This window comes from Antedon bifida, chromosome 3, assembly GCF_963402885.1.
Source record: "Antedon bifida chromosome 3, ecAntBifi1.1, whole genome shotgun sequence".
In the NCBI taxonomy this organism is placed as follows: Eukaryota; Metazoa; Echinodermata; class Crinoidea; order Comatulida; family Antedonidae; genus Antedon; species Antedon bifida.
This window is the reverse complement of record NC_136228.1, coordinates 22284602-22404421: the sequence shown is the minus strand read 5'-3', so window position 1 is coordinate 22404421 and position 119820 is coordinate 22284602. Positions and strand designations below refer to the sequence as shown.

Here is a 119820-nt window from a genome sequence, read left to right as displayed (position 1 = left end):
GCTTGTGAACAATTGGTTTACAATGGTTGAAGTCAATAGGTGTTATGTTTCGGATATAATAATACAATGGTTAACATTGGGTAAGGAAGTAAAGGATTGTTGTAAGATTTGAATTAGTCATGTACTTGGCGGTATTTTTAAAAAGGGTACAATAAAGATGCACCTGGTTAATTAAAACTAGTTAATTGAGGTATTTGCTTGATGTATGCCGACATAATCCAAAGACATAAGTTATTTGATCCGGATATTATAACAATGACTAAAACAAAAAGATAAGAATGAATGAAGTTATTTAATAAGTATGTCTTGATTGAACTATACCGACAGGTAATTAACCATCTTCCGGATTTGTTAACAAAGGGGAGAAATATTAGCAAATAAAAACGCACGCGCATGTAGGTAAGACCGTGCTCAAAGGAAAACACCAATAATAATAAATGTAAAAAGCAGATATCAAATCAAATAATAAAACAATTACAGAAGCAAAAAACAAAAGCAGATAATAAAACAATTACAATGAAATAAAATGAAACAAGGATATGACAATGACAATTGGCTGAAAAAAATTTAGTAAATGCCGAATGTAATCCTTTGACTGTATATAACTCTCGAATATTTTGTCATCTTTACCTCATTACACAACGCTACAGCCTGACAGACTTAGCATATTCAACCAAAAACCAACAACTAGTTACTATGGGTTCCGTGATTGAACTTACTATGGACTGTGTGGGGAAGCTACTTAATGAAACAAAAGATACACGGCGCTTCGACACAATGTTCCGACAGGAAATACAACAATGACATTTGGCTGAAACAAATTCAGTAAATGCCGAATGTAATCCTTTGAATGTATATAACTCTCGAATATTTTGTCATCTTTACCTCATTCTACAGTGCTACAGCCTGACAGACTTAGCATATTCAACCAAAAACCAACAACTAGTTACTATGGGTTCCGTGATTGAAATAATTGATCTTACTATGGACTCTGATGTCGAAGAAGATGTTATATAATATAAGCAGTGATTCAGAATTTGAAGACGAAGACATACTAGCTATGACTGGTGCCTATTTTACAGCAAAGGAGGAGGAAGAGATGAGGGAAGAGATGGGGGATATGACGTGTTTAATGGCGATTCAACCCCCACCTCCAATGAACGTTGATTTCAATAATGTATCTAATACTGAAGAAGACGAACATTATAGATCGAGAATAATTTCTGAAGAGGAGAGGATTGTATACGACGACACGTCATCGGTAGTTGACTACCACCTATTTCTGGCAAGAAAAGCCGATGTAGAAGATGAGGTAGAAGATGGGGTGTTTGCGGAAGAGTACCTGAACCCTGTGCTGGAGGCGGAGATTAAGAAAAAAACTACCGAACTTGAGTACAAAGAGATAATGAGAACAATTGAGAAGGTTTTCATAGAAGAATTTATATTCATTCTGAAGGACATGGTTGAACGTTATAACTTTCACGGCTCAAGATATGAACAACTCCTAACATTTTTTCGACCAATTCTGGCATTGAAACTTGTGGACAATAGCACTACCCATTTTGAATGGGCGCTAAACTACTTTCATTTACGTTGTATAAATGTTGATGCGTTTGCTAAAGCCATAAAGTTGATTACAAATGATTCAGAACTTTTTAATAAGATTCTTTACCAATTGTAATTTGTACAAATTTAAAATAATATCTTAACACTTTTTTTAATTAATGTTACATTATATTTTTATATTTCTTATTTCTTTTCGGTAAATTTATTATTATTATGGTTGTAAATTATATTGAAATAGAATATGTGTTAAAATAAAGGTTTTGTTTTTTCTTTTAAAAGCAACAACAACGAAAATGAATTTGATCTTTGCGTGTTATTTAAGTATTTTATTTATTTTTTTAATTTTCATTTGGGTGAATGAGGGTAATGAGTATGGATGAGTACTTAAGAAAAGTATATTATTACGATCCTAAGTATCCTGATAGTTTTGGTGGTGTGGACCGACTTTATCAAAATGTAAAATACGATTTAAATTTTACCAAGAGACAAGTTCATGACTGACTGAGCAAGCAAGATACATATACATTACACAAATCCATTCAACGTAAATTCAAACGAAACTGGGTACTTGTAAGTGTTATTGATGAACAATGGGGAATGGATTTGGAAAAATAACGTGTATAAAATTTGATTCAGACAAACTGTTTGACTTTAAATTTCCAAAAATCAAAGGAAGTCAATTTTGAAATAGTTGGTAGCATGGTACAAGGAATCGGACTGGAAAAAATAACAACAACTAATCCTAACAAAATAACCCGTAAACCAAAATCTCACTCTCTACCATTCAAAAACAACATTTTTGATGTAGCGATTTTTTCAAGCGGTATTGTCATGAACGTATTGAAAAGAAAATAGTTTTATTGTCAATGATTTGTCAAGTGTTTTATTTTAATTTCAATTACTGTTGTATTGTATTTAGTTTTACCCGTTCATGTTGGCATGATCAATATTTGCTCAAACTCCATTTTATCGTTATGTTTGTAGTTTTTTAGAGCTTCCCGATCATCGTAATAATGATATAACTAGAATTCGTAAACGTGTGTTAGATTCCACGCGTATTATATACATATTGTCTTACTTTAATTCCTTCTCTCGTTATTCACCCGATGTAGTTTGATCAAACAATTGTACCTGAGCCTGAAAGGTTAGTTGTTATGGTACAAGGAATCGGCCCGGAAAATAATTTGTTTTCTTTTCTGTTAAATTATTATTATGTTTGTGAATTGTGTATTGCAATAGATTTGTTTAATGAAATTAAATTAATTAGGCCTATGTTTTGACTTAATTTACTGTCAGTGTAAATTTGTAAAAGTAGTTTTCCTACTTTAATTCACGGTAAATTTATTTATCGACTTAATTTAATTTGTTTTCTTTTCTGTTGTTGTTAAATGTAATTGCAAACACACATAATAAATGATTGTGATTATAAATATTCTGTTTACTTCTTTTAATTTTAAACAGTACAATAGATCTGTAATGTAAAGTTATATTTTATATATAATAAGTAATATTACAAAAATAAACATACACAATGTATAAAGCATAGATTAATTAAATTTAAATACAATTTCTTTATTTCAAAATGAATTTCATTTTCTACGTGTTTTCAATTTTAAATCTTTTAAGAAAGACACAATAGGTACTGCTAAAAAAATAAAACGCACACAAAAGAAAACAAATTTGAGACGCACGATATGTAACGACGGTTTCAATAAAAAGGCATATTATAAATGTATTTTTACCAAATTTATAAAGTAAAGTGTTATTATTGAGAAATATACATTTTAGATAAATGATAACACATCTAAAATTAATTAGAGAGATCAATACAATATGGTGTTCATAATAATTTGTTTTGATGACTAGAGGAAACATCTGAAGACATTCAACAAAAAACAAGCGTTAACACCATACCAGTCACTAAGAATGCTACTACTCTGAAAAAAACATCTCCCTTCAAGCACAGAAACAAATTCTGAACGAAAATAAAAAATAAAAATAATTAGTAAACGAAACACGCGCATTATAAATAAAATGAATAATTTAAGAATATTTGTTAAAATACCCACGAACAAAACAAAAAAAAGAAACATACTAACCGATTTATCGTCATTACGAAGTTCAAATAACGAAAACTTTTCCTTGAAAAATCCACAAGAGACACGTTTTACATTTTCTAACTGCATTTCAGTGTCACATTGTTTCGCAACACATGTACATAAAACGAGTCCTGTCACAAATCTGCCGACATTTATTTTTTTATCGCTCATCATTTGTTCTAATACATAATACAGCGCTTCCGAAGAAATATCTTTACACAATTCTAACACATTAAAATTGTTTTCCAACTCTTTACAAGCACGAATAGTACTCTGGAGGATGGGTGAATCCAAAACAATTAACCCCGTCAATTTATATTCAATGTATACTAAAACTACTTCCTCTAAATCAACCATAACGCTCGACAAAACAAATGATAATGGATGTAATTACCAAGAAAGTTACAACTTAAAACATTTATTTTTGTTTTTAAAAAGAAGTTGTAACATAGAAACTAATTGACATTTATTTTTTTATCGCTCATCATTTGTTCTAATACATAATACAGCGCTTCCGAAGAAATATCTTTACACAATTCTAACACATTAAAATTGTTTTCCAACTCTTTACAAGCACGAATAGTACTCTGGAGGATGGGTGAATCCAAAACAATTAACCCCGTCAATTTATATTCAATATATACTAAAACTACTTCCTCTAAATCGACAAAACAAATGATAATGGATGTAATTACCAAGAAAGTTACAACTTAAAACATTTATTTTTGTTTTTAAAAAGAAGTTGTAACATAGAAACTAATTTTGTCAGGAAATGTGTTTTTATTATTTATGTGATTTATTTGTGTTTAGAAAGTTACAACATTAACATTTAATTTTGTCAAAAAAAAATGTGAATATACGGAGCCGAATGTAATTTTTAATCCTTAGTATAGTGAGAGATTTTATATAAGAAAAAAAAAAGAAAAAAAGAGCGAACGGAAACTAATGATTGCAGATTAGCCATATAGAAATGGATTGAAATTGGAAATCCACATGATCAAAGAAAAGAAACCATCGTTCCGACAGAAGCTAATGACAATTACAAAGGATGACACAGTTTGAATATAGTAATTACCGTAAAACATAATTAAATGTTGTCAAGATAGTTGTCAAAAATAAATAAAATATATTATACTGAATTTACTTTGTACATTTATTTAATTTAGGCCGTAATTAGGGTTGTTGTTCATTTATGATTGTGAAAAATATACATACGAATAAAACAGCTATATATATATATATAAAAAAAATAATGATTCAGTGTTATAATTTTATTTACCTGTCATTATGTTAAATAAAACATATTCTAAATTAAATTTATATCATGTTAGATATATTTTCAAGAACATTTGTTACATAAAAATAAATTTGTAAAGAAATTTGTTACATAAGATAAATTTGTTAAGAAGTTTGTTTCATAAAAATATTTGTGTAGATAAATTTGTTACATGAAAATAAATTTTTCAAAATATTTGTTACATAAAAATAAATTTGTAAAAAAATTCGTTACATAAATTTATTTTTTACAAGAAGTTTGTAACAGAAAATTATTTTGCTAAGAATTAGTTGCATCAATTGATTTTATCAACCGTATGTAACATAAAGAATTATTTTGTTGAAAAAAATATTTTGTCATTCAGTCCATTTGTTCAATAGGCCTAGTTCGTTTAAGTTTTTAAGAATTATTTGTGTAATATTCTTGTATATAAGAGAATTTATTTTTAACCTTTGTAATTATTTTGTAAATATCATTTATGCAATATTTTTGTGTGTAAATATTTGAATTTATTTATACTTTTTGTATGGAAATAATTATACTAATATTCAATATCATTATTTGTTTATAAATTTATTTGTGATTATAGATTTATTCTTTATAAGTATGTCGATTAATTTCAGAATCAAAAACTTGTTACATAAGAAAAAAAAAAAAATGGTCATGAAATTCGTTAAATAAAAAATAATTTATCAAGAATCTTTTTACATAAATTTTATTTTATCATTAAATTTGTTACATAAAAATAATTTGTCAAGAATCTTTTTGCATAAAATTTATTTTGTCATTAAGTTTGTTACATAAAAAAAAAAAATTGTTTCATGAATCTTGTTACATTTTTTAAATTTTTGTTTTCAACTACTTATATGAAAATTCAAGTTAAGAACGCAGTATAATGACAATGACTGGGCGTTTAGTAACACCTTTCACCGCGGTGATTAGCGGACAGACTTCCTCCGGTAACTCGGTATTTGTTAACAATCTTTTAGAAAATATTTACTTTAAAAAAATAAAACAAGTCGTTTGATGATATGACAAAGTGTTATGGCGAATATCAAACTTAGTTTGAGAAGTAAATACTGTTTGTGTTTACATGCGTGTCATAGTAGAGTCCGCAGAGACCTACAGATTTAAATTTAGAAATTCAAACAGAGTTAAAGATATGTCCATCAGGGAATGGCTGAATGAGCTCTCCCATTATTTAAAATGCTGGATGAAATGGGCTAATGTAAAAGAAGATGATGCTGCAGGCATTTTATCAAGTTATAAATAATGAATTTTAACATTTGTTTTTTGCTCATCACTGCATATTCAAATTAGTGTGTATGCAACCATAGTAAATTTAATAAGTTAAAATTCATTATTTATAACTTGATAAAATGCCTGCAGCATCATCTTCTTTTACATTAGCCCATTTCATCCAACATTTTAAATAATGGGAGAGCTCATTCAGCCATTCCCTGATGGACATATCTTTAACTCTGTTTGAATTTCTAAATTTAAATCTGTAGGTCTCTGCGGACTCTACTATGACACGCATGTAAACACAAACAGTATTTACTTCTCAAACTAAGTTTGATATTCGCCATAACACTTTGTCATATCATCAAACGACTTGTTTTATTTTTTTAAAGTAATTATTTTCTAAAAGATTGTTAACAAATACCGAGTTACCGGAGGAAGTCTGTCCGCTAATCACCGCGGTGAAAGGTGTTACTAAACGCCCAGTCATTGTCATTATACTGCGTTCTTAACTTGAATTTTCATATAAGTAGTTGAAAACAAAAATTTAAAAAATGTAACAAGATTCATGAAACAATTTTTTTTTATGTAACAAACTTAATGACAAAATAAATTTTATGCAAAAAGATTCTTGACAAATTATTTTTATGTAACAAATTTAATGATAAAATAAAATTTATGTAAAAAGATTCTTGATAAATTATTTTTATTTAACGAATTTCATGACCATTTTTTTTTTTCTTATGCAACAAGTTTTTGATTCTGAAATTAATCGACATACTTATAAAGAATAAATCTATAATCACAAATAAATTTATAAACAAATAATGATATTTAATATTAGTATAATTATTTCCATACAAAAAGTATAAATAAATTCAAATATTTACACAAAAAAATATTGCATAAATGATATTTACAAAATAATTACAAAGGTTAAAAATAAATTCTATTATATACAAGAATATTACACAAATAATTCTTAAAAACTTAAACGAACTAGGCCTATTGAACAAATGGACTGAATGACAAAATATTTTTTTCAATAAAATAATTCTTTATGTTACATACGGTTGATAAAATCAATTGATGCAACTAATTCTTAGCAAAATAATTTTCTGTTACAAACTTCTTGTAAAAAATAAATTTATGTAACGAATTTCTTTACAAATTTATTTTTATGTAACAAATATTTTGAAAAATTTATTTTCATGTAACAAATTTATCTACACACATATTTTTATGAAACAAACTTCTTAACAAATTTATCTTATGTAACAAATTTCTTTACAAATTTATTTTTATGTAACAAATGTTCTTGAAAATATATCTAACATGATATAAATTTAATTTAGAATATGTTTTATTTAACATAATGACAGGTAAATAAAATTATAACACTGAATCATTATTTTTTTTTTATATATATATATAGCTGTTTTATTCGTATGTATATTTTTCACAATCATAAATGAACAACAACCCTAATTACGGCCTAAATTAAATAAATGTACAAAGTAAATTCAGTATAATATATTTTATTTATTTTTGACAACTATCTTGACAACATTTAATTATGTTTTACGGTAATTACTATATTCAAACTGTGTCATCCTTTGTAATTGTCATTAGCTTCTGTCGGAACGATGGTTTCTTTTCTTTGATCATGTGGATTTCCAATTTCAATCCATTTCTATATGGCTAATCTGCAATCATTAGTTTCCGTTCGCTCTTTTTTTCTTTTTTTTTTCTTATATAAAATCTCTCACTATACTAAGGATTAAAAATTACATTCGGCTCCGTATATTCACATTTTTTTTTGACAAAATTAAATGTTAATGTTGTAACTTTCTAAACACAAATAAATCACATAAATAATAAAAACACATTTCCTGACAAAATTAGTTTCTATGTTACAACTTCTTTTTAAAAACAAAAATAAATGTTTTAAGTTGTAACTTTCTTGGTAATTACATCCATTATCATTTGTTTTGTCGATTTAGAGGAAGTAGTTTTAGTATATATTGAATATAAATTGACGGGGTTAATTGTTTTGGATTCACCCATCCTCCAGAGTACTATTCGTGCTTGTAAAGAGTTGGAAAACAATTTTAATGTGTTAGAATTGTGTAAAGATATTTCTTCGGAAGCGCTGTATTATGTATTAGAACAAATGATGAGCGATAAAAAAATAAATGTCAATTAGTTTCTATGTTACAACTTCTTTTTAAAAACAAAAATAAATGTTTTAAGTTGTAACTTTCTTGGTAATTACATCCATTATCATTTGTTTTGTCGAGCGTTATGGTTGATTTAGAGGAAGTAGTTTTAGTATACATTGAATATAAATTGACGGGGTTAATTGTTTTGGATTCACCCATCCTCCAGAGTACTATTCGTGCTTGTAAAGAGTTGGAAAACAATTTTAATGTGTTAGAATTGTGTAAAGATATTTCTTCGGAAGCGCTGTATTATGTATTAGAACAAATGATGAGCGATAAAAAAATAAATGTCGGCAGATTTGTGACAGGACTCGTTTTATGTACATGTGTTGCGAAACAATGTGACACTGAAATGCAGTTAGAAAATGTAAAACGTGTCTCTTGTGGATTTTTCAAGGAAAAGTTTTCGTTATTTGAACTTCGTAATGACGATAAATCGGTTAGTATGTTTCTTTTTTTTGTTTTGTTCGTGGGTATTTTAACAAATATTCTTAAATTATTCATTTTATTTATAATGCGCGTGTTTCGTTTACTAATTATTTTTATTTTTTATTTTCGTTCAGAATTTGTTTCTGTGCTTGAAGGGAGATGTTTTTTTCAGAGTAGTAGCATTCTTAGTGACTGGTATGGTGTTAACGCTTGTTTTTTGTTGAATGTCTTCAGATGTTTCCTCTAGTCATCAAAACAAATTATTATGAACACCATATTGTATTGATCTCTCTAATTAATTTTAGATGTGTTATCATTTATCTAAAATGTATATTTCTCAATAATAACACTTTACTTTATAAATTTGGTAAAAATACATTTATAATATGCCTTTTTATTGAAACCGTCGTTACATATCGTGCGTCTCAAATTTGTTTTCTTTTGTGTGCGTTTTATTTTTTTAGCAGTACCTATTGTGTCTTTCTTAAAAGATTTAAAATTGAAAACACGTAGAAAATGAAATTCATTTTGAAATAAAGAAATTGTATTTAAATTTAATTAATCTATGCTTTATACATTTTGTATGTTTATTTTTGTAATATTACTTATTATATATAAAATATAACTTTACATTACAGATCTATTGTACTGTTTAAAATTAAAAGAAGTAAACAGAATATTTATAATCACAATCATTTATTATGTGTGTTTGCAATTACATTTAACAACAACAGAAAAGAAAACAAATTAAATTAAGTCGATAAATAAATTTACCGTGAATTAAAGTAGGAAAACTACTTTTACAAATTTACACTGACAGTAAATTAAGTCAAAACATAGGCCTAATTAATTTAATTTCATTAAACAAATCTATTGCAATACACAATTCACAAACATAATAATAATTTAACAGAAAAGAAAACAAATTATTTTCCGGGCCGATTCCTTGTACCATAACAACTAACCTTTCAGGCTCAGGTACAATTGTTTGATCAAACTACATCGGGTGAATAACGAGAGAAGGAATTAAAGTAAGACAATATGTATATAATACGCGTGGAATCTAACACACGTTTACGAATTCTAGTTATATCATTATTACGATGATCGGGAAGCTCTAAAAAACTACAAACATAACGATAAAATGGAGTTTGAGCAAATATTGATCATGCCAACATGAACGGGTAAAACTAAATACAATACAACAGTAATTGAAATTAAAATAAAACACTTGACAAATCATTGACAATAAAACTATTTTCTTTTCAATACGTTCATGACAATACCGCTTGAAAAAATCGCTACATCAAAAATGTTGTTTTTGAATGGTAGAGAGTGAGATTTTGGTTTACGGGTTATTTTGTTAGGATTAGTTGTTGTTATTTTTTCCAGTCCGATTCCTTGTACCATGCTACCAACTATTTCAAAATTGACTTCCTTTGATTTTTGGAAATTTAAAGTCAAACAGTTTGTCTGAATCAAATTTTATACACGTTATTTTTCCAAATCCATTCCCCATTGTTCATCAATAACACTTACAAGTACCCAGTTTCGTTTGAATTTACGTTGAATGGATTTGTGTAATGTATATGTATCTTGCTTGCTCAGTCAGTCATGAACTTGTCTCTTGGTAAAATTTAAATCGTATTTTACATTTTGATAAAGTCGGTCCACACCACCAAAACTATCAGGATACTTAGGATCGTAATAATATACTTTTCTTAAGTACTCATCCATACTCATTATCCTCATTCACCCAAATGAAAATTAAAAAAATAAATAAAATACTTAAATAACACGCAAAGATCAAATTCATTTTCGTTGTTGTTGCTTTTAAAAGAAAAAACAAAACCTTTATTTTAACACATATTCTATTTCAATATAATTTACAACCATAATAATAATAAATTTACCGAAAAGAAATAAGAAATATAAAAATATAATGTAACATTAATTAAAAAAAGTGTTAAGATATTATTTTAAATTTGTACAAATTACAATTGGTAAAGAATCTTATTAAAAAGTTCTGAATCATTTGTAATCAACTTTATGGCTTTAGCAAACGCATCAACATTTATACAACGTAAATGAAAGTAGTTTAGCGCCCATTCAAAATGGGTAGTGCTATTGTCCACAAGTTTCAATGCCAGAATTGGTCGAAAAAATGTTAGGAGTTGTTCATATCTTGAGCCGTGAAAGTTATAACGTTCAACCATGTCCTTCAGAATGAATATAAATTCTTCTATGAAAACCTTCTCAATTGTTCTCATTATCTCTTTGTACTCAAGTTCGGTAGTTTTTTTCTTAATCTCCGCCTCCAGCACAGGGTTCAGGTACTCTTCCGCAAACACCCCATCTTCTACCTCATCTTCTACATCGGCTTTTCTTGCCAGAAATAGGTGGTAGTCAACTACCGATGACGTGTCGTCGTATACAATCCTCTCCTCTTCAGAAATTATTCTCGATCTATAATGTTCGTCTTCTTCAGTATTAGATACATTATTGAAATCAACGTTCATTGGAGGTGGGGGTTGAATCGCCATTAAACACGTCATATCCCCCATCTCTTCCCTCATCTCTTCCTCCTCCTTTGCTGTAAAATAGGCACCAGTCATAGCTAGTATGTCTTCGTCTTCAAATTCTGAATCACTGCTTATATTATATAACATCTTCTTCGACATCAGAGTCCATAGTAAGATCAATTATTTCAATCACGGAACCCATAGTAACTAGTTGTTGGTTTTTGGTTGAATATGCTAAGTCTGTCAGGCTGTAGCACTGTAGAATGAGGTAAAGATGACAAAATATTCGAGAGTTATATACATTCAAAGGATTACATTCGGCATTTACTGAATTTGTTTCAGCCAAATGTCATTGTTGTATTTCCTGTCGGAACATTGTGTCGAAGCGCCGTGTATCTTTTGTTTCATTAAGTAGCTTCCCCACACAGTCCATAGTAAGTTCAATCACGGAACCCATAGTAACTAGTTGTTGGTTTTTGGTTGAATATGCTAAGTCTGTCAGGCTGTAGCGTTGTGTAATGAGGTAAAGATGACAAAATATTCGAGAGTTATATACAGTCAAAGGATTACATTCGGCATTTACTAAATTTTTTTCAGCCAATTGTCACAGCTGTTTCAACTAGTGTTAAGATATTAGAAAAAGTCAAGCGCCCTCAGTGTTAGCAGACGAGGCTCCCCGAGTCGCGCGAACATATAATTTTTGTTTACAAACCATTATTTCGCGAACGCCAAATTAAATTTCGCTATCGTGAGTTTTTATGTAGTAAAAACATTTTTTACAAAACAAAACGATTAAAAAAAGTGTATATTCAATTAAAAAATAAATATTTTATTGTTTCTTTACTATAAATTAATAAATAAACGACGATATTGTCCATTTTACTGAAATATTCTCCCGCACATAAACCAGGAAGTCGAGATAAACTGTGTAATGAAATAGTAAACAATCGTAAGTAGAAAATATCATTGTATTCTTTACTTATTTTTTGGATATAATTCATTTTTTTAGAAAAAGAACGAACTAGAATATAGTCCATCATTATTATATAAACAAAATAATACAAGTTTTGTTAATATAGCCTGGTTCAGTTTTTAGTAAAACTCGCATATTTTGCAACCCCTTTATACATTGTTATTGTTATCGGCGAGAAAACGGCTTGGCGATAGGCTTAGAACGTGCGTTGACGCCCGCGATGACCGTGACAGTAATGTGGGCCTAGAATGAAGCTAGGCCCAAACATAGAAAATTCGTAATAGTTAAACCTTTTATTACCCTAATCCTAAATTTAATCATTATAACTGTTACCAAATAATTAATGGCATGTGTTTATAATAATAATTATTGCTTTCCTGGTGCATTTTTAGGCTAGCTGGTGTGACTGAGTGACAGTCCTACAGCCTAGGCTAGGCCTTAATATTAATACATTTGTATAATAATGGTTTAATATTTTGGCTATTAGCTCTCTTGTTTGGATTTGTTTGGACACAAAACTGAAGTACTTTAGATTTAAAAATTGATTTATTTTTAAAGGGAAGTACAGTTGCATCTATTGTTTTTTAGACCATGGCAGTGAAAAAAAAAGAAGCAAAACAATATCGCACAGCGTTGTTAGGCCATACCTGGTAGACATTGAATAAAACAGGGTAGGTAAATAATCATAACCACCTCTTTAGAAAGTTTAATACACACTCCAAACAATGAAATGTGTGTTTGTACTTCCATATTAAAGAACAATGTTAGTATAAAATAACTGTCAAAACAAACAATTGTTACAGTAATTTATAAATATACCTCTTTTTCTTTATTAAATATTTCCTCAATCAACTATTTTTCCAGGTGTCAATATGTTATAATATTCAACACGCGACAGGATGCCGACATCTTGACTGGTAAATTCAAATGTTGTTTCAACTTTACATTGACATTACATATTAACTCAATTGGTCAAGTTGCTCTTTAAATACACATTGTCCCTTTGAGCATAGAATTTCAAAATTGTTTATCCTATTTATATGCATAATAAAGCAAACCTTTGGCTGGAACTTATTTTCCTATGAATTATCCATATATTATCATTATCTGCTACAAGAAATAGTGAACATTTTTTAAATATAATAATTTTGATGCTCATTTTTGATGCAGATTGAAATTTATTTGGTTGACCAATATTGTTAAATCTCAGGTGATCATCTAGCAGACTTTGAGAAAATCAGAAGATGCAGCACATCGACATGCTACAATGATTAAAATCCAGTCTTTAGAAGAGAATCTTGAGCATTTAAGAAATTAACTCTCAGTGTCACTTGTGACAAAACAGCATAGTAAGATTGCAGAAACTGGCCACAGAATAAATCTAAAAGAACAAGAGGTCAAAGACTTGGTCAGTCCTACATTATACACCTTTAAAATTATGTCTAAAACATGCAATACTATAAAAATTAATGCCATATTTCTTTTATATATTTTATATAGCGAACTACTATGAACCAAGAGATTTGAAACTCTATGTACAAAAATGGACGAGGTATTTAGACAAAATAAATTCCTCGACAGCAGTACCACGGAAGAGAATTTTGCGGGAAATCATGAAGTCACATTTGACGTTTATTTCACCTGAGATCCAGCATGAAGTAACTAGGCCGGTAACTAAGTGCAGAAAAGTTTGAGGAAATAGGAATAGTTTGCTATTTCTCAGTTAATTGTTACAGTATTGCATATATGTACAGTATACTGTATGCATAGTAGTATTTTTTGTTGTTATTGCTAGAACAATGATTTTGTAAATAAATGGTATATGACTTGTAATTGAATTGAATTTTTTGGAAGTTATTTTATTTTAATTTGGTTTATATATTATTGATTGATAACGGAAATTGATGTTATTTACTGATTTATATTGTGATTGCATATCAAAATAATAAATAATATACAATACAAATATGAAAGAAATATGCATTTATAATTAAATATCTAATGTCACAGTACTCTATAGCTTCTTTCTATTAATATATCACAGATCTTTGACTAAGACATGCTAGGTAGGCTGCTAGGCATTTAACCTGCTGATGATGTAGCCTATACCTATATATAGTATAGGCCTAGCTAGGCCTGTAGCCTGGACTACTCTGTACTCCCCTCCCAATATGAATGATTATTAAAATAGCTTAGGCCTAGGCTAGGCCTAATTTTTAATTAGGACCAGGAACAAGTAATTAATCAGCTTTATAACAGGTCTACTGTCACTCAGGCCCCCGTATAGACATGTTTACGTGTTAAAAATAAACAGCCATTAGTCTTACACAGCTGGTTTTAACCACGCAAAGGGGCCTGGGCATAGCCTATTATAAGCTAGCATAGGAAAAAATCCAGCCAGGCTATATGAATACGAACCTTCTTAAAACATTCAAGGATAACTAAAGTATCCAACTAAATCAAAGAATTCAACAGAAAAAATTATTTTTAAACTGATATGGAAAACAACATTTATACCTACTTTTTAAATGTATCACTTGAGAAAAAAACTGGCGTTGGGTGTACAATTTTGGTTAACTTTCAATTACATTACCTCTTAAAATCCACGTGATAAAACGCCGACAACATGTTTTTCACCTTCACCCAGGGTTGTTCTAATGAATATTCATTATTTTTCTGACTTTCGCGGTCTTTATTTGTTTTTATTGGCTATTAAAATACAGTCCTTTTATGCTTGATTGCTTCCGGGTTCCTCGTGTGGTTTGTATACAATATGTTTTCTGAATCACTACTCCATAAAACGCTATGAAACGTTGGGGGCGCTACACTTAATTCATATTTCTGGAACAGCTGTGTTGTCATTGTCATATCCTTGTTTCATTTTATTTCATTGTAATTGTTTTATTATCTGCTTTTGTTTTTTGCTTCTGTAATTGTTTTATTATTTGATTTGATATCTGCTTTTTACATTTATTATTATTGGTGTTTTCCTTTGAGCACGGTCTTACCTACATGCGCGTGCGTTTTTATTTGCTAATATTTCTCCCCTTTGTTAACAAATCCGGAAGATGGTTAATTACCTGTCGGTATAGTTCAATCAAGACATACTTATTAAATAACTTCATTCATTCTTATCTTTTTGTTTTAGTCATTGTTATAATATCCGGATCAAATAACTTATGTCTTTGGATTATGTCGGCATACATCAAGCAAATACCTCAATTAACTAGTTTTAATTAACCAGGTGCATCCTTATTGTACCCTTTTTAAAAATACCGCCAAGTACATGACTAATTCAAATCTTACAACAATCCTTTACTTCCTTACCCAATGTTAACCATTGTATTATTATATCCGAAACATAACACCTATTGACTTCAACCATTGTAAACCAATTGTTCACAAGCAACTAATTCATCAAATGATATACTCTATTGTCTTATACTATCCCCATTGTTAACCATTGTTATAATCACGACTGACTAGACCGTATACCTCTCTACTAAAACTTAGCCGGTACTGTAATAATATTGTACATCTTAATTGTCACAGTCTCTTGTATATGTCCAACAAGAGAATTTCGAGTCTGTTGCAAATGTAGGCCTAAATCCTAGTTGGGTTATTTCCTTAAACAAAGTCATTTCATCTTTTGGGGCACTTATGGTAAGGGCGTGTGGCGCTGTGTGTTGGACGTTCGACTACTGATCGTTAGACCGAGGTTCGAATCCAACTCTCGCCGAATTGCTTGTATCCTTAGGCAAGATACTTTACTTACGTTTGCCTCTCTCCACCCAGGTGTATAAATGGGTACCCGGTTAGATCAAGACACAACTTTGCGCTGATTACTAGCTGCATATATGGGAGTATGTTTCCATAGGTGTTTGATCAGGAAATGACTGGGGTAATAATGTTCAGCGCATTGAGAGCTTGCTTATATGCGCTATATAAGAATGAACTATTATTATTATTATTATTATTTTTGGAATAAAATCGGTTCTCGTAAATTGCGTTGGTAGAGATGGTAATTTATTGAATATGTTTGCGACACTGGTAGATATAGCCCACGAGGTTGAATATATTTGGCGTACCAAATCCAAGTATTTTCCTGTCTCTTTATTTTCAACTAATTGGATAAGGTCTTCTAGTTGGTAGAAATCTGCTTCCATAGATAAAATATCAAACTCCTTAAATCCTTTAAAAAGAACAAGTTTTGATCTTCGCAGGAAATTCAAAATGTGTCTGAATGTGGGCCCATCCCCGTCAGTAATGTAGCGATTACACTGATAAACTTTAGAAGGAGGACGACCACTGAACATTCCACCCAGCATAGAATCTGGATAACGAGTTAAGGTTGATCGACTTGTGGTGTAAAAACATCCACCAACATTTAGCTCCAACACCTCGTCTACATGCGAATCCATGTTTCAAATTATCCGCCACAACAACAAAGCTAGAAGTAACTGAAAAATTATGTCCCGGTTAGATTTGATGGCTCAAACCAGTATACCGCGTACATGTAGTGTTTATTTATGGCTAGGAATTATGGTTATGGTCAAACAAGCTAACTCATCGAGGGCAGCTCCATATCAGGATCCAGGTGCGCAGCAAAGAAACGGGCTTTGCTAGTTTTAGATAGATGTACGTTCCTTTTACCAGAAGGCCTTCATATTTTTGTAGTCAGACCTAGGAATGGAGGAGGTGATTTTGCCAGTCATGGTTTATCTCCAAAAATCTGATCTCAAATTGATCAGAAGTCAAAAACAGAAGAAAAGACTATACTAAGTTTTAAAACTTAGCCAGGTACGGTACCGTAATACTGTACATCTCAATTGTCGCATTCTCTAGTAAATGTCCAACAATGGAAAGTTGAACCTGAAGTGCATGCAAATGTAAATCCTAGTTGAGTTATTTCCTTAAACAAAATTTCCGGATCTATTGTGATTTGTGTTGCAAAACTAAACTGTGTAAGCCTACGCAGCCTAGGTTTGTCTTGCAAAACTAAACTGTGTAAGCCTACGCAGCCTAGGTTTGTCTTGTTTTTTCATTTCCTGTTGTATATATGGTAATTTATTGAATATATTTTCCACACTGGTAGATATAACCCAGTCCCCATTTGAATATTTGTGTACCTCTATAAAATCCAAGCATTTTCCTTCCTTTTTATTTTTAACTAATTGGATAAGGTCTTCTATTTGGTAGAAATCTGCTTCAGCTGATAAAATATCCCACTCTTTAAATCCGTTAGGAAGAATTAGCTTTGATCTTCGCAGGAAATTCAAAATGTGTCGGAATGTAGGCCCATCTCCGTCAATAATGTAGCGGTTACACTGATCAATTTTAGTAGGAAGACGACCACTGAACATTACACCCAGCATAGAATCTGGATAACGAGTTAAGGTTGATCGACTTGTGGTGTGGAAACAACCACCAACGTTTAGCTCCAAAACTTCATCAACCTTTGAATCCATGTTTGCAAACTACAACTTAAAAATCAGAATATAAACTAAAAGAACAATGGTTATATTATTATGGTTAGATTCGACAATTTCCTTCAATCACTATAAAGCCGATTTTCCACTAGGCGAATCGGATGCGTTAGCCTATACGCATGTGTAGAGATGGATTTTGAAGATGAAAACATGAATCAGACTTTGAACTATGATTAAGAAAAAGAACGGACATAATGTTGATACAGTCCCTTGTGAACAGACACTTAAAAGGACTGATTTTAAAAATATTATTTATCTAATGATCAAACACTTTTGTAAGAGATAGAAAGGGTAGGCCTTTCGATTTCTGCTCCGATAGGTTTTCTGTATCAACAACATATAAAGATTGGACAAAGAATAACGTTTTAAAATCGATCTTTTTTTCAAATGTGCTGTATGCTTATTTTTGCAAATAAATGTTTACATAAATGTTTAAAGCCCACGGGCTTAATTGAGAATTGTCAATGAATGTTTATGATGCATGTATACATTAGCTCAACCCTAATGTTAAAGTTAGGTATATCATGAATTGAACATTGACTTTCCGTTTATGTTCTTGTTATAATAATAGTTAACAGTTAATCAGTGATTTACTATAGAAGACATTCTCTTGCAAATGTCCACCTAACACAACGGCTGTTAGAGGATGTTGTTATAAGTTTAAACCCTAGTTGAGTTATTTCCTTAAAAAGTTGGAAACGATTTAATGAAAAGTGTTCGGGAAGTGTCAATCCATACTCAGCGTGCTTGCGATAACCATTATAAACTATCTCCGGCTACACGAACCCTTAAATTCTACCTCTATGAATTCAAATTTGCCCGTCCTTGTTTTTTCAATTAATTGAATCAGCCCTGGAATTTGGTAAAAATCCGCCTCTGCCTGTAGAATATTCCACTCCTTAAATCCGTCAGGAAGAATTAGTTTTGATCTTCGCAGAAAATTCAAAATGTGTCTGAATGTAGGCCCATCTCCGTCAATAATGTAGCGGTTATACTGATCGACTCTAGAAGGAAGACGACCACTGAACATTGCACCCAGCATAGAATCTGGATAACGAGTTAAGGTTGATCGACTTGTGGTGTAAAAACAACCACCAACATTCAGCTCCAACACGTCGTCTACATGTGAATCCATGTTTCAAATTATTATTATTCAAAAACTGCAAAATTATGTTAGATTTTATGGCTCAAACCATTATATAACACGTACGTGTTGTGTTTATTATGGCTAGGAATTATGGTTTGAAAAACAAACAAACGATATCATCGAGAGCAGCTCCATATCAGGATCCAGGGGCGCAGCAAAGAAAAGGGCTTGTTTTAGATAGATTTATTTGTTAAGTTCCTTTTACCAGAAGGCCTTCATATCTTTTTAGCCAGACCTAGGAATGGAGGAGGTGACATGCCGTTCATAGTTTATCTTGCAGAATATCATATCTTTAACGTTTGCGTTTATTATTTCAGAAATATCGACTTCCTCAATTTGAAAACTATTACAATAATATACAAAAGCTAAGTCGATTATCAAATATAATTCACCCTTCTAGTCCCGCCATAAAGAACACCAGCGAAGAATTTATTCTTTCTTCGAAACAACAGATAGATCCTGTATACAATATTTCTCCTCTTATTCCGGAGAACAATCCAACTTATACTCTATAAAATAATGTTTTCGTTCTTCACCTTCGTATAAAATCTCCTTATAATTCTGGGTTATTACGGTATCCCCACCCGTTCCAATGTTGCCAGCCTTTTCTACCTCATAATAACTTTAATTTGACTATAATCTTTTGTCCCGGTCGTCGTTTCTGGTTTCCATCTCAAATGTTCAGTTAATTCCTAGCATTCATGATATTGTGATATTGTGCGGTCCATATTTCTAGCTTATAAATCATTATGTAATATAAATATAAATAATAGCATGAGAAGGTAGAGTTAGGTACTTTTCGTGTCTGTATTGTGCTTGTTTGTTTTAAAATATAATTGTATACTTATTATTTAGCTTTTTAGATATTGTTAAGTATACTTTCATTCACATATTTTAACATGATCGAAAAATTGTTGTTACAGCCTCAAAAGACAATAACAGCGTACCATTCTATCTTATTTATTTAACACAATGATTAACTTAAACACAAATGGCTAAACATTATTGCATGCTTGAATGTGATTTTCAGCAAAGCGATGTCTCGGGGGTTAAAGTTAGAAACCTGAAATACCCTACACAGGATTCACTAAACCACCATAAGCGGAGCCTCAATCTGCGATTCTTCGTACCTTTATATTTTCTGTGTGTCTATACTACAAAATACATTGAGACTATTGGCTTTAACAGTCAATCTTGATTGAATTACTGTTTGACAACTACCATTGCATTTTCAAATGAAAAAAGCAGCAAAATACATACACAATTAATTTAGTAATATTGTAATAATAATAATAATAATTGTTTTTTTAAAGCCTGGTAATGGCATTTGCAACATATCAGGTTAGGAATTGGAACAACAATATTTTAACTTTCTCGAATTTGCTCCTACAATATTATGCGAATATCCACCTGTTAACAGCCCATTGTTGCGGACTAGCTTATCTCTTTAAAAAGAATACATACGATTTAACAAACAAGAAACTTTAGGGAAAATGGCATTCAATATTCGGCACAAGAAATGGAGCCACAAAAGCAAAACGATACATTAATCAACTTTTGAAAAAAACCGACATAAAATAATCAAAACAACATGATGCAAACGTTACAAACTAAACAAATCTTGACAACTGCGTTACTAAAGACTTTTAACAATTCGTAACACGTTACACATTATATAGTGGCCGCAGAGGTCTCTCTTGTAAATGTCCTTCTATGCCTATTCTTCGAGTCTAAGCAAGCAGTTTCCAATGTAAATCCTAGTTGAATTATTTCCTTTAATAGTATAAGATGATCAGATTCGAATAGATAAGGAACTGTCACTTCCAACTCGCCATGTTTCTGAAGTTCGGAAGTTTCCATTAGTGATGGTAGTTTACAGAAAATGTTTGGCAGACTGCTAGATACACGCAATTGGGATGTTGACTTGTGTACCTCTATAAAGTCTAAACATTTAACTGTCTTTACTTTTTTTTTACGAATGTGTTCTTTCTCATTTCCAATAAATGTAATCAGTCCTGGAAATTTGAAGATATCCGCTTCATTGATTAAAATATCCCATTCTTTAAATCCTTCAGGAAGAATAAGTTTTGATATCCTTAGGAAATTCAAAACGTGTCTAAAGGTAGGCCCATCTCCGTCAATAAAGTAGCGGTTACACTGATCAACTTTAGTAGGAAGACGACCACTGAACATTGCACTCAGCATAGAATCTGAATAACGAGTTAAGGTTGATCGACTTGTGGTGTAATAACACCCGCCAACATTTAGCTCTACAATGTCGTCTTTGTGTGAAGCCATATTTGTCAAATTCGCTCCAATATAATTTAATCTAAAAAACGGGAGAATATTCAGGTTAGATTTGAACCACTCTCCAGCCATTTGCTAGACATGTATTATTTAATGTAAAAACAACAAAGATATTTGGCTTATAATTAACAACTCTCTGAAAACAAAGATCTATTCTTTTAGAAAGAGAGCCTTTACTTTATTTATTCCAATAGCATTCGCCACAGCGTTGGCAGTATGGTTATTTGTTAGATATTATATATATATATATAGTCGGATCGGTAATGATTGATAATTGTTACATTTGAATGAGATGATGATGATAAATTTGTTTCGGATAAATGTGGCTAATCTCGTATTCATAGAAATTGTTTCAATGTGCTTTCATATAACATTTCGAAGAAACGAAAATACCAAGGTAAACTAAATAATGAGTGGACGAATGGAGTACGATGGTGTATCGAAATATTGCGTGTGTGTAGGCGATGGCGTCTCCGGAGCCGTGTGCAAACAATCGATTCATAAAACAACAGTAAACTGCACGACGTGTGCAGCGCATAACGGCCGATGTGTATACTCTGACGCCGCAGACGGTGACTATTGCGTGTGTCCCAACGATCGTTTTGGATTTTCGTGTGAGTATCGGTACGTCGGTGGTGTATCGGCAGCGATGTTAGCGTACGTTCAGGCTTGTCTCTAAAAAAAAAAAAAAAAAAACACCGCACACACGCACTACACTATGGGCATTAAACTGGCCTTGTTCGAATGCGCTTATCGATGGTTGCCCATTCAACCGTATTTCTACATATCTATCATACTTTTCATAACGTTCAGCCTCATCAGTTATGTCATCGTAGCGTCCAGAGCCATCGGCAACGTATGTAAAGTATTGTCCGCTGTAACGAAACAAGTGGAGCGAATCATCATCAGTCAAGCCAAGAAGAAAAGTTTACGCGTGTACATGCATCAATTCCAGGCTCTGTGGCACACCATCGACGGATGCGAAGCTTTTCAAACTTGGTATCAAGTCGTACGTTACGGATTTCACAGAACGATGGGATCCGTTTTCTGTGACAAAATGCGATGGTTTTACTCGATAACGTTCACTCGTTATCTTGTCTATTATCCAATGAATCTACTCGTATGGCAACCGACGCACGGTGACTGCTCCGTCAGTTATCAGGACGATATCTGCTTTGCCTTTCATCTAAATCTAATCTTGGACGTGATTCGACGATATCTTATCATATCCGTCGTTGTTTTGTACAATACTTGGCCTCTCGTCTCTCATTATATGGCCACATTAAAACGCATCTTTAGAACTTTGCATCGAGAAATGTGCTATCAGTTACACAGACTTGATCCCGGCGGTCATTCTCTGACGCGCGGACGCTTTGCAAAACGAATCAAACATTTTTTTCACTTTGATTGATGAAATGAATGATCTTCGGCCAGAGCACTTTCAGCCACTTTGCGGTTATGCACGTGCATTCTGGCTCCAGCGCATATTGCGTAGACAGACGCGATCGCTACTAAAAACGCTGTACAACAGGTAATCAATTCTAGTGTACAATCACAGTCGTCTTCGTGTACAGTACTGGAGCAGCCTAACGACATCCATCTGTCCCAGTCCAATAGTTTGGTGGCGTTTCTGATGAGTTCCAGTCGAACACACTCTACACGCTCGACGAGCGTAGATCTAGACACTGTCATCGAGCCATACAGTCGATTCAACACGACAGTGCCACCGACGATCGAGTTTAAACTCACGTTGTGTACCCGCAACGTTTCTTCAGACAACAGCGGTGATACGTGAACGAGTATGGGCGGTGGCGCTGAATCGATATTCATTACATCATCATCATCATCACCACCACCACCACCGTGTACACCGAGACGCTCCAATGTAACGTTGTACACGCGTCCGACTCCTGTGAGACGCAGCGCAGATGACGAACGCGACCAGTTGTTGCATTTAAACGAGAAGTCTTGTACGTGAACGTGATCACCGATCAGAAACGACGTGCAATCATTCGCTGTCACTATGATGCCTTTACCGCACAACGGTCGCACAGTCACGTTCGATACAAACGCTTCATCATAACTAATACTCTCGAGACTAGAAGAAATGCACGATGAAACGTTTAATGCGTCGTCTGGAATAACAACGTACGTATCGTGTGCATCGTTTCTATAATTCATGTCTTTCAGGTAACCAACCTGCGACGTGCATAATGACTTGTTTGCAATAAACAGAAATAGAATCAGAATTATTTGTTTTTTATTCATTTGAACAATTCACACGATGCCGTTGATTCTACAATGGAAATTGCTAGAGATAACTCAATACATTTTTTAGGTATGACTATCTCAAAAAACGATATATCTCTTGAAACCAAAGTAAATAAGAAATCCACTAATAAAGGCTTATTATTACATTTTGATAGCCATGTGGATATCAAACATAAACGTAATCTAATTCACACAATGCTTAATAGGGCCTACAAATTGTCATCTACGCATGACATTTTCCTATCAGAGGTTGATAATGTAATAAAGATTTTTCAAAAGTTGAATTATCCTTTAGATCTTATTAGTAATATTGTTAAGGCTTTCAACCAATCCATTAATACTTGTGTGACTCCTAGTAATACTAATGAAGATATGCTAACTGATGAATCTCCCCAGCCTATTAGGATTGTACTACCGTACAAGGATCAAACTTGTTGTAACACGGTTACTAAACAACTTAGTGCGAAGATTGAAAATGATATTTTACCAGTATTTACTAGTCGTAAGATAGGTGACACCTTAAAACCTAAAGAAATGAAACCCAGAATCATTAATTCACAATGCGTTGTGTACAAATTTCAATGTGGTTTGTGTGATACAAACTATGTCGTTTACACTTGCCTTTACAAACGCATTAATGAACATAACAAAAGTATTATAGGCGATCACCTAAAACAACATGGCATAACTGGTGATATCTCAGAATACTTTAGAGTCTTATCTAAATGTAACAATAAGTTTGATTGCCTAATTAAGGAGATGTTGTGGATCAAAGAGATAAAACCTACACTCAATAAACAATCGGATTCCATCAATTGTTTATCTAACTCAGTAGGAGGAGCTAATTACTTAATTAGCCCTCAATTAGCATTTCCTGTCACCAACTTTGGTGCTTAGTGCACATAATTATTATTGTTTTGTATTCACTTGATCTTGAAAATGGTTCTATGATGGTACCGAAACGTCGATCTCTCTTTTTTGTCATTAAATTTTATATTGAAATTATATAGTAAACGTCTTTTAATTTTTATTCATTTCGTTTCTATAACAAATTTAAAGTCGTCAACTGCAGCCAGTTCGTCTACGCTAAAATTACAATTTATCAACACTAACGTCACATGCTCCTTGTCAAACACACTTGACAATCTTATCGGAGACACGTCCATACATTCGATACACACCGTCATCGGATTAGCGCTCGGCAGCATGTCATTATCAAACGTCAGTCTGTTGCACCTTACAAGTCGAACGTCTTTCAAACCCCCTTCTCCTCCTCCTCCTCCTACTTTTGTCATCAACGTAGATAAAAAACTGTCGACGATCGGCACATCTATCAAAGTTAAACGTTGCAGAGATTGTATGCAGAGTACACGTTCAGCAAACGTTCTTCCCAACGTCGCATGCTGTCGTTCGCGCATTGCCGCGATCAAAATCTCGTCTGGATCGTGCTCGACTGCTTCACTCACAAAACGTACAATAGACCGCAAATCCATTTTATGAGCCTCTACGTTGTTGTGCATACGTTGCAAAATCTGAGCAATACATTCGTGTCTTTGACTCGCGCAAGTGCATTCGTTACAATATTTCCTGTCAATACGTACTACAGTCACGACGCATTTCTGAAACGAAGACACCTTGCAATTTGCGCACCTATACACTATTTTACATGTATCGCATGCTTTTACGCCGCAGTGTACACAATTCTGAAGCAAGAATCGAGTGCACTTTCGACAACGATCTGTTTTCTCATCACCGTATATCAAGTCGTTCCAAACTTTTGAAATATTCGACGTACACAGTCGGCGTGTCGGATCATCTTTTAGACAATCGCGTATACTCAGGCATACCTCTAACGGTACCTTGATCATTGTCATGTCGCGGACGCGTTGAAAACACGTTTATAACATCAACACAACGATATCATCATCATAACTTTTACGCACAAATTAAAAAAAAAAAAAAAACAAATTAACGTTTCGATTCTTTATTATCATCATCTCAGAAACAAAAAATTATTGCTAGTACTACTGCACACATCATGTATAAACGAAATAAATTCATAAGATTTTTTTTTTTTTCAAATCTCAACATCCCATAGAATGTTCAACAGTGCTTCACTGCAGTCTTTGAAATAATAACTCAAATGATCATGTTCTGCACTGGCCATTTTCATATCTAAGCACACGTCATAACAATCTCGGATGTCTTCGTAACTGTTTGCTGCCAACAATTTGTGTTTAAGCATACAAATGTCCGTTCTGATAGGGCTGTAGGCGCCGTCGTAAGCTTCTCTCTCTACTGATACTGACTGAGCATTGTAACTGACGAGGGCATTCTGAATAAAGTTCATCAAGTCTCCCACGTACATTGACTGTCGAAGACTTATCACTTCTCCGAACGTTGATGCCTTGTTGTACTCTGGATACTGATACACGCCTAAGCAACGTGTCCAATTCGTAGCCTACCAAACCAAACATTTTTGTATCGTTCGGGAACATCGCTCGTGCTTCCTGCAACAGTCGCACACATCTCGACAACTTTGACAACGTGTTGCAATTGTTCAGCTTAGCGTGAAGATTGTTCACGTACACGTACAAATCTGACATTATCGGTAACGATTGAGTATACGGGTAGTTGTAGTCGATATTGCAGTACTTGAACGCAGTTGATAGCCAATTTCGTATATCTTCTTTACTCATTTTCTTTCGTTCATCAATTTTTCTATGAAACATATCTTCGAAATTATCTATAGGATATTGGACGGAATAACTATCGATTATAACGTTCCTGTTCTTCATGATCGGGTCATAGTCGTCGAGTATACGCATGCTATCTTCACATCGCATTTCTAGTCTACGCGACATCGGATTTATGTTCCACTGAAGCATTATACGCTCTTTTGCATCGCCGTACGTAAGTGCATGGTCTTCGATGTACCACGTTGAATCGTTGTTAAATCTGTAAGCAAATCTATGGTCATCATTCGACATCATCGTGAATGAAAATGAAAATATGGAATCGTAATCAGTTCCTTTTAACCATTAACAAGACACAAACACACACAGAGAGACACGTACAGCGCAATGATGACAAAGGCTCTCAACTTAAACACCGATTGGTTTATTGTAGGCAACGAGAATGCGACGGGTGGTGTTGGTGAAACACTACGAGATGAATTCAATAATACCGATTGGACGAGTTGGAAGGTGATGAAGAGGGACGATGAAGCAGCAGCAGCACCACGTCTACCCGTTCTACAACATTCAAAATCAAATAAACGAATACAGCTTAACAAAATGACGGTACAAGGCAGACGATTACTCCAACCGCACGTACATCCCAATCAATGGATATTAATAGATGTTGACACTTTGATATGTTACCACGATGAAGACAGAACGACGTTTCTCACTACACATCGTTTACCAGCAAGCGCGTACACGCAGCTGTCGTGTAACAATCCTGATCGGATACGCTTCGGTCATGCATCGATCGCGGCCCGGAAATGCTGGAAACAAAACACAAAGATTCCGTACGCGGCTATCCCGATTCGATACATGGATCGCGACACCACGTTCGATATACGCGATGCGAGTACACTCTTCTACAAGGTTCTCTTGACCGACAGTCCACAATACAAATCTCCAGAATCGTATTACAGAGCGTTGGTGCAACGCGATAAACAGCCACCGTGGACTGTCGAAGTCAGGCAATACATACTGAACATACCGCTTCCCCCTCCCGCACCAGATATCGAATACTTCGAAGCCATCATGCGCTCAGTTGATTTCAGAACGAGCGTTAGAAACAAACGATTACCGTTACAATCCGGTGAATCGGCCTCTTTTTTGCGCGCCGAACCCGTTGTAATAGATAAACACGGTGACAAGTTTGCTCTTCGACCGGCCGACGTCATGACGCCCACCGCATATCGTGAATTCTACTCACAAGTTGGATGGACTAACGCGCACGACTTTGAAAAATGTATACAGTCCGTCTACAGATTCATGCATTGTCCCGTTGTCAGAAGAAATCTGTCCAACGGAGAAGTTGAATTCACGATTCTCATTCCTCTGCCGCCGCCTTCTCCTCGTCCTCCCTCTGTGTCATGATGAGTACATGAACGTATTTCGCGCACGAAACGACACAGCACAGAGACGATGAAAGAGTACACTGTTTGTTCGTTGATCACAACATGTTTCGCTACGTCTATTGTAATCGACGTACTGTTACAGACAAACGTTCATCCGATAATCGATTGGCACGCCATCTTTCTACCCGTTTGCCTCTACGCCATATTCGTACACGCTGCATCGACAACAAAACTCATATCGGCGTTTCGATTGAGCATGTGCGCGGCTGCAAACATATCGTTTCTGTCCAATATGAAATTCCTGATCGGACCGTGCGGTGTATCCTATCGAGATCCGATGCAAGAGTGCGGTGCTCACGGAACTGATGCACGTTGTCAACGCGCCTTGACGGACGCTCTTCGATGGCAAGCCGATCAACGACGTTGTCCCATGGTAGAGTTGGGAACAGCTGCCGGTTCCATTTACTACACTGTACAAATGTTGCTTGTCTATCTGCCCACCGGTATTCTGCCGGTAATGCTACACATAACCGATCGTTCAAAAGGAAATCAAGTTCTAGACTGCTGGACGTGGTACATGTTCGTTGGACTGCCTATAGTCGTTGCCACGTTACTGGTGGACGTTCTAGCCGGAGCCGTTGTATATCCACTTTGTTCTGAGCCCGTAGTGTACGCGTTTCTGTCTGCCGCCATGATGTCCAGATACTCATCTTTGGAACGCATATGGGAGGCGGTTTCATTGACGTCGGTGGCTATGACAATCCTGGATCTGATACGCAACGTTTTTATCTATAAACTCGGTCCATGTATGTTTGACGGTCGTGAACTGTTCAAATGTGATGAGCTCGATAGCTGCTATCAGAATCTACTCGATTTGAGCGCACACAAACTAGACTCATCAGACTGTCCGATCAACAAAGTCGGTCGACACTGGGCATTCGCTCTCATGATTTCGCATCTGATCAGATTCTTCACCATAGTCTTTATTCAATGCTTTATGTTGATGCATAAACGTCATTTTCTAAGAAAAGGCGATGCGGATGGAGAGGAGGACGATGAAGATGTTCTGTTCACTAAAGAACGAAAAGGATGATACGACAAAGGCAATAAAAAAAAAATGTCTTTACATTGCGTGTTTTTTGTTTCTATTTGGGTCGCATCACCACGAAAGGAGCCTTGTGTCGCAAAAGCTATATTGCTATAATTAGCTGACGCTTTAAATGCTGGCCTTCTTGCTAATGCTGACGATGCGGTCCTGTTCAGCGACTAGCTAGGCCTACATACATTCAGGATTGTTTTTTACTCGGTGAGGGGCAGAAGAAAAATGGGGTAAGTGAAGATGAAGATGAGGATACTAAAGACTGGCTGGGGATAGACGAAAATTCTGACGGCGAGGATAGTTATTGAAAACGAAGAAGAAATTAATGTGTAAGAATTTGTATACTAGGCCTAATCATGATCTAGAGTAGAAGTGAGTTATGTTAACAGATTGTGTGCTCAAAATAATCCATTAATCAACATAATTATGCATTTTTAATCGTTGATTTTATATATGAAGATGATAATAAAATTAAAAGAAATTAAAGTGTAATCTTTATTCGTATTCATTGTTTAAGTGTGTAAAATTTCATGTAGATCCATTAATAATAACTAATGGTATTCAATGAGAATGTGTTGTGGATATTGAATAGAACCAATGAACCACTGAACTTCAAAGGCTGGTTTCTAATTGTTGATAATCTATCGAAAGTAATCTATTGAATTCGGCTTATATCTTAATTGCCTGGAAGGAAATTATAAAGCAAGTTACATATTTTTGGAAAGCTTAGAGAATGGAGAATAATATTTTAATAATAATAATAAAAAAAAATTTAATTTCAACACAAGGCTCCTTCTGTGGTGAATCTTTGAATCAAATTAATTACATGTATTATTATTATTATTATATATAAAAAAAAAGTATGAAGATTAAAAGTTATCGTTAATGTACAGCGTCGAGTGCACATGCGTGCATGATGTTGAAGCTAAGAGGATTGATTTTCGACGTATTTATTGTTTTATTCGTTGTAAGTGTTCCATGGAATTGGTTATTGTTGTACAGAGAGAGAGTGGCGGTTAATCGGGCCGAGATGACACAGAGACGAATCACAGAGAATGATGATACGATGAATGTTTTTGTGTCGTGGTTGCGAACAAATATCTTTATAGAAGAAAGAGACGAATGTACAGAATATCACAGAAACTATGTAGTACATCCGATCCTGTCCGTTTCGCCGGTTGAAGCGTTTGCCAAGACCGTTTCTAGCTTGATAGAGATTCCTGCTCGGACACTTGGAAAGGCAATGTCTGACTTTAACTTGAATTTCATAGGCAGAATTCCAATTTCAATCTGGATTCCTGCCCTATTAACATGGTCTTCTATGCTCATAGCTACAGTTACGTTCGTCTATTTACTCTGTCTAAAGTACAGTCGTCCAAACACCGTATTCGTTACTGCACTGTCCACGAAGAAATGTTGGTCGTCGCGAAACGGTAAACATCGGTTAAAAGTACACTCGTAAAGCTTTGTCACTCTGAAACGTTGAATACTTTTTTTTTCACACCACACCCACCACTATCAAGAAGTGTTTTGTGTATACACACACACACGATATTAAAGTCTATTTTTTTTTTATAAACTATTATTTTACCATGTACAAATGATATAGTATTCTCTGGATAATAAGTTCTCGAGCCGTGAAGAAACGGTACAAATATGTAATGCTCGCTTTCTACACTATACCGTTTCGATTTTATCAAGAAACGAACAATATTATTTGTATACACACGCACACACACGCCAGATAGTAAACTTGTTTACTCTTCTGACTTTTTGTGTGATTGCGCCCTCTGTATATTTTTTATTATTTACTCATACACAAAATGATTCTCACGGCTCCCATGATAATGAACAAGTCAAGCACCCTCAGTGTTAGCAGATAACGTTTACTGAACCGCGCGGAAGATTTGTTCGAGCGGGCGGTATCAAACAATCATTTATTTAATGTGTTTTCAATAGTTAAAAGATAACACTTATTTTATGTAAAACATTATTACGCCCTAATGTATTACTTTTAAGCTATATCTATTTTAACATGTAATATTGATTATAACGTGGAATACATTTGCACTTTGGTGCAATTGTATTCGACAATTAAAGTTTGTATGTAAGCGGTTTTCTATGCATGTCTTCGAATAGAGTTTTTATCCGAATTCAGTAGTCGTCCTATGATTCTGCACACAGGATGACAGAGCCATGAACACACACACGCGCACTCACACACACACACACACACAAGAAATGAATAAATAAAAACAAACAAACGTGATCTAACTTTTTAAATTTTTTTATTTGTTAAAACGATTTCCGAGTTAACGAAATTTAAATTTGATTGCAAATGAATCAAGTAATGCGCAACTCTCGATCAGTTGATGACAATTTCCGATGAAGATTTGAATCTACCGCCGACTCTCAAACTGTCTTTGCAACAGATTGATCCGAGAGTTATAATGGACGAAGGCGATAGTCGTTGTGTAAGCTTCCAACATATGAAAGCGTGGATATTGGAACCTCACAAGTCTATTTTTTTTTTATAAACTATTATTTTACCATGTACACATGATATAGTATTCTCTGGATAATAAGTTCTCGAGCCGTAAAGAAACGATACAAATATGTAATGCTCGCTTTCTACACTATACCGTTTCGATTTTATCAAGAAACGAACAATATTATTTGTATACACACGCGCACACACACGCCAGATAGTAAACTTGTTTACTCTTCTGACTTTTTGTGTGATTGCGCCCTCTGTATATTTTTTATTATTTACTCATACACAAATGATTCTCACGGCTCCCATGATAATGAACAAGTCAAGCACCCTCAGTGTTAGCAGATAACGTTTACTGAACCGCGCGGAAGATTTGTTCGAGCGGGCGGTATCAAACAATCATTTATTTAATGTGTTTTCAATAGTTAAAAGATAACACTTATTTTATGTAAAACATTATTACGCCCTAATGTATTACTTTTAAGCTATATCTATTTTAACATGTAATATTGATTATAACGTGGAATACATTTGCACTTTGGTGCAATTGTATTCGACAATTAAAGTTTGTATGTAAGCGGTTTTCTGTGCATGTCTTGGGCGTTTGGGCGGTATCAAACAATCATTTATTTAATGTGTTTTCAATAGTTAAAAGATAACACTTATTTTATGTAAAACATTATTACGCCCTAATGTATTACTTTTAAGCTATATCTATTTTAACATGTAATATTGAAATACATTTGCACTTTGGTGCAATTGTATTCGACAATTAAAGTTTGTATGTAAGCGGTTTTCTGTGCATGTCTTCGAATAGAGTTTTTATCCGCATTCAGTAGTCGTCCTAAATTCTGCACACAGGATGACAGAGCCATGAACACACACACGCGCACTCATAACTTTTTAAATTTTTTTATTTGTTAAAACGATTTCCGAGTTAACGAAATTTAAATTCATAAACAATAAATACAGTACAATAATAATTGAAATTCTATCATTAAATAAAACATTAAACAAACTGAAATTTCAGTCAACCGTGATGCTCTATGTACATAACAATATGCACCACTAGCAGCAGACATTAAAAAAGTATGGATTCACGTACGTACAACGAAGGTTAACATTCACAAACAAATATATTATTAATTATTAATTACTACCCTATTAAAAACTAATGGAAAGTATACTACCGACACTAATGAAATTTTAAGAGAACAGGTCAACTTTTACAAAAACTTATATTCCAAAAAAAATATTTCTGTTAATAATATAAATAGCTATCTTGATAAATCAAAATCCAAAACACTTTCATTAAATGACAGTATGCAATGTGAAGGTTTACTAACTATAGATGAATTAACAAGTGCTCTTCATAAAATGCACTTGAATAAAAGTCCGGGGTGTGATGGACTAAGTGTAGAATTTTACAAGTTTTTTTGGAATCATATAAAAGAAATGTTATGTGCATCCTTAAATTATAGCTACAATAAAAGTAAACTACCTAAAACACAAAAAAAGGGAATAATAAAATTATTATTTAAAAATGGAAAAAGAGAATTACTAACAAACTGGAGACCAATTACATTGTTAAATGTTGATTATAAAATTATGGCCCATGCCCTATCGAGTAGAATACAAAAAATAATTGCCCCAATTATTGATTCCGACCAAAAAGGTTATATCAACGGACGATTTGGAGGAGAAAACATACGCTTAGTAGAAGACGTTCTTTTCCAGACCAATACATGTAACTTACCCGGAGCAATAGTTTTTCTAGACTTTGCAAAGGCCTTCGATTCATTAGATAGAAACTTTATTTTTAAATGCCTCCAAAAGTTTGGCTTTGGAATGTCATTTACAAAATGGATTACATTGTTATATACAGAAACAGAATGTATTATAGAAAATAATGGTTGGCTATCTGAAAGTTTTCAGATGGAAAGTGGAGTAAGACAAGGATGTCCACTGTCTGCTCTTTTATTCACACTTGCTGTTGAAATAATGGCTAATAACATAAGGGATAATCCTCTATGTAAAGGCATTATGTTACCATGTAATATAGATAATGTAAATGAAAGTACTGTTAAAATTTGTCAATTAGCAGATGACACCGTCTTATTTACACAAGACGAGACTAGTTTAAAACACTTTTTGAAAGAAATAGAGGTTTTTTGTAATATATCTGGATTAAAATTAAATAAAGAAAAAACTAAAGGAATGTGGATTGGTTCCAGCAAAAATAATGAAACAGCACCTTTTAATCTAACATGGACGAAGAATCCAGTTAAATTCTTAGGGATATATGTCGGCTACAATAAAAGAGTGTGCGAAGAAAAGAACTGGAATGAAAAAATCACTAAACTTGATCAGATATTGCAATTATGGCAAAAAAGAAACCTCTCTTTTTTTGGAAAAATAATTATTATAAAAACATTTGCAATTTCCAAACTTGTATATAATGCTAGTGTCATAAATGTGCCTAAATATGTATTCCCAAAAGTAGAAAAGGTATTATATAGATTTTTGTTGGGTAAAAAAAGAGAAAAAATAAAAAGAAAAACCCTTATAAATTCAATACTAGAAGGTGGTCTAAATATGGTACATCTTAGCACAAGGTAAATGGAAATATTTACCAAAACATTATATGTATCCATTTAATTATACTGTCAATATTAGTGAGCCCAATTTTGAAAGTCATGTAGAACTGAAATGTATGCCTGAATTTTATAAAGAAATGTTAAAAGTGTTAGTGTATTTTAACAATATAAGTAATACATACCCGCAAAATGTAAACGAAGTTGAAAAACAACATTTGTGGGAAAACACTTTTATAAAATGCAGTGGAAAAACATTATATTTTAAAAGTTGGATACAAGCAGGGTATAAAACAATAAAAGATATAATAGTTAATCACGGATTAATGACTCCGACAGAATTGATACCTACCCTTTCAGAGCAACAAAATGGAATAATTGAATATTTTAAGATTGTAAATGCAATTCCCTCAAATTGGAAGAAAATATTTATAAACAATGAAAAAGAGAGAGACAAACAAGAAATACAAACAATATATTGTAAACAGTATAAAAATTCTTTTTATTATAAACACATTATAAACAATATATCTATTACTCCATTTTGTCAATCGAAATGGGAAACGGAATTTAGAAATGTGAACTTTAAGTGGAATAAAATATGGTTAAAAAAAGTCTATAGCATGAAACATGTAACAAAAGTAGCACAATTTAATTTTAAACTGCTACATCGGATTCTGGCATGTAAACAACGAATGAAGATATGGAAAATATCTCCTGAAGAAATGTGCGAACACTGCCAAAACGAAATTGAGACAGACAAGCACATGCTTCTGAAATGTAAAAGTATCCAAAAAGTATGGACAACATTTAACAACATGATTATAAAATGCTATACACTTGAAGAAACCGTACATGATTGGCTAGACATTGTTATTGGAACAAAAAGTGAAAATGTCAATGAATTATTATCATTGTTTACTTTTTGTATTTATAAAACAAATTTTATTAAATCATTAGAAAACCATTCAAAAATGAGATCAAAAGTCGTCTGGAACTTGTTCCGATTTGAGCTAAAAAATCTTATAGAGAATCAATATGCTTGTAACATAAACAAGGCAAAAAAGAAATGGGGTAACGTAAAAAGAAAATTATTAACTTGTATTTCTTAAAATTACATGTATTAATTTTTAATTGTTTCATTATTATTTTAATTTTTTATTTATATATATATATATTTAAAACTTTATTTTAATGACATTTTATACAATTTCTATATATAACTACAATGTGTAATATGAAGAATGAAATAAAAGTGGGTTGCCCCCACGAAAGAGAAAAAAAAAACAAATATATTATACATATGTATATTTTTCCTGCTTTAGATAACTAACCATTTCTGCTTTGTACCCCAAAGCGTTTATAACTATGCCTTTTCATTAGTTAAAAATTCATACTTGTACAACTAATGATGAAAGGTATTATTCAATTAAACCAACAAAAGACAAATTATTGACAATGAAACTATGTTCTTTTCAATACGCGAATGACAGTGCCACTAGAAAATACCGCTATATCAAAAATGTTATTTTTGAATGGTAGAGTTGTCTCCACCATTCCTAAATTTTCGCTGCAGATATTAAATACGTCATTGACGTAATCGTCGAAAAATAGATTTTGGAACACAATAACGCGTTTGCATCTTTCAACATACCTCATTATTGTTTGTTTGTCTTTTGTTGGCTTCATTCGAATATACGTGAAGCCATTCCATTTTAATATATCTGCTACCTTAGCTGTGTCACTGTTATGTACAGCAGAGCACGAAGACGCTACAAGGTAGTCTACGTTTTTGTTGTCGACGTCTTCGGAATCAAAAGCGTAAGTTTCCTTAAAAGGTAGAAGTGCGCTTTGCCTGTGAAAGAAAACATGACGTAAATAAAGAATAATAATTTTCGGGTTTTGGGAGCATTTTCCTGCATGAACAAGAATAATAGTTTGTGAACCTACCATGAAAACATGCCTCTAGTTCGTTGACGGCGTTTAGAACGACCCGTTGAATGTAACGATTGTTGCTGCGTTGATTCTATATGAAATCAAATATATATAATATATATTATAACAATCATATTATGAGCAGCGTTAAATAGTATCGTTCGCCAACAACAATGCATCTATATATAAATTACCTTTGTCCACGGTTTCCTCTCCTTTCGGGTTGAACGGGTGCTCTTCCGAAGGAACTCTTACCAATGTACTATATGAATAAATTATATATATATCTATATGAATCGAATAAATAAACAAAAATGTAATGTCAAGAGAATAAAAAAAAACACTTACTGCAGTATTGGTATTCTTGTTACTGAAATTATAAAAAAAAAAAAAACTGGTTTTATTATACAACTAATAATACGTGGTGCTGGTGCTAGTTTGCAACCAATTAAAACATATACAATGCTTCTCGGAGAAGGATTTAATACTGGATGTGTTCAGGGTACACATCTAACTCGTGTTCTCTTTAAAAATTTATTTATCCCAATGAGCATCAAGTTTTTCAATATGAATCATATCTATCTATATATCTATATTATAAGTGAGAGACAAACAAACAGACAGACGTACACACTCTCTCACTTATAATATAGATATATAACGTTAGTATTGTATTTACCTTTAACATTATCTTTCCATTGTGGAACATTCTGAACTGATGTTCGTTGTACTAAAAACAAATTAAAAAAAAAAGTTTACAAACCACAATCATTGTCATTATGCGTTGCATAACCCGGTAAAAGATATATTACAAAATATATATCGAATCATGCCCTTGGAAAACTATGGTAACATTATTTCTTCTTGATAAAACAAAAACAACAAAACTAGTGAAAAAATAAAATTACGTTGCTAAAACAAAAAATATACATTTATGAATTACCTTCAACATCGTCCATCCACCACGGAGTCATCCACAATGTATGTTCTTGCACTTCACACTTAGCTGTTTGCTGAGACATATTAGTTAGTATACTGCTTGACTGAAGTGTGTGTAGGCTATACTGCTTGACTGAAGTGTATGTTGGCTACTGATTGACTAAAGTGTGTGTAGGCTATATACTCTCTTCAAGAATGTTGATATAAAGTTTGCGGTACACCACGTGTATTAGTTCTGAAAAGAACTGTTGAGTTTCTCGACGTTTCGATCAATATGCTTTGATCGTCCTCAGGAGTGAGAATGCAGAAAGTCCAGGAAACTTGGAATATAAGTGGGAAGGGTGGGACTGGTGGTGTGAAAGCCAGAAACAATGGCAAGTTCACACAGTGGGAGGGATTGAAACTAGCTATAGCAGAGCATTGTTTCTCAAGAACAATAGTGAATGGAAACTTGCTATAGAAGAGCATTGTTTCAGATAGGTGTGAAAAGCAGGGTGAGACAAGCTAAAAACAATTGCATTGTCTCAAAGGTGTCTAATTTGACTAATAACAAATCCAATATCTTGATGAACAGTGTTGTGTTTGTAGATTTCAATAGCTTCCCTGGTTCGTCTGGAATGCCAAGAAGGAACGGTAGCAATTAGTTCAGCATCTTCCCAATTAACTCGGTGTTGTTACGAATACGAATGAATGAATAGAACTTTATTGCAATCAAACGAAAGATTGAAGTTTAACAAAAGCGTTTCACTCAGAAAAATAAATTGCAATATACAAATATAAAAGACATTCAGAAATGTAGAACATACAATCAAAAAATTAAAACAAAATTACAATTAAAAATCACTTATTATAAAAACAATAAATATAAAATACAAATTGTTAAAGACATAGGCCTGCAGGATAAAAATTTAAAAGTATTAAAAATGTTTACAAATTAAAAAAATGTTTAAAACTTCAAAAATGTTCAATAATATTTACACACAAAGGTACGGAAAGTCGCGGAAACATAACACAAAATGTTTACCATTTTTGGAATAATCCGTGATTAATAATAAACGTTTTTGAACGGTTAGTTTTAACTCTAGGGATACAGAACTCACGGAGTCTTCTAAGATTATAAGCAGCAGAAGGAGCCTCCGGTAACAAATGATTCAATCTGTGACTGGGGTCTTTGATTTTAACAAAAAAATCCTTGCACAGTCGAACACGGCGGTCTTCTAAGGTAGAAAAACCAAGGAAGCTGCGGGCATCGGAATAAGTAGCATGCGGAAAAATACATTTAAAGGCCCTTCTCTGAATTTGTTCAAGTTGTTGATTCTGTTGCTTCGTAATATTTGATCCCCAAACTGGGGCCGCATATTCTAATATTGGTCTAATGATACTAGTATAAAATTGGACAAGTGCGGGGGCATCCAGGCCTGCCCTCCGCACCTGTTTGAGAAAGTACATTCTAGAATTACATTTACTAATCATTTGATCAATATGAGGTTGCCATGACAAATTATGAGAAATAATTACACCAAGAAGTTTAAATTCGTCAACACGTTCCAGATTACAATCTCCAACATGGAGTGGCTCAAAAGCAGTCTTTGACCTTTTACAACTAATTCTCATCTCTTTCGTTTTCTTAATATTAAGGTACATATTGTTATCCTTAGCCCACTGGACAGTTTCGTCAAGAGTGGTTTGAAGTACAGTTGCCCCATCGTTGCCGACGCGTTCATGGATGGAGGTGTCGTCCATGTATTTCATGCACGGCACCCCATCCAGAAGATCGTCGACAAAGATGATAAACAACATGGGCCCCAACCAGGATCCTTGGGGGATACCACCCTTAACGACTGTCCAAGGGGACAATTCATCGCCTAGTTTAACACGTTGTTTTCTATCACATAGAAAAGCATAGATCCAAGAGATTAGATGGTCTTCGACCCCTAAATTATACAACTTATCAATTAATATATTATGGTCAATTAAATCATAAGCCTTTTTGAAATCAAGCAATAATAATCTCATTTCATCTCCTTGGTCAGTAGCATTAAAGCATTCGGTTAACAAATGTATAAGAGCGTCAGTGGTAGACACACCCTTAGAGCAACCAAATTGATTCAACTTGATTTTATCTTTAATTTGGACCCAAATCATTTCCCCTACGATCCCTTCAATAACTTTCATGGTGGTGGAAGTCAGCGAAATAGGACGCAAGTCATTCTCAAGAACCTTAGGTGGGTTAACCTTTGGAATGGGGATTATATCGGCTGACTTCCAAAGCATGGGGAGAACCCCTTCCCTTAAACTGGAGTTAACTATTGCACTTATTGGCTTGGAAAGGACATTGGCAAAATCACGTAGTACCCACGGAGGGATTCCGTCCGGGCCTGGGGCTTTATTACATTTCACAAGTTTAAGCTTAGACTCAATTGTCTCTGGCGTGATAATTAAATGGGGTGGTACTACAGTGTTACAATCATTGGTTTTTGGTTCAAGAGGTTTGAACTCAGAAGTCAGGGACTGGAAAAAACCACTAATTTTCGTGGTAAGATCGTATACGTTCCCGTTACATAATTCATTAGCCATAGTTTTAAAGTACTTAGTACCCTTTCCGAGATTAAGAAATTGTTTAATACCCCTCCACCAAGATTTAGAATCGGACGAGAATAACTGGGCAATACTATTACGATAAAAATCACCTCTCAAAGATTTAGCCATTCGGTTAGATAAGTTTCTAAGTTTCTTATATTCGGCAGACATGGGGTCAATTGCAAAAGCTGCTTGCCGTCTAGAAACGATACCTTTAAACGCATTATTTACCCATGGCTTATCTTTAAGAAGTCTTTTAATCGTTACTTGGGGGAAGTGTAAATTTAAGAGTTCAGAAATGTTCTTATGATACAGTTCAAACTGGTTACAGCATCCATCCATTCGATATAGATCTTGCCATCTAATGTTATTAATGTCGCGTTCGAAGTTTTCCTTGGCACCCGGTTTACAGCTACGTTTTGTATGGTAAGCGAAGACGTTAGGCGATTTAAATGTTCCTACGATTGGGGTGCATACGATGACGTTGTGATCAGACAGTCCTAAAGGTGATTCTTTAGTAGGTGCATTAAAAACATCGCTCATATTAGTATATATTAAATCAAGTGATGCGCGATCTCTAGTTGATACTTTAACGATCTGTTTTAAGGGATACTTAACAATAAGGTTGTCTCTCATTCGGTTGAAGTCTCCTGTGACGATTATTCCTGATTCCGGATGTTTACTACAAATATAATCTAAACTCTGTGTAATGTGAGACGCCATTTCCCAATCATTATTTACAGAACTCTCCGGGTGATAGATAAGGCCGTAGGAGATGTTCGAATATTGTCGCGGCAAACGTTTTGGCCGGGTTGTTATCCACACACTTTCCAGTGATTCGTTATTAAGTTCAGACCAAACTCGATAAGATAGGTCTTCACGAACATACATGATGATACCTCCACCGCTGCGATTTTGCCTATCACGTCGCACCATCGAGTATCCCTCTAACTCTATCAACTTGTCAGGAAACGCGGGATTTAAGTGAGTCTCAGTAATTGCAATCACGACAGGTTTAGATTTCCTAACGCGTGTAGCCAGTTCATCCATTTTATTATTTAGAGATCGAGCATTTGTCATAAATAAAGAGGGAAGAGTCCATTTCCCATTAGAGAGTTCAACTAGATTATCTTGCTTAATCGTTCTACATTGACTTTTCGACGATCGGTGTTCCCCGTTTCTAGTTCTACGTGGTGTAATTCTAACCTTTATTTCTCTCTGTTTTCTTTTTCCGGCACGACATCCGCGGGGCTTGGTTGATGCTATTCCAAGCTCATTGATTCTCATAAAAACCTCTTTGGTGGGAACTGCTAAGTTCAGTTGTCCAATTCTATAAAACTCGCTTCTAGTGAGACACATGTTGATAAACGCTATGTCGACTCAAAATTCCGTACCACAAATAATATCAATCAACGGAAAAAGACTGCAGTATAATCCAAAGAAACACACCAAGATTAATACAGTACTAATAATACAGACGATTCACCAAACACAGTCACGAAAACAATCACCAAAAAACACCGTACCGGGAACACTGACTACAATAGACTGGATACAGACAGTTCAGCACCGCATAATATAAACAGCAGATCCGCTCCGACATGCAAATTAGATGTTGCTGAATTACAATCGCTCTGGAATGTTGGTTACGTAATACCTCAGGCGAGTCGATAAGTGAACAGCTTAGGCCGAGTATGTGAATTTAGCTGGAACAATACGGTACCGAGAACTGTTCTATTGTCCCCTGCTTTGCTGTTGAGCGGAGCGAGTCAGGGCTAGGTACCGGCTCGGGATAATTACTCCAAAACGCCAATAATAATTCAAAATTAACAACAATGGTACGCCACTATAAGAAAACAGGTAACACAGAAAAATCAACGCATATAAATTCAGAGTGGAAACACAATTCTAGAGGAAAACAAAACTTTCCTCAGCTGCCCGAGTTGCCACACACTCAGCGCGTCAATACTATATTTGTTGCTTGTGAGAATGCATACTATTGATGATTTGTCTTGCTCTCCTTTTCTGGCATGGCCTTGATGTTCTTTGAGGATGGTTTGAAGGTCGCGTCCAGTTTCCCCAATGTATACCTTTCCACATTCACATGGGATGCAGTATACACCAGGTTGACTGTGTTTAGCTGGTTTGTCCTTGTTGACTGGAAAGGATGTTGTTATCAATGTAAACCCTATAGACCCAATGCAACCCTATATGTAGCAAACATAATGGGTATACCTAGACAAAATTAGAACATAATTTATTTTTGTGGTAAATATCTCTGAAGACCTATCACAACAACATATCAAAAATGGAGGAAAAATGTAGTTGAAGAAATTAGTTTAATATCCATAAAACCAAAATGGCCGCTATTTACAGTATTTTTCTATATATCAGGTATAGTCTAGCCTATCTAGAATTTAAAGTTAAACAAATTGCGAACAAAGCTTTTATTTTTTAAATTGAACAAACATCACACTTTGGGAACATATGCAAATTAGCTGAAATATGCAAATTAAGTATAAAAATACAGGGTACCCATAAACCGCCAACAGCTAGTTGTAGAGAGTTCATTTTTTGTTTCTAAATAGTTTAGAATATATATGTTTGTATTCCTTCTTATAGAACGTTTTGTCCAAAAATGACCGGAAATGCTGTATCTGACCTCTGACCTTATTTTCAAAGGATTGTTGTAGCGTTCCATTTAAAATAAAGAAATATTTAGGTTGTGAAGCTCGTTAAATTCGTTGGCGTCAGCATCCCTTCTTTTACCAATTTTAACGATTAAGCTAACATCAAAACAACAATGATAAAATGCCCTGCAACTCTGTAACTACTTTATGACTTATCAAGTTCCGGGTCCGGATGGATATTGTATACGATGAAATGGGACTCTTTACTTTAGTGGCAGAAACAACATTTACTATGAAATTAAGGGTGTTGCCCGGGCCACTAGGGCAACACCCCTGGGTCCGCCCCTGAGTAATATATGAATATTTTTGTGACATCTTCGTCAATAATGTTTATGATGCATGTATACAACATTAGCTCAACCCTAATGTTAAAGTTAGGGATATCATGAATTGAACATTGACTTTCCGTTTATGTTCTTGTTATAAAAATAGTTAACAGTTACTCAGTGATTTACTATAGAAGACATTCTCTTGCAAATGTCCACCTAGCATGGCGACTTGCAAAGGATGTTGTTATAAGTTTAAACCCTAGTTGAGTTATCTCCTTAAAAAGTTGCAAACGATTTAATGAAAAGTGTTCGGGAAGTGTCAATCCATACTCGGCGTGCTTGCGATAACCGTTATAAACCATCTCCGGCTCATAACTTTCTAGCTTCTTAGACATCAATCCAGATTTTACACATGGCATCTTGTCGATTAGGTTAGGTGAGGCAAACAACCACCAACAGCCGGCTGCTCCAGGTGGTACAAATATTTGTTGATTATCCTGAGTTTTAGGACGACCACTTATACACAAGCCCACAAATTCTACCTCTATGAAGTCAAAGCATTTTCCCGTCTTTGTTTTTTCAATGAGTTGAATCAGCTCTGGAATTTGGTAAAAATCTGCTTCAGATGATAAAATATCCCAATCTTTAAAGATGTATTGTCCCCCTGAAAAAATAATTCTTTAAACATTTTTTTGTTGAATATTCCATTTTAATGTAACATAATAGTTATCCACTTTTAACAAAAATTGGAACGAAAAAAATGTATTTACCTGAAAAAATGTAATTTAAAGCAAAAAATTGTCAAATTGGCTGCCAGCCAATGGATTTTTGGTTGAATTTAACAATTTATTTTGTCATTTTACAAGTGAAAACATTATTTTTTTCGTTTTTTTTCTATGGAAGTGATTAACTTTATTAAAACTACAAAATAACATATTCAAAGTCTTATTTAATTAATCTTCATTTTTCATGTTTTTGGGGGACAAACCATCTTTAAATCCTTCAAGAAGAACAAGTTTTGATCTTCGTAGGAAATTCAAAACGTGTCGGAATGTAGGGAGGCCCATCTCCATTAATAATGTAGCGATTACACTGATCGACTGTAGAAGGAAGACGACCACTGAACATAGCACCAAGCATAGAATTTGGATAACGAGTTAGTGTTGATCGACTTGTAGTGTAAAAACATCCACCAACATTCAGCTCCAACACGTCGTCTATATGCGAATCCGGTTCCATGTTTCAAATTATCCGCCAAAAAAGCTAGAAGTAACTACAAAATGATGTCCCGGTTAGATTTTACGGCTCAAACCATTTATTTATGGATAGGAATTATGGTATGAAAAACAAACAAACGATATTGTTGAGAGCAGCTCCATATCAGGATCCAGGGGCGCAGCAAAGAAACGGGATTTGGTATTTTTAGATAGATTTGTTTGTTAAGGTCCTTTTACCAGAAGGCCTTCATATCTTTTTAGCCACCCTAGGAATGGAGGAGGTCATGGTTTATCTTGCAGAATATCATATCTTTAACGTTTGCGTTTATTTTAGCAATATCGACTTCCTCAATTTGAATAAAAATTATTACAATAATATACAAAAGCTATGAAAGTTGATTATCAAATATAATTCACCCTTCTAGTCCCGCCATAAAGAACACCAGCGAAGAATTTATTCTTTCTTCGAAACAACAGATAGATACTGTATACAATATTTCTCCTTTTATTACGGAGAACAATCCAACTATACTCTATAATATAATGGTTTCGTTCTTCACCATCAGTTCACATGGCACGTATACAATCTCCTTACAATTCTGGGTTATTACGGTATCCCCACCCGTTACAATTTTGCCAGCCTTTTCCACCTCATAATAACTTCATTTTGACTATCATTTTCTGTCCCGGTCATTTCTCGTTCCCATCTCTAATGTTCAGTTAATTCCTGGCATTCACGATATTGTGCGGTCCATATTTCTAGCTTATAATTCATTATGTAATATTTATACACCAACAGATGTGGTAAATAATAATCTGAGAAGGTAGAGTTAGGTACTTTTCCTCTCTGTATTGCTTGTTTGATAAATATAATTGTATACTTATTATTTAGCTTTTTAGATAGTGTTCAGTATACTTTTAATTCACATATTATTTCAACATTATCGAAAAATGTATAAATTTGTGCTAAACACGTCATGTGTTGTTGCCCCATGTCAACAGACAATAACAGCGTACCATTCTCTTATTTATTTAACACAATGATTAACTTACACAAGTGGCTAAATATTATTGCAAGCCTGAATGTGATTTTCAGCAAAACGATGTCTCGGTGGTTGAAGTTAGAAATAGCCTACACAGATTTCCACTAAACCACCATAAGCGGAGTCTGCGATTCTCCGTATCTTTATACTTTCTATGTGTCTAATTTGTATACTACAAAATACATTGAGACTATAGGCTTTAACAGTTAATTTATTGAATTACTGTTTAAAAAAAACTACCATTGAATTTTCAAATAAAAAAAGCAGCAATAGGCTATACACAGTTAATTTAGTAAGATTGTAATAATGATAATAATTGTTCTTTTAGATTAGGACTCGACTTTGAACAATTTTTTAACTTTGCTCCTACACAATTATGCGAATATCCACCTGTTAACAGCCCATTTTTGCGGACTGACTTATTGATTGTCTCTTTAAAAGAAATTGCAAACGATTTAACACACAAAAAGCCTTAGGGAAAATGGCAATCAATATTAGGCATAAGAAATGGAGCCACAACATTAAAACGATACATTGATCAACTTTAAGGATGCAATAAAATGATTAAAACAAAATGATGCAAACGTTACAAACTAAACAAATCTTGACAACTGCGTTACTAAAGAAATTTGAACAATTAGTTAGGCCTACACGTTATTTACACATTATATAGTGGGCGCAGTGGTCTCTTTGGTAAATGTCTATCTATCCTTCGAACCTAAGCAAGCAGTTTCCAATGTAAATCCTTCTTTTAACAGTGTCAGATGATCAGGTGCGTACGGATGGTAAACTGTCACTAGATTTTTCTCGGGCCGTTGATAATCCTCGAGTTTTGAAATTCCCAGTTTTAGTGATGGTAGTTTACAGAATATGTTTGGCAGATTGCTAGATGTGGATGTTGTCTTGTCTACCTGTATAAAGTCTAAACATTTACTTATGTTTTCCTTATGAATGTGTTCTTTCGCATTTCTTATAAGTGGAAGCAGTCCTGGAATTTGAAAGAAATCCGCTTCACTGAATAAAATATCCCACTACTTAAATCCTTCAGGAAGAGTAAGTTTTGATCGTCGCAGGAAATTCAAGATGTGTCGAAATGTAGGCCCATCTCCGTCAATAATGTAGCGGTTATACTGATCAACTCTAGAAGGAAGACGACCACTGAACATTGCACCCAGCATATTTGGGGAAAATTACCTAAAATACTGTACCTACTAATTATTAGTTCCATGCCCTTCCAAACCTCGCTCCTCGTTATTTCATGGAAGGATAATCGTAAGTATAATAATGTTCATTTTACAGATTTCTTTTTCCGAAAATCTGTTCTCAAATGGATCCGAAATCAACAACACAAACACTATAAATGAGTTACTAAGTTCTAAAACTTAGCCGGTACTGTAATAATATTGTACATCTTAATTGTCACAGTCTCTTGTATATGTCCAACAAGAGAATTTCGAGTCTGTTGCAAATGTAGGCCTAAATCCTAGTTGGGTTATTTCCTTAAACAAAGTCATTTCATCTTTTGGGGCACTTATGGTAAGGGCGTGTGGCGCTGTGTGTTGGACGTTCGACTACTGATCGTTAGACCGAGGTTCGAATCCAACTCTCGCCGAATTGCTTGTATCCTTAGGCAAGATACTTTACTTACGTTTGCCTCTCTCCACCCAGGTGTATAAATGGGTACCCGTTTAGATCAAGACACAACTTTGCGCTGATTACTAGCTGCATATATGGGAGTATGTTTCTATAGGTGTTTGATCAGGAAATGACTGGGGTAATAATGTTCAGCGCATTGAGAGCTTGCTTATATGCGTAATATAAGAATGAACTATTATTATTATTATTATTATTATTATTATTATTATTATTATTATTTTTGGAATAAAATCGGTTCTCGTAAATTGCGTTGGTAGAGATGGTAATTTATTGAATATGTTTGCGACACTGGTAGATATAGCCCACGAGGTTGAATATATTTGGCGTACCAAATCCAAGTATTTTCCTGTCTTTTTATTTTCAACTAATTGGATAAGGTCTTCTAGTTGGTAGAAATCTGCTTCCATAGATAAAATATCAAACTCCTTAAATCCTTTAAAAAGAACAAGTTTTGATCTTCGCAGGAAATTCAAAATGTGTCTGAATGTGGGCCCATCCCCGTCAGTAATGTAGCGATTACACTGATAAACTTTAGAAGGAGGACGACCACTGAACATTCCACCCAGCATAGAATCTGGATAACGAGTTAAGGTTGATCGACTTGTGGTGTAAAAACATCCACCAACATTTAGCTCCAACACCTCGTCTACATGCGAATCCATGTTTCAAATTATCCGCCACAACAACAAAGCTAGAAGTAACTGAAAAATTATGTCCCGGTTAGATTTGATGGCTCAAACCAGTATACCGCGTACATGTAGTGTTTATTTATGGCTAGGAATTATGGTTATGGTCAAACAAGCTAACTCATCGAGGGCAGCTCCATATCAGGATCCAGGTGCGCAGCAAAGAAACGGGCTTTGCTAGTTTTAGATAGATGTACGTTCCTTTTACCAGAAGGCCTTCATATTTTTGTAGTCAGACCTAGGAATGGAGGAGGTGATTTTGCCAGTCATGGTTTATCTCCAAAAATCTGATCTCAAATTGATCAGAAGTCAAAAACAGAAGAAAAGACTATACTAAGTTTTAAAACTTAGCCAGGTACGGTACCGTAATACTGTACATCTCAATTGTCGCATTCTCTAGTAAATGTCCAACAATGGAAAGTTGAACCTGAAGTGCATGCAAATGTAAATCCTAGTTGAGTTATTTCCTTAAACAAAATTTCCGGATCTATTGTGATTTGTGTTGCAAAACTAAACTGTGTAAGCCTACGCAGCCTAGGTTTGTCTTGCAAAACTAAACTGTGTAAGCCTACGCAGCCTAGGTTTGTCTTGTTTTTTCATTTCCTGTTGTATATATGGTAATTTATTGAATATATTTTCCACACTGGTAGATATAACCCAGTCCCCATTTGAATATTTGTGTACCTCTATAAAATCCAAGCATTTTCCTTCCTTTTTATTTTTAACTAATTGGATAAGGTCTTCTATTTGGTAGAAATCTGCTTCAGCTGATAAAATATCCCACTCTTTAAATCCGTTAGGAAGAATTAGCTTTGATCTTCGCAGGAAATTCAAAATGTGTCGGAATGTAGGCCCATCTCCGTCAATAATGTAGCGGTTACACTGATCAATTTTAGTAGGAAGACGACCACTGAACATTACACCCAGCATAGAATCTGGATAACGAGTTAAGGTTGATCGACTTGTGGTGTAGAAACAACCACCAACGTTTAGCTCCAAAACTTCATCAACCTTTGAATCCATGTTTGCAAACTACAACTTAAAAATCAGAATATATACTAAAAGGACAATGGTTATATTATTATGGTTAGATTCGACAATTTCCTTCAATCACTATAAAGCCGATTTTCCACTAGGCGAATCGGATGCGTTAGCCTATACGCATGTGTAGAGATGGATTTTGAAGATGAAAACATGAATCAGACTTTGAACTATGATTAAGAAAAAGAACGGACATAATGTTGATACAGTCCCTTGTGAACAGACACTTAAAAGGACTGATTTTAAAAATATTATTTATCTAATGATCAAACACTTTTGTAAGAGATAGAAAGGGTAGGCCTTTCGATTTCTGCTCCGATAGGTTTTCTGTATCAACAACATATAAAGATTGGACAAAGAATAACGTTTTAAAATCGATCTTTTTTTCAAATGTGCTGTATGCTTATTTTTGCAAATAAATGTTTACATAAATGTTTAAAGCCCACGGGCTTAATTGAGAATTGTCAATGAATGTTTATGATGCATGTATACATTAGCTCAACCCTAATGTTAAAGTTAGGTATATCATGAATTGAACATTGACTTTCCGTTTATGTTCTTGTTATAATAATAGTTAACAGTTAATCAGTGATTTACTATAGAAGACATTCTCTTGCAAATGTCCACCTAACACAACGGCTGTTAGAGGATGTTGTTATAAGTTTAAACCCTAGTTGAGTTATTTCCTTAAAAAGTTGCAAACGATTTAATGAAAAGTGTTCGGGAAGTGTCAATCCATACTCAGCGTGCTTGCGATAACCATTATAAACTATCTCAGGCTACACGAACCCTTAAATTCTACCTCTATGAATTCAAATTTGCCCGTCCTTGTTTTTTCAATTAATTGAATCAGCCCTGGAATTTGGTAAAAATCCGCCTCTGCCTGTAGAATATTCCACTCCTTAAATCCGTCAGGAAGAATTAGTTTTGATCTTCGCAGAAAATTCAAAATGTGTCTGAATGTAGGCCCATCTCCGTCAATAATGTAGCGGTTATACTGATCGACTCTAGAAGGAAGACGACCACTGAACATTGCACCCAGCATAGAATCTGGATAACGAGTTAAGGTTGATCGACTTGTGGTGTAAAAACAACCACCAACATTCAGCTCCAACACGTCGTCTACATGTGAATCCATGTTTCAAATTATTATTATTCAAAAACTGCAAAATTATGTTAGATTTTATGGCTCAAACCATTATATAACACGTACGTGTTGTGTTTATTATGGCTAGGAATTATGGTTTGAAAAACAAACAAACGATATCATCGAGAGCAGCTCCATATCAGGATCCAGGGGCGCAGCAAAGAAAAGGGCTTGTTTTAGATAGATTTGTTTGTTAAGTTCCTTTTACCAGAAGGCCTTCATATCTTTTTAGCCAGACCTAGGAATGGAGGAGGTGACATGCCGTTCATAGTTTATCTTGCAGAATATCATATCTTTAACGTTTGCGTTTATTATTTCAGAAATATCGACTTCCTCAATTTGAAAACTATTACAATAATATACAAAAGCTAAGTCGATTATCAAATATAATTCACCCTTCTAGTCCCGCCATAAAGAACACCAGCGAAGAATTTATTCTTTCTTCGAAACAACAGATAGATCCTGTATACAATATTTCTCCTCTTATTCCGGAGAACAATCCAACTTATACTCTATAAAATAATGTTTTCGTTCTTCACCTTCGTATAAAATCTCCTTATAATTCTGGGTTATTACGGTATCCCCACCCGTTCCAATGTTGCCAGCCTTTTCTACCTCATAATAACTTTAATTTGACTATAATCTTTTGTCCCGGTCGTCGTTTCTGATTTCCATCTCAAATGTTCAGTTAATTCCTAGCATTCATGATATTGTGATATTGTGCGGTCCATATTTCTAGCTTATAAATCATTATGTAATATAAATATAAATAATAGCATGAGAAGGTAGAGTTAGGTACTTTTCGTGTCTGTATTGTGCTTGTTTGTTTTAAAATATAATTGTATACTTATTATTTAGCTTTTTAGATATTGTTAAGTATACTTTCATTCACATATTTTAACATGATCGAAAAATTGTTGTTACAGCCTCAAAAGACAATAACAGCGTACCATTCTATCTTATTTATTTAACACAATGATTAACTTAAACACAAATGGCTAAACATTATTGCAAGCTTGAATGTGATTTTCAGCAAAGCGATGTCTCGGGGGTTAAAGTTAGAAACCTGAAATACCCTACACAGGATTCACTAAACCACCATAAGCGGAGCCTCAATCTGCGATTCTTCGTACCTTTATATTTTCTGTGTGTCTATACTACAAAATACATTGAGACTATTGGCTTTAACAGTCAATCTTGATTGAATTACTGTTTGACAACTACCATTGCATTTTCAAATGAAAAAAGCAGCAAAATACATACACAATTAATTTAGTAATATTGTAATAATAATAATAATAATAATTGTTTTTTTAAAGCCTGGTAATGGCATTTGCAACATATCAGGTTAGGAATTGGAACAACAATATTTTAACTTTCTCGAATTTGCTCCTACAATATTATGCGAATATCCACCTGTTAACAGCCCATTGTTGCGGACTAGCTTATCTCTTTAAAAAGAATACATACGATTTAACAAACAAGAAACTTTAGGGGAAATGGCATTCAATATTCGGCACAAGAAATGGAGCCACAAAAGCAAAACGATACATTAATCAACTTTTGGAAAAAACCGACATAAAATAATCGAAACAACATGATGCAAACGTTACAAACTAAACAAATCTTGACAACTGCGTTACTAAAGACTTTTAACAATTCGTAACACGTTACACATTATATAGTGGCCGCAGAGGTCTCTCTTGTAAATGTCCTTCTAGGCCTATCCTTCGAGTCTAAGCAAGCAGTTTCCAATGTAAATCCTAGTTGAATTATTTCCTTTAATAGTATAAGATGATCAGATTCGAATAGATAGGGAACTGTCACTTCCAACTCGCCATGTTTCTGAAGTTCGGAAGTTTCCATTAGTGATGGTAGTTTACAGAAAATGTTTGGCAGACTGCTAGATACACGCAATTGGGATGTTGACTTGTGTACCTCTATAAAGTCTAAACATTTACCTGTCTTTACTTTTTTTTTACGAATGTGTTCTTTCTCATTTCCAATAAATGTAATCAGTCCTGGAAGTTTGAAGATATCCGCTTCATTGATTAAAATATCCCATTCTTTAAATCCTTCAGGAAGAATAAGTTTTGATATCCTTAGGAAATTCAAAACGTGTCTAAAGGTAGGCCCATCTCCGTCAATAAAGTAGCGGTTACACTGATCAACTTTAGTAGGAAGACGACCACTGAACATTGCACTCAGCATAGAATCTGAATAACGAGTTAAGGTTGATCGACTTGTGGTGTAAAAACACCCGCCAACATTTAGCTCTACAATGTCGTCTTTGTGTGAAGCCATATTTCTCAAATTCGCTCCAATATAATTTAATCTAAAAAACGGGAGAATATTCAGGTTAGATTTGAACCACTCTCCAGCCATTTGCTAGACATGTATTATTTAATGTAAAAACAACAAAGATATTTGGCTTATAATTAACAACTCTCTGAAAACAAAGATCTTCTTTTAGAAAGAGAGCCTTTACTTTATTTATTCCAATAGCATTCGCCACAGCGTTGGCAGTATGGTTATTTGTTAGATATTATATATATATAGTCGGATCGGTAATGATTGATAATTGTTACATTTGAATGAGATGATGATGATAAATTTGTTTCGGATAAATGTGGCTAATCTCGTATTCATAGAAATTGTTTCAATGTGCTTTCATATAACATTTCGAAGAAACGAAAATACCAAGGTAAACTAAATAATGAGTGGACGAATGGAGTACGATGGTGTATCGAAATATTGCGTGTGTGTAGGCGATGGCGTCTCCGGAGCCGTGTGCAAACAATCGATTCCTAAAACAACAGTAAACTGCACGACGTGTGCAGCGCATAACGGCCGATGTGTATACTCTGACGCCGCAGACGGTGACTATTGCGTGTGTCCCAACGATCGTTTTGGATTTTCGTGTGAGTATCGGTACGTCGGTGGGGTATCGGCAGCGATGATAGCGTACGTTCAGGCTTGTCTCTAAAAAAAACAACAACAAAAAACACCGCACACACGCACTACACTATGGGCATTAAACTGGCCTTGTTCGAATGCGCTTATCGATGGTTGCCCATTCAACCGTATTTCTACATATCTATCATACTTTTCATAACGTTCAGCCTCATCAGTTATGTCATCGTAGCGTCCAGAGCCATCGTCGGCAACGTATGTAAAGTATTGTCCGCTGTAACGAAACAAGTGGAGCGAATCATCATCAGTCAAGCCAAGAAGAAAAGTTTACGCGTGTACATGCATCAATTCCAGGCTCTGTGGCACACCATCGACGGATGCGAAGCTTTTCAAACTTGGTATCAAGTCGTACGTTACGGATTTCACAGAACGATGGGATCCGTTTTCTGTGACAAAATGCGATGGTTTTACTCGATAACGTTCACTCGTTATCTTGTCTATTATCCAATGAATCTACTCGTATGGCAACCGACGCACGGTGACTGCTCCGTCAGTTATCAGGACGATATCTGCTTTGCCTTTCATCTAAATCTAATTTTGGACGTGATTCGACGATATCTTATCATATCCGTCGTTGTTTTGTACAATACTTGGCCTCTCGTCTCTCATTATATGGCCACATTAAAACGCATCTTTAGAACTTTGCATCGAGAAATGTGCTATCAGTTACACAGACTTGATCCCGGCGGTCATTCTCTGACGCGTGGACGCTTTGCAAAACGAATCAAACATTTTTTTCACTTTGATTGATGAAATGAATGATCTTCGGCCAGAGCACTTTCAGCCACTTTGCGGTTATGCACGTGCATTCTGGCTCCAGCGCATATTGCGTAGACAGACGCGATCGCTACTAAAAACGCTGTACAACAGGTAATCAATTCTAGTGTACAATCACAGTCGTCTTCGTGTACAGTACTGGAGCAGCCTAACGACATCCATCTGTCCCAGTCCAATAGTTTGGTGGCGTTTCTGATGAGTTCCAGTCGAACACACTCTACACGCTCGACGAGCGTAGATCTAGACACTGTCATCGAGCCATACAGTCGATTCAACACGACAGAGCCACCGACGATCGAGTTTAAACTCACGTTGTGTACCCGCAACGTTTCTTCAGCGGTGATACGTGAACGAGTATGGGCGGTGGCGCTGAATCGATATTCATTACATCATCATCATCATCACCACCACCACCACCGTGTACACCGAGACGCTCCAACGTAACGTTGTACACGCGTCCGACTCCTGTGAGACGCAGCGCAGACGACGAACGCGACCAGTTGTTGCATTTAAACGAGAAGTCTTGTACGTGAACGTGATCACCGATCAGAAACGACGTGCAATCATTCGCTGTCACTATGATGCCTTTACCGCACAACGGTCGCACAGTCACGTTCGATACAAACACTTCATCATAACTAATACTCTCGAGACTAGAAGAAATGCACGATGAAACGTTTAATGCGTCGTCTGGAATAACAACGTACGTATCGTGTGCATCGTTTCTATAATTCATGTCTTTCAGGTAACCAACCTGCGACGTGCATAATGACTTGTTTGCAATAAACAGAAATAGAATCAGAATTATTTGTTTTTTATTCATTTGAACAATTCACACGATGCCGTTGATTTTACAATGGAAATTGCTAGAGATAACTCAATACATTTTTTAGGTATGACTATCTCAAAAAACAATATATCTCTTGAAACCAAAGTAAATAAGAAATCCACTAATAAAGGCTTATTATTACATTATGATAGCCATGTGGATATCAAACATAAACGTAATCTAATTCACACAATGCTTAATAGGGCCTACAAATTGTCATCTACGCATGACATTTTCCTATCAGAGGTTGATAATGTAACAAAGATTTTTCAAAAGTTGAATTATCCTTTAGATCTTATTAGTAATATTGTTAAGGCTTTCAACCAATCCATTAATACTTGTGTGACTCCTAGTAATACTAATGAAGATATGCTAACTGATGAATCTCCCCAGCCTATTAGGATTGTACTACCGTACAAGGATCAAACTTGTTGTAACACGGTTACTAAACAACTTAGTGCGAAGATTGAAAATGATATTTTACCAGTATTTACTAGTCGTAAGATAGGTGACACCTTAAAACCTAAAGAAATGAAACCCAGAATCATTAATTCACAATGCGTTGTGTACAAATTTCAATGTGGTTTGTGTGATACAAACTATGTCGTTTACACTTGCCTTTACAAACGCATTAATGAACATAACAAAAGTATTATAGGCGATCACCTAAAACAACGTGGCATAACTGGTGATATCTCAGAATACTTTAGAGTCTTATCTAAATGTAACAATAAGTTTGATTGCCTAATTAAGGAGATGTTGTGGATCAAAGAGATAAAACCTACACTCGGATTCCATCAAAGCTAAATTGTTTATCTAACTCAGTAGGAGGAGCTAATTACTTAATTAGCCCTCAATTAGCATTTCCTGTCACCAACTTTGGTGCTTAGTGCACATAATTATTATTGTTTTGTATTCACTTGATCTTGAAAATGGTTCTATGATGGTACCGAAACGTCGATCTCTCTTTTTTGTCATTAAATTTTATATTGAAATTATATAGTAAACGTCTTTTAATTTTTATTCATTTCGTTTCTATAACAAATTTAAAGTCGTCAACTGCAGCCAGTTCGTCTACGCTAAAATTACAATTTATCAACACTAACGTCACATGCTCCTTGTCAAACACACTTGACAATCTTATCGGAGACACGTCCATACATTCGATACACACCGTCATCGGATTAGCGCTCGGCAGCATGTCATTATCAAACGTCAGTCTGTTGCACCTTACAAGTCGAACGTATTTCAAACCCCCTTCTCCTCCTCCTCCTCCTCCTTTTGTCATCAACGTAGATAAAAAACTGTCGACGATCGGCACATCTATCAAAGTTAAACGTTGCAGAGATTGTATGCAGAGTACACGTTCAGCAAACGTTCTTCCCAACGTCGCATGCTGTCGTTCGCGCATTGCCGCGATCAAAATCTCGTCTGGATCGTGCTCGACTGCTTCACTCACAAAACGTACAATAGACCGCAAATCCATTTTATGAGCCTCTACGTTGTTGTGCATACGTTGCAAAATCTGAGCAATACATTCGTGTCTTTGACTCGCGCAAGTGCATTCGTTACAATATTCCCTGTCAATACGTACTACAGTCACGACGCATTTCTGACACGAAGACACCTTGCAATTTGCGCACCTATACACTATTTTACATGTATCGCATGCTTTTACGCCGCAGTGTACACAATTCTGAAGCTAGAATCGAGTGCACTTTCGACAACGATCTGTTTTCTCATCACCGTATATCAAGTCGTTCCAAACTTTTGAAATATTCGACGTACACAGTCGGCGTGTCGGATCATCTTTTAGACAATCGCGTATACTCAGGCATACCTCTAACGGTACCTTGATCATTGTCATGTCGCGGACGCGTTGAAAACACGTTTATAACATCAACACAACGATATCATCATCATCACTTTTACGCACACATTAAAAAAAAAAAAAAAAACAAATTAACGTTTCGATTCTTTATTATCATCATCTCAGAAACAAAAATTTAATGCTAGTACTACTGCACACATCATGTATAAACGAAATAAATTCATAAGATTTTTTTTTTTTTTTTCAAATCTCAACATCCCATAAAATGTTCAACAGTGCTTCACTGCAGTCTTTGAATTAATAATAACTCAAATGATCATGTTCTGCACTGGCCATTTTCATATCTAAGCACACGTCATAACAATCTCGGATGTCTTCGTAACTGTTTGCTGCCAACAATTTGTGTTTAAGCATACAAATGTCCGTTCTGATAGGGCTGTAGGCGCCGTCGTAAGCTTCTCTCTCTACTGATACTGACTGAGCATTGTAACTGACGAGGGCATTCTGAATAAAGTTCATCAAGTCTCCCACGTACATTGACTGTCGAAGACTTATCACTTCTCCGAACGTTGATGCCTTGTTGTACTCTGGATACTGATACACGCCTAAACATATGTTGAGCAACGTGTCCAATTCGTAGCCTACCAAACCAAACATTTTTGTATCGTTCGGGAACATCGCTCGTGCTTCCTGCAACAGTCGCACACATCTCGACAACTTTGACAACGTGTTGCAATTGTTCAGCTTAGCGTGAAGATTGTTTACGTACACGTACAAATCTGACATTATCGGTAACGATTGAGTATACGGGTAGTTGTAGTCGATATTGCAGTACTTGAACGCAGTTGATAGCCAATTTCGTATATCTTCTTTACTCATTTTCTTTCGTTCATCAATTTTTCTATGAAACATATCTTCGAAATTATCTATAGGATATTGGACGGAATAACTATCGATTATAACGTTCCTGTTCTTCATGATCGGGTCATAGTCGTCGAGTATACGCATGCTATCTTCACATCGCATTTCTAGTCTACGCGACGTCGGATTTATGTTCCACTGAAGCATTTTACGCTCTTTTGCATCGCCGTACGTAAGTGCATGGTCTTCGATATACTACGTTGAATCGTTGTTAAATCTGTAAGCAAATCTATGGTCATCATTCGACATCATCGTGAATGAAAATGAAAATATGGAATCGTAATCAGTTCCTTTTAACCATTAACAAGACACAAACACACACACACACAGAGACACGCACAGCGCAATGATGACAAAGGCTCTCAACTTCAACACCGATTGGTTTATTGTAGGCAACGAGAATGCGACGGGTGGTGTTGGTGAAACACTACGAGATGAATTCAATAATACCGATTGGACGAGTTGGAAGGTGATGAAGAGGGACGATGAAGCAGCAGTAGCACGTCTACCCGTTCTACAACATTCAAAATCAAATAAACGAATACAGCTTAACAAAATGACGGTACAAGGCAGACGATTACTCCAACCGCACGTACATCCCAATCAATGGATATTAATAGATGTTGACACTTTGATATGTTACCACGATGAAGACAGAACGACGTTTCTCACTACACATCGTTTACCAGCAAGCGCGTACACGCAGCTGTCGTGTAACAATCCTGATCGGATACGCTTCGGTCATGCATCGATCGCGGCCCGGAAATGCTGGAAACAAAACACAAAGATTCCGTACGCGGCTATCCCGATTCGATACATGGATCGCGACACCACGTTCGATATACGCGATGCGAGTACACTCTTCTACAAGGTTCTCTTGACCGACAGTCCACAATACAAATCTCCAGAATCGTATTACAGAGCGTTGGTGCAACGCGATAAACAGCCACCGTGGACTGTCGAAGTCAGGCAATACATACTGAACATACCGCTTCCCCCTCCCGCGCCAGATATCGAATACTTCGAAGCCATCATGCGCTCAGTTGATTTCAGAACGAGCGTTAGAAACAAACGATTACCGTTACAATCCGGTGAATCGGCCTCTTTTTTGCGCGCCGAACCCGTTGTAATAGATAAACACGGTGACAAGTTTGCTCTTCGACCGGCCGACGTCATGACGCCCACCGCATATCGTGAATTCTACTCACAAGTTGGATGGACTAACGCGCACGACTTTGAAAAATGTATGCAGTCCGTCTATAGATTTATTGTGTATACACACACACACGATATTAAAGTCTATTTTTTTTTTATAAACTATTATTTTACCATGTACAAATGATATAGTATTCTCTGGATAATAAGTTCTCGAGCCGTGAAGAAACGGTACAAATATGTAATGCTCGCTTCCTACACTATACCGTTTTGATTTTATCAAGAAACGAACAATATTATTTGTATACACACGCGCACACACACGCCAGATAGTAAACTTGTTTACTCTTCTGACTTTTTGTGTGATTGCGCCCTCTGTATATTTTTTATTATTTACTCATACACAAAATGATTCTCACGGCTCCCATGATAATGAACAAGTCAAGCACCCTCAGTGTTAGCAGATAACGTTTACTGAACCGCGCGTAAGATTTGTTCGAGCGGGCGGTATCAAACAATCATTTATTTAATGTGTTTTCAATAGTTAAAAGATAACACTTATTTTATGTAAAACATTATTACGCCCTAATGTATTACTTTTAAGCTATATCTATTTTAACATGTAATATTGATTATAACGTGGAATACATTTGCACTTTGGTGCAATTGTATTCGACAATTAAAGTTTGTATGTAAGCGGTTTTCTGTGCATGTCTTCGAATAGAGTTTTTATCCGAATTCAGTAGTCGTCCTATGATTCTGCACACAGGATGACAGAGCCATGAACACACACACGCGCACTCACACACACAAGAAATGAATAAATAAAAACAAACAAACGTGATCTAACTTTTTAAATTTTTTTATTTGTTAAAACGATTTCCGAGTTAACGAAATTTAAATTTGATTGCAAATGAATCAAGTAATGCGCTAACTCTCGATCAGTTGATGACAATTTCCGATGAAGATTTGAATCTACCGCCGACTCTCAAACTGTCTTTGCAACAGATTGATCCGAGAGTTATAATGGACGAAGGCGATAGTCGTTGTGTAAGCTTCCAACATATGAAAGCGTGGATATTGGAACCTCACAAGTCTATTTTTTTTTTTATAAACTATTATTTTACCATGTACAAATGATATAGTATTCTCTGGATAATAAGTTCTCGAGCCGTAAAGAAACGATACAAATATGTAATGCTCGCTTTCTACACTATACCGTTTCGATTTTATCAAGAAACGAACAATATTATTTGTATACACACGCGCACACACACGCCGGATAGTAAACTTGTTTACTCTTCTGACTTTTTGTGTGATTGCGCCCTCTGTATATTTTTTATTATTTACTCATACACAAATGATTCTCACGGCTCCTATGATAATGAACAAGTCAAGCACCCTCAGTGTTAGCAGATAACGTTTACTGAACCGCGCGGAAGATTTGTTCGAGCGGGCGGTATCAAACAATCATTTATTTAATGTGTTTTCAATAGTTAAAAGATAACACTTATTTTATGTAAAACATTATTACGCCCTAATGTATTACTTTTAAGCTATATCTATTTTAACATGTAATATTGATTATAACGTGGAATACATTTGCACTTTGGTGCAATTGTATTCGACAATTAAAGTTTGTATGTAAGCGGTTTTCTGTGCATGTCTTGGGCGTTTGGGCGGTATCAAACAATCATTTATTTAATGTGTTTTCAATAGTTAAAAGATAACACTTATTTTATGTAAAACATTATTACGCCCTAATGTATTACTTTTAAGCTATATCTATTTTAACATGTAATATTGAAATACATTTGCACTTTGGTGCAATTGTATTCGACAATTAAAGTTTGTATGTAAGCGGTTTTCTGTGCATGTCTTCGAATAGAGTTTTTATCCGCATTCAGTAGTCGTCCTAAATTCTGCACACAGGATGACAGAGCCATGAACACACACACGCGCACTCATAACTTTTTAAATTTTTTTATTTGTTAAAACGATTTCCGAGTTAACGAAATTTAAATTCATAAACAATAAATACAGTACAATAATAATTGAAATTCTATCATTAAATAAAACATTAAACAAACTGAAATTTCAGTCAGTTTTTTTGGAATCATATAAAAGAAATGTTATGTGCATCCTTAAATTATAGCTACAATAAAAGTAAACTACCTAAAACACAAAAAAAGGGAATAATAAAATTATTATTTAAAAATGGAAAAAGAGAATTACTAACAAACTGGAGACCAATTACATTGTTAAATGTTGATTATAAAATTATGGCCCATGCCCTATCGAGTAGAATACAAAAAATAATTGCCCCAATTATTGATTCCGACCAAAAAGGTTATATCAACGGACGATTTGGAGGAGAAAACATACGCTTAGTAGAAGACGTTCTTTTCCAGACCAATACATGTAACTTACCCGGAGCAATAGTTTTTCTAGACTTTGCAAAGGCCTTCGATTCATTAGATAGAAACTTTATTTTTAAATGCCTCCAAAAGTTTGGCTTTGGAATGTCATTTACAAAATGGATTACATTGTTATATACAGAAACAGAATGTATTATAGAAAATAATGGTTGGCTATCTGAAAGTTTTCAGATGGAAAGTGGAGTAAGACAAGGATGTCCACTGTCTGCTCTTTTATTCACACTTGCTGTTGAAATAATGGCTAATAACATAAGAGATAATCCTCTATGTAAAGGCATTATGTTACCATGTAATATAGATAATGTAAATGAAAGTACTGTTAAAATTTGTCAATTAGCAGATGACACCGTCTTATTTACACAAGACGAGACTAGTTTAAAACACTTTTTGAAAGAAATAGAGGTTTTTTGTAATATATCTGGATTAAAATTAAATAAAGAAAAAACTAAAGGAATGTGGATTGGTTCCAGCAAAAATAATGAAACAGCACCTTTTAATCTAACATGGACGAAGAATCCAGTTAAATTCTTAGGGATATATGTCGGCTACAATAAAAGAGTGTGCGAAGAAAAGAACTGGAATGAAAAAATCACTAAACTTGATCAGATATTGCAATTATGGCAAAAAAGAAACCTCTCTTTTTTTGGAAAAATAATTATTATAAAAACATTTGCAATTTCCAAACTTGTATATAATGCTAGTGTCATAAATGTGCCTAAATATGTATTCCCAGTTGGGTTAAGAGATTGTTAAGCCCTGACCCAGGTAAATGGAAATATTTACCAAAACATTATATGTATCCATTTAATTATACTGTCAATATTAGTGAGCCCAATTTTGAAAGTCATGTAGAACTGAAATGTATGCCTGAATTTTATAAAGAAATGTTAAAAGTGTTAGTGTATTTTAACAATATAAGTAATACATACCCGCAAAATGTAAACGAAGTTGAAAAACAACATTTGTGGGAAAACACTTTTATAAAATGCAGTGGAAAAACATTATATTTTAAAAGTTGGATACAAGCAGGGTATAAAACAATAAAAGATATAATAGTTAATCACAGATTAATGACTCCGACAGAATTGATACCTACCCTTTCAGAGCAACAAAATGGAATAATTGAATATTTTAAGATTGTAAATGCAATTCCCTCAAATTGGAAGAAAATATTTATAAACAATGAAAAAGAGAGAGACAAACAAGAAATACAAACAATATATTGTAAACAGTATAAAAATTCTTTTTATTATAAACACATTATAAACAATATATCTATTACTCCATTTTGTCAATCGAAATGGGAAACGGAATTTAGAAATGTGAACTTTAAGTGGAATAAAATATGGTTAAAAAAAGTCTATAGCATGAAACATGTAACAAAAGTAGCACAATCTAATTTTAAACTGCTACATCGGATTCTGGCATGTAAACAACGAATGAAGATATGGAAAATATCTCCTGAAGAAATGTGCGAACACTGCCAAAACGAAATTGAGACAGACAAGCACATGCTTCTGAAATGTAAAAGTATCCAAAAAGTATGGACAACATTTAACAACATGATTATAAAATGCTATACACTTGAAGAAACCGTACATGATTGGCTAGACATTGTTATTGGAACAAAAAGTGAAAATGTCAATGAATTATTATCATTGTTTACTTTTTGTATTTATAAAACAAATTTTATTCAATCATTAGAAAACCATTCAAAAATGAGATCAAAAGTCGTCTGGAACTTGTTCCGATTTGAGCTAAAAAATCTTATAGAGAATCAATATGCTTGTAACATAAACAAGGCAAAAAAGAAATGGGGTAACGTAAAAAGAAAATTATTAACTTGTATTTCTTAAAATTACATGTATTAATTTTTAATTGTTTCATTATTATTTTAATTTTTTATTTATATATATATATATTTAAAACTTTATTTTAATGACATTTTATACAATTTCTATATATAACTACAATGTGTAATATGAAGAATGAAATAAAAGTGGGTTGCCCCCACGAAAGAGAAAAAAAAAACAAATATATTATACATATGTATATTTTTCCTGCTTTAGATAACTAACCATTTCTGCTTTGTACCCCAAAGCGTTTATAACTATGCCTTTTCATTAGTTAAAAATTCATACTTGTACAACTAATGATGAAAGGTATTATTCAATTAAACCAACAAAAGACAAATTATTGACAATGAAACTATGTTCTTTTCAATACGCGAATGACAGTGCCACTAGAAAAAACCGCTATATCAAAAATGTTATTTTTGAATGGTAGAGTTGTCTCCACCATTCCTAAATTTTCGCTGCAGATATTAAATACGTCATTGACGTAATCGTCGAAAAATAGATTTTGGAACACAATAACGCGTTTGCATCTTTCAACATACCTCATTATTGTTTGTTTGTCTTTTGTTGGCTTCATTCGAATATACGTGAAGCCATTCCATTTTAATATATCTGCTACCTTAGCTGTGTCACTGTTATGTACAGCAGAGCACGAAGACGCTACAAGGTAGTCTACGTTTTTGTTGTCGACGTCTTCGGAATCAAAAGCGTAAGTTTCCTTAAAAGGTAGAAGTGTGCTTTGCCTGTGAAAGAAAACATGACGTAAATAAAGAATAATAATTTTCGGGTTTTGGGAGCATTTTCCTGCATGAACAAGAATAATAGTTTGTGAACCTACCATGAAAACATGCCTCTAGTTCGTTGACGGCGTTTAGAACGACCCGTTGAATGTAACGATTGTTGCTGCGTTGATTCTATATGAAATCAAATATATATAATATATATTATAACAATCATATTATGAGCAGCGTTAAATAGTATCGTTCGCCAACAGCAATGCATCTATATATAAATTACCTTTGTCCACGGTTTCCTCTCCTTTCGGGTTGAACGGGTGCTCTTCCGAAGGAACTCTTACCAATGTACTATATGAATAAATTATATATATATCTATATGAATCGAATAAATAAACAAAAATGTAATGTCAAGAGAATAAAAAAAAACACTTACTGCAGTATTGGTATTCTTGTTACTGAAATTATAAAAAAAAAAAAAACTGGTTTTATTATACAACTAATAATACGTGGTGCTGGTGCTAGTTTGCAACCAATTAAAACATATACAAGGCTTCTCGGAGAAGGATTTAATACTGGATGTGTTCAGGGTACACATCTAACTCGTGTTCTCTTTAAACATTTATTTATCCCAATGAGCATCAAGTTTTTCAATATGAATCATATCTATCTATATATCTATATTATAAGTGAGAGACAAACAAACAGACAGACGTACACACTCTCTCACTTATAATATAGATATATAACGTTAGTATTGTATTTACCTTTAACGTTATCTTTCCATTGTGGAACATTCTGAACTGATGTTCGTTGTACTAAAAACAAATTAAAAAAAAAAAGTTTACAAACCACAATCATTGTCATTATGCGTTGCATAACCCGGTAAAAGATATATTACAAAATATATATCGAATCATGCCCTTGCAAAACTATGGTAACATTATTTTTTCTTGATAAAACAAAAACAACAAAACTAGTGAAAAAATAAAATTACGTTGCTAAAACAAAAAATATACATTTATGAATTACCTTCAACATCGTCCATCCACCACGGAGTCATCCACAATGTATGTTCTTGCACTTCACACTTAGCTGTTTGCTGAGACATATTAGTTAGTATACTGCTTGACTGAAGTGTGTGTAGGCTATACTGCTTGACTGAAGTGTATGTTGGCTACTGATTGACTAAAGTGTGTGTAGGCTATATACTCTCTTCAAGAATGTTGATATAAAGTTTGCGGTACACCACGTGTATTAGTTCTGAAAAGAACTGTTGAGTTTCTCGACGTTTCGATCAATATGCTTTGATCGTCCTCAGGAGTGAGAATGCAGAAAGTCCAGGAAACTTGGAATATAAGTGGGAAGGGTGGGACTGGTGTGAAAGCCAGAAACAATGGCAAGTTCACACAGTGGGAGGGATTGAAACTAGCTATAGCAGAGCATTGTTTCTCAAGAACAATAGTGAATGGAAACTTGCTATAGAAGAGCATTGTTTCAGATAGGTGTGAAAAGCAGGGTGAGACAAGCTAAAAACAATTGCATTGTCTCAAAGGTGTCTAATTTGACTAATAACAAATCCAATATCTTGATGAACAGTGTTGTGTTTGTAGATTTCAATAGCTTCCCTGGTTCGTCTGGAATGCCAAGAAGGAACGGTAGCAATTAGTTCAGCATCTTCCCAATTAACTCGGTGTTGTTGCTTGTGAGAATGCATAACTATTGATGATTTGTCTTGCTCTCCTCTTCTGGCATGGCCTTGATGTTCTTTGAGGCTGGTTTGAAGGTCGCGTCCAGTTTCCCCAATGTATACCTTTCCACATTCACATGGGATGCAGTATACACCAGGTTGACTGTGTTTAGCTGGTTTGTCCTTGTTGACTGGAAAGGATGTTGTTATCAATGTAAACCCTATAGACCCAATGCAACCCTATATGTAGCAAACATAATGGGTATACCTAGACAAAATTAGAACATAATTTATTTTTGTGGTAAATATCTCTGAAGACCTATCACAACAACATATCAAAAATGGAGGAAAAATGTAGTTGAAGAAATTAGTTTAATATCCATAAAACCAAAATGGCCGCTATTTACAGTATTTTTCTATATATCAGGTATAGTCTAGGCAATCTAGAATTTAAAGTTAAACAAATTGCGAACAAAGCTTTTATTTTTTAAATTGAACAAACATCACACTTTGGGAACATATGCAAATTAGCTGAAATATGAAAATTAAGTATAAAAATACAGGGTACCCATAAACCGCCAACAGCTAGTTGTAGAGAGTTTATTTTTTGTTTCTAAATAGTTTAGAATATATATGTTTGTATTCCTTCTTATAGAACGTTTTGTCCAAAAATGACCGGAAATGCTGTATCTGACCTCTGACCTTATTTTCAAAGGATTGTTGTAGCGTTCCATTTAAAATAAAGAAATATTTAGGTTGTGAAGCTCGTTAAATTCGTTGGCGTCAGCATCCCTTCTTTTACCAATTTTAACGATTAAGCTAACATCAAAACAACAACAACAATGATAAAATGCCCTGCAACTCTGTAACTACTTTATGACTTATCAAGTTCCGGGTCCGGATGGATATTGTATATGATGAAATGGGACTCTTTACTTTAGTGGCAGAAACAACATTTACTATGAAATTAAGGGTGTTGCCCGGGCCACTAGGGCAACACCCCTGGGTCCGCCCCTGAGTAATATATGAATATTTTTGTGACATCTTCGTCAATAATGTTTATGATGCATGTATACAAACATTAGCTCAACCCTAATGTTAAAGTTAGGGATATCATGAATTGAACATTGACTTTCCGTTTATGTTCTTGTTATAAAAATAGTTAACAGTTACTCAGTGATTTACTATAGAAGACATTCTCTTGCAAATGTCCACCTAGCATGGCGACTTGCAAAGGATGTTGTTATAAGTTTAAACCCTAGTTGAGTTATCTCCTTAAAAAGTTGCAAACGATTTAATGAAAAGTGTTCGGGAAGTGTCAATCCATACTCGGCGTGCTTGCGATAACCGTTATAAACCATCTCCGGCTCATAACTTTCTAGCTTCTTAGACATCAATCCAGATTTTACACATGGCATCTTGTCGATTAGGTTAGGTGAGGCAAACAACCACCAACAGCCGGCTGCTCCAGGTGGTACAAATATTTGTTGATTATCCTGAGTTTTAGGACGACCACTTATACACAAGCCCACAAATTCTACCTCTATGAAGTCAAAGCATTTTCCCGTCTTTGTTTTTTCAATGAGTTGAATCAGCTCTGGAATTTGGTAAAAATCTGCTTCAGATGATAAAATATCCCAATCTTTAAAGATGTATTGTCCCCCTGAAAAAATAATTCTTTAAACATTTTTTTGTTGAATATTCCATTTTAATGTAACATAATAGTTATCCACTTTTAACAAAAATTGGAAAAAATGTATTTACCTGAAAAAATGTAATTTAAAGCAAAAAATTGTCAAATTGGCTGCCAGCCAATGGATTTTTGGTTGAATTTAACAATTTATTTTGTCATTTTACAAGTGAAAACATTATTTTTTTCGTTTTTTTTTCTATGGAAGTGATTAACTTTATTAAAACTACAAAATAACATATTCAAAGTCTTATTTAATTAATCTTCATTTTTCATGTTTTTTGGGGACAAACCATCTTTAAATCCTTCAAGAAGAACAAGTTTTGATCTTCGTAGGAAATTCAAAACGTGTCGGAATGTAGGGAGGCCCATCTCCATTAATAATGTAGCGATTACACTGATCGACTGTAGAAGGAAGACGACCACTGAACATAGCACCAAGCATAGAATTTGGATAACGAGTTAGTGTTGATCGACTTGTAGTGTAAAAACATCCACCAACATTCAGCTCCAACACGTCGTCTATATGCGAATCCGGTTCCATGTTTCAAATTATCCGCCAAAAAAGCTAGAAGTAACTACAAAATGATGTCCCGGTTAGATTTTACGGCTCAAACCATTTATTTATGGATAGGAATTATGGTATGAAAAACAAACAAACGATATTATTGAGAGCAGCTCCATATCAGGATCCAGGGGCGCAGCAAAGAAACGGGATTTGGTATTTTTAGATAGATTTGTTTGTTAAGGTCCTTTTACCAGAAGGCCTTCATATCTTTTTAGCCACCCTAGGAATGGAGGAGGTCATGGTTTATTTTGCAGAATATCATATCTTTAACGTTTGCGTTTATTTTAGCAATATCGACTTCCTCAATTTGAATAAAAATTATTACAATAATATACAAAAGCTATGAAAGTTGATTATCAAATATAATTCACCCTTCTAGTCCCGCCATAAAGAACACCAGCGAAGAATTTATTCTTTCTTCGAAACAACAGATAGATACTGTATACAATATTTCTCCTTTTATTACGGAGAACAATCCAACTATACTCTATAATATAATGGTTTCGTTCTTCACCATCAGTTCACATGGCACGTATACAATCTCCTTACAATTCTGGGTTATTACGGTATCCCCACCCGTTACAATTTTGCCAGCCTTTTCCACCTCATAATAACTTCATTTTGACTATCATTTTCTGTCCCGGTCATTTCTCGTTCCCATCTCTAATGTTCAGTTAATTCCTGGCATTCACGATATTGTGCGGTCCATATTTCTAGCTTATAATTCATTATGTAATATTTATACACCAACAGATGTGGTAAATAATAATCTGAGAAGGTAGAGTTAGGTACTTTTCCTCTCTGTATTGCTTGTTTGATAAATATAATTGTATACTTATTATTTAGCTTTTTAGATAGTGTTCAGTATACTTTTAATTCACATATTATTTCAACATTATCGAAAAATGTCTAAATTTGTGCTAAACACGTCATGTGTTGTTGCCCCATGTCAACAGACAATAACAGCGTACCATTCTCTTATTTATTTAACACAATGATTAACTTACACAAGTGGCTAAATATTATTGCAAGCCTGAATGTGATTTTCAGCAAAACGATGTCTCGGTGGTTGAAGTTAGAAATAGCCTACACAGATATCCACTAAACCACCATAAGCGGAGTCTGCGATTCTCCGTATCTTTATACTTTCTATGTGTCTAATTTGTATACTACAAAATACATTGAGACTATAGGCTTTAACAGTTAATTTATTGAATTACTGTTTTAAAAAAACTACCATTGAATTTTCAAATAAAAAAAGCAGCAATAGGCTATACACAGTTAATTTAGTAAGATTGTAATAATGATAATAATTGTTCTTTTAGATTAGGACTCGACTTTGAACAATATTTTAACTTTGCTCCTACACAATTATGCGAATATCCACCTGTTAACAGCCCATTTTTGCGGACTGACTTATTGAGTATTATTATTATTATTCTTTATTTCATATAAAACATCAAAAAACGCCACCATGCCACAAGTTACCACTAGTGGCCAAAGGCCAGATTGTGGGTAACTTTTACATGCATGTACATAGACCAATAAAATATACAAAATTTGAAACATACACAAAAATAAATGATACAAAAATGAGTGAAGATCAGGCGTTAAGCAGGCGGATAAAATAAGGGATTGGACTGTTACTGAAACGGGCGGTTCTAGATGGTAATTGTGAAATGTTATTACTATTACGGAGCAACCTCCCATGACTTTCAAACCGTGTCACCGGTAAAAGATCAGCAGAATGAACAGTCTCAGATATTCCCTTGGCAAATCTGAGACTGTGAGCTATTCTCCTATCCGTGAGGGATGAGATGTTACAGACCTTTAGAGCTTTGTCATACGAACTAAAATCCCTTCCCAATATGGTACGGCATGCTCTGCGTTGGACAGATTCTATAGAGTTGCTAAGTGATTTGGTTAAGCCAGGGTGCCATACGACATCGGCATATTCAAGGAGGGGTCTAATGTACCCACAGTAGACAGAGCATAGTTCATCAGGGTTGAAGCCAAATTTCTTTAGACTTCTTAAAATGAAAAGCTTCCTATTAGCCTTGAGGACAATATCCCCAATATGCTTATCCCATTTTAGGTTATTTTGTAACGTGACTCCAAGTATTTTAGCATGGGTGACAAATGCTAGTTCGTTACCCCCGATATAAATTTTATTTTCAGGAATATTCCTTTTACTAAAACATATTTGTAGTGCCTGGCATTTGGCAGGGTTCAGGTCCATAACATTCCTTTTACACCAATCATGAAACTCATTAAGATCATGCTGCAAGTGACCTGGTTGTGTTATCTTACGATTTTCATAAACAGATAGGTCATCAACATATTTTAAAGCATTCGTTTTAGCACCCTTAACAGCATCATTGATCATGATTTGAAATGCAATGGGACCAAGTTTAACGTGATAGCACTTGATAGGGAGTTGTTATATTTTACACATTGTTCTCTGCAGCTGAGGAAGCTGCAAATCCAAGGGACGATTGACCCACGGACTCCAATGTCGATGATTTTATTGATTAAGGTGTTGTGTTCAATACGATCAAAGGCCTTAGTGAAGTCCGTAAGGACAACCGTCCTTATGTTATGAGCTTCCTCAGCTGCAGCACACATATCATGAACTAGACGTACTAAGTAGTGGCTAGTTGATGCCCCTTTGACATTGCCATACTGTCTTACATCTAATTTATTCTGGATATCAGATACCACCCATTCACAAACAAATTGCTCTGCTACTTTTGCAAAGGCAGATGTTAACGAGATAGGTCTTAACTTATCAATTTTTGGTGGATGTACCTTGGGGATAGGAACAGTCACAGCTGATTTCCATTGGGTGGGGAGACTTCCTTCCCTAAATGAGCAATTTAAAATATTAGTAAGGGGTTCACTTAACTCAAGGGCAAACTCTTTAAGAATTAAGGGTGGTATTTTATCAGGTCCTACTGATTTATGTGGGTTGGTTTTTCTTAACTTATTATAAACCTCCCATTCTTTAACTTGCGGTACAGGGCTGTTACATGGCAAATATGCCGGTAAAATACAATAGTCTAGTGGGGGTCATTATTAATGCTAGCAAACTGGGAATTAATTGCATTGGCGATACCTATGTGATCAGAGGCGGATATGTCTGTAACATTAATATTTAGATCTCGACCCATTTTAGATGATGTTAAATCTTTAATTTGCGAGTGCCATTTTCGTGGGTCATTGTGCCGTAGGTGTCTTATTCTAGTTGAAAAATACTTAGTTTTGGCAACTTCAATTTCTCGTTTTACTTTATTTCGTAACTTCTTAAAAAGTGTGGTGTCCCCCCTAGCAAAAGCGGCCTGCCTCTTAGCTATTAGGTCTCTAATGCAATTAGTTACCCAGGGTCTATCAGCACAGTGTATTTTTACTTTTTTTGTCGGAAAATACTTATCTATTGCACTGTTCAAAATGTTATAAAGAGCGTCCATTTTGTCTTGAGTAGAAGTGCTATTCATCACCTCAAGCCAATCCTGTGTTAATAACCATCTTCCAAACTCACATTTTCTTGATTCATAAAATGGACGAACCACTATGTTCTTTGTAGAGTTGAGCCGCGGTCTGATCTTTGGTTTCCATAGTACACACACATGATCGCTCATACCAATAGGCGCTAATGCAGATGGTGCTGTATAAAACGTGTCATCCATATTTGTAATGATTAGATCAAGAACAGCATTATTACGCGTGTTAAATTTAACAATTTGACGAAAATCGTTGCCTTTAAGAATGTCACCAATCACCATACGATTGAAATCACCAGCTATGCAAAATCCGGTATCTGGGGACCGTGTGCGAATTTCATCAATTGTGTTGATTAGATGTTCTTTCAATAACTGTTGATGTGGTGAATCTGTGACTATATATATACCACACACTACAATTTGCGATAGTCCTCTAGGTAGTCTGGTGCCTCTTAGTCTGATCCAAAGAATCTCCAACTCAGGGGGGGCTGCAACCTTAAGTTCTTGAGCATTGAGGCCATCTTTGGTGTAGATTGCTACTCCACCCCCACGTCGGTCTTCACGACATTTGGAGAATAGGGCATAACCAGGTATGTCCAGTTGGTCTTGATGGTGGGTGGTAGAAAACCAGCTCTCAGTAATTATACCAACATTAACGGATTCCTTATTCATCAACAGATGAAATTCATCACGCTTATTATTGATTGTCTCTTTAAAAGAAATTGCAAACGATTTAACACACAAAAAGCCTTAGGGAAAATGGCAATCAATATTAGGCATAAGAAATGGAGCCACAACATTAAAACGATACATTGATCAACTTTAAGGATGCCATAAAATGATTAAAACAAAATGATGCAAACGTTACAAACTAAACAAATCTTGACAACTGCGTTACTAAAGAAATTTGAACAATTAGTTAGGCCTACACGTTATTTACACATTATATAGTGGGCGCAGTGGTCTCTTTGGTAAATGTCCATCTATCCTTCGAACCTAAGCAAGCAGTTTCCAATGTAAATCCTAGTTGAATTATTTCTTTTAACAGTGTCAGATGATCAGGTGCGTACGGATGGTAAACTGTCACTAGATTTTTCTCGGGCCGTTGATAATCCTCGAGTTTTGAAATTCCCAGTTTTAGTGATGGTAGTTTACAGAATATGTTTGGCAGATTGCTAGATACACACAATGTGGATGTTGTCTTGTCTACCTGTATAAAGTCTAAACATTTACTTATGTTTTCCTTATGAATGTGTTCTTTCGCATTTCTTATAAGTGGAAGCAGTCCTGGAATTTGAAAGAAATCCGCTTCACTGAATAAAATATCCCACTCCTTAAATCCTTCAGGAAGAGTAAGTTTTGGTCGTCGCAGGAAATTCAAGATGTGTCGAAATGTAGGCCCATCTCCGTCAATAATGTAGCGGTTATACTGATCAACTCTAGAAGGAAGACGACCACTGAACATTGCACCCAGCATATTTGGGGAAAATTACCTAAAATACTGTACCTACTAAGCTACACTAAATACAACTGTCAAAAAAATTATAGTTAAACTCTAAAAATATTTTTGAGAACTGCTGTGTCGGTTCCATGTCTTAAAGGAAAAACGAAATGATTTTTTTCAAAAGAAGACTAGTTCCATGCCCTTCCAAACCTCGCTCCTCGTTATTTCATGGAAGGATAATCGTAAGTATAATAATGTTCATTTTACAGATTTCTTTTTCCGAAAATCTGTTCTCAAATGGATCCGAAATCAACAACACAAACACTATAAATGAGTTACTAAGTTCTAAAACTTAGCCGGTACTGTAATAATATTGTACATCTTAATTGTCACAGTCTCTTGTATATGTCCAACAAGAGAATTTCGAGTCTGTTGCAAATGTAGGCCTAAATCCTAGTTGGGTTATTTCCTTAAACAAAGTCATTTCATCTTTTGGGGCACTTATGGTAAGGGCGTGTGGCGATGTGTGTTGGACGTTCGACTACTGATCGTTAGACCGAGGTTCGAATCCAACTCTCGCCGAATTGCTTGTATCCTTAGGCAAGATACTTTACTTACGTTTGCCTCTCTCCACCCAGGTGTATAAATGGGTACCCGTTTAGATCAAGACACAACTTTGCGCTGATTACTAGCTGCATATATGGGAGTATGTTTCCATAGGTGTTTGATCAGGAAATGACTGGGGTAATAATGTTCAGCGCATTGAGAGCTTGCTTATATGCGCTATATAAGAATGAACTATTATTATTATTATTATTATTATTTTTGGAATAAAATCGGTTCTCGTAAATTGCGTTGGTAGAGATGGTAATTTATTGAATATGTTTGCGACACTGGTGGTAGATATAGCCCACGAGGTTGAATATATTTGGCGTACCAAATCCAAGTATTTTCCTGTCTTTTTATTTTCAACTAATTGGATAAGGTCTTCTAGTTGGTAGAAATCTGCTTCCATAGATAAAATATCAAACTCCTTAAATCCTTTAAAAAGAACAAGTTTTGATCTTCGCAAGAAATTCAAAATGTGTCTGAATGTGGGCCCATCCCCGTCAGTAATGTAGCGATTACACTGATAAACTTTAGAAGGAGGACGACCACTGAACATTCCACCCACATTTAGCTCCAACACCTCGTCTACATGCGAATCCATGTTTCAAATTATCCGCCACAACAACAAAGCTAGAAGTAACTGCAAAATTATGTCCCGGTTAGATTTGATGGCTCAAACCAGTATACCGCGTACATGTAGTGTTTATTTATGGCTAGGAATTATGGTTATGGTCAAACAAGCTAACTCATCGAGGGCAGCTCCATATCAGGATCCAGGTGCGCAGCAAAGAAACGGGCTTTGCTAGTTTTAGATAGATGTACGTTCCTTTTACCAGAAGGCCTTCATATTTGTGTAGTCAGACCTAGGAATGGAGGAGGTGATTTTGCCAGTCATGGTTTATCTCCAAAAATCTGATCTCAAATTGATCAGAAGTCAAAAACAGAAGAAAAGACTATACTAAGTTTTAAAACTTAGCCAGGTACGGTACCGTAATACTGTACATCTCAATTTTCGCATTCTCTAGTAAATGTCCAACAATGGAAAGTTGAACCTGAAGTGCATGCAAATGTAAATCCTAGTTGAGTTATTTCCTTAAACAAAATTTCCGGATCTATTGTGATTTGTGTTGCAAAACTAAACTGTGTAAGCCTACGCAGCCTAGGTTTGTGTTGCAAAACTAAACTGTGTAAGCCTACGCAGCCTAGGTTTGTGTTGCAAAACTAAACTGTGTAAGCCTACGCAGCCTAGGTTTGTGTTGCAAAACTAAACTGTGTAAGCCTACGCAGCCTAGGTTTGTGTTGCAAAACTAAACTGTGTAAGCCTATGCAGCCTAGGTTTGTGTTGTTTTTTCATTTCCTGTTGTATATATGGTAATTTATTGAATATATTTTCCACACTGGTAGATATAACCCAGTCCCCATTTGAATATTTGTGTACCTCTATAAAATCCAAGCATTTTCCTTCCTTTTTATTTTTAACTAATTGGATAAGGTCTTCTATTTGGTAGAAATCTGCTTCAGCTGATAAAATATCCCACTCTTTAAATCCGTTAGGAAGAATTAGCTTTGATCTTCGCAGGAAATTCAAAATGTGTCGGAATGTAGGCCCATCTCCGTCAATAATGTAGCGGTTACACTGATCAATTTTAGTAGGAAGACGACCACTGAACATTACACCCAGCATAGAATGTGGATAACGAGTTAAGGTTGATCGACTTGTGGTGTAGAAACAACCACCAACGTTTAGCTCCAAAACTTCATCAACCTTTGAATCCATGTTTGCAAACTACAACTTAAAAATCAGAATATAAACTAAAAGGACAATGGTTATATTATTATGGTTAGATTCGACAATTTCCTTCAATCACTATAAAGCCGATTTTCCACTAGGCGAATCGGATGCGTTAGCCTATACGCATGTGTAGAGATGGATTTTGAAGATGAAAACATGAATCAGACTTTGAACTATGATTAAGAAAAAGAACGGACATAATGTTGATACAGTCCCTTGTGAACAGACACTTAAAAGGACTGATTTTAAAAATATTATTTATCTAATGATCAAACACTTTTGTAAGAGATAGAAAGGGTAGGCCTTTCGATTTCTGCTCCGATAGGTTTTCTGTATCAACAACATATAAAGATTGGACAAAGAATAACGTTTTAAAATCGATCTTTTTTTCAAATGTGCTGTATGCTTATTTTTGCAAATAAATGTTTACATAAATGTTTAAAGCCCACGGGCTTAATTGAGAATTGTCAATGAATGTTTATGATGCATGTATACATTAGCTCAACCCTAATGTTAAAGTTAGGTATATCATGAATTGAACATTGACTTTCCGTTTATGTTCTTGTTATAATAATAGTTAACAGTTAATCAGTGATTTACTATAGAAGACATTCTCTTGCAAATGTCCACCTAACACAACGGCTGTTAGAGGATGTTGTTATAAGTTTAAACCCTAGTTGAGTTATTTCCTTAAAAAGTTGCAAACGATTTAATGAAAAGTGTTCGGGAAGTGTCAATCCATACTCAGCGTGCTTGCGATAACCATTATAAACTATCTCCGGCTACACGAACCCTTAAATTCTACCTCTATGATTTCAAATTTGCCCGTCCTTGTTTTTTCAATTAATTGAATCAGCCCTGGAATTTGGTAAAAATCCGCCTCTGCCTGTAGAATATTCCACTCATTAAATCCGTCAGGAAGAATTAGTTTTGATCTTCGCAGAAAATTCAAAATGTGTCTGAATGTAGGCCCATCTCCGTCAATAATGTAGCGGTTATACTGATCGACTCTAGAAGGAAGACGACCACTGAACATTGCACCCAGCATAGAATCTGGATAACGAGTTAAGGTTGATCGACTTGTGGTGTAAAAACAACCACCAACATTCAGCTCCAACACGTCGTCTACATGTGAATCCATGTTTCAAATTATTATTATTCAAAAACTGCAAAATTATGTTAGATTTTATGGCTCAAACCATTATATAACACGTACGTGTTGTGTTTATTATGGCTAGGAATTATGGTTTGAAAAACAAACAAACGATATCATCGAGAGCAGCTCCATATCAGGATCCAGGGGCGCCGCAAAGAAAAGGGCTTGTTTTAGATAGATTTGTTTGTTAAGTTCCTTTTACCAGAAGGCCTTCATATCTTTTTAGCCAGACCTAGGAATGGAGGAGGTGACATGCCGTTCATAGTTTATCTTGCAGAATATCATATCTTTAACGTTTGCGTTTATTATTTCAGAAATATCGACTTCCTCAATTTGAAAACTATTACAATAATATACAAAAGCTAAGTCGATTATCAAATATAATTCACCCTTCTAGTCCCGCCATAAAGAACACCAGCGAAGAATTTATTCTTTCTTCGAAACAACAGATAGATCCTGTATACAATATTTCTCCTCTTATTCCGGAGAACAATCCAACTTATACTCTATAAAATAATGTTTTCGTTCTTCACCTTCGTATAAAATCTCCTTATAATTCTGGGTTATTACGGTATCCCCACCCGTTCCAATGTTGCCAGCCTTTTCTACCTCATAATAACTTTAATTTGACTATAATCTTTTGTCCCGGTCGTCGTTTCTGGTTTCCATCTCAAATGTTCAGTTAATTCCTAGCATTCATGATATTGTGATATTGTGCGGTCCATATTTCTAGCTTATAAATCATTATGTAATATAAATATAAATAATAGCATGAGAAGGTAGAGTTAGGTACTTTTCGTGTCTGTATTGTGCTTGTTTGTTTTAAAATATAATTGTATACTTATTATTTAGCTTTTTAGATATTGTTAAGTATACTTTCATTCACATATTTTAACATGATCGAAAAATTGTTGTTACAGCCTCAAAAGACAATAACAGCGTACCATTCTATCTTATTTATTTAACACAATGATTAACTTAAACACAAATGGCTAAACATTATTGCAAGCTTGAATGTGATTTTCAGCAAAGCGATGTCTCGGGGGTTAAAGTTAGAAACCTGAAATACCCTACACAGGATTCACTAAACCACCATAAGCGGAGCCTCAATCTGCGATTCTTCGTACCTTTATATTTTCTGTGTGTCTATACTACAAAATACATTGAGACTATTGGCTTTAACAGTCAATCTTGATTGAATTACTGTTTGACAACTACCATTGCATTTTCAAATGAAAAAAGCAGCAAAATACATACACAATTAATTTAGTAATATTGTAATAATAATAATAATAATAATTGTTTTTTTAAAGCCTGGTAATGGCATTTGCAACATATCAGGTTAGGAATTGGAACAACAATATTTTAACTTTCTCGAATTTGCTCCTACAATATTATGCGAATATCCACCTGTTAACAGCCCATTGTTGCGGACTAGCTTATCTCTTTAAAAAGAATACATACGATTTAACAAACAAGAAACTTTAGGGGAAATGGCATTCAATATTCGGCACAAGAAATGGAGCCACAAAAGCAAAACGATACATTAATCAACTTTTGGAAAAAACCGACATAAAATAATCGAAACAACATGATGCAAACGTTACAAACTAAACAAATCTTGACAACTGCGTTACTAAAGACTTTTAACAATTCGTAACACGTTACACATTATATAGTGGCCGCAGAGGTCTCTCTTGTAAATGTCCTTCTAGGCCTATCCTTCGAGTCTAAGCAAGCAGTTTCCAATGTAAATCCTAGTTGAATTATTTCCTTTAATAGTATAAGATGATCAGATTCGAATAGATAGGGAACTGTCACTTCCAACTCGCCATGTTTCTGAAGTTCGGAAGTTTCCATTAGTGATGGTAGTTTACAGAAAATGTTTGGCAGACTGCTAGATACACGCAATTGGGATGTTGACTTGTGTACCTCTATAAAGTCTAAACATTTACCTGTCTTTACTTTTTTTTTACGAATGTGTTCTTTCTCATTTCCAATAAATGTAATCAGTCCTGGAAGTTTGAAGATATCCGCTTCATTGATTAAAATATCCCATTCTTTAAATCCTTCAGGAAGAATAAGTTTTGATATCCTTAGGAAATTCAAAACGTGTCTAAAGGTAGGCCCATCTCCGTCAATAAAGTAGCGGTTACACTGATCAACTTTAGTAGGAAGACGACCACTGAACATTGCACTCAGCATAGAATCTGAATAACGAGTTAAGGTTGATCGACTTGTGGTGTAAAAACACCCGCCAACATTTAGCTCTACAATGTCGTCTTTGTGTGAAGCCATATTTGTCAAATTCGCTCCAATATAATTTAATCTAAAAAACGGGAGAATATTCAGGTTAGCTTTGAACCACTCTCCAGCCATTTGCTAGACATGTATTATTTAATGTAAAAACAACAAAGATATTTGGCTTATAATTAACAACTCTCTGAAAACAAAGATCTTCTTTTAGAAAGAGAGCCTTTACTTTATTTATTCCAATAGCATTCGCCACAGCGTTGGCAGTATGGTTATTTGTTAGATATTATATATATATAGTCGGATCGGTAATGATTGATAATTGTTACATTTGAATGAGATGATGATGATAAATTTGTTTCGGATAAATGTGGCTAATCTCGTATTCATAGAAATTGTTTCAATGTGCTTTCATATAACATTTCGAAGAAACGAAAATACCAAGGTAAACTAAATAATGAGTGGACGAATGGAGTACGATGGTGTATCGAAATATTGCGTGTGTGTAGGCGATGGCGTCTCCGGAGCCGTGTGCAAACAATCGATTCCTAAAACAACAGTAAACTGCACGACGTGTGCAGCGCATAACGGCCGATGTGTATACTCTGACGCCGCAGACGGTGACTATTGCGTGTGTCCCAACGATCGTTTTGGATTTTCGTGTGAGTATCGGTACGTCGGTGGGGTATCGGCAGCGATGTTAGCGTACGTTCAGGCTTGTCTCTAAAAAAAACAACAACAAAAAACACCGCACACACGCACTACACTATGGGCATTAAACTGGCCTTGTTCGAATGCGCTTATCGATAGTTGCCCATTCAACCGTATTTCTACATATCTATCATACTTTTCATAACGTTCAGCCTCATCAGTTATGTCATCGTAACGTCCAGAGCCATCGTCGGCAACGTATGTAAAGTATTGTCCGCTGTAACGAAACAAGTGGAGCGAATCATCATCAGTCAAGCCAAGAAGAAAAGTTTACGCGTGTACATGCATCAATTCCAGGCTCTGTGGCACACCATCGACGGATGCGAAGCTTTTCAAACTTGGTATCAAGTCGTATGTTACGGATTTCACAGAACGATGGGATCCGTTTTCTGTGACAAAATGCGATGGTTTTACTCGATAACGTTCACTCGTTATCTTGTCTATTATCCAATGAATCTACTCGTATGGCAACCGACGCACGGTGACTGCTCCGTCAGTTATCAGGACGATATCTGCTTTGCCTTTCATCTAAATCTAATCTTGGACGTGATTCGACGATATCTTATCATATCCGTCGTTGTTTTGTACAATACTTGGCCTCTCGTCTCTCATTATATGGCCACATTAAAACGCATCTTTAGAACTTTGCATCGAGAAATGTGCTATCAGTTACACAGACTTGATCCCGGCGGTCATTCTCTGACGCGCGGACGCTTTGCAAAACGAATCAAACATTTTTTTCACTTTGATTGATGAAATGAATGATCTTCGGCCAGAGCACTTTCAGCCACTTTGCGGTTATGCACGTGCATTCTGGCTCCAGCGCATATTGCGTAGACAGACGCGATCGCTACTAAAAACGCTGTACAACAGGTAATCAATTCTAGTGTACAATCACAGTCGTCTTCGTGTACAGTACTGGAGCAGCCTAACGACATCCATCTGTCCCAGTCCAATAGTTTGGTGGCGTTTCTGATGAGTTCCAGTCGAACACACTCTACACGCTCGACGAGCGTAGATCTAGACACTGTCATCGAGCCATACAGTCGATTCAACACGACAGAGCCACCGACGATCGAGTTTAAACTCACGTTGTGTACCCGCAACGTTTCTTCAGCGGTGATACGTGAACGAGTATGGGCGGTGGCGCTGAATCGATATTCATTACATCATCATCATCATCACCACCACCACCACCGTGTACACCGAGACGCTCCAACGTAACGTTGTACACGCGTCCGACTCCTGTGAGACGCAGCGCAGACGACGAACGCGACCAGTTGTTGCATTTAAACGAGAAGTCTTGTACGTGAACGTGATCACCGATCAGAAACGACGTGCAATCATTCGCTGTCACTATGATGCCTTTACCGCACAACGGTCGCACAGTCACGTTCGATACAAACACTTCATCATAACTAATACTCTCGAGACTAGAAGAAATGCACGATGAAACGTTTAATGCGTCGTCTGGAATAACAACGTACGTATCGTGTGCATCGTTTCTATAATTCATGTCTTTCAGGTAACCAACCTGCGACGTGCATAATGACTTGTTTGCAATAAACAGAAATAGAATCAGAATTATTTGTTTTTTATTCATTTGAACAATTCACACGATGCCGTTGATTTTACAATGGAAATTGCTAGAGATAACTCAATAAATTTTTTAGGTATGACTATCTCAAAAAACAATATATCTCTTGAAACCAAAGTAAATAAGAAATCCACTAATAAAGGCTTATTATTACATTATGATAGCCATGTGGATATCAAACATAAACGTAATCTAATTCACACAATGCTTAATAGGGCCTACAAATTGTCATCTACGCATGACATTTTCCTATCAGAGGTTGATAATGTAACAAAGATTTTTCAAAAGTTGAATTATCCTTTAGATCTTATTAGTAATATTGTTAAGGCTTTCAACCAATCCATTAATACTTGTGTGACTCCTAGTAATACTAATGAAGATATGCTAACTGATGAATCTCCCCAGCCTATTAGGATTGTACTACCGTACAAGGATCAAACTTGTTGTAACACGGTTACTAAACAACTTAGTGCGAAGATTGAAAATGATATTTTACCAGTATTTACTAGTCGTAAGATAGGTGACACCTTAAAACCTAAAGAAATGAAACCCAGAATCATTAATTCACAATGCGTTGTGTACAAATTTCAATGTGGTTTGTGTGATACAAACTATGTCGTTTACACTTGCCTTTACAAACGCATTAATGAACATAACAAAAGTATTATAGGCGATCACCTAAAACAACATGGCATAACTGGTGATATCTCAGAATACTTTAGAGTCTTATCTAAATGTAACAATAAGTTTGATTGCCTAATTAAGGAGATGTTGTGGATCAAAGAGATAAAACCTACACTCGGATTCCATCAAAGCTAAATTGTTTATCTAACTCAGTAGGAGGAGCTAATTACTTAATTAGCCCTCAATTAGCATTTCCTGTCACCAACTTTGGTGCTTAGTGCACATAATTATTATTGTTTTGTATTCACTTGATCTTGAAAATGGTTCTATGATGGTACCGAAACGTCGATCTCTCTTTTTTGTCATTAAATTTTATATTGAAATTATATAGTAAACGTCTTTTAATTTTTATTCATTTCGTTTCTATAACAAATTTAAAGTCGTCAACTGCAGCCAGTTCGTCTACGCTAAAATTACAATTTATCAACACTAACGTCACATGCTCCTTGTCAAACACACTTGACAATCTTATCGGAGACACGTCCATACATTCGATACATACCGTCATCGGATTAGCGCTCGGCAGCATGTCATTATCAAACGTCAGTCTGTTGCACCTTACAAGTCGAACGTATTTCAAACCCCCTTCTCCTCCTCCTCCTCCTCCTTTTGTCATCAACGTAGATAAAAAACTGTCGACGATCGGCACATCTATCAAAGTTAAACGTTGCAGAGATTGTATGCAGAGTACACGTTCAGCAAACGTTCTTCCCAACGTCGCATGCTGTCGTTCGCGCATTGCCGCGATCAAAATCTCGTCTGGATCGTGCTCGACTGCTTCACTCACAAAACGTACAATAGACCGCAAATCCATTTTATGAGCCTCTACGTTGTTGTGCATACGTTGCAAAATCTGAGCAATACATTCGTGTCTTTGACTCGCGCAAGTGCATTCGTTACAATATTCCCTGTCAATACGTACTACAGTCACGACGCATTTCTGACACGAAGACACCTTGCAATTTGCGCACCTATACACTATTTTACATGTATCGCATGCTTTTACGCCGCAGTGTACACAATTCTGAAGCAAGAATCGAGTGCACTTTCGACAACGATCTGTTTTCTCATCACCGTATATCAAGTCGTTCCAAACTTTTGAAATATTCGACGTACACAGTCGGCGTGTCGGATCATCTTTTAGACAATCGCGTATACTCAGGCATACCTCTAACGGTACCTTGATCATTGTCATGTCGCGGACGCGTTGAAAACACGTTTATAACATCAACACAACGATATCATCATCATCACTTTTACGCACACATTAAAAAAAACAACAAAAAAAACAAATTAACGTTTCGATTCTTTATTATCATCATCTCAGAAACAAAAATTTAATGCTAGTACTACTGCACACATCATGTATAAACGAAATAAATTCATAAGATTTTTTTTTTTTTTTCAAATCTCAACATCCCATAAAATGTTCAACAGTGCTTTACTGCAGTCTTTGAAATACTAACTAATGATCATGTTCTGCACTGGCTATTTTCATATCTAAGCACACGTCATAACAATCTCGGATGTCTTCGTAACTGTTTGCTGCCAACAATTTGTGTTTAAGCATACAAATGTCCGTTCTGATAGGGCTGTAGGCGCCGTCGTAAGCTTCTCTCTCTACTGATACTGACTGAGCATTGTAACTGACGAGGGCATTCTGAATAAAGTTCATCAAGTCTCCCACGTACATTGACTGTCGAAGACTTATCACTTCTCCGAACGTTGATGCCTTGTTGTACTCTGGATACTGATACACGCCTAAACATATGTTGAGCAACGTGTCCAATTCGTAGCCTACCAAACCAAACATTTTTGTATCGTTCGGAAACATCGCTCGTGCTTCCTGCAACAGTCGCACACATCTCGACAACTTTGACAACGTGTTGCAATTGTTCAGCTTAGCGTGAGGATTGTTTACGTACACGTACAAATCTGACATTATCGGTAACGATTGAGTATACGGGTAGTTGTAGTCGATATTGCAGTACTTGAACGCAGTTGATAGCCAATTTCGTATATCTTCTTTACTCATTTTCTTTCGTTCATCAATTTTTCTATGAAACATATCTTCGAAATTATCTATAGGATATTGGACGGAATAACTATCGATTATAACGTTCCTGTTCTTCATGATCGGGTCATAGTCGTCGAGTATACGCATGCTATCTTCACATCGCATTTCTAGTCTACGCGACGTCGGATTTATGTTCCACTGAAGCATTATACGCTCTTTTGCATCGCCGTACGTAAGTGCATGGTCTTCGATGTACTACGTTGAATCGTTGTTAAATCTGTAAGCAAATCTATGGTCATCATTCGACATCATCGTGAAAGAAAATGAAAATATGGAATCGTAATAAGTTCCTTTTAACCATTAACAAGACACAAACACACACACACACACAGACACGCACAGCGCAATGATGACAAAGGCTCTCAACTTCAACACCGATTGGTTTATTGTAGGCAACGAGAATGCGACGGGTGGTGTTGGTGAAACACTACGAGATGAATTCAATAATACCGATTGGACGAGTTGGAAGGTGATATGAAGAGGGACGATGAAGCAGCAGTAGCACGTCTACCCGTTCTACAACATTCAAAATCAAATAAACGAATACAGCTTAACAAAATGACGGTACAAGGCAGACGATTACTCCAACCGCACGTACATCCCAATCAATGGATATTAATAGATGTTGACACTTTGATATGTTACCACGATGAAGACAGAACGACGTTTCTCACTACACATCGTTTACCAGCAAGCGCGTACACGCAGCTGTCGTGTAACAATCCTGATCGGATACGCTTCGGTCATGCATCGATCGCGGCCCGGAAATGCTGGAAACAAAACACAAAGATTCCGTACGCGGCTATCCCGATTCGATACATGGATCGCGACACCACTTTCTATATACGCGATGCGAGTACACTCTTCTACAAGGTTCTCTTGACCGACAGTCCACAATACAAATCTCCAGAATCGTATTACAGAGCGTTGGTGCAACGCGATAAACAGCCACCGTGGACTGTCGAAGTCAGGCAATACATACTGAACATACCGCTTCCCCCTCCCGCGCCAGATATCGAATACTTCGAAGCCATCATGCACTCAGTTGATTTCAGAACGAGCGTTAGAAACAAACGAACCCGTTGTAATAGATAAACACGGTGACAAGTTTGCTCTTCGACCGGCCGACGTCATGACGCCCACCGCATATCGTGAATTCTACTCACAAGTTGGATGGACTAACGCGCACGACTTTGAAAAATGTATACAGTCCGTCTATAGATTTATGCATTGTCCCGTTGTCAGAAGAAATCTGTCCAACGGAGAAGTTGAATTCACGATTCTCATTCCTCTGCCGCCGCCTTCTCCTCGTCCTCCCTCTGTGTCATGATGAGTACATGAACGTATTTCGCGCACGAAACGACACAGCACAGAGACGATGAAAGAGTACACTGTTTGTTCGTTGATCACAACATGTTTCGCTACGTCTATTGTAATCGACGTACTGTTACAGACAAACGTTCATCCGATAATCGATTGGCACGCCATCTTTCTACCCGTTTGCCTCTACGCCATATTCGTACACGCTGCATCGACAACAAAACTCATATCGGCGTTTCGATTGAGCATGTGCGCGGCTGCAAACATATCGTTTCTGTCGAATATGAAATTCCTGATCGGACCGTGCGGTGTATCCTATCGAGATCCGATGCAAGAGTGCGGTGCTCACGGAACTGATGCACGTTGTCAACGCGCCATGACGGACGCTCTTCGATGGCAAGCCGATCAACGACGTTGTCCCATGGTAGAGTTGGGAACAGCTGCCGGTTCCATTTACTACACTGTACAAATGTTGCTTGTCTATCTGCCCACCGGTATTCTGCCGGTAATGCTACACATAACCGATCGTTCAAAAGGAAATCAAGTTCTAGACTGCTGGACGTGGTACATGTTCGTTGGACTGCCTATAGTCGTTGCCACGTTACTGGTGGACGTTCTAGCCGGAGCCGTTGTATATCCACTTTGTTCTGAGCACGTAGTGTACGCGTTTCTGTCTGCCGCCATGATGTCCAGATACTCATCTTTGGAACGCATATGGGAGGCGGTTTCATTGACGTCGGTGGCTATGACAATCCTGGATCTGATACGCAACGTTTTTATCTATAAACTCGGTCCATGTATGTTTGACGGTCGTGAACTGTTCAAATGTGATGAGCTCGATAGCTGCTATCAGAATCTACTCGATTTGAGCGCACACAAACTAGACTCATCAGACTGTCCGATCAACAAAGTCGGTCGACACTGGGCATTCGCTCTCATGATTTCGCATCTGATCAGATTCTTCACCATAGTCTTTATTCAATGCTTTATGTTGATGCATAAACGTCATTTTCTAAGAAAAGGCGATGCGGATGGAGAGGAGGACGATGAAGATGTTCTGTTCACTAAAGAACGGAAAGTTTGATGATACGACAAAGGCAATAACAAAAAAATGTCTTTACATTGCGTGTTTTTTGTTTCTATTTGGGTCGCATCACCACGAAAGGAGCCTTGTGTCGCAAAAGCTATATTGCTATAATTAGCTGACGCTTTAAATGCTGGCCTTCTTGCTAATGCTGACGATGCGGTCCTGTTCAGCGACTAGCTAGGCCTACATACATTCAGGATTGTTTTTTACTCGGTGAGGGGCAGAAGAAAAATGGGGTAAGTGAAGATGAAGATGAGGATACTAAAGACTGGCTGGGGATAGACGAAAATTCTGACGGCGAGGATAGTTATTGAAAACGAAGAAGAAATTAATGTGTAAGAATTTGTATACTAGGCCTAATCATGATCTAGAGTAGAAGTGAGTTATGTTAACAGATTGTGTGCTCAAAATAATCCATTAATCAACATAATTATGCATTTTTAATCGTTGATTTTATATATGAAGATGATAATAAAATTAAAAGAAATTAAAGTGTAATATTTATTCGTATTCATTGTTTAAGTGTGTAAAATTTCATGTAGATCCATTAAAAATAACTAATGGTATTCAATGAGAATGTGTTGTGGATATTGAATAGAACCAATGAACCACTGAACTTCAAAGGCTGGTTTCTAATTGTTGATAATCTATCGAAAGTAATCTATTGAATTCGGCTTATATCTTAATTGCCTGGAAGGAAATTATAAAGCAAGTTACATATTTTTGGAAAGCTTAGAGAATGGAGAATAATATTTTAATAATAATAATAAAAAAAAATTTAATTTCAACACAAGGCTCCTTCTGTGGTGATTCTTTGAATCAAATTACATGTATTATTATTATTATATATAAAAAAAAAGTATGAAGATTAAAAGTTATCGTTAATGTACAGCGTCGAGTGCACATGCGTGCATGATGTTGAAGCCAAGAGGATTGATTTTCGACGTATTTATTGTTTTATTCGTTGTAAGTGTTCCATGGAATTGGTTATTGTTGTACAGAGAGAGAGTGGCGGTTAATCGGGCCGAGATGACACAGCTTGTCAACAAATGTGAAAAGCAACAGACACGAATCACAGAGAATGATGATACGATGAATGTTTTTGTGTCGTGGTTGCGAACAAATATCTTTATAGAAGAAAGAGACGAATGTACAGAATATCACAGAAACTATGTGGTACATCCGATCCTGTCCGTTTCGCCGGTTGAAGCGTTTGCCAAGACCGTTTCTAGCTTGATAGAGATTCCTGCTCGGACACTTGGAAAGGCAATGTCTGACTTTAACTTGAATTTCATAGGCAGAATTCCAATTTCAATCTGGATTCCTGCCCTATTAACATGGTCTTCTATGCTCATAGCTACAGTTACGTTCGTCTATTTACTCTGTCTAAAGTACAGTCGTCCAAACACCGTATTCGTTACTGCACTGTCCACGAAGAAATGTTGGTCGTCGCGAAACGGTAAACATCGGTTAAAAGTACACTCGTAAAGCTTTGTCACTCTGAAACGTTGAATACTTTTTTTTTCACACCACACCCACCACTATCAAGAAGTGTTTTGTGTATACACACACACACGATATTAAAGTCTATTTTTTTTTTATAAACTATTATTTTACCATGTACAAATGATATAGTATTCTCTGGATAATAAGTTCTCGAGCCGTGAAGAAACGGTACAAATATGTAATGCTCGCTTTCTACACTATACCGTTTTGATTTTATCAAGAAACGAACAATATTATTTGTATACACACGCGCACACACACGCCAGATAGTAAACTTGTTTACTCTTCTGACTTTTTGTGTGATTGCGCCCTCTGTATATTTTTTATTATTTACTCATACACAAAATGATTCTCACGGCTCCCATGATAATGAACAAGTCAAGCACCCTCAGTGTTAGCAGATAACGTTTACTGAACCGCGCGGAAGATTTGTTCGAGCGGGCGGTATCAAACAATCATTTATTTAATGTGTTTTCAATAGTTAAAAGATAACACTTATTTTATGTAAAACATTATTACGCCCTAATGTATTACTTTTAAGCTATATCTATTTTAACATGTAATATTGATTATAACGTGGAATACATTTGCACTTTGGTGCAATTGTATTCGACAATTAAAGTTTGTATGTAAGCGGTTTTCTGTGCATGTCTTCGAATAGAGTTTTTATCCGAATTCAGTAGTCGTCCTATGATTCTGCACACAGGATGACAGAGCCATGAACACACACACGCGCACTCACACACACAAGAAATGAATAAATAAAAACAAACAAACGTGATCTAACTTTTTAAATTTTTTTATTTGTTAAAACGATTTCCGAGTTAACGAAATTTAAATTTGATTGCAAATGAATCAAGTAATGCGCTAACTCTCGATCAGTTGATGACAATTTCCGATGAAGATTTGAATCTACCGCCGACTCTCAAACTGTCTTTGCAACAGATTGATCCGAGAGTTATAATGGACGAAGGCGATAGTCGTTGTGTAAGCTTCCAACATATGAAAGCGTGGATATTGGAACCTCACAAGTCTATTTTTTTTTTTATAAACTATTATTTTACCATGTACAAATGATATATTATTCTCTGGATAATAAGTTCTCGAGCCGTAAAGAAACGATACAAATATGTAATGCTCGCTTTCTACACTATACCGTTTCGATTTTATCAAGAAACGAACAATATTATTTGTATACACACGCGCACACACACGCCGGATAGTAAACTTGTTTACTCTTCTGACTTTTTGTGTGATTGCGCCCTCTGTATATTTTTTATTATTTACTCATACACAAATGATTCTCACGGCTCCCATGATAATGAACAAGTCAAGCACCCTCAGTGTTAGCAGATAACGTTTACTGAACCGCGCGGAAGATTTGTTCGAGCGGGCGGTATCAAACAATCATTTATTTAATGTGTTTTCAATAGTTAAAAGATAACACTTATTTTATGTAAAACATTATTACGCCCTAATGTATTACTTTTAAGCTATATCTATTTTAACATGTAATATTGATTATAACGTGGAATACATTTGCACTTTGGTGCAATTGTATTCGACAATTAAAGTTTGTATGTAAGCGGTTTTCTGTGCATGTCTTGGGCGTTTGGGCGGTATCAAACAATCATTTATTTAATGTGTTTTCAATAGTTAAAAGATAACACTTATTTTATGTAAAACATTATTACGCCCTAATGTATTACTTTTAAGCTATATCTATTTTAACATGTAATATTGAAATACATTTGCACTTTGGTGCAATTGTATTCGACAATTAAAGTTTGTATGTAAGCGGTTTTCTGTGCATGTCTTCGAATAGAGTTTTTATCCGCATTCAGTAGTCGTCCTAAATTCTGCACACAGGATGACAGAGCCATGAACACACACACGCGCACTCATAACTTTTTAAATTTTTTTATTTGTTAAAACGATTTCCGAGTTAACGAAATTTAAATTCATAAACAATAAATACAGTACAATAATAATTGAAATTCTATCATTAAATAAAACATTAAACAAACTGAAATTTCAGTCAGTTTTTTTGGAATCATATAAAAGAAATGTTATGTGCATCCTTAAATTATAGCTACAATAAAAGTAAACTACCTAAAACACAAAAAAAGGGAATAATAAAATTATTATTTAAAATTGGAAAAAGAGAATTACTAACAAACTGGAGACCAATTACATTGTTAAATGTTGATTATAAAATTATGGCCCATGCCCTATCGAGTAGAATACAAAAAATAATTGCCCCAATTATTGATTCCGACCAAAAAGGTTATATCAACGGACGATTTGGAGGAGAAAACATACGCTTAGTAGAAGACGTTCTTTTCCAGACCAATACATGTAACTTACCCGGAGCAATAGTTTTTCTAGACTTTGCAAAGGCCTTCGATTCATTAGATAGAAACTTTATTTTTAAATGCCTCCAAAAGTTTGGCTTTGGAATGTCATTTACAAAATGGATTACATTGTTATATACAGAAACAGAATGTATTATAGAAAATAATGGTTGGCTATCTGAAAGTTTTCAGATGGAAAGTGGAGTAAGACAAGGATGTCCACTGTCTGCTCTTTTATTCACACTTGCTGTTGAAATAATGGCTAATAACATAAGAGATAATCCTCTATGTAAAGGCATTATGTTACCATGTAATATAGATAATGTAAATGAAAGTACTGTTAAAATTTGTCAATTAGCAGATGACACCGTCTTATTTACACAAGACGAGACTAGTTTAAAACACTTTTTGAAAGAAATAGAGGTTTTTTGTAATATATCTGGATTAAAATTAAATAAAGAAAAAACTAAAGGAATGTGGATTGGTTCCAGCAAAAATAATGAAACAGCACCTTTTAATCTAACATGGACGAAGAATCCAGTTAAATTCTTAGGGATATATGTCGGCTACAATAAAAGAGTGTGCGAAGAAAAGAACTGGAATGAAAAAATCACTAAACTTGATCAGATATTGCAATTATGGCAAAAAAGAAACCTCTCTTTTTTTGGAAAAATAATTATTATAAAAACATTTGCAATTTCCAAACTTGTATATAATGCTAGTGTCATAAATGTGCCTAAATATGTATTCCCAAAAGTAGAAAAGGTATTATATAGATTTTTGTGGGGTAAAAAAAGAGAAAAAATAAAAAGAAAAACCCTTATAAATTCAATACTAGAAGGTGGTCTAAATATGGTACATCTTAGCACAATGGTTAGTTCGTTAAAACTTAGTTGGGTTAAGAGATTGTTAAGCCCTGACCCAGGTAAATGGAAATATTTACCAAAACATTATATGTATCCATTTAATTATACTGTCAATATTAGTGAGCCCAATTTTGAAAGTCATGTAGAACTGAAATGTATGCCTGAATTTTATAAAGAAATGTTAAAAGTGTTAGTGTATTTTAACAATATAAGTAATACATACCCGCAAAATGTAAACGAAGTTGAAAAACAACATTTGTGGGAAAACACTTTTATAAAATGCAGTGGAAAAACATTATATTTTAAAAGTTGGATACAAGCAGGGTATAAAACAATAAAAGATATAATAGTTAATCACGGATTAATGACTCCGACAGAATTGATACCTACCCTTTCAGAGCAACAAAATGGAATAATTGAATATTTTAAGATTGTAAATGCAATTCCCTCAAATTGGAAGAAAATATTTATAAACAATGAAAAAGAGAGAGACAAACAAGAAATACAAACAATATAATGTAAACAGTATAAAAATTCTTTTTATTATAAACACATTATAAACAATATATCTATTACTCCATTTTGTCAATCGAAATGGGAAACGGAATTTAGAAATGTGAACTTTAAGTGGAATAAAATATGGTTAAAAAAAGTCTATAGCATGAAACATGTAACAAAAGTAGCACAATTTAATTTTAAACTGCTACATCGGATTCTGGCATGTAAACAACGAATGAAGATATGGAAAATATCTCCTGAAGAAATGTGCGAACACTGCCAAAACGAAATTGAGACAGACAAGCACATGCTTCTGAAATGTAAAAGTATCCAAAAAGTATGGACAACATTTAACAACATGATTATAAAATGCTATACACTTGAAGAAACCGTACATGATTGGCTAGACATTGTTATTGGAACAAAAAGTGAAAATGTCAATGAATTATTATCATTGTTTACTTTTTGTATTTATAAAACAAATTTTATTAAATCATTAGAAAACCATTCAAAAATGAGATCAAAAGTCGTCTGGAACTTGTTCCGATTTGAGCTAAAAAATCTTATAGAGAATCAATATGCTTGTAACATAAACAAGGCAAAAAAGAAATGGGGTAACGTAAAAAGAAAATTATTAACTTGTATTTCTTAAAATTACATGTATTAATTTTTAATTGTTTCATTATTATTTTAATTTTTTATTTATATATATATATATTTAAAACTTTATTTTAATGACATTTTATACAATTTCTATATATAACTACAATGTGTAATATGAAGAATGAAATAAAAGTGGGTTGCCCCCACGAAAGAGAAAAAAAAAACAAATATATTATACATATGTATATTTTTCCTGCTTTAGATAACTAACCATTTCTGCTTTGTACCCCAAAGCGTTTATAACTATGCCTTTTCATTAGTTAAAAATTCATACTTGTACAACTAATGATGAAAGGTATTATTCAATTAAACCAACAAAAGACAAATTATTGACAATGAAACTATGTTCTTTTCAATACGCGAATGACAGTGCCACTAGAAAAAACCGCTATATCAAAAATGTTATTTTTGAATGGTAGAGTTGTCTCCACCATTCCTAAATTTTCGCTGCAGATATTAAATACGTCATTGACGTAATCGTCGAAAAATAGATTTTGGAACACAATAACGCGTTTGCATCTTTCAACATACCTCATTATTGTTTGTTTGTCTTTTGTTGGCTTCATTCGAATATACGTGAAGCCATTCCATTTTAATATATCTGCTACCTTAGCTGTGTCACTGTTATGTACAGCAGAGCACGAAGACGCTACAAGGTAGTCTACGTTTTTGTTGTCGACGTCTTCGGAATCAAAAGCGTAAGTTTCCTTAAAAGGTAGAAGTGTGCTTTGCCTGTGAAAGAAAACATGACGTAAATAAAGAATAATAATTTTCGGGTTTTGGGAGCATTTTCCTGCATGAACAAGAATAATAGTTTGTGAACCTACCATGAAAACATGCCTCTAGTTCGTTGACGGCGTTTAGAACGACCCGTTGAATGTAACGATTGTTGCTGCGTTGATTCTATATGAAATCAAATATATATAATATATATTATAACAATCATATTATGAGCAGCGTTAAATAGTATCGTTCGCCAACAACAATGCATCTATATATAAATTACCTTTGTCCACGGTTTCCTCTCCTTTCGGGTTGAACGGGTGCTCTTCCGAAGGAACTCTTACCAATGTACTATATGAATAAATTATATATATATCTATATGAATCGAATAAATAAACAAAAATGTAATGTCAAGAGAATAAAAAAAAACACTTACTGCAGTATTGGTATTCTTGTTACTGAAATTATAAAAAAAAAAAAAATGGTTTTATTATACAACTAATAATACGTGGTGCTGGTGCTAGTTTGCAACCAATTAAAACATATACAAGGCTTCTCGGAGAAGGATTTAATACTGGATGTGTTCAGGGTACACATCTAACTCGTGTTCTCTTTAAAAATTTATTTATCCCAATGAGCATCAAGTTTTTCAATATGAATCATATCTATCTATATATCTATATTATAAGTGAGAGACAAACAAACAGACAGACGTACACACTCTCTCACTTATAATATAGATATATAACGTTAGTATTGTATTTACCTTTAACGTTATCTTTCCATTGTGGAACATTCTGAACTGATGTTCGTTGTACTAAAAACAAATTAAAAAAAAAAAGTTTACAAACCACAATCATTGTCATTATGCGTTGCATAACCCGGTAAAAGATATATTACAAAATATATATCGAATCATGCCCTTGCAAAACTATGGTAACATTATTTCTTCTTGATAAAACAAAAACAACAAAACTAGTGAAAAAATAAAATTACGTTGCTAAAACAAAAAATATACATTTATGAATTACCTTCAACATCGTCCATCCACCACGGAGTCATCCACAATGTATGTTCTTGCACTTCACACTTAGCTGTTTGCTGAGACATATTAGTTAGTATACTGCTTGACTGAAGTGTGTGTAGGCTATACTGCTTGACTGAAGTGTATGTTGGCTACTGATTGACTAAAGTGTGTGTAGGCTATATACTCTCTTCAAGAATGTTGATATAAAGTTTGCGGTACACCACGTGTATTAGTTCTGAAAAGAACTGTTGAGTTTCTCGACGTTTCGATCAATATGCTTTGATCGTCCTCAGGAGTGAGAATGCAGAAAGTCCAGGAAACTTGGAATATAAGTGGGAAGGGTGGGACTGGTGTGAAAGCCAGAAACAATGGCAAGTTCACACAGTGGGAGGGATTGAAACTAGCTATAGCAGAGCATTGTTTCTCAAGAACAATAGTGAATGGAAACTTGCTATAGAAGAGCATTGTTTCAGATAGGTGTGAAAAGCAGGGTGAGACAAGCTAAAAACAATTGCATTGTCTCAAAGGTGTCTAATTTGACTAATAACAAATCCAATATCTTGATGAACAGTGTTGTGTTTGTAGATTTCAATAGCTTCCCTGGTTCGTCTGGAATGCCAAGAAGGAACGGTAGCAATTAGTTCAGCATCTTCCCAATTAACTCGGTGTTGTTGCTTGTGAGAATGCATAACTATTGATGATTTGTCTTGCTCTCCTCTTCTGGCATGGCCTTGATGTTCTTTGAGGCTGGTTTGAAGGTCGCGTCCAGTTTCCCCAATGTATACCTTTCCACATTCACATGGGATGCAGTATACACCAGGTTGACTGTGTTTAGCTGGTTTGTCCTTGTTGACTGGAAAGGATGTTGTTATCAATGTAAACCCTATAGACCCAATGCAACCCTATATGTAGCAAACATAATGGGTATACCTAGACAAAATTAGAACATAATTTATTTTTGTGGTAAATATCTCTGAAGACCTATCACAACAACATATCAAAAATGGAGGAAAAATGTAGTTGAAGAAATTAGTTTAATATCCATAAAACCAAAATGGCCGCTATTTACAGTATTTTTCTATATATCAGGTATAGTCTAGGCAATCTAGAATTTAAAGTTAAACAAATTGCGAACAAAGCTTTTATTTTTTAAATTGAACAAACATCACACTTTGGGAACATATGCAAATTAGCTGAAATATGCAAATTAAGTATAAAAATACAGGGTACCCATAAACCGCCAACAGCTAGTTGTAGAGAGTTTATTTTTTGTTTCTAAATAGTTTAGAATATATATGTTTGTATTCCTTCTTATAGAACGTTTTGTCCAAAAATGACCGGAAATGCTGTATCTGACCTCTGACCTTATTTTCAAAGGATTGTTGTAGCGTTCCATTTAAAATAAAGAAATATTTAGGTTGTTGTCACAAGTGACATAAAGTTGTGTATATATTTTGCAAGTCATTCTTACTTTTCCTTTTGTTTTCACTATTTGAACCTTTCTTTTGTTTTAGGAAGCTATTGTGTGAATCCAGTGGAGCAGAGTTGTTGTGTTGCAGAGAAGGATTGTGTGGTGTTTGCTGATTGAAGGAGAGGTATAAGGGTTAAGTTAGTGTGTGAGTTGCTGATTGGTGGAGAAGGATAAGGTGGTGATATGTGGATAATTGAGGGAATTTTGAGGTAGATGGAAATTGAGAGGAGACAGAGAAGGAGGGCTATGTTATGTTAAGCCAGAAAGGGATAGGTGAATATTGATATGAGAAACTAAGACGTACAGGAGAAGAAGTAATTGAATTATGGTGAAATAGAGCTGAAGCAGAAAGGAAATAAAGAGATATACATGAAGTTAATAAATTGTGAGTTGGAGATAATTATGGTGATATAGAGCTGAAGCAGAAAGGAAATAAAGTGATATACATGAAGTTAATAAATTGTGAGTTGGAAGTAATACTATAAGGCTGTACTTAAATGTAGAACTGTTAATTGTTGAGATTACTGAGGATTAATTAAAATTGTGAATGTAAATTGACGGAAGAAATAACTGTTGGAAACAGCAGAAGTTGTTGCATGTAAAGAATTGTTTGGAAATATTGAAGAGTAACTGGATTGATACTGATATTATTTTACGTGGAAAAGGAGAAAGAAATAATTGGTCGGGGAGCGGATTGCAGTGCAGAACGACATCAAGAAACATTTTAACTTTATATTTGATTTATTTATATGTCAGAAAATAGGAAGAATTATAATTGATAATACAAGCAGAACGGGAGCAGAGGCGTGGGAGTTGTTTATTTGCAGAATCGTTTTAACTTTTATCTTTCTAATTTGGTTTTGTGTCAGCGTAGGAGAGAAGGCAAGAAGGAACGATATTGTGGACATTTATTATTGTTTAATTATTCATCTTGTGATATTATTGTATTTGAAAGGGGGGTTTCGGGGATTTATTTAAAAATAAGAAGATTGTTGATATTTTGTTTGGAAGGATTGGGAAATTTGGGGAATTGCATAAAGTTTGTGGGGAATAGGAATACGGTATCATTGTTTGAGAATTGGTTGGGTTTTTTTGTGGGTTTTTTTTTGGGGGTTTGAATTATAAAAGAAAGAATTGGTTGTCGAAGATTATTATTAAATTTTACTTTTTACATTTATATGTGTACAGTTGTGGCTATTTACCGTTGTTCACCGTTGGTTACCAGCAATTACATGTCCGAAAGAGCCGTAATTGCGGCTGTGTGACATTTATGGGGGCTCGTCCGGGAGACTTTGTAACCTAGCGTGAACCTTGGTAGATGAAACAATTGTACGTGATTCTTGGATTGTCTATTTGCCATATTATTGGCATACTGTATACTTATATTGGATACTTATATATATATATATATTTTTTTTTTCTTAAGAAATGGATCTCACTAAAATTGTTGACGCAGGAAAAGCGTTGGGGTTAGATGGAGTGGAATTAAGAGAGTTTGTGGAAAAGATAGAGGAAGCTGCCAGAGAGAGAGAAGAGAGAGCACTAGAGAGAGAAGAGAGAAACAGGGAGAGAGAAGAAAAACAGCGAAACAGGGACAGGGAGAGAGAAGAAATGGAGCGAAACAGAGACAGAGAGAGAGAGGCACTAGAGAAGGAAGAGAGAGAGAGAAGAGAGGCACTAGAGAAGGAAGAGAGAGAGAGAAGAGAGGTACTAGAGAGGGACGAAGCCGAGAGAAAAAGAGCGAGTGAAGAAAAAGAGAGAGAAAACGAAAGGGCGAAAGAAGCTGAGAATCAGGCCTATCTTATAGAAATGCGAAGGTTAGAAATCCAATTAGAACAAGAAAAGAATCGGGCACGGCCGGGTGGTAGAGTATTACCCAATCCTGAGTCACGGGTTAAGGCCAGTAAACCTAAATTACCCCCTTTCCATGATCGAACAGATGACCTAGATGCCTATCTGAAAAGGTTTGAACGGTATGCGACTAGTCAGGAGTGGAAAGAAATTGAGTGGCCGGTTAACTTAAGTGCCCTACTAACTGGGAAGGCTCTCGAGGTTTATTCCAGGTTGTCGTCAGCTGAAGCTAACGATTACAAACTGTTGAAATTGGCTCTTCTAAAACGGTTTCAGTTAACCGCCGATGGATTTCGACATAAGTTACGAACAGCTAAGCCCGAATACGGAGAAAGCGGCCCGCAATTTGCTGCGAGGATAAGCAATTATCTTGATAGGTGGATTGACCTAGCAGAGGGGGAAAAAACCTTTCAGGGGTTAAAAGATTTATTGCTGCGAGAGCAGTTTACCGATGGGTGTGGGAAGGACCTAGCTCTGTTCCTAAGGGAACGTCAACCGAAAACGATACAAGCGATGGCTGAAATTGCGGAGCAATATTTGGAAGCTCGTGGGGGATTATTTGGTAAACCAATAGAGTTTAAACAAAAAGAGCCAAATTCTCCTCAACTCTCCTCTAATAATGTTCCCAGTACATCCTCATCACAAAGCCCTTCTAGTTTCCGTAGTCCAACTTGTTTTATATGTCATCGTGTAGGTCACTTAGCTAGAAATTGCAGAGCCTCAACTATGCATAAGCCAAACTCTCCTCCAAAATGTTACCGATGCTTAAAAACAGGACATATTGCCAGAAATTGTAGACAGGACGCCAACAGTTGCGCTGGGTTGTCTACTTCACCACAAACAGAGTCTGATTGCCAGAAATGTACAAAACAACACGAATGTAAAGCCAAAGAAGAAATTCCCGATGTGGGTGCCAGTATGGTTACGAAAATGTCAGAGTCTTTAAATCAATGTTGTATCAATAATGATGGTGATAAAGTCACTCTTCAATGTGGGCACTGTCTTCAAATTATGACAGCGGCTCTAAATAATTCAATTAGTAAAATGCCCGTTTATACAGGTTGTGTTGGGTCACGCTGCGTCTCTGTTCTTCGTGACAGTGGCTGTAGTGGGGTGGTTGTGAAGAAAGATCTTGTATCAGCCGAACAACTTACTGGTAAGGAGAAAACCTGTGTGCTGATTGATGGCACGGTCCGCAACTTACCGGTTGCATTAATACATGTTACTACTCCATTTTTTTCAGGAAAGACGTATGCACTATGTATGAATAACCCTATTTATGACTTGATATTAGGTAATATTGCAGGAGTACGAGCACCAGGAAATCCAGATCCCACATGGACAGAGCGAAATCTTCAAGGATGTTCTGTTGTTACCCGGTCTCAAGCTAACACTATGGATAAACCATTCAGAACACTTAAAACTACAGAAATACACAAGCAAATCATCACAGCGGGAATTATGAAAACCGCCCAGCAACAAGATATCAGCCTTGCAAAATTCAAGGATCTTGCAGAGAAACAAACTACAACTGTGAGTAACAAACAAGCCGAGGCTAGGTTTATTTATCATAAAGACCTATTATATAGGCAATTTTCCTCTCCTAATATTGAACACGGGGATAAGTTTACCCAACTAGTAGTGCCAGCTGACTATCGACGCCAGGTAATGCGCCAAGCCCATGAAACCTTATTAGGAGGACACCAAGGGGTAAAAAAGACGACAGATAAAGTGTTGACAACATTTTGGTGACCTGGGGTAACTGCAGATATTACTCGATATTGTCGATCCTGTGACATTTGTCAGAGAACTGTACAAAAAGGTAGAGTTACGAAAGTGCCTCTAGGAAGCATGCCTTTGATCGAGGTGCCGTTTGAACGGATTGCCGTTGATATAGTTGGTCCCATTTTCCCCATGTCTAAAGGTCGTAATCGTTATATACTCACAATAATAGATTTTGCTACTCGTTATCCAGAGGCAGTGCCTCTACCAAATATTGAAGCTGAACGGGTTGCTGAGGCCTTGGTTGGTGTTTTCTCTAGACTTGGTATCCCGAAAGAAATGCTTACCGATAGGGGATCACAATTTACATCTGAAGTCATGAGGCAAGTTAGTAAGTTGTTGTCTATACGTCAGGTAATGACATCTCCATATCACCCAGCTTGTAATGGTTTGGTCGAACGGTTCAATGGAACACTCAAACAAATGCTGAAACGTATGTGTGCAGAAAGGCCTACTGATTAAAATCGTTACATTGACCCACTACTTTTTGCGGTTAGGGAATCTTCACAGGAAAGTTTAGGGTTTTCTCCTTTTGAACTGTTATATGGCCGTACCGTACGAGGACCCATGTCCATCCTAAGGGAATTGTGGACCGAAGAAATCGAAACACCAGAAACAAAAACCACCTACCAGTACGTTATGGATTTACGGGAACGACTACATGAAACCTGTCAGATGGCTCAGAAGAATCTACAAAAATCTAAGGTCAGGTACAAACAATATTATGACAAAAAGAGTAAGTCCCGGGAATTTGAGGTTGGGGATAAGGTACTACTTTTATTACCCACAGACAAAAACAAACTATTGCTTCAATGGAAAGGTCCTTTTAAGGTTGTAAAGAAATTTGGGTATCTAGACTACCAAATTGACCTTAACGGGAAAGTCAAAATATTTCACGCCAATCTCTTGAAAAAGTATTATGAGCGAACCGCAGACATTAGTGCTGCCTTAGGGGTATCCGAGCCTTCTGGTATCCTTGAATTAGCTAGCACCGCTGTTATTGAATGCGAACCTAATGAAACATTTACAAATAACCAAAATTATCATCTATCTAATGAAAATCTTTTACAGCTCCACCCTCTACTAGCAAAAGAAACAACAGCCGACATCCACATCAACGAAAGCCTGGATGATACACTAAAGCATGAGGTGCACCGACTTATCGGAAACTACAAAGATGTACTGACGGATTTACCGGGTAAGACTACACTTGGGCAGCATGAAATTAAGCTGGAAACTGATGATACAATCCGTTCCAAGCCCTATCCACTTCCACATGCGTTGCGAGGTACCATTAAGGATGAGGTAAATATGATGTTAAATCTGGGTGTAGTGGAGCCTTCAGGGGCACCGTTTGCCTCTCCAATAGTATTGGTAAAGAAACCGGATGGGTCAAATCGATTCTGCGTGGACTTTCGAAAACTTAATCAGGTTACAGTTTTTGACGCCGAACCGATTCCGGACCAAGAGGAACTGTTCACAAAGTTGGCCCATGATCATTATTTTACTAAGATAGATTTAAGTAAAGGGTATTGGCAAGTTCCCATGGATGAAGCGTCAAAACCTTTAACAGCCTTTCTAACACCAGATGGTTTGTTTCAATTTAATGTCATGCCGTTCGGCTTAGTCAATGCACCGGCTACTTTCAGTCGTATCATGAGAAAATTACTCAAAGGAATGGATAATACACTTAATTATATTGATGACATTCTAATTCACACAGCTTCTTGGGATCAACATATGAAATGTTTGTCTGAATTGTTTGGACGTCTCCGCAGGGCCAATCTAACTGCTCGACCAAGCAAATGTTTCATTGGTTATGAAACAATCGAGTTTCTTGGCCATGTGGTAGGGAAAGGACATGTTCAACCTCGAGTGGAGAAGATACAAAGCATCTTGTCAGCCAAACAACCAGAAACAAAGAAACAACTCCGGTCATTCCTTGGGATGACCAACTACTATAGAAAGTTCATTCCTAATTACTCTGTGATTGCTTGTCCATTAACCGACAAAACGAAGAATCGGGAACCTAACCGAATATGTTGGGAGAAGGCCCAGGAAAGTGCGTTTGTTAAACTTAAGGAAAAATTAAACAGTACTCCAATTTTATGCCTTCCTAATTTAAACAAAGATTTTATTTTGAGAACAGATGCGTCCGAATATGGAGTGGGAGCGGTTCTAATGCAGCAGTATGGTGACGTGAAGTTTCCCGTGGCGTACGCTAGCAAGAAACTGCTTCCTCGAGAAAAAGCATATTCAGTGATGGAAAAAGAATGCTTAGCCATTGTATGGAGTGTACGAAAATTTGAGTCTTATTTATATGGACGAAACTTCACGTTGGAAACTGATCACCAGCCGCTTGTGTTTATGCACAGAGCGAAATTGTCCAATGGGCGAATTATGAGATGGGCCCTGGCTCTACAACCGTACAAGTTCCGAATAGAGGCGATTAAAGGCAGTGAAAATGTAGGAGCTGATTATTTAAGTCGAGTGTAAATAGGACCCGTCACGGTATGGAGAAAATGTTGATACATTATTCTTTTAGAGGGGAGTAAATGTCACAAGTGACATAAAGTTGTGTATATATTTTGCAAGTCATTCTTACTTTTCCTTTTGTTTTCACTATTTGAACCTTTCTTTTGTTTTAGGAAGCTATTGTGTGAAGCCAGTGGAGCAGAGTTGTTGTGTTGCAGAGAAGGATTGTGTGGTGTTTGCTGATTGAAGGAGAGGTATAAGGGTTAAGTTAGTGTGTGAGTTGCTGATTGGTGGAGAAGGATAAGGTGGTGATATGTGGATAATTGAGGGAATTTTGAGGTAGATGGAAATTGAGAGGAGACAGAGAAGGAGGGCTATGTTATGTTAAGCCAGAAAGGGATAGGTGAATATTGATATGAGAAACTAAGACGTACAGGAGAAGAAGTAATTGAATTATGGTGAAATAGAGCTGAAGCAGAAAGGAAATAAAGAGATATACATGAAGTTAATAAATTGTGAGTTGGAGATAATTATGGTGATATAGAGCTGAAGCAGAAAGGAAATAAAGTGATATACATGAAGTTAATAAATTGTGAGTTGGAAGTAATACTATAAGGCTGTACTTAAATGTAGAACTGTTAATTGTTGAGATTACTGAGGATTAATTAAAATTGTGAATGTAAATTGACGGAAGAAATAACTGTTGGAAACAGCAGAATTTGTTGCATGTAAAGAATTGTTTGGAAATATTGAAGAGTAACTGGATTGATACTGATATTATTTTACGTGGAAAAGGAGAAAGAAATAATTGGTCGGGGAGCGGATTGCAGTGCAGAACGACATCAAGAAACATTTTAACTTTATATTTGATTTATTTATATGTCAGAAAATAGGAAGAATTATAATTGATAATACAAGCAGAACGGGAGCAGAGGCGTGGGAGTTGTTTATTTGCAGAATCGTTTTAACTTTTATCTTTCTAATTTGGTTTTGTGTCAGCGTAGGAGAGAAGGCAAGAAGGAACGATATTGTGGACATTTATTATTGTTTAATTATTCATCTTGTGATATTATTGTATTTGAAAGGGGGGTTTCGGGGATTTATTTAAAAATAAGAAGATTGTTGATATTTTGTTTGGAAGGATTGGGAAATTTGGGGAATTGCATAAAGTTTGTGGGGAATAGGAATACGGTATCATTGTTTGAGAATTGGTTGGGTTTTTTTGTGGTTTTTTTTTTTGGGGGTTTGAATTATAAAAGAAAGAATTGGTTGTCGAAGATTATTATTAAATTTTACTTTTTACATTTATATGTGTACAGTTGTGGCTATTTACCGTTGTTCACCGTTGGTTACCAGCAATTACATGTCCGAAAGAGCCGTAATTGCGGCTGTGTGACATTTATGAAGCTCGTTAAATTCGTTGGCGTCAGCATCCCTTCTTTTACCAATTTTAACGATTAAGCTAACATCAAAACAACAACAACAATGATAAAATGCCCTGCAACTCTGTAACTACTTTATGACTTATCAAGTTCCGGGTCCGGATGGATATTGTATATGATGAAATGGGACTCTTTACTTTAGTGGCAGAAACAACATTTACTATGAAATTAAGGGTGTTGCCCGGGCCACTAGGGCAACACCCCTGGGTCCGCCCCTGAGTAATATATGAATATTTTTGTGACATCTTCGTCAATAATGTTTATGATGCATGTATACAAACATTAGCTCAACCCTAATGTTAAAGTTAGGCATATCATGAATTGAACATTGACTTTCCGTTTATGTTCTTGTTATAAAAATAGTTAACAGTTACTCAGTGATTTACTATAGAAGACATTCTCTTGCAAATGTCCACCTAGCATGGCGACTTGCAAAGGATGTTGTTATAAGTTTAAACCCTAGTTGAGTTATCTCCTTAAAAAGTTGCAAACGATTTAATGAAAAGTGTTCGGGAAGTGTCAATCCATACTCGGCGTGCTTGCGATAACCGTTATAAACCATCTCCGGCTCATAACTTTCTAGCTTCTTAGACATCAATCCAGATTTTACACATGGCATCTTGTCGATTAGGTTAGGTGAGGCAAACAACCACCAACAGCCGGCTGCTCCAGGTGGTACAAATATTTGTTGATTATCCTGAGTTTTAGGACGACCACTTATACACAAGCCCACAAATTCTACCTCTATGAAGTCAAAGCATTTTCCCGTCTTTGTTTTTTCAATGAGTTGAATCAGCTCTGGAATTTGGTAAAAATCTGCTTCAGATGATAAAATATCCCAATCTTTAAAGATGTATTGTCCCCCTGAAAAAATAATTCTTTAAACATTTTTTGTTGAATATTCCATTTTAATGTAACATAATAGTTATCCACTTTTAACAAAAATTGGAAAAAATGTATTTACCTGAAAAAATGTAATTTAAAGCAAAAAATTGTCAAATTGGCTGCCAGCCAATGGATTTTTGGTTGAATTTAACAATTTATTTTGTCATTTTACAAGTGAAAACATTATTTTTTTCGTTTTTTTTTCTATGGAAGTGACTTTATTAAAACTACAAAATAACATATTCAAAGTCTTATTTAATTAATCTTCATTTTTCATGTTTTTGGGGGACAAACCATCTTTAAATCCTTCAAGAAGAACAAGTTTTGATCTTCGTAGGAAATTCAAAACGTGTCGGAATGTAGGGAGGCCCATCTCCATTAATAATGTAGCGATTACACTGATCGACTGTAGAAGGAAGACGACCACTGAACATAGCACCAAGCATAGAATTTGGATAACGAGTTAGTGTTGATCGACTTGTAGTGTAAAAACATCCACCAACATTCAGCTCCAACACGTCGTCTATATGCGAATCCGGTTCCATGTTTCAAATTATCCGCCAAAAAAGCTAGAAGTAACTACAAAATGATGTCCCGGTTAGATTTTACGGCTCAAACCATTTATTTATGGATAGGAATTATGGTATGAAAAACAAACAAACGATATTATTGAGAGCAGCTCCATATCAGGATCCAGGGGCGCAGCAAAGAAACGGGATTTGGTATTTTTAGATAGATTTGTTTGTTAAGGTCCTTTTACCAGAAGGCCTTCATATCTTTTTAGCCACCCTAGGAATGGAGGAGGTCATGGTTTATCTTGCAGAATATCATATCTTTAACGTTTGCGTTTATTTTAGCAATATCGACTTCCTCAATTTGAATAAAAATTATTACAATAATATACAAAAGCTATGAAAGTTGATTATCAAATATAATTCACCCTTCTAGTCCCGCCATAAAGAACACCAGCGAAGAATTTATTCTTTCTTCGAAACAACAGATAGATACTGTATACAATATTTCTCCTTTTATTACGGAGAACAATCCAACTATACTCTATAATATAATGGTTTCGTTCTTCACCATCAGTTCACATGGCACGTATACAATCTCCTTACAATTCTGGGTTATTACGGTATCCCCACCCGTTACAATTTTGCCAGCCTTTTCCACCTCATAATAACTTCATTTTAACTATCATTTTCTGTCCCGGTCATTTCTCGTTCCCATCTCTAATGTTCAGTTAATTCCTGGCATTCACGATATTGTGCGGTCCATATTTCTAGCTTATAATTCATTATGTAATATTTATACACCAACAGATGTGGTAAATAATAATCTGAGAAGGTAGAGTTAGGTACTTTTCCTCTCTGTATTGCTTGTTTGATAAATATAATTGTATACTTATTATTTAGCTTTTTAGATAGTGTTCAGTATACTTTTAATTCACATATTCAACATTATCGAAAAATGTATAAATTTGTGCTAAACACGTCATGTGTTGTTGCCCCATGTCAACAGACAATAACAGCGTACCATTCTCTTATTTACTTAACACAATGATTAACTTACACAAGTGGCTAAATATTATTGCAAGCCTGAATGTGATTTTCAGCAAAACGATGTCTCGGTGGTTGAAGTTAGAAATAGCCTACACAGATTTCCACTAAACCACCATAAGCGGAGTCTGCGATTCTCCGTATCTTTATACTTTCTATGTGTCTAATTTGTATACTACAAAATACATTGAGACTATAGGCTTTAACAGTTAATTTATTGAATTACTGTTTTAAAAAAACTACCATTGAATTTTCAAATAAACAAAGCAGCAATAGGCTATACACAGTTAATTTAGTAAGATTGTAATAATGATAATAATTGTTCTTTTAGATTAGGACTCGACTTTGAACAATATTTTAACTTTGCTCCTACACAATTATGCGAATATCCACCTGTTAACAGCCCATTTTTGCGGACTGACTTATTGATTGTCTCTTTAAAAGAAATTGCAAACGATTTAACACACAAAAAGCCTTAGGGAAAATGGCAATCAATATTAGGCATAAGAAATGGAGCCACAACATTAAAACGATACATTGATCAACTTTAAGGATGCCATAAAATGATTAAAACAAAATGATGCAAACGTTACAAACTAAACAAATCTTGACAACTGCGTTACTAAAGAAATTTGAACAATTAGTTAGGCCTACACGTTATTTACACATTATATAGTGGGCGCAGTGGTCTCTTTGGTAAATGTCCATCTATCCTTCGAACCTAAGCAAGCAGTTTCCAATGTAAATCCTAGTTGAATTATTTCTTTTAACAGTGTCAGATGATCAGGTGCGTACGGATGGTAAACTGTCACTAGATTTTTCTCGGGCCGTTGATAATCCTCGAGTTTTGAAATTCCCAGTTTTAGTGATGGTAGTTTACAGAATATGTTTGGCAGATTGCTAGATACACACAATGTGGATGTTGTCTTGTCTACCTGTATAAAGTCTAAACATTTACTTATGTTTTCCTTATGAATGTGTTCTTTCGCATTTCTTATAAGTGGAAGCAGTCCTGGAATTTGAAAGAAATCCGCTTCACTGAATAAAATATCCCACTCCTTAAATCCTTCAGGAAGAGTAAGTTTTGATCGTCGCAGGAAATTCAAGATGTGTCGAAATGTAGGCCCATCTCCGTCAATAATGTAGCGGTTATACTGATCAACTCTAGAAGGAAGACGACCACTGAACATTGCACCCAGCATATTTGGGGAAAATTACCTAAAATACTGTACCTACTAAGCTACACTAAATACAACTGTCAAAAAAATTATAGTTAAACTCTAAAAATATTTTTGAGAACTGCTGTGTCGGTTCCATGTCTTAAAGGAAAAACGAAATGATTTTTTTCAAAAGAAGACTAGTTCCATGCCCTTCCAAACCTCGCTCCTCGTTATTTCATGGAAGGATAATCGTAAGTATAATAATGTTCATTTTACAGATTTCTTTTTCCGAAAATCTGTTCTCAAATGGATCCGAAATCAACAACACAAACACTATAAATGAGTTACTAAGTTCTAAAACTTAGCCGGTACTGTAATAATATTGTACATCTTAATTGTCACAGTCTCTTGTATATGTCCAACAAGAGAATTTCGAGTCTGTTGCAAATGTAGGCCTAAATCCTAGTTGGGTTATTTCCTTAAACAAAGTCATTTCATCTTTTGGGGCACTTATGGTAAGGGCGAGTGGCGCTGTGTGTTGGACGTTCGACTACTGATCGTTAGACCGAGGTTCGAATCCAACTCTCGCCGAATTGCTTGTATCCTTAGGCAAGATACTTTACTTACGTTTGCCTCTCTCCACCCAGGTGTATAAATGGGTACCCGTTTAGATCAAGACACAACTTTGCGCTGATTACTAGCTGCATTTCCTGACTGGGGTAATAATGTTCAGCGCATTGAGAGCTTGCTTATATGCGCTATATAAGAATGAACTATTATTATTATTATTATTATTATTTTTGGAATAAAATCGGTTCTCGTAAATTGCGTTGGTAGAGATGGTAATTTATTGAATATGTTTGCGACACTGGTAGATATAGCCCACGAGGTTGAATATATTTGGCGTACCAAATCCAAGTATTTTCCTGTCTTTTTATTTTCAACTAATTGGATAAGGTCTTCTAGTTGGTAGAAATCTGCTTCCATAGATAAAATATCAAACTCCTTAAATCCTTTAAAAAGAACAAGTTTTGATCTTCGCAGGAAATTCAAAATGTGTCTGAATGTGGGCCCATCCCCGTCAGTAATGTAGCGATTACACTGATAAACTTTAGAAGGAGGACGACCACTGAACATTCCACCCAGCATAGAATCTGGATAACGAGTTAAGGTTGATCGACTTGTGGTGTAAAAACATCCACCAACATTTAGCTCCAACACCTCGTCTACATGCGAATCCATGTTTCAAATTATCCGCCACAACAACAAAGCTAGAAGTAACTGCAAAATTATGTCCCGGTTAGATTTGATGGCTCAAACCAGTATACCGCGTACATGTAGTGTTTATTTATGGCTAGAAATTATGGTTATGGTCAAACAAGCTAACTCATCGAGGGCAGCTCCATATCAGGTTCCAGGTGCGCAGCAAAGAAACGGGCTTTGCTAGTTTTAGATAGATGTACGTCCCTTTTACCAGAAGGCCTTCATATTTTTGTAGTCAGACCTAGGAATGGAGGAGGTGATTTTGCCAGTCATGGTTTATCTCCAAAAATCTGATCTCAAATTGATCAGAAGTCAAAAACAGAAGAAAAGACTATACTAAGTTTTGAAACTTAGCCAGGTACAGTACCGTAATACTGTACATCTCAATTGTCGCATTCTCTAGTAAATGTCCAACAATGGAAAGTTGAACGTGAAGTGCATGCAAATGTAAATCCTAGTTGAGTTATTTCCTTAAACAAAATTTCCGGATCTATTGTGATTTGTGTTGCAAAACTAAACTGTGTAAGCCTACGCAGCCTAGGTTTGTCTTGCAAAACTAAACTGTGTAAGCCTACGCAGCCTAGGTTTGTGTTGCAAAACTAAACTGTGTAAGCCTACGCAGCCTAGGTTTGTGTTGCAAAACTAAACTGTGTAAGCCTACGCAGCCTAGGTTTGTGTTGCAAAACTAAACTGTGTAAGCCTACGCAGCCTAGGTTTGTGTTGTTTTTTCATTTCCTGTTGTATATATGGTAATTTATTGAATATATTTTCCACACTGGTAGATATAACCCAGTCCCCATTTGAATATTTGTGTACCTCTATAAAATCCAAGCATTTTCCTTCCTTTTTATTTTTAACTAATTGGATAAGGTCTTCTATTTGGTAGAAATCTGCTTCAGCTGATAAAATATCCCACTCTTTAAATCCGTTAGGAAGAATTAGCTTTGATCTTCGCAGGAAATTCAAAATGTGTCGGAATGTAGGCCCATCTCCGTCAATAATGTAGCGGTTACACTGATCAATTTTAGTAGGAAGACGACCACTGAACATTACACCCAGCATAGAATCTGGATAACGAGTTAAGGTTGATCGACTTGTGGTGTAGAAACAACCACCAACGTTTAGCTCCAAAACTTCATCAACCTTTGAATCCATGTTTGCAAACTACAACTTAAAAATCAGAATATAAACTAAAAGGACAATGGTTATATTATTATGGTTAGATTCGACAATTTCCTTCAATCACTATAAAGCCGATTTTCCACTAGGCGAATCGGATGCGTTAGCCTATACGCATGTGTAGAGATGGATTTTGAAGATGAAAACATGAATCAGACTTTGAACTATGATTAAGAAAAAGAACGGACATAATGTTGATACAGTCCCTTGTGAACAGACACTTAAAAGGACTGATTTTAAAAATATTATTTATCTAATGATCAAACACTTTTGTAAGAGATAGAAAGGGTAGGCCTTTCGATTTCTGCTCCGATAGGTTTTCTGTATCAACAACATATAAAGATTGGACAAAGAATAACGTTTTAAAATCGATCTTTTTTTCAAATGTGCTGTATGCTTATTTTTGCAAATAAATGTTTACATAAATGTTTAAAGCCCACGGGCTTAATTGAGAATTGTCAATGAATGTTTATGATGCATGTATACATTAGCTCAACCCTAATGTTAAAGTTAGGTATATCATGAATTGAACATTGACTTTCCGTTTATGTTCTTGTTATAATAATAGTTAACAGTTAATCAGTGATTTACTATAGAAGACATTATCTTGCAAATGTCCACCTAACACAACGGCTGTTAGAGGATGTTGTTATAAGTTTAAACCCTAGTTGAGTTATTTCCTTAAAAAGTTGCAAACGATTTAATGAAAAGTGTTCGGGAAGTGTCAATCCATACTCAGCGTGCTTGCGATAACCATTATAAACTATCTCCGGCTACACGAACCCTTAAATTCTACCTCTATGAATTCAAATTTGCCCGTCCTTGTTTTTTCAATTAATTGAATCAGCCCTGGAATTTGGTAAAAATCCGCCTCTGCCTGTAGAATATTCCACTCCTTAAATCCGTCAGGAAGAATTAGTTTTGATCTTCGCAGAAAATTCAAAATGTGTCTGAATGTAGGCCCATCTCCGTCAATAATGTAGCGGTTATACTGATCGACTCTAGAAGGAAGACGATCACTGAACATTGCACCCAGCATAGAATCTGGATAACGAGTTAAGGTTGATCGACTTGTGGTGTAAAAACAACCACCAACATTCAGCTCCAACACGTCGTCTACATGTGAATCCATGTTTCAAATTATTATTATTCAAAAACTGCAAAATTATGTTAGATTTTATGGCTCAAACCATTATATAACACGTACGTGTTGTGTTTATTATGGCTAGGAATTATGGTTTGAAAAACAAACAAACGATATCATCGAGAGCAGCTCCATATCAGGATCCAGGGGCGCAGCAAAGAAAAGGGCTTGTTTTAGATAGATTTGTTTGTTAAGTTCCTTTTACCAGAAGGCCTTCATATCTTTTTAGCCAGACCTAGGAATGGAGGAGGTGACATGCCGTTCATAGTTTATCTTGCAGAATATCATATCGTTAACGTTTGCGTTTATTATTTCAGAAATATCGACTTCCTCGATTTGAAAACTATTACAATAATATACAAAAGCTAAGTCGATTATCAAATATAATTCACCCTTCTAGTCCCGCCATAAAGAACACCAGCGAAGAATTTATTCTTTCTTCGAAACAACAGATAGATCCTGTATACAATATTTCTCCTCTTATTCCGGAGAACAATCCAACTTATACTCTATAAAATAATGTTTTCGTTCTTCACCTTCGTATAAAATCTCCTTATAATTCTGGGTTATTACGGTATCCCCACCCGTTCCAATGTTGCCAGCCTTTTCTACCTCATAATAACTTTAATTTGACTATAATCTTTTGTCCCGGTCGTCGTTTCTGGTTTCCATCTCAAATGTTCAGTTAATTCCTAGCATTCATGATATTGTGATATTGTGCGGTCCATATTTCTAGCTTATAAATCATTATGTAATATAAATATAAATAATAGCATGAGAAGGTAGAGTTAGGTACTTTTCGTGTCTGTATTGTGCTTGTTTGTTTTAAAATATAATTGTATACTTATTATTTAGCTTTTTAGATATTGTTAAGTATACTTTCATTCACATATTTTAACATGATCGAAAAATTGTTGTTACAGCCTCAAAAGACAATAACAGCGTACCATTCTATCTTATTTATTTAACACAATGATTAACTTAAACACAAATGGCTAAACATTATTGCAAGCTTGAATGTGATTTTCAGCAAAGCGATGTCTCGGGGGTTAAAGTTAGAAACCTGAAATACCCTACACAGGATTCACTAAACCACCATAAGCGGAGCCTCAATCTGCGATTCTTCGTACCTTTATATTTTCTGTGTGTCTCTACTACAAAATACATTGAGACTATTGGCTTTAACAGTCAATCTTGATTGAATTACTGTTTGACAACTACCATTGCATTTTCAAATGAAAAAAGCAGCAAAATACATACACAATTAATTTAGTAATATTGTAATAATAATAATAATAATAATTGTTTTTTTAAAGCCTGCTAATGGCATTTGCAACATATCAGGTTAGGAATTGGAACAACAATATTTTAACTTTCTCGAATTTGCTCCTACAATATTATGCGAATATCCACCTGTTAACAGCCCATTGTTGCGGACTAGCTTATCTCTTTAAAAAGAATACATACGATTTAACAAACAAGAAACTTTAGGGAAAATGGCATTCAATATTCGGCACAAGAAATGGAGCCACAAAAGCAAAACGATACATTAATCAACTTTTGAAAAAAACCGACATAAAATAGTCGAAACAACATGATGCAAACGTTACAAACTAAACACATCTTGACAACTGCGTTACTAAAGACTTTTAACAATTCGTAACACGTTACACATTATATAGTGGCCGCAGAGGTCTCTCTTGTAAATGTCCTTCTAGGCCTATCCTTCGAGTCTAAGCAAGCAGTTTCCAATGTAAATCCTAGTTGAATTATTTCCTTTAATAGTATAAGATGATCAGATTCGAATAGATAGGGAACTGTCACTTCCAACTCGCCATGTTTCTGAAGTTCGGAAGTTTCCATTAGTGATGGTAGTTTACAGAAAATGTTTGGCAGACTGCTAGATACACGCACTTGGGATGTTGACTTGTGTACCTCTATAAAGTCTAAACATTTACCTGTCTTTACTTTTTTTGACGAATGTGTTCTTTCTCATTTCCAATAAATGTAATCAGTCCTGGAAGTTTGAAGATATCCGCTTCATTGATTAAAATATCCCATTCTTTAAATCCTTCAGGAAGAATAAGTTTTGATATCCTTAGGAAATTCAAAACGTGTCTAGAGGTAGGCCCATCTCCGTCAATAAAGTAGCGGTTACACTGATCAACTTTAGTAGGAAGACGACCACTGAACATTGCACTCAGCATAGAATCTGAATAACGAGTTAAGGTTGATCGACTTGTGGTGTAAAAACACCCGCCAACATTTAGCTCTACAATGTCGTCTTTGTGTGAAGCCATATTTGTCAAATTCGCTCCAATATAATTTAATCTAAAAAACGGGAGAATATTCAGGTTAGATTTGAACCACTCTCCAGCCATTTGCTAGACATGTATTATTTAATGTAAAAACAACAAAGATATTTGGCTTATAATTAACAACTCTCTGAAAACAAAGATCTTCTTTTAGAAAGAGAGCCTTTACTTTATTTATTCCAATAGCATTCGCCACAGCGTTGGCAGTATGGTTATTTGTTAGATATTATATATATATAGTCGGATCGGTAATGATTGATAATTGTTACATTTGAATGAGATGATGATGATAAATTTGTTTCGGATAAATGTGGCTAATCTCGTATTCATAGAAATTGTTTCAATGTGCTTTCATATAACATTTCGAAGAAACGAAAATACCAAGGTAAACTAAATAATGAGTGGACGAATGGAGTACGATGGTGTATCGAAATATTGCGTGTGTGTAGGCGATGGCGTCTCCGGAGCCGTGTGCAAACAATCGATTCCTAAAACAACAGTAAACTGCACGACGTGTGCAGCGCATAACGGCCGATGTGTATACTCTGACGCCGCAGACGGTGACTATTGCGTGTGTCCCAACGATCGTTTTGGATTTTCGTGTGAGTATCGGTACGTCGGTGGTGTATCGGCAGCGATGTTAGCGTACGTTCAGGCTTGTCTCTAAAAAAAAACAAAAAAAAACACCGCACACACGCACTACACTGTGGGCATTAAACTGGCCTTGTTCGAATGCGCTTATCGATGGTTGCCCATTCAACCGTATTTCTACATATCTATCATACTTTTCATAACGTTCAGCCTCATCAGTTATGTCATCGTAGCGTCCAGAGCCATCGTCGGCAACGTATGTAAAGTATTGTCCGCTGTAACGAAACAAGTGGAGCGAATCATCATCAGTCAAGCCAAGAAGAAAAGTTTACGCGTGTACATGCATCAATTCCAGGCTCTGTGGCACACCATCGACGGATGCGAAGCTTTTCAAACTTGGTATCAAGTCGTACGTTACGGATTTCACAGAACGATGGGATCCGTTTTCTGTGACAAAATGCGATGGTTTTACTCGATAACGTTCACTCGTTATCTTGTCTATTATCCAATGAATCTACTCGTATGGCAACCGACGCACGGTGACTGCTCCGTCAGTTATCAGGACGATATCTGCTTTGCCTTTCATCTAAATCTAATCTTGGACGTGATTCGACGATATCTTATCATATCCGTCGTTGTTTTGTACAATACTTGGCCTCTCGTCTCTCATTATATGGCCACATTAAAACGCATCTTTAGAACTTTGCATCGAGAAATGTGCTATCAGTTACACAGACTTGATCCCGGCGGTCATTCTCTGACGCGCGGACGCTTTGCAAAACGAATCAATAATTTTTTTCACTTTGATTGATGAAATGAATGATCTTCGGCCAGAGCACTTTCAGCCACTTTGCGGTTATGCACGTGCATTCTGGCTCCAGCGCATATTGCGTAGACAGACGCGATCGCTACTAAAAACGCTGTACAACAGGTAATCAATTCTAGTGTACAATCACAGTCGTCTTCGTGTACAGTACTGGAGCAGCCTAACGACATCCATCTGTCCCAGTCCAATAGTTTGGTGGCGTTTCTGATGAGTTCCAGTCGAACACACTCTACACGCTCGACGAGCGTAGATCTAGACACTGTCATCGAGCCATACAGTCGATTCAACACGACAGAGCCACCGACGATCGAGTTTAAACTCACGTTGTGTACCCGCAACGTTTCTTCAGCGGTGATACGTTAACGAGTATGGGCGGTGGCGCTGAATCGATATTCATTACATCATCATCATCATCACCACCACCACCACCGTGTACACCGAGACGCTCCAACGTAACGTTGTACACGCGTCCGACTCCTGTGAGACGCAGCGCAGACGACGAACGCGACCAGTTGTTGCATTTAAACGAGAAGTCTTGTACGTGAACGTGATCACCGATCAGAAACGACGTGCAATCATTCGCTGTCACTATGATGCCTTTACCGCACAACGGTCGCACAGTCACGTTCGATACAAACACTTCATCATAACTAATACTCTCGAGACTAGAAGAAATGCACGATGAAACGTTTAATGCGTCGTCTGGAATAACAACGTACGTATCGTGTGCATCGTTTCTATAATTCATGTCTTTCAGGTAACCAACCTGCGACGTGCATAATGACTTGTTTGCAATAAACAGAAATAGAATCAGAATTATTTGTTTTTTATTCATTTGAACAATTCACACGATGCCGTTGATTTTACAATGGAAATTGCTAGAGATAACTCAATAAATTTTTTAGGTATGACTATCTCAAAAAACAATATATCTCTTGAAACCAAAGTAAATAAGAAATCCACTAATAAAGGCTTATTATTACATTATGATAGCCATGTGGATATCAAACATAAACGTAATCTAATTCACACAATGCTTAATAGGGCCTACAAATTGTCATCTACGCATGACATTTTCCTATCAGAGGTTGATAATGTAACAAAGATTTTTCAAAAGTTGAATTATCCTTTAGATCTTATTAGTAATATTGTTAAGGCTTTCAACCAATCCATTAATACTTGTGTGACTCCTAGTAATACTAATGAAGATATGCTAACTGATGAATCTCCCCAGCCTATTAGGATTGTACTACCGTACAAGGATCAAACTTGTTGTAACACGGTTACTAAACAACTTAGTGCGAAGATTGAAAATGATATTTTACCAGTATTTACTAGTCGTAAGATAGGTGACACCTTAAAACCTAAAGAAATGAAACCCAGAATCATTAATTCACAATGCGTTGTGTACAAATTTCAATGTGGTTTGTGTGATACAAACTATGTCGTTTACACTTGCCTTTACAAACGCATTAATGAACATAACAAAAGTATTATAGGCGATCACCTAAAACAACGTGGCATAACTGGTGATATCTCAGAATACTTTAGAGTCTTATCTAAATGTAACAATAAGTTTGATTGCCTAATTAAGGAGATGTTGTGGATCAAAGAGATAAAACCTACACTCGGATTCCATCAAAGCTAAATTGTTTATCTAACTCAGTAGGAGGAGCTAATTACTTAATTAGCCCTCAATTAGCATTTCCTGTCACCAACTTTGGTGCTTAGTGCACATAATTATTATTGTTTTGTATTCACTTGATCTTGAAAATGGTTCTATGATGGTACCGAAACGTCGATCTCTCTTTTTTGTCATTAAATTTTATATTGAAATTATATAGTAAACGTCTTTTAATTTTTATTCATTTCGTTTCTATAACAAATTTAAAGTCGTCAACTGCAGCCAGTTCGTCTACGCTAAAATTACAATTTATCAACACTAACGTCACATGCTCCTTGTCAAACACACTTGACAATCTTATCGGAGACACGTCCATACATTCGATACACACCGTCATCGGATTAGCGCTCGGCAGCATGTCATTATCAAACGTCAGTCTGTTGCACCTTACAAGTCGAACGTATTTCAAACCCCCTTCTCCTCCTCCTCCTCCTCCTCCTTTTGTCATCAACGTAGATAAAAAACTGTCGACGATCGGCACATCTATCAAAGTTAAACGTTGCAGAGATTGTATGCAGAGTACACGTTCAGCAAACGTTCTTCCCAACGTCGCATGCTGTCGTTCGCGCATTGCCGCGATCAAAATCTCGTCTGGATCGTGCTCGACTGCTTCACTCACAAAACGTATAATAGACCGCAAATCCATTTTATGAGCCTCTACGTTGTTGTGCATACGTTGCAAAATCTGAGCAATACATTCGTGTCTTTGACTCGCGCAAGTGCATTCGTTACAATATTCCCTGTCAATACGTACTACAGTCACGACGCATTTCTGACACGAAGACACCTTGCAATTTGCGCACCTATACACTATTTTACATGTATCGCATGCTTTTACGCCGCAGTGTACACAATTCTGAAGCAAGAATCGAGTGCACTTTCGACAACGATCTGTTTTCTCATCACCGTATATCAAGTCGTTCCAAACTTTTGAAATATTCGACGTACACAGTCGGCGTGTCGGATCATCTTTTAGACAATCGCGTATACTCAGGCATACCTCTAACGGTACCTTGATCATTGTCATGTCGCGGACGCGTTGAAAACACGTTTATAACATCAACACAACGATATCATCATCATCACTTTTACGCACACATTAAAAAAAACAAAAACAAAAACAAATTAACGTTTCGATTCTTTATTATCATCATCTCAGAAACAAAAATTTAATGCTAGTACTACTGCACACATCATTTATAAACGATAAAGATTTTTTTTTTTTCAAATCTCAACATCCCATAAAATGTTCAACAGTGCTTCACTGCAGTCTTTGAAATAATAACTCAAATGATCATGTTCTGCACTGGCCATTTTCATATCTAAGCACACGTCATAACAATCTCGGATGTCTTCGTAACTGTTTGCTGCCAACAATTTGTGTTTAAGCATACAAATGTCCGTTCTGATAGGGCTGTAGGCGCCGTCGTAAGCTTCTCTCTCTACTGATACTGACTGAGCATTGTAACTGACGAGGGCATTCTGAATAAAGTTCATCAAGTCTCCCACGTACATTGACTGTCGAAGACTTATCACTTCTCCGAACGTTGATGCCTTGTTGTACTCTGGATACAGATACACGCCTAAACATATGTTGAGCAACGTGTCCAATTCGTAGCCTACCAAACCAAACATTTTTGTATCGTTCGGGAACATCGCTCGTGCTTCCTGCAACAGTCGCACACATCTCGACAACTTTGACAACGTGTTGCAATTGTTCAGCTTAGCGTGAAGATTGTTTACGTACACGTACAAATCTGACATTATCGGTAACGATTGAGTATACGGGTAGTTGTAGTCGATATTGCAGTACTTGAACGCAGTTGATAGCCAATTTCGTATATCTTCTTTACTCATTTTCTTTCGTTCATCAATTTTTCTATGAAACATATCTTCGAAATTATCTATAGGATATTGGACGGAATAACTATCGATTATAACGTTCCTGTTCTTCATGATCGGGTCATAGTCGTCGAGTATACGCATGCTATCTTCACATCGCATTTCTAGTCTACGCGACGTCGGATTTATGTTCCACTGAAGCATTATACGCTCTTTTGCATCGCCGTACGTAAGTGCATGGTCTTCGATGTACTACGTTGAATCGTTGTTAAATCTGTAAGCAAATCTATGGTCATCATTCGACATCATCGTGAATGAAAATGAAAATATGGAATCGTAATCAGTTCCTTTTAACCATTAACAAGACACAAACACACACACACACACAGAGACACGCACAGCGCAATGATGACAAAGGCTCTCAACTTCAACACCGATTGGTTTATTGTAAGCAACGAGAATGCGACGGGTGGTGTTGGTGAAACACTACGAGATGAATTCAATAATACCGATTGGACGAGTTGGAAGGTGATGAAGAGGGACGATGAAGCAGCAGTAGCACGTCTACCCGTTCTACAACATTCAAAATCAAATAAACGAATACAGCTTAACAAAATGACGGTACAAGGCAGACGATTACTCCAACCGCACGTACATCCCAATCAATGGATATTAATAGATGTTGACACTTTGATATGTTACCACGATGAAGACAGAACGACGTTTCTCACTACACATCGTTTACCAGCAAGCGCGTACACGCAGCTGTCGTGTAACAATCCTGATCGGATACGCTTCGGTCATGCATCGATCGCGGCCCGGAAATGCTGGAAACAAAACACAAAGATTCCGTACGCGGCTATCCCGATTCGATACATGGATCGCGACACCACGTTCGATATACGCGATGCGAGTACACTCTTCTACAAGGTTCTCTTGACCGACAGTCCACAATACAAATCTCCAGAATCGTATTACAGAGCGTTGGTGCAACGCGATAAACAGCCACCGTGGACTGTCGAAGTCAGGCAATACATACTGAACATACCGCTTCCCCCTCCCGCGCCAGATATCGAATACTTCGAAGCCATCATGCGCTCAGTTGATTTCAGAACGAGCGTTAGAAACAAACGATTACCGTTACAATCCGGTGAATCGGCCTCTTTTTTGCGCGCCGAACCCGTTGTAATAGATAAACACGGTGACAAGTTTGCTCTTCGACCGGCCGACGTCATGACGCCCACCGCATATCGTGAATTCTACTCACAAGTTGGATGGACTAACGCGCACGACTTTGAAAAATGTATACAGTCCGTCTATAGATTTATGCATTGTCCCGTTGTCAGAAGAAATCTGTCCAACGGAGAAGTTGAATTCATGATTCTCATTCCTCTGCCGCCGCCTTCTCCTCGTCCTCCCTCTGTGTCATGATGAGTACATGAACGTATTTCGCGCACGAAACGACACAGCACAGAGACGATGAAAGAGTACACTGTTTGTTCGTTGATCACAACATGTTTCGCTACGTCTATTGTAATCGACGTACTGTTACAGACAAACGTTCATCCGATAATCGATTGGCACGCCATCTTTCTACCCGTTTGCCTCTACGCCATATTCGTACACGCTGCATCGACAACAAAACTCATATCGGCGTTTCGATTGAGCATGTGCGCGGCTGCAAACATATCGTTTCTGTCCAATATGAAATTCCTGATCGGACCGTGCGGTGTATCCTATCGAGATCCGATGCAAGAGTGCGGTGCTCACGGAACTGATGCACGTTGTCAACGCGCCATGACGGACGCTCTTCGATGGCAAGCCGATCAACGACGTTGTCCCATGGTAGAGTTGGGAACAGCTGCCGGTTCCATTTACTACACTGTACAAATGTTGCTTGTCTATCTGCCCACCGGTATTCTGCCGGTAATGCTACACATAACCGATCGTTCAAAAGGAAATCAAGTTCTAGACTGCTGGACGTGGTACATGTTCGTTGGACTGCCTATAGTCGTTGCCACGTTACTGGTGGACGTTCTAGCCGGAGCCGTTGTATATCCACTTTGTTCTGAGCACGTAGTGTACGCGTTTCTGTCTGCCGCCATGATGTCCAGATACTCATCTTTGGAACGCATATGGGAGGCGGTTTCATTGACGTCGGTGGCTATGACAATCTTGGATCTGATACGCAACGTTTTTATCTATAAACTCGGTCCATGTATGTTTGACGGTCGTGAACTGTTCAAATGTGATGAGCTCGATAGCTGCTATCAGAATCTACTCGATTTGAGCGCACACAAACTAGACTCATCAGACTGTCCGATCAACAAAGTCGGTCGACACTGGGCATTCGCTCTCATGATTTCGCATCTGATCAGATTCTTCACCATAGTCTTTATTCAATGCTTTATGTTGATGCATAAACGTCATTTTCTAAGAAAAGGCGATGCGGATGGAGAGGAGGACGATGAAGATGTTCTGTTCACTAAAGAACGGAAAGTTTGATGATACGACAAAGGCAATAACAAAAAAATGTCTTTACATTGCGTGTTTTTTGTTTCTATTTGGGTCGCATCACCACGAAAGGAGCCTTGTGTCGCAAAAGCTATATTGCTATAATTAGCTGACGCTTTAAATGCTGGCCTTCTTGCTAATGCTGACGATGCGGTCCTGTTCAGCGACTAGCTAGGCCTACATACATTCAGGATTGTTTTTTACTCGGTGAGGGGCAGAAGAAAAATGGGGTAAGTGAAGATGAAGATGAGGATACTAAAGACTGGCTGGGGGATAGACGAAAATTCTGACGGCGAGGATAGTTATTGAAAACGAAGAAGAAATTAATGTTTAAGAATTTGTATACTAGGCCTAATCATGGTCTAGAGTAGAAGTGAGTTATGTTAACAGATTGTGTGCTCAAAATAATCCATTAATCAACATAATTATGCATTTTTAATCGTTGATTTTATATATGAAGATGATAATAAAATTAAAAGAAATTAAAGTGTAATATTTATTCGTATTCATTGTTTAAGTGTGTAAAATTTCATGTAGATCCATTAATAATAACTAATGGTATTCAATGAGAATGTGTTGTGGATATTGAATAGAACCAATGAACCACTGAACTTCAAAGGCTGGTTTCTAATTGTTGATAATCTATCGAAAGTAATCTATTGAATTCGGCTTATATCTTAATTGCCTGGAAGGAAATTATAAAGCAAGTTACATATTTTTGGAAAGCTTAGAGAATGGAGAATAATATTTTAATAATAATAATAAAAAAAAATTTAATTTCAACACAAGGCTCCTTCTGTGGTGAATCTTTGAATCAAATTACATGTATTATTATTATTATTATATATAAAAAAAAAGTATGAAGATTAAAAGTTATCGTTAATGTACAGCGTCGAGTGCACATGCGTGCATGATGTTGAAGCCAAGAGGATTGATTTTCGACGTATTTATTGTTTTATTCGTTGTAAGTGTTCCATGGAATTGGTTATTGTTGTACAGAGAGAGAGTGGCGGTTAATCGGGCCGAGATGACACAGCTTGTCAACAAATGTGAAAAGCAACAGAGACGAATCACAGAGAATGATGATACGATGAATGTTTTTGTGTCGTGGTTGCGAACAAATATCTTTATAGAAGAAAGAGACGAATGTACAGAATATCACAGAAACTATGTAGTACATCCGATCCTGTCCGTTTCGCCGGTTGAAGCGTTTGCCAAGACCGTTTCTAGCTTGATAGAGATTCCTGCTCGGACACTTGGAAAGGCAATGTCTGACTTTAACTTGAATTTCATAGGCAGAATTCCAATTTCAATCTGGATTCCTGCCCTATTAACATGGTCTTCTATGCTCATAGCTACAGTTACGTTCGTCTATTTACTCTGTCTAAAGTACAGTCGTCCAAACACCGTATTCGTTACTGCACTGTCCACGAAGAAATGTTGGTCGTCGCGAAACGGTAAACATCGGTTAAAAGTACAC

At 35.6% G+C, this 119820-nt stretch overlaps 6 protein-coding genes and 8 pseudogenes across 6 annotated transcripts; 1 reads left to right on the top strand and 13 right to left on the bottom strand.

The window, feature by feature from the left end:
- Nucleotides 1-17308: 17308 nt before the first annotated feature.
- On the bottom strand, nt 17309-17797 carry LOC144838279 (BTB/POZ domain-containing protein KCTD6 pseudogene; annotated as a pseudogene).
- A 787-nt stretch (nt 17798-18584) lies between these two features.
- On the bottom strand, nt 18585-18953 carry LOC144838277 (BTB/POZ domain-containing protein KCTD6 pseudogene; annotated as a pseudogene).
- A 1683-nt stretch (nt 18954-20636) lies between these two features.
- On the bottom strand, nt 20637-21263 carry LOC144838276 (BTB/POZ domain-containing protein KCTD4-like). The gene has a single exon (XM_078693621.1). It carries the CDS (start codon nt 21261-21263, stop codon nt 20637-20639), a length of 627 nt encoding a protein of 208 aa, XP_078549747.1.
- A 23934-nt stretch (nt 21264-45197) lies between these two features.
- Nucleotides 45198-46814, bottom strand: LOC144838275 (BTB/POZ domain-containing protein KCTD6-like). The gene is made up of 2 exons (XM_078693619.1): nt 46482-46814; nt 45198-45407 (listed from the first exon to the last, which is right to left on the bottom strand). The coding sequence occupies exons 1-2, from the start codon at nt 46812-46814 to the stop codon at nt 45198-45200; spliced, it is 543 nt and encodes a 180-aa protein (XP_078549745.1).
- A 558-nt stretch (nt 46815-47372) lies between these two features.
- On the bottom strand, nt 47373-47861 carry LOC144838274 (BTB/POZ domain-containing protein KCTD6 pseudogene; annotated as a pseudogene).
- A 787-nt stretch (nt 47862-48648) lies between these two features.
- On the bottom strand, nt 48649-49017 carry LOC144838273 (BTB/POZ domain-containing protein KCTD6-like). The gene has a single exon (XM_078693618.1). The coding sequence runs from the start codon at nt 49015-49017 to the stop codon at nt 48649-48651; it is 369 nt and encodes a 122-aa protein (XP_078549744.1).
- A 1686-nt stretch (nt 49018-50703) lies between these two features.
- Nucleotides 50704-51330, bottom strand: LOC144838272 (BTB/POZ domain-containing protein KCTD4-like). The gene has a single exon (XM_078693617.1). The coding sequence runs from the start codon at nt 51328-51330 to the stop codon at nt 50704-50706; it is 627 nt and encodes a 208-aa protein (XP_078549743.1).
- Nucleotides 51331-73007: 21677 nt separating this feature from the next.
- Nucleotides 73008-73819, bottom strand: LOC144838271 (BTB/POZ domain-containing protein KCTD6 pseudogene; annotated as a pseudogene).
- A 787-nt stretch (nt 73820-74606) lies between these two features.
- On the bottom strand, nt 74607-74975 carry LOC144838270 (BTB/POZ domain-containing protein KCTD6 pseudogene; annotated as a pseudogene).
- A 1686-nt stretch (nt 74976-76661) lies between these two features.
- Nucleotides 76662-77288, bottom strand: LOC144838269 (BTB/POZ domain-containing protein KCTD4-like). Its single transcript, XM_078693615.1, has one exon. It carries the CDS (start codon nt 77286-77288, stop codon nt 76662-76664), a length of 627 nt encoding a protein of 208 aa, XP_078549741.1.
- An 18349-nt stretch (nt 77289-95637) lies between these two features.
- Nucleotides 95638-97923, top strand: LOC144838267 (uncharacterized). Its single transcript, XM_078693614.1, has 2 exons — nt 95638-97212; nt 97486-97923. The coding sequence occupies exons 1-2, from the start codon at nt 95638-95640 to the stop codon at nt 97921-97923; spliced, it is 2013 nt and encodes a 670-aa protein (XP_078549740.1).
- An 8988-nt stretch (nt 97924-106911) lies between these two features.
- Nucleotides 106912-107400, bottom strand: LOC144838266 (BTB/POZ domain-containing protein KCTD6 pseudogene; annotated as a pseudogene).
- A 787-nt stretch (nt 107401-108187) lies between these two features.
- On the bottom strand, nt 108188-108556 carry LOC144838265 (BTB/POZ domain-containing protein KCTD6 pseudogene; annotated as a pseudogene).
- A 1976-nt stretch (nt 108557-110532) lies between these two features.
- On the bottom strand, nt 110533-110868 carry LOC144838264 (BTB/POZ domain-containing protein KCTD6 pseudogene; annotated as a pseudogene).
- Between the last annotated feature and the right edge of the window lie 8952 nt (nt 110869-119820).

Excerpts from the sequence above, each read along its gene's own strand:
- LOC144838269 (XM_078693615.1), bottom strand. The coding sequence starts at position 77,288 with ATGGCTTCACACAAAGACGACATTGTAGAGCTAAATGTTGGCGGGTGT.
- LOC144838273 (XM_078693618.1), bottom strand. The coding sequence starts at position 49,017 with ATGGATTCACATGTAGACGACGTGTTGGAGCTGAATGTTGGTGGTTGT.
- LOC144838275 (XM_078693619.1), bottom strand. The coding sequence starts at position 46,814 with ATGGATTCGCATGTAGACGAGGTGTTGGAGCTAAATGTTGGTGGATGT. Across the intron at positions 45,408-46,481 it reads CAGGAAAATACTTGGATTTG|GTAGACAAGACAACATCCAC; the intron begins GTACGCCAAATA and ends GACTTTATACAG.
- LOC144838267 (XM_078693614.1), top strand. The coding sequence starts at position 95,638 with ATGCGAAGGTTAGAAATCCAATTAGAACAAGAAAAGAATCGGGCACGG. Across the intron at positions 97,213-97,485 it reads CAGAGAAACAAACTACAACT|AGAACTGTACAAAAAGGTAG; the intron begins GTGAGTAACAAA and ends GACATTTGTCAG.
- LOC144838276 (XM_078693621.1), bottom strand. The coding sequence starts at position 21,263 with ATGGCTTCACACAAAGACGACATTGTAGAGCTAAATGTTGGCGGGTGT.
- LOC144838272 (XM_078693617.1), bottom strand. The coding sequence starts at position 51,330 with ATGGCTTCACACAAAGACGACATTGTAGAGCTAAATGTTGGCGGGTGT.